General features: G+C 41.0%; 5 protein-coding genes across 9 annotated transcripts in view; 2 read left to right on the top strand and 3 right to left on the bottom strand.

Annotated features, from left to right (window-relative positions):
• ICOSLG (inducible T cell costimulator ligand) overlaps window positions 1-12,055 on the top strand; it is a 13,435-nt gene extending 1,380 nt beyond the window's left edge. The window contains exons 2-7 of the mRNA XM_075173729.1: window positions 2,111-2,151; window positions 4,112-4,474; window positions 4,964-5,248; window positions 5,707-5,883; window positions 7,038-7,073; window positions 9,433-12,055. Of these exons, the coding sequence (XP_075029830.1) occupies window positions 2,111-2,151; window positions 4,112-4,474; window positions 4,964-5,248; window positions 5,707-5,883; window positions 7,038-7,073; window positions 9,433-9,443 (913 nt within the window). The 3' untranslated portion in view covers window positions 9,444-12,055. The remainder of the gene's footprint in view (window positions 1-2,110; window positions 2,152-4,111; window positions 4,475-4,963; window positions 5,249-5,706; window positions 5,884-7,037; window positions 7,074-9,432) is intronic.
• Window positions 12,056-26,495: 14,440 nt separating this feature from the next.
• On the top strand, window positions 26,496-64,383 carry LOC142092951 (V-set domain containing T-cell activation inhibitor 1-like). The gene is made up of 7 exons (XM_075173702.1): window positions 26,496-26,591; window positions 29,073-29,222; window positions 50,944-51,027; window positions 51,441-51,493; window positions 56,855-57,199; window positions 59,893-59,928; window positions 62,705-64,383. The coding sequence occupies exons 3-7, from the start codon at window positions 51,020-51,022 to the stop codon at window positions 62,806-62,808; spliced, it is 546 nt and encodes a 181-aa protein (XP_075029803.1). The 5' UTR covers window positions 26,496-26,591; window positions 29,073-29,222; window positions 50,944-51,019; the 3' UTR covers window positions 62,809-64,383.
• Window positions 64,384-69,184: 4,801 nt separating this feature from the next.
• On the bottom strand, window positions 69,185-76,007 carry GATD3 (glutamine amidotransferase class 1 domain containing 3). The gene is made up of 7 exons (XM_075173717.1): window positions 75,834-76,007; window positions 73,582-73,634; window positions 72,698-72,811; window positions 72,209-72,328; window positions 71,281-71,373; window positions 70,797-70,953; window positions 69,185-70,168 (listed from the first exon to the last, which is right to left on the bottom strand). Exons 1-7 carry the CDS (start codon window positions 75,945-75,947, stop codon window positions 70,040-70,042), a joined length of 780 nt encoding a protein of 259 aa, XP_075029818.1. The 5' UTR covers window positions 75,948-76,007; the 3' UTR covers window positions 69,185-70,039.
• A 2,180-nt stretch (window positions 76,008-78,187) lies between these two features.
• On the bottom strand, window positions 78,188-97,726 carry PWP2 (PWP2 small subunit processome component). Its single transcript, XM_075173688.1, has 21 exons — window positions 97,616-97,726; window positions 97,403-97,515; window positions 96,499-96,593; window positions 96,029-96,128; window positions 94,105-94,248; window positions 93,513-93,648; window positions 92,763-92,983; window positions 91,389-91,532; window positions 90,566-90,636; window positions 90,327-90,463; window positions 88,947-89,095; window positions 88,158-88,305; window positions 86,804-86,954; window positions 86,277-86,457; window positions 85,163-85,310; window positions 83,903-84,011; window positions 83,373-83,438; window positions 82,808-83,026; window positions 80,328-80,478; window positions 79,165-79,239; window positions 78,188-78,990 (listed from the first exon to the last, which is right to left on the bottom strand). The coding sequence occupies exons 1-21, from the start codon at window positions 97,631-97,633 to the stop codon at window positions 78,831-78,833; spliced, it is 2,736 nt and encodes a 911-aa protein (XP_075029789.1). The 5' UTR covers window positions 97,634-97,726; the 3' UTR covers window positions 78,188-78,830.
• Window positions 97,727-98,362: 636 nt separating this feature from the next.
• Window positions 98,363-143,910, bottom strand: TRAPPC10 (trafficking protein particle complex subunit 10). Of its 5 annotated transcripts, XM_075173655.1 has the most exons (24): window positions 143,710-143,910; window positions 133,292-133,373; window positions 132,451-132,586; window positions 131,140-131,336; window positions 129,210-129,405; window positions 127,978-128,089; window positions 126,696-126,943; window positions 124,231-124,377; window positions 122,158-122,272; window positions 121,410-121,486; window positions 118,624-118,715; window positions 117,313-117,453; window positions 115,095-115,207; window positions 113,470-113,984; window positions 108,893-109,034; window positions 107,599-107,757; window positions 106,257-106,486; window positions 104,934-105,034; window positions 104,360-104,486; window positions 103,352-103,522; window positions 101,871-102,048; window positions 101,268-101,462; window positions 100,224-100,469; window positions 98,363-98,984 (listed from the first exon to the last, which is right to left on the bottom strand). In XM_075173655.1, exons 1-23 carry the CDS (start codon window positions 143,798-143,800, stop codon window positions 100,231-100,233), a joined length of 3,804 nt encoding a protein of 1,267 aa, XP_075029756.1. In that variant the 5' UTR covers window positions 143,801-143,910; the 3' UTR covers window positions 98,363-98,984; window positions 100,224-100,230. The 5 variants fall into 5 exon arrangements, 4 of the variants coding, with proteins under 4 accessions (XP_075029756.1, XP_075029745.1, XP_075029770.1 ...); XM_075173644.1 differs by having other exon boundaries at window positions 98,363-100,469; XR_012677240.1 differs by lacking the exon at window positions 98,363-98,984 and having other exon boundaries at window positions 100,381-100,469; window positions 100,560-101,462.
• Window positions 143,911-144,179: the final 269 nt, after the last annotated feature.

Here is a 144,179-nt window from a genome sequence, read left to right as displayed (position 1 = left end):
GAATCCGTTCTGGCTGACGAGCTAAATGTTTGTTGGCATCAGTAAATGCCTGCCATGGGAAATTCCCTGAAGAGTCCCATAAAGATCAGTCAATTTTCTTCATTTAATTCAAATGACTGACTATATCCATAGTTTCTAACTTGGGCGGGGAACAATAAAACAAACACAGGCATGCGATTAAGAACTACATTAAGGTGAGTTTGTCAAGACAGACCTCTACAAGCCTGGCATAAAAGCGATGGCTACTGCACAGTATACAAATACAACAGAAATACAAGACCACGTGCAAAAGGCACCAAAAGTCACTGCCAGAGACAGAGCAGAGCAGAGCTGCCTCCCTGGAGTGTTACATACGCTTACTCGGGAGACTTACTTTGGGACTGATTGCGGATTTTCTAAAGTATTAGAGCAGAAATGTTCCACGCTGGGCATCCACTTAATCTTTTGAAACGTCATCTATGAAACCATTTCAAAGGACACAGAAAAGGAAAAGGAAGTGTTTTCTTCATATGAAAGTAATGCAATTCAGACTGACTCTTCCCTAAACGTTCCCCATCTCCTTCTCTGGAGATGGGGCTTCAAGTGGAGGTAGATTTTGTGTCAGGAATGTCCTCTGCTTTCTCTGTGGGAAGCCAAATATGTTTGGGAAGATCATAATTTTCTTGGGGGCAGGTGGGAATTAGAGACCCTCCTCCGCAGCAGAGGAGACCCAAGTTGTGCCCAGGCAGCTGGCAGGGGTAAAGCTGGGCAGAAGCGATGCTGTGCCTGGGAGGTGGTGGTCAAATCCTGATGCTTGGCTGGACAAAGGGGCAGGAGCTGTGGGGAAAGGGCAGGAGGCCTGGAAGAGAAAGGGGATGGCATAAAGCACAGCTGATGGGGAAAAGTGAGGTGAGAAACGGCTGCTGGGGGAGTAGGCTTGGAGGGACGAGGGTCAGGCAGGGCAGGGTTGGTTTGGAGGGAAGGCGAGCAGTCTGGGTGGGAGACCCTGGAGCTTGCTCCTGGGTGGACATGAGCTGCTGGGGGCAGCTCTCCCCATTGCCCTAGTCCTTGGGTGAAGTGTTGGACCTGGCTGAGGGTTGAGAACAACTGGGGAAGGGAACCAAGCTGCACCCAGGTAGTGTGGCCTCACAGTCCTGCTTGCCTGCAAAAGCAAGCTGGGGAAACTGGGGATGAGCAGGTGCTCACGTCCCTCTGCCGGTCGGCTCAGCTTTGCAACCTTATTGCACCCGGGGCAATATCGAGATGGGCAATTGCAGCCACACAGCTCCCATTCCAAAACCTTTCCAGTGTCTTCCTTTCCTTTCCCACAGCAGTCTGGAGGAAGGAGAGCACAATGTTTAGCTAGGCATGGTGGTGAAAGGCTATTTTAAAGTAGCTCTTAGGAAAGTGCTGCATTTTTACCTTTCTTAAAGCCCTATGGGTTGAGAGTTCAATCACCTGGACTTTATAGATAGGATAAACTGGGTTTTCCTATAGCATCCAGCAGGTGTAAATCCCTTGGGAAACTCCTCCATAGATTTGCCTTTCCGGAGTAATCAAACATGCTGCATTCTTTCCAGCAAAACCTTTGCACAGCTCCCTCCTATCAGCACGTTTCCTGTTTACGCATTTTTACTGAGTGCGCAAAACGGTGGGCAGCACGGTCAGCTGCTTGTCGTCCTTTAACCAGATAAAACCCTAACTCATTGAGTTTCAGCAAAACAGTGGGATGCAGGGCTTTGACCTGGATTTGGGCTTGTGCAGCCGTGCTCCTTCCCAGTGAGCCAGATACCCTCCAGGGCCTATTTGTCCAGTAAGTCTATACGGTTCGCTTTTCACAGGAAAGACAGGCACAACACCAGCTTCATGCCTTCTGCTCTGATTCCAATATTAGTGCGTTTTACTGCTATTCATGGCCTTGGCCACCCACCCACAGAGTTATGTCGTTTGAACAGAAGATTTGCAGCTGTCAAAAATGCAAATACTTAATGGGACATTACATAGTAGCAGCACCTAATTTACTTACTTCCGCTACTATACTGAAACAATCAATATTAGGTTTATTGCGTATGTAAACAACAGAGATGCTAAAGTCTATCCTGTAACACTCTTGTTTGCTTTTTTATTTTAGCTATGGATTTCTGTTACTGCTCCTCCATATCCTGAGAGCTGGTAAGTTCAGAACACTGGTTAAAAATGAAGCTGCCCTCCCTTAATGTGTTTAGCCAAACACACGGAGTATTTGTAATATCTACAATATAAACTTCTGTGTGTTTTCAGCAAGACACTTAAGAATTCCTCAATGTGACAGGCATCAGGGAAAGAAGAAAAAATCAGTTTCTATCAGTTTCAGTGTGGAGAATAGCAAAGGAGCTTATGGATGCTCTTGCTTAGATTGCTCTGCTTGCTTTACAGACATCCCTGAGTATTTATCTCTGCCAACAAAAGGCCTTAAAAGTGGGGTAATAAGGGCTGTTGGTAGGCAGATCTAACATGCCTGGATAAAGTCCATACTCGCATTATGACTAGAATTATACGTCACTGTATCAAGTACCCCAGTCTTTTACTACAGTTCCAAAAATCCCTTTCAAAACAAAGATAAGGTCAAAGGACATCACTCGGTGATATTTAAATGTTTTCAGAGTTGTCTCTCCTCTGTTCTTGCTTAATCACTGAGAAGGACCTCAACAAAGTCATCAAGGAAAGTCCCCAGCCCCAAAATCAGGACAAACTGTACCAGATACAGTTTCAATAGATGCCAGCTGGCCTGTTCCTAAATAACACCGGTGATGGAGGTGCCCCCATCTTCCCAGGCAATGCTTTCCAGAGCGTCACTCTTCCTGCCGCTACAAGGGGTTTCCCAAAGTCTGAGCTGCAGCATCCTTGTTGCAGTTCAAGCCCGTTACTTCTTTCAAGCCCGTTTCACCCAGCAGAGGATAAAGGCCTGGAGAACATGCTGTCTTCCTCCCTGCAAGTACTGCGTTTGCTTCAGTGGTATTTTTAAGCCAGGGTGCCCAACTCAGATGTGTAGATGAGCTATTTCAGTGCACCAACACCAAGATGTGTCCCCCTTTAACATTGCCACCTCCCTCCCACCTCACCATGTGCTGTTTCCACATTTCCAAACCCTTGCTCCTGTCCTCTTTCTTTCTCTAATTCACCCACCTGCATAATCCCTTTGCCCAGCTGTAATCTCTTCCATCCAACCCCATGCCAGACCCCCCTTCACCCCCCGGTCTGACATTTACAACGTGCACACTGCTTTGGTCTCAGCAACCAGTTGCACCAGAGAGGTTTCGGCTGCTGGGGTGGAGGAGAGGTGATGCATCCCTCCTGGCAGGGAGGCTGCGGTCAGAGCCACCCTGGCCCTTTCGGAGTAGCTGACCTGCACCTTCTGCATTGCTCGTCAGCCAGCTCACCAGGAAAAGAGGTTGCCTTTCTCATGTCTGGAGGCCAGGAAAAGTGCCTTGAAAGCTAGATACTGTGCTGGCCTATCTCAAGTGACCATGAGAGGTTGTAAATGTCTAATGAATGTGTCACTGGAGGTATCCGGGCATGCCGGTTTGCCAGCTGAGTATATTTGTTGAGAGGATGACACCAATGGTAGCAATAATGTGATTGCTATGACATGCCCACTTTGAGAAACACTGTTTTCACTCCCCTTTTTAATTTTTTGGATCTCAAAATAATGATAGCACTCTTTTTCTTACCAGTGTTTCCACTTCTTGTGATTTACCTGGTGTTATTTGGCATTTTTCTTAATTAAAAGAAAGTGATTATTAAAGCATTAGGACTTGAATATGTGTCTGCAGTCAGTCCCAGTCAGTGGGCAAAGTGAAACATGCAGGTATCCATAGGACTGGGAACGCTTAGACCGGTTGGTCCTCAGAGAAAGAAAGAAGGCGGCGGCTTTATATTGTAAAAGGTCCCTTTGGGAAACGTACAGACAAACAGACACGGAGAGAATTAGCCACCGGCAAGTCAGGAGGTAGGAATGACTATGAAGTGAGCACACTCACCTGCCTGTTATAAATACTAATACTGGAGTCCACATGTGGTAGAACATACTTGAAAAGAATGACATTTTTCCCACATAACCTCCCTTTTTTCTCTCTCTCTTTTAATCTTGTAGCTATTGCACTGGAGGAGAAGATCATCGTCAGTAAACTTGGAGACAACGCTACACTGAGTTGCATTTATCTAGGAAGAGATTTGCATTTAAAAAATCTACGGGTGTATTGGCAAATAGCTGATGATCAAGAAGAGTGTTCAGTTGTACATGCACTGATCTCTGGTCAAGACAACGAAAGTGAACAGTGTATTCACTTTAAAAACAGGACTCGGTTATTCTGGGATAGATTGGAAAATGGCGATTTTTCTCTGCTGCTACTAAATGTCAGCCAGAGTGATGAACATAGGTACAAATGTGTAGTACTCCAGAAGACTGAATATACCAGAGTGATTCACCAGGCAGAAGTGGTTCTCAGTTTAGCAGGTAAGAACTTGTATCACTTACACATACTTGCCCAAATCCTCATTCCAGTTTTTCAAATTTTTGCCATTTCAATATTACATTTAAGCATACCCTTAACTTTGAAACACATTTCAGCCCTTTGCTGAAATGAAGTTGCTTAATTTAAATGTTACGGACAGGGAATCTAAAACTGGGAGAACAGTAACAGCTGTTTATCCAGCATGGGGTTTTTTTCATCTTGGTTTTCATTAATATAAGGGCTCTTGCACATGACTGGGTGACAGCAGCTTAAGAAGTTGCTTTCTTCCTTTGAGTTTGGTTTCAGCCTTCTTCCCTTCCAGTAATTCTCTCAGCTCTCTGTCTTACACACCAAACCTGCAGGTGTTTCCCTTTCAAGTCGTGAGGGTCGTGTGAAACCCAGAATTTCTGCTTCAGAACCCATGTCAAAATTTTGTCTTTTCAATACGTTTTAACACATTGATGACTATTTCTTTTTCTTTTGTTCTCCAGCTAGTTATAGCCAACCGATACTCAGCGGACCTATAAGAAACAGTGACAACACTGGAGAGGAGGTGACTTTCAGCTGCAGGTCTGGCAATGGATACCCAAAGCCCAATGTTTATTGGATAAATAAAACGGACAACAGTCACCTGCGTCCATCAGAGCTAAAGATCATCCCCCACACCAATGGCACTTACAGCGTTTTCAGCACACTGAAGGTTAAAGCCGCTTCTAACATGCAAATAGAGTGCTCCATAGAAAATAAAATACTGCAGGAAAATCTGTCAGCCAACTGTAAGTCCTCTCATGATATTTCATGTCTTCTAGATAGCAGATATATCAACCAGTGTGTCTCTGTCTGTAGATATGCACTAACGAGGTTTTCACCCGCTTTTCTGAAAACCATCAGATTTACATTATAGATTCTGTATAGATTTATTTTCAACTGTGTCTAGATACAAGCTCAGACATACAGTCTCCCAAGGCTGGCAGGAATGAAGAACAAAAAAGCAGAAGGAGGGATGCATGCAGTATGATGACAGGGAGGAATAAACTGGCATTGTATTATTAGACACTGTAAGCTGGAGATGTGCCTTGCTCAGAAGGAATACCACCAGAATCACAGTGATATGAATAGCACAGATATTTAGTCCTTCAGAATTTTTTGTGCGTGTAAAATGTGGTCAAATATTTGCCTGGTATGTAATGTGAAAATTTACACCTTATTACATCCTTCTTCTATTTTATTCTAGACACACAGCAGAAGCAAAGCAATGGTTCTAGCACAGAAAGTCACAAAAACCTGGGAAAAAATGGACAAGGTGCTCAAGCAGCTGGCATTGTTTCCATTGTCATTCTGATAGGTCTTCTAGTTGTTTTAACCTGCTGGCTCTGGAGGCGGAGGTCCTCTAAACGTGTGTCCTACGCAGGTAATGAGGCCCTTCATTTGCATTACCCAATCTGAAGAATTCTTTTTCATTTGCCAAAATATTTAATGTCATCCAATGCATTGCTAGCAGGCGCGAGTAAATTCTCTGCACACAACAGCAGGAAATCATGCTGTTATCAAAATCCTGGGGTTCCTGGGGAGGACATATAGTGCCCCAGAACACGTTATTGTCTATGGTTTTCTGCTAACGCATCTGAGCCTCACGGAGTTAACTGCTGGATGATGAGACTAACTCAGACTCTGTGCCTGTTCAGGCCATAGTTTCTGAGCTGTGATCCCTGCAGGCTGTTTCTGGACAAATGGAGGGGATGCTCCTCCATGGAACAGGACTGGGGTCACTAGCTGTCTCTGCAGAAATCCAAACCAGAAATCAGAGGATAAATCAATCCTGAGAGCTTTAGAATCATTGACTGGGCAATTAAGGGTTCAAGATCTCACTGGGATCAAGCAGCTTTCTACAAGCTGCTTTATTTTAGAAATAAAGCATGCCTCACTGTCGCTCCACGTTATACATGTACCCTTGTATTGCTGCATTTGCCCATGTGTGCGACTCTTCAATGCTTGGCAAGACAGAACAAAAGGTAGCTCTAAAAGACATCTTGTGAACCAGGCTCAGTCTGCTGATGTTTCTAAGTACTTCTATAAGCCACTTTGCAGGTATACAAGAGCTTGCAGGTATACAAGAGCTAACATCGAAAAAAAGGGAGCAGGGGCAACCACACCTTTCATGGACAAGGACAAACCACATTTTCAATCCATGCCCTCTTTGTCATGGCTAGCAAGCCCAGGTGCTTCAGAAAAGAGTAGGAGAAAGCAAGGTAGCGATCTTGCCCAGCATCTGCAGCAGCTGTGCTAGGAGCCATGTCCTTCCTTCAGAAACAACCCAAGCATGGTGCAGGACTCTGTCCCAAAACATGGAGCAGGGCTGCTGTTTCAAGCCCAAAACCTATCCTTGCTGAAATGGTGAGGTAGATTGTAAGCAAACAGTGTATGGACTGCATTTTTATGTCCAAAGAACATTTAGCACATTGAACCCTCCACTTCGGTGGATGTTGCTTAATATTAATCCCGTTTGGCTTTTAAGACTATAGTTATCTATCCTACATGCTTAAAACAGTGCATTTGTTTCAACAGGTGTCCAACCAAATGAAGAAAAAGAAGGACTCAACTGTAAGTATTAAAAATATGTTACTGTATTTGTCTCGAGAGTGACAACTTTATAGCTTCAGTACTCAAGTTCAGTACAAAGCCTTTGTACTGGATTAGACTTGCTGGATGTTACAAACTCAAGCATGTAAAGCGGTAGCCCTACTTCTTCTCTCGGCCCTTTCCTTGAGCTCTGTAAGCGTTGCCAAAGGCAGCCTGAGGGTCTTGGTTCCCAGAAGTTCCTTCAACGGTACAGGCCAAAGAACATGACATCATCAGGGGACACAGAACGTAGAGGCTGAAGCTGCCCTCCCCTCCTGTTCTACAACTGTGCTGCAGCTACTGTTGCCGTGAAGACGGGTGGATTACGCTATAAGCCAGGCAGAGCCAAAATTGTCATTTTGTAGTTTCTGCTGAAGCAAATGATTGTTGCCTGGTTGTCTCTGCAGAACAGGCAGAAAATACTGTGGTCCACCAAAACTGTAATAGTGAAAGCATAGTTTGCCCTAGCAGATGCTGTGAATGTACCCAATTCGCAATATCAAGCAGAAGTAAAATAACCCTTAAATTAAAAAACTTTTTCTAGAACTTCTTTGGTTACGATCTAGGTTAACAGTCAGTTATTTTCCAGACCCATCACGCAACCCCAGCCTGATCCGCAACACTTGTGTTTGCTAAACATCAAACAGGCATTACGCTGTTTCCTGTAGAGCATAATGTAGAAAGGAGGATGGATTTTCTCCTTAAGATAAAGAGATATTTTCTCCTTCCGTTCCTTTAAGCTGCATTAATGTAACATAAGCCGTTCATTTAAGGTCAACTTTTTCTTCTCCCGACTTACTTATACTAGGCCCTATTTTATTAGATCCCTGCACTTAGCCCATAAGTAGATAAACCTCTGTGACATAAGTAGAGTAAATATTTATCTTACATTGAAGGCTGCTGTAGCGCGATTTGTTCATTAACAACAAAACAAAGATGCTTGCCTTCCAGAAACTATCTTTTCCTTGGCATGTCCCTGCACCATTTGTGAAAGAGGAGGTGGGACTGGCTTTGGTGGTTCGCTGCTGTCAGAAACTGTCCCACCTCCGAGGGCTGTTTTCTGCCAACAGAGACATGTAAGGCATGGCAGGCAGTATCTTTTGGGCATTCCAATTTGAGGGCAACCTGGACCAATACCAGAGAAATTAGAATGATCTAGGGAATGTGATCTCTGATGAAAGATTGGTTATGTTTGTTTAGGCTGGAAACAGCAAGGCCATTATAAGGACACAATAACAACCCTCTTCAGAGAGTCCTTAAAGAGGATGGGACAAGTTATTTATTGTCCTAACCCAGCGGACACAGCACTTGAGGCACAACAGGCTTAAACAAAGGAGATTTAAGCGACATGTTAGTAAACAGGCCTTTGTAAGGGTAATGGTAGTTGAGCACCAAGGCAGAGAGTTTGTGCAGGCTGTCAAGTCTCCATCAGACCAGGTTTGTTGTTGTTCTGTTTTTTTTCTTAACAAAAGAGGAAACCAGTATCTGTCAGGAATTATTTAGAAATAGCTGGTACTACCTTGGGGCAAAAAGATGGGCTTTTGGAGAAATTCTAGCTTAATTCAATGATCATTTGGGATTTTTAAGCGAGTTGTGTGTGGTAGACGGGGAGTAAGGCACTGTGGAGGTCGCAGCCCTAGGGACACTCTGCCACGGCATTTTGCTGTTCAGTACTGATGTAAATATGTTTCTGCTTCTATGGGTTTCGCTTTATAAAAAAGGTCAGATTGTTTCATGGAGGGTGGGAATCCTGAACACTGCAAAACTAAAAAGAGCCTACTGAGACTAGCTTTGCTGTTACAAAGAAAAAAGTTTTGGAAACTACGGGGAAGGCAGGTTGCAAAGAAGAGTAACTTCATCCCAGTAGGTTTAGTCTCTCCAGACACCATCACAGTCAGTGGGGCAGGATGATCCACTGAGGAGAAATTCAGAGCTGGAGCAACTGCCTGTGAGGAGGCTGTAGAGGAGCCTCAGGAAGCTGGTTTCCCTTAGCCACAGGCAAGTTTTGTGCATGTCGTTCTCTGAAGTAGCTTAAAAACAAACCAAAACCAAACACTGACATCCCTTCACAAGGAGGGGGATGTTAGTAGGAGAGCACTTTTTGCATTTGCAGAAGAAGAGGTTCAGTCTGTGGCACAAGGGCAGAGGGTCCCCAGGGGCTCAGGTATCAAGGCAGGGCTCCACTCCGGCTGATTCTCTCTCAGCAGCATGCGTACATCTTTTCCATAATTTTGCAGCTTGTTCCACTGGTTACATAGGAAAAACAACTCTAGGACATGATTATTTCTGGGGGATTTTTTTTTCTATTTTTTTCTAAAAAGGAGTTGTTTTGTTTTTACAGCACCTGTCTAAATGGAAAGTCTGCCAACAATTTGGGCAGCTGGAGATGTGTCAAGAGAAGCATCACCCCCTATCTCAGTGGCAGCATTGCATGTAATACAAGTGACAGACTTCCGCAGAGCGTGCCAAGAGAGATGGCAAAAAAAGCTTCTCCAACACAAGACACAGCAAAATCTGCTGGATTTCTCTTCCAACCAGTGGCTGTGTCCACACAATTGTGTCACCACACCAGCTACCCACTTTGGACAGTCCTCTGTGATAGTCTGTCAGTGTTTTGAGCTCCACACTGGGGAAAACAGTAAGCCTGGGACTTAGCTACTCTGTGCCAGAGCACTGAAAGCTGGTGAGTGCCCAGTCTCTCGTCATCACCATCGAGGACTTTGTTAGAAGCAGAAGCCACCACGTTTTAGGAGCATGGGAAGTTCTCGCTGCTTCTCCTTACCCTGATGATGACTACTGAATGTGAAGAATGGCAGCTAAAAAAAGAAAAGAAAACTGAAGGACTCTCTGCAAAGTGCGATTTGTGACCTTTTCCACTTTTCTTTCTCTACAGCACATCCTTTCATTGTCTGGTTTCAGCTGCATGTTATTGTGTACAGAACAAGGTAGAATATTTTAACCCAGTCCTCCAAAAATGGGAGTTGCTACGACAGGGTTAAGCAGTGAATGTGCTAACGTAAGGGAACGTGCATTCTTTAAATGCACATGATGTCAACATTTGTTTTTTTGCCTAATATTCCAGCGAAAAAGGGGACTTCCACTTTTGACAGAAGCTGGTGCATACTGTGTGAAAGAACAGGCTGTGGAAATCTGACCGATTAAAAATAGTGCTCTCTGCTACGTTAATGTCAGGTTATCTGGACTTACGCTTTTCAGGATGGAACAAAAGCTCTGGTCGAGCTCTGCTCCATTCAGCTGGTCTTTATTTAAGCACTCCACTTCCAGGGGGATTTTAAACTGAACCTCTTCTTGTGTCCCATCCCCTCCACCCAAAAAAAAAAAAAAAAAAAAAGAGTGCAGACTATATCACTGTGGTCCATGAATGTCCAGAAAGCCAAGAACTGCGGTTTCCTTGTGCCAGTGCCTCGCTGGTTCAGCCCTGAGTCAGCCAAGAGCAACTGGTTGAAAATAGTGAAGCAGTAAACTTCGCTGATGGTATGAGGTTTCGAAGGAGGAGCAATCTATACTAGCTCTCTTGCCTAGGTGAGACAGTTTTCCCCATCTTGTCACAGTGGGGGGGCGATGATGATTTTAAACTGAGCCCTAGAAGCACCTGGCTTCTCCTGCACCAGTTGCTGGACTAAAATTCTACCATTTTTGTAATTAAGGCTCAGCCTTATTTGTCCTAGCTCTGCATAGGGAAGGCACTCCAGTGTCAACTATGAGATAGGACATTGATTTTTCATATCAAGATCAGCTTTCAAATCCCAGCCAAGTGAAAATAAATTTTGTTGTCCTGTTCTCCCATCATGCGGAATCCAGAACCATTTGGCAACAGCACAGTTACCTTTTGTTGAAGCAATACCCCCAAGGAGGCTCAGAGTTGGGTAGCTGTGCACGACCGCTGCATCTTGTGGGAGGGCTGCACAGGCTCAGCCTCCATGGCATTTAAAAGAAGGGGCAGTTTAGATCTGACTTGATGCAATCTAGGCTTACTCATCAATTTGAACAGGATAGGGAAATTGTTGGTTTTTTTTTTTAAAAAAAAGCTGCAACTAAATAAATTAAGCTCCTGTCTCCTGTTTAGATTGTAAGTAACTGTGTACAGTTGTGGTTTTTTAAAGACATTTTATCTATTAATGTCAAAAAAGTATATTGCATATTTGCTAATCTTGAATGATGTCTGTGAAAAATACTGTTTTATTTATTAATTTCACTTTTGTCCTCTGCTGCTTTCCAATCTACAACTGTAACATACCCTATCAGGTAGGGCATTTAGCTCACAGCATTTGTCAGATAAGATTACTGAGGTGCTGTAAGTTACTTTAAACATCAGGCTTTCCACATCTTCTCTCATGTCCAATAATCTAGGTTTTAGATATTTTCTGAGTCCATATCTAGTCTTCAGTGAACCCTAAAGGGAATTTGCTTGAAGAAAGCATGGAAGCTTGCAGACACCTTAAAAATGTGAACAACATCTGTGCGAATGTGAAGGGTAACCATTTCCCAGCGGTTCAGTAAGAAGTCCTGCAGACGTTTCCTTGCTATCTATCGCATGAAGTTGTTTTGCGCAGCCTCTTTCGTGCTGCTGTAACTGACAGAAACCTTTTCTAAAAACAGTGTTCCACCTTTATATTCTGCAACTGCAAGAAGCTGTAACGGTTTAGAGATGTAAGAAGGGACCTAGCAGTTGCTTCGCAATACGTTGTTAAGCTAATTTAGACTGGTTGAATATTCTTACTTCTGGGCTACTTCACGGTGTTACTGAATACATCTAAATGCAACAGCCCACTCTTGCAAAATCCATATTTTCAATTGGTTTAGGTTTCCAACTATTTTTGGAGGCAAGTAAATCCTACACAGCAGTTTTTTGTTAGCATTCAAAGGACTTGGGAATTTTGTAATAACAGAGTTTTTGTCATTACGTACCATGTTTATATTTTAAATAAAATCCATTCATTCTTCTGGATGTTTGACTAAATCTATCAGCACATAAAGGCAAGTCACTCTAAACCATTGCCCCCAACCAAAGTGGCAGTTTTACTTTCAGCCACATCCCTCAGGGCACATGAGCGCTCCTTTCCAAAGCCTTCAGATGAAGAGAGATGGATGCAACACAGAGACTTAAGAAGCTTCCCTCTATTTTGGCTTACACAATAAAATACCTTGAACAAAGTCAATGAAAGCCACCCAGTAACCTGAAGGCAGCACTAAGCCTAGGCTGATACATCCTTTTCTCATCCAACTTAACAGCCCCTAGCAGAGCAAAGGTACAACACACCCTCCCACTTCCAGAACTGAAACCGGCTCATTGCACTGTCCCAGGTCAGTGTTGCACTCGGGCACCGGCATCCCTCTGTTTCCCTTCGTTAAAGACAGCAGCTCACCTGAACTCCATGTCCCAGGCAGCTTAAACACACGCACAGGAAAGCACCGCTTGATGCAGCTTTGTGGGAAGACTCTAAGAAATGGACTCACTTTCACAGAAAAGCGAAAGGCTTTCGTTGTGGCGTGGCTGGTAAACCACAGATGGAAAGCCCCGAGAGAGAACATGTATTGCTACTTAGTGGTCTGAATCCATCTGTCTTGTAGTCAAATTCATTATTTAAATCGTTTCACCTGTGAGAGCTGAAATATCTCTTTTGCTCAAAAAATGCATTCCCTTTTTCCACTTCAGCAACCCTGACTCCAAACACTTTTCTCAATAGCCCCTTGAGCTACGTCAAAGAAATTTTATTAGTTGCTTTTCCAAACTGCAAAGTGAATCCTTTTCATATTTGTAGCAAATATGCACAAAAGTTCATGTTACCCCATGAGGGTAATATCTCTAACCTTTCTCTTTTCCACAGCAAGAGAACAAGAGAAACTGCTCTAAAGAATCATTGAGTACAGCCCAGCTCCGCAGGGAGTGCACCCACATACACCCCATACAAGTTAGTTAGGCTCTTGGGACTCTTCCTCTCTACGTGTGATGTGGCATTAGGACCTTCACCACATTCACTGGATGATATGGGATGAAATCATTGTAAACTGGTCTCCATCTGAGGATTATAAAAGGCACCCGACATGTTCCTTGTGGTGATCTCCTCGGCATCTGGCAGCTCAGGGAATTACAGGCCACAGACCAGTAGCCTCTGTCTCATTCATATTTCAAGACACACTTATGTGACAACGTCTCAATTTGTACAATTACCTTCCAACACAAGAAAAATGCTTCCAACACTTCATGCATTATCAGCACCGCTAATAAGCATAAGTAGTGTATCTGAACCAACTCCCCATGATGCAAAACGCAAGTCCTTGGGAACTACTCATGACCTTACCATTAATCACAAACTCAAGTACTTTGTTAGGAAATAGCCTGTCTCCCATTCTAGTACGGCACAGAAAATTGCTGAGTAGAGATAGATGCTCTTATATCAACAGAGACTTAGGCTGACCTTCCAACTCGTCCTAAATAGGTCCCAACAGTTTAGTAATAAAACACTAATTTGTTTTCCTGTGATTTCAAGAAGTGCTGCTTGGGGCCATTTTATAATTGGAAAACTTGGACACAGAAGTCACATGCTCAGGGTCACACAAGGCTGTAGCTGACTTGGTGCTTGAACTCGCATCTCCAGCATGCAGAGACCTTCTCTCACTCGCTGGACTGGAAAGTCTACTTCTTTGCAGCATTCACTCCAGTAGACGTCATAAGTCAACAGAAGCCATTTGCTATTTTTGAATAGGATCGCATATAAACTGCCAGACTACCCTTTCATATCTGTTGCACAAAAGAAGTCTGCCCTTAAAAAAAATTGGAAAGAGGAAAAAGATGACAAAATGTCTTTCAGTTGAGACTGGAAAACTTTTAAGAATGTGTCAGTAAGAAGCAACACTAATGCAGCCATAATGCGGACAGAGGGTGAATGCTAACATTTCCTTCTTAATTTCTGCCGCCAGGAGATCTATGCTGTCACATGTCATCCCTCTTAGGAGGCCGAGTGTGTAGTTACGAAACAAAATCAGGTTTGCTTGCAAAAACTTCTTTTCCACAGCATCATGCTGGACTAGAGGCGATTCTATGCCTCTTGATTCATCTCTTTATCAGTCAGACTTCCCATTATTATCTTACCTAACTTCTAAAATACATCACTACTGCAGTCACGGCAACTAAAAAGATGTCAAGGGATAAAGGTGTAAAATGTCTGAACTATTTGCAAAGCACTGTAGCTGCTTTTGTAACACAAGGCAAACACAAAGTATCTTTATCACCTTATTGGAAATCTTATTAGCCAGCTCATATCAGTTTGATAAATCGCCAGTGACATAAAACTCTGTGTCAGCAAAGTACCAGAAGTCCTATTGTAAATCTGGTCTTTTAAAGCCCTTTCTCTGGTTTTCCATATGTATGCTCATATTTCCATAACTATTTGGCACTATCTGCAGCACAGAGGGTTGCTCTCTTATTTCAGATATATTACTGAATTCTCTTATCAGAATCATGAGAAAAATCCAGCCCTGCGTTGGTTCCTTATCTACTGAACCAGGCAACAGGGCTGGCCAGATAACAACCGTCCTTTCCAGAGGAATTCATTGACTGTTTCTACAGAGGGTGAGGCAGGGAGCCAGCACCCCAGCAGGTCTCCTGGACTCCTGGCATCAGATCACGTGAGAAGTGTGCCCAGAAACTGCAGGACTGGAGAAGCAGAGGAAATGGCTGTGGAGACAGGCAAGTCTCCAGGGATTCCCCGGCCAGGGTGAGCCACCGTGCCAGGTCTCTGTTCAGCACGAGCAGGACTCCTGGCATGCCAGGGCACAGCTCAGCTCTGAGGAATAAGTGCCTTCGAGCATGAAAAAGTGAAAGAATACATTCAAAAAAAACCCAAACTCTACACATCTGTTCTGTTTATCTTCAGATTGTTTTGTTAATTTATTTAGTTGAATTTTTCATGATTACCATGAGGCAGACAGCTGCCTGTCAAGGTACTTCTCATGGAACAGTGTGATCCATCTGAGAGTAGGAATAAGAAAGAAAAAGAAAAAAAAAAAAACAAACAACACCTTTGAATCTGCTCCAGCCCAGTGACACTTCACCAGTCCTCTGGAGATGAAGCTCTGTGTGGGAATTTTTTATTTTTATTTTTTTAAAAAAGTAGCCCTTAAGAAGAGCTCCTATTAACAAGCATATGCGCTGGCTGGCTGGAATTATCAACCACAAAACCCACCAGGCATGCACACAGTGAGCCAGTACATTTCGTTAGCGTTTTTGGCAACACGGCGACTGCTGACAGGCTTCATACAATGTGTCTTAGCTTCACTTTTGAGCAATTCCTATCACGTCACAACATATCTGGATGGAAAATTATTTCTAAACAAACCAACCAAGTCAAACAAACAGTTCCTCAGAAACAGAAAACTTTTCCAAAAAAAAAAAAATTTGTCACCCGCCAATTTCTGTGGCTGCATTTACTGCATTGGTAGGCCTTCAAGTCTTGGGAAACAGTAGTAGGTATTCTCCAAGTCTGCTGGTAAGAACCAGTTTTTGCACTAAAACTGGTTTTAATGCGCCCAGGTCACAGGTGCTCAGGCTTGAGCACTCCGCAGCCATGTGGGATCCCAGGCACAGAGGTGTGCCCCTGCCCGCATACCTTTCAGAAGCCTTTGGGGTGGGGTTGGAGGGCAGGGGAGGAAAAGACTTTTGTTTTGGTTTAGTCTCTAGCAATGCTGCTGCAGACAGCTAGGAGAAAACCACTGAACTTCTGCACCTAGGCAGAAGCCAGGTAGGATGTTTGCTTTGAAGCTGGAAATGGACCCTAACCCCATCCTGTGAAGGTCTGGCTTTACAGCCCAGCGCTCTCATACATTGCTCACTCCATGTTTTACAAAGCTTGCTATAATCTTAATCATTGCACGCCCAGATGGGATGGAATAGAGCACTCAGTCTGGAGATAAATAATTGTGCAACATATCTCTGACTACTGGAAACTCCATGCAAGCTGTCAGCTTAATCGCACAGAGGTGAGCGCAACAGAGCAGCATACCAAAGCATGTTTGAACTGAGACAAAGTGCAATGGAGCAGCATGCCAAATGCAGGGCAGATTTTGCAAGGAGATAAGTGAGAAAGCATGTAGATCCTGCAACAAACACCTGTCCTTGTTTGAGTGGCGGGACTGCCACAGACTGAATGCAAACACAATCCCAACGTCACTGCTTTAGTTCAGACTATTTACTTTGCAGGGAGGAGAGATTGGTATCCTATCTCCCCGCACCCCAACATGTCAAAGCTAGTGTCAACTGTTTACTGCCAAGACAGCATATACGTGTTTTGCCCTCTTGAGATGCTGCTCCCTGCAGGTTGGCAGAACACCAGCAACTTAATTACACAGGCAGTTATTAGAACTTACCTGAACTTCCACACTAGGGAAAATTGTGCTTCCTCTCATGAAACTTAGCTAAAAATCAATACTTTGTTTCTAGGTGAAGGCCAGGGAGAGGTCTGGAGAGTTACTACTATATGCTTCCCCAGTCATGAAATCTGCTCACCTTACTCTCTAGTCATGGCCACAGGGAGGTACTAAGCTTTAAGGGCCTTTGGACACAGCATAGCAGCTATTGCAGAACTAAACAATTTTCCCCGCTATTAGACCAATTTCTGACAGGTCTGGGATAAAGACTGCAGATAGCATCTGCAAAACGTGCACTTTAATCGCTACTAGCATTTTACAGAGTATCACCTTCCAGAAACAAAAAGCCCTCTACAAAAAAACAGCAAGAGTAGCTGGAGCTGCAGTACTATATTCAGCAAAGCTCAAATTTCATCGAGATCGGAAACGGGAGTTCCTTTGCCCCCAGGACTGGAGCACCCTGCAGAGGAGGGACCACAGCAAGAGCAGGAGCTGCAGTGGGTAAGGAGCTAAACCAGGATATTTTGTCTCAACACACACTAATGGTTCAGTCAACACTGGAAGGCATCTATCCTTCAGAAAAGGTGTGAACCAAGCTGTGACGGGGATCAAAGGAAAAAAGATTTGCGTGCCTGAAGAAAAGCATTATGATTCATTTAGCCCTGACTTGCACAAAGGAAGCAAGGCTCGGGGACACTCAAGTCACTGTGGCTGTCGGCAGTTGTGCAAGACACAGATGGCAGACAGGTTTTAAGGTTGGCATGCAGACTTAGATCATCGGGCAGGGCAGAAAACAGATTTAGAAGAAAGCAGAACTGACAGTCTTCCTGGAAAGCATCCTAAAACCTGAACCGTAGGAATGCCCCAGGCAACTTTTATTCCATGGCAGAGAATGGCAAACTGAACTCGTGCACTTTACAGACCCAAAAAGAGGCCTACAGAAAGAGTGTCACTCACAGAGGGTTGCATTCTTGGGTGCAACCATTTCATTGCTTGGGTTTAGAAATGTGCATTAGGTTTGGCAAAACCCGTACAAGCTACCACACAGCATACTTAGTGTTGCATAAACCAAGTTTTAAGGTTTTTTTGCTATAGGATTTCATGGTTACCCTGCCATGCCTAAATGAAAGAACCACTCCTATAATTAGCAATAGTCTGACCAGTTGCATCTCTGAAGGATTGCAGATGGCATTACTATGCTGAAACTCCAAAGTATGTACCTCTCTCCTCTGATGGAGAGCACAGGGTGGGCATTCAGTCCTTAGCTTATACAGTTAGCAGGGCCAGAAAGAAATCCGGTTACGTCTCCAAATACTTTATTATAGTTGCAAACAAGCTGGTTGGAATGTGAAATACCTGTCAGAAGGCGGGTGTGCTCCCCATGCATTTCTAGACAGAGCAGAGCCAGCCCCATGCACAAGACCAGACTCCCCACTACTAGTTCAGCTTTCCACCCCAAGTAGGCTTGTGAGCCCCGTTTCAACCAGCACAGGGTAGGACAGTACAGCAGTGGCTGTAATAGGAGGGAAGAATCATAGAATATCAGGTTGGAAGGGGCCTCAAGGATCATCTGGTCCAATCTCTCTCGGCAAAAGCACAGTTTAAACAAGATGGCCCAGCACCCTGTCCAGCCAAATCTTAAAAGTGTCCAATGTTGGAGAATCCACTGCTTCCCTGGGCAGAATATTCCAATGGCTTATTGTTCTCATTGTGAAAAATTTTCACAATGAAGAAAATAAAAAGAGTGGCTGAGAAAGAGATACACCCTTTGAGATGTGTCAGAGTCCAGCGCAGAGAGATGAAACGCAACAAAATACTTTTTCACTGAATTGCTCAGAGGACTGCAGAGATAGGGGGAAAGCAGCGCCAGGAAAGCTGGGAAGGTCAATATAAGGGGGTGGGGGGGGAGGGGGGAGAGGGTGGGTGTGAGTCAAACCCATGATGATAGTTTGCTCACCTCAAGGATCTGCCAAGCACCAACCCCTTGCTGCAGCAAGAGTAGATGTCCCTGCCCAGCTTACTCTGATGCTCAGCCCTCCTCTGCTCAGATAACCACACAGGCCAGCCCATGTCATTTTGTCTACTTTGGAGAAAAGGAGGCTGAAGGGTGACCTCGTGACTCTCTCCAGCTTCCTGAGGAGGGGAAGTGGAGCAGGAGGTGCTGATCTCTTCTCCCTGGTATCCAGTGACAGGACGCGTGGGAACGGTTCAAGGCTGCCTCAGGGAACAGGCTCCCCAGGGAACTGGTCATGGCACCAAGCCTGTCAGAGTTCAAGGAGCATCTGGGCAACACTCTTAGTCATGTGGTTTAGTTTTAGGTAGCCCTATGAGGAGCAGGGATTTGGACTCGATGATCCTTATAGGTCCCTTCCAACTCAAGATATTCTATGATTCTAGAGGACTTTCAGACTGGACATTAGGAAACATTTCTTTACCGAGAGGGTGGTCAAACACTGGAACAGGCTTCCTAGAGAGGTGGTTGATGCCCCAAGCCTGTCAGCGTTTAAGAGGCATTTGGACAATGCCCTTAACAACATGCTTTAGCTTTTGGTCAGCCCTGAAGTGGTCAGGCAGTTGGACTAGATGATCGTTGTAGGTCCCTTCCAACTGAACTATTCCATTCTATGTCTCGCTTATGCTGGGAGGAAAGCAGAGAAGCATGGAACAACTTATACTTTCAATGCCTCCCAGTGCTTGCTGCTATTCCCTAGGAAAGCCCAGAAGCCTCATGGCAAATACAATCATGAACACGTTTGCAGAAAAAGCATGAATCCTCCCTACTGAGTGTCTGAGATCCTGAGCACTCAGGCAGCCACCCACTTCAGGGTATTCTGAAAAAAGGGGAAGAGTGACTTCAGAGAGGAACAAGCAGCTAATCAATCAGCCTGGAAGCTTTGTCACTTAAGGGTTCAGACTGACAAAAGTAGCAAAAGATCAGCTTTGCTCTCATTCCTTTCTCACAGTTGTCCTGGTTCCAGCTGGGACAGGGTTAACTTTCTTCCCAGTAGCCTGGGGGGTGTGCTGTGTTTTGGGTTCGGTGTGAAAGGAGCGTTGATGGCCCATTGATGCTTTGGCTGTTGCTGGGTGATGCTTGCACCGGGAGGGGGGAGCACAGCCGGGGTGGTGGACCCAGCTGGCCAATGGGGTATTCTATACCATGTGACATCATGCTCAGTATAAAAACCAGGTGTGTGGGGGGGCTCGCCCCCCGTTCGTGACACGCGGTCGGTGGTCGGTGAGCGGTTGTGTTGTGCATTGCCTGCTTTGTGTATTCTGTTACTGTTGTTGTTCTCACTGTTATTATTACTGTTCTACTTAGTTTTATTTCAGTTATTAAACTGTTTTTATCTCAACCCGGGAGCTTTCCTACTTGTGCCCTCCCAATTCTCTCCCCCATCCCACCGGGGGGGGGGGGGGTGATCGAGCGGCTGCGTGGCGTTTATTTTTGCTGGCTGGGGTTAAACCACGACAACAGTGAAGCTGAATTTTTGTTCCCGTTTCTGCTTGCGCATTCAGGTCATTAAGCCTCAGCCACGTATACGTATTTCTTGCCAAATGTCTCCTATTGCCAGAACTTAAAAGAGCATTTCCCATCTTGGATGGCAACACCACTGACTGTTGCCTTTTCATTTGCAAATGAGCATGCTTCTTCGATTTTTGTTACTCTATTTGCAACATGAAAGGACCTCAAGCAGTTGCTCAAATGGTTCGAAAGCCAGCGTGAGCACTCATTATTTCTTCATATCTTTGTGTCTGCCCTCATTCTGGGGTAAGAGTCCTAGCCACATAACATGAACAGACCATGTTATCTCAAATGAGTGGAAACAAGTTTAGCCTGGAGAAAAGGATGCTGAGGGGAGACCTTATCACTCTCTAAAACTACCCGAAAGGTGTAGTTGAGGTGGGGGTCAGTCTCTTCTCTCAAGTAACAAGCCATAGGACAAGAGGAAACAGCCTCAAGTTGTGCCAGGAGAGATTTAGATTGGATATTAGGAAAAGATATTAAGAAAAATTTCTTCACTGAAAGGGTTATCAAGCACTGGAACAGGCTGCCCAGGGAAGTGGTTGAGTCACCATCCCTGGAGGTATTTAAAAGACGTGTAGTTGTGGTGCTTAGGGACATGGTTTAGTGGTGGACTTGGCAGTGCTAGGTTAACAGTTGGACTCGATGATCTTAAAGGTCTTTCCCAACCTAAACGATTCTATGATTCTAAGTGAAACCAGTCACAACTGCGAATGCTTCTCACAGGCTAGAAAGCCTCAGTCTACAGCCAAATCCAAAATGGCAATCAAAGTACACAGATCTCAAGTGCTCATCAGCCTGGTGTAAATAGTCCTTTTGTTCTCACCTGGACTGAAGAAGGAATAAGGTTTAGCAAAATGAAGTAGAGAAGATGAGCATGGCAAGCTACAGCTGCTGCTGGTTTATACTGCCTTACCCACAGAAAAAAACTTGCTGTCTTCTAATCAGAAGAACAAACGAAGCAGAGTTTGCACTTTCCTTCTGAAGTGAGTCTGATTAAGGCTGTTTGTATTATTTGGTTCATCTGTTAACAAAAGGGGCATGGAGGGAAGAGAAAAACTCATTTATTGATAACACCAGGTAAAGTCATCGGTATTAATTATTAGTGATGCATAATAGTCAAAAATGTGTGACTCACTTTTTTGGAGTACTCTGCCAGCAGGGTCAGAACCCATTCGGACTATAAACACAAGCGGAGGGAAAAATGCAACCAAAAGGAGCATCGCAAGGTTAGAACATGCTAACATAGCACCAAAGGAAATTACACAAGTCCCTTGTCCAGTCTTGGTTGAACCAAGCAGTACTTGGTTGAATCTAAGTTTATATTCCAGATACTGGAGATTAAACTATATAAACCCTCCCATCTGTTCACCTATATGTCTGGCTTTGACTTTGGAAAGCATTTGAGTCACAGTGTTTGAATTAGCAGATGTGTAGGCAACTGTGTTTTGTAACAAAGCTAGGAAGTTGTCTAAAGTGGATTGCTGTATTCTGTGGAAAAGGAGACTGTATTTTTCTTCTGTTGGAAGCCTTTTAGCATATATGCAGGATACAGCAAATTGAGGGAGGAGGGAAAGAAGAAAAAAAAGAAAGCACACTTATACAACCTAAAAGCAGCATGAAAAAGCTACTGATCACTTGAACACCTCCAAACAGTGGAGTGAGCAGCCCTAGGGACTGAAAACCAACAAGGCATTAGTCAACAGTCTTTAGTACATGAATCAGCCTAAGGATTTGATGTCAGCTTGGTAGCTTGTCTCAACATATTTGTGTTCTGTGTTAGGTCCATCCCAACTAGTAGGAAGGAAGAAAAAACCTCCAAGAGACCTGCATGGATGAACAAGGAGCTCGTGGCAAAACTCAAACACTAAAAGGAAGCATGCAGAGGGTGGAAGCAAGGGTGGGTAACCTGGAAGGAATAAAGAGACACTGTTCGAGCACACAGAAACATGGTTAAGAAAGCCAAAGTCCACCTGGAATTGGATCCAGCCAGGGATGTCAAAGACAACAAGAAAGGCTTCTATATGTACAAAGGAGACAAAAGGAAGGGAAGGCTAGGGAAAACGTGGGCCCACTGCTGAAGGAGATAGGGGACGTGGTTACATAGAACGTGGAAAAGGCTGAGATACTGAATGCCTTCTTTGCCTCAGTCTTTACTAGCAAGACTGGCCTTCAAGAATCCCAGGTCCCAAAGACCAGGGGAAAGTCTGGAGCAAGGAAGACGTACCCTTAGTGAAAGAGCATCAGGTCAGGGAGTACTTAAGCAAACTGAATACACATAAATCCATGGGCCTTGATGTGATGCACCCATGAATGCCGAGGGAGCTGGCAGATGTCATTGCAAGGCCACTCTCAATCTTTGATTGATCATGGCAACTGTGAGAAGTGCCACAGGACTGGAGGAGAACAAATGTCACTTCTATCTTCAAGAAGAGCAAGGAGGAGGACACAGGGAACTACAGGCCAGTCAGCCTCACCTTGATCCCTGGGAAAGCGATAGAGCAGCTAATCCTGGAAACCATTTCCAAGCACATGAAGGACAAGAATGTCATCAGGAGTAGTCAGTATGGATTCACCAAGGGTAAGTAATGCTTGATCAACTTGAGAAATTTCTATGATGAAATCACTGGCTTGGTAGGCAAGAGTAGAGCAGTGGGTATTGTCTACCCAGACTTTTGACACCATCTCCCATAAGGTCCTCACAGACAGGCTGATGAAGTATGGGCTGGGTGAGCAGACATCAAGGTGGATTGAAAACCAGCTGAAAAGCCTGACCCAGAGGGTAGTGATCAGCAACGCAATCTAGTTGGAGGCCAGTAACTAGCAGTGTATCCCAGGAGTCAGTACTGGGTCCAGTCCTGTTCAAGACCTTCAATAATGATCTGGATGATGGGACAGAAGGCACCTTCAGCAAGTTTGCTGATGATACAAAACTGGAAGGCATGGCTGATACACCAGAGGGTCATGCTGCCATCCAGAGCACCTCGACAGGATGGAAAAATGGCTGACAGGAACCTCATGAAGTTCGACAAGGAGAAGTGCAAAGTCCTGCACCTGGGGAGGAACAACCCCATGGACCAGTACATGATGGAGGCTGCCTCACTGGAAAGCAGCTTTGCAGAAAAGGCCCCTGGGGGTGTCCTGGTGGGCAACAAGTTGAACATGAGCCAGCAATGTGCCCTTGCGGCAAAGACAACTAATGACATCCTGGGCTGCATTAGGCAAAGTATTGCCAGCAGGTTGAGGGAGGTGATCCTTGTGCTCTCCTCAGCACTGGTGCGGCCACACCTGGAGTGCTGGGTCCAGTTCTGGGCTCCCCAGTACGAGAGAGACATGGAGCTACTGGAGAGAGTGCAATGAAGGGCCACAAAGATGATAAAGAGACTGGAGGATTTCTGTGAGGAAAGGCTGAGAGAGCTGGCACTGTTCAGCCTGGACAAGAGAAGGCTCAGGTGGGATCTCATCAATGTGTATAAATACCCCGAGGGAGGGTGCAAAGAGGACAGAGCCAGGCTCTCTTCAGTAATACTCAGTGACAGGACCAGAGGCAATGGGCACAAACAAACACAGGAGGCTCTGTCTAAAGATCAAGCAGGTGGCCCTGCTTGAGCAGGGGGTTTGGACCAGATCACTTCCAGAGGTCCCTTCCAACCTCAACCATTCTGTGACTCTGGGAAAGTTATGGCTGGATTTTGAGAGAACATGAACAAATTGTATAGCCACAACAACAGCAATCTCCTTCAGGTGACTCAATCCATGCTAGTTTAACAGGACTATGTTGGAAAAACAGGAAGAGTAGAAAGAAAAAAAAAAATCAGTCTTTTATCTGTCAAGATGAACAATTATAAGCCAGTATTGCACTGCTGCCAGGTCCTCATTTTATTTCATATTTAACTACACTGAGCGCAGTGCATTGGAACACTAAGCAGTCACAGTCCCTCACTTCTGTCATATAAGCAATTAGCGAGCTTGGGAAAAAAACAAACAAACAAACAAAAAACAACACCACCAAACAAAAAAACAACCACACACCCTGTACATATTAGTGTGGTTTATCCTGGTGAGCAGTCATCACAGATCATCATGACTTTTTTGTCTTTATCACTGAAAATCAAATTGAGTAGTAGCTGTATGGCCATGCCCTCCAGACACACAACCTTCACTTCAGACCATTAGAAGACACGTCTGTGACTCCTGTATTTTTGTACACTGAGCGGTTTTGGAAGAACGCGTTAGTAATCCAGATCTGCTACCTCCTCCTGCAAGATGAGAGGACAGCAATAAAGTGAGAAAAGGATGGAAGGGAAGACACAGAGGATACCTAAGCACAAAGCTGGAGTACAGCAGCCTTTCCGTTCTCATGAGTTTTTTGCTAGATAGCACTTAATCACCGCGGCTGTGCACTTCAAAGACCAAACACAAGAAAAACACGGAGTATTTAGTGACACAGGACTTTAAAGGGTATGTACGGAAAAAGGCTATTCAAATCACTGGACACACTGAGGAATTACCTCAGCTGATGGTTTAAATTAGGCTGGGCTACGTAATATCTTACAGACCTGTTCCAAGCACATAAAGAAGGAATTAGCATATGAAGCATTAAGGATACACCTTCAAATTCTTGAACTTGGTTACAGAGTGATTTTCTTTTACTTGGACATTGCTTCTGTGAGTCAGATTCCAACAGTTGTGCTAACTTGGACAATACTTCTGCTTTGACGTAAGAGGAGCTCTCGGAGTAGTATCTTATCAAGAAATGAGTTTTCAGAAGAGCATGGGGAAAAAAAAAACAATACATCTTTCTCATGACATTAGTGTGGCCATAGATGTTTTTGGTACTTCATCAGGAATTTTAGTCTCTGAAGCCTTCCACTTTTGTGCTTCAGTGCCAGACAAAGAATAACATCTACAAACTCAGAAGTATTTTCCTCTGTTCTGTCTTACCACTCATTTAATGTGAGTTGCATCAGGCATTCAAAGCTTTCCAAAAGTGAAGTGCCTGAGGAAATACTTCGGGTCATCACTGTCACAGGAGAGAATGAGCAATTCCATTACAGCATCATTTGAGTGAGAAACTGTATTGCTGAAATACTTACCGTGAAGCTGTTCAATTTATCAAGTGTTACTTCTCAAGCCATTAAGTAGAGTATGGGGGTTTTCTTTGTTTTCTAGCATAATGAAACATGATTTCCTAGAGTTTCTTCAATTATTTAACTTCTGGCTTAACACTAAAAAATTCAGACTTACTTTAAAGTTTAAGCAATTTTTTTTGTATGAGTGTTACATACCAATATTTAAATTCAACCAGCATGATTAAATAGCTAGCTTTCTGCTTAACCCAAGCAGAGGAGGAGTTGAGATGAATGAGAAGAGTGTTTGGAATACTAGTTATTTTAAATCAATTGGTATGCCTTTTATGACGTGTTTATATAATGAAAAGTTCAACACTAACAGTGCATTATAGGTGTATACACACACACACTCTTCTTAAAATAAACAAAGGGTGATGTCAGAAGGATTCAATTCCATGCAAGGGAGACTACCCAGAAACTGGTAGTTTAAAGACGAGAGTTGAATAGAATCCACCGAATATATTTTTCCATTTCTGATGCATGAGTGATGAATTGTGCAATTATGCAACTATGTGCAACAAAACCCCAGTGAAGCAATGGCCATGCTAGCAAATGCCCATAGAAAGAAAACTTAAATTCCTTTACGACATGGCATAGCAGAGCGTGCCAGGCACCCACACCCAAGTCAACAGCTCAGCAAGATGCCAACAAGAGCTCTCTGAAGGAGAAAGAGAAAGGCTTTTACCACAGCTGGCTGAAAACATAAGGGGTAAAACATTGCTGGGTACCTGTGCATCAAAAGCAGAGCACCAGTGAAACAGTGCTTGACTGCAGAGCAAATAAAAGAGCTTTTTTGACAATGCAGAGTTTGGAAAGGTATGCTTAGAAACTGCAAGTGGCAGCCTCTGTGTTCAGGTGTATAGGAAACTAGATACAATTAGTTTTAACTGACATTCATGTAAGAAGACATGGGGTTTGGGTTTTTTTTTTTTAATCATTTTATTTTTCTAATGAAAAGAACCAAAGTCTCAAGTGCCTGCTTGAGCTAATAGGTGAGAGTTGTTTCAGAAGCATTACCAAAATCCTTATTCTGAACATCTTCAAGTGGCACATCCATGCAAAGAAGTGCTTCTTGACAGGGACATATGTTTTATCAGACAAAACGTAGATAGTCCTCCTAGAAAGGACTGCAATACCAGAATGTTCCAGAATGTTGCATTATCATAAGCAGCTAAAGTTTGGGAAAAGATGAAGAGTGAAATATTGAATGTTCCTGAGCTTTTACTATTGGTAAAGTGGTAGCTAGCAAGTCCTTACGTCAGCTGAGCATACTATAGTGAGCTCTGTCAATAATTCCTTTTATTCCTCCGCTAGTCAAGAAACACTGCCCTCGATATCTGAGTCATTGCTCCACATCCTGCCCTGCTTCAGCACTTCCTCATTCGAGGCAGACGCTCCTCGCAGCAGCACATTTGAACCTCTGCACATTCAGACAGGATACCAGGAAATTCCACATAGGTAAGTAAGTTTTCTATCTTGTACTAGAAAGTGCGAAAACTGCAGTATCTTGGCTATGCCTTTTTGTCTAAGGTCTTTTACAATTGCTTCAGATGATGTGAATGTGGGAAAAATGAAAAAGAAACAATCTGGGTTTGATTTGGCTGTTTGGTTTGTGTTTGGGGTTTTTTTTGTTGTTGTTATTTGGTTGTTTTGTTTTTTTTTTTTTCTTCTTCCTTTGTCATGAGTGGCAGGTTGCTGGAGACGAAAAATACAGATTGAGGGGTTTCCCAGTTAAAACGTTTCGGCTCTGTAGCTCCACTCCCCTTCACTGACTGCCAGCTGGGGTGCACTTGGACTGCAAAGTGAGAAGTGAGGCTAAGGCTACCGGTAAAACACAAGGCAGATTTCACAGCTTTCATCTGACACCCCAAAAGGCAACTCCAACTAATTTACTCACCGAGTACAGTTTTGCTGTTATTTCTGCTCTTTTTGGTTTAGTTTTTCTTTAGTCATTAAACTGACGCACGGACAGAAGTGACCGAATGGGGAGTTTCGGTTTAGTGAATACTAGGCTGAAAATAAATAATCACACTTACTGCCTCGAAAGGTCAGCTGAGTAAGATAAAAGGCTCGGACAAGGCATTCAGCATACTAGTCACACCAAAAACAAAACCCTACGTAACTTTTCAGGTTCTGAATGGTCACTGTTTACAAACTGACAGTGTGCAACAGCAGCTAAAATCCCCTGTGCGAGGAAGGCGAGGAGCTCCACTGCACCGAGCAGTGCAAAGTCAGTGCTGCACAAAACCCAAGGTCTCAGTTTGCAGCTAGTGAAGAAAACAAGTGTGAGAGTGAAAAGGCCAGAGAGAGGGCAAGCAACCGCATAGGAGGATTTGCTTAAGTCATGAATCACCACGGTTTCTGTGACAAATGTTTGTGGACTTTGAAAAAGAAGATAACAAGATACTGTTGCACAAATAGGTTTCAGACAAACTTGTTGCCGTTGAGTTTTAATGGAAGGTTTATATTAGATGAATAAAAAAAACCACACAACCACAGATGTACATACCAATCCACACAGCAGGGCATTTAAAACAACTTTTCCATTTTAAAAATCTATTTTTATTCTTGATAGCTTGTCCCTTCTTCAGAGGAAATTGTACCCAAGGTAATGCAGGGAGAGAGGAGGGTAGAAGAGAGTCACCTTGGAAAAGTACAAAGCCACTGATGTCACAAAGCCCAATTTCTCGTACCTCTGTGCGAACTTGGAATTCAGGCCCCTCAGGAGCCAGCTCATACCAGATAATTTTGCCTTTTTGAAGACTAAGTTGACAGAGGTATTTCACCAGTTGACTCAAACAGAATCCTGAGTGAGCAGGGAAACCACAAGGCTATAGATTTCAGTTCTTATGAAATCAAAAAGCTTGCTATTGTTTTGAGTTTAACCTGATAATACAAGTGTAAGCAATGTAAAGGCAGAGATCAGCACAGATTTTTCCTTCTAGAGAAATTAATTATTTCTAGAAAGGGAGAGGAGGTAGTAGAAAATTTTCATCTGCAAGTCCTCTTCTTGTAATGCAGACCAGGCCACTGAAATATTTTCCAAGATGAGTACTACAAAATAGTCTCCAATATGCCATCTCCAGTTATGAAAGTCCTAAAATAAGATTGCATTGATGTATACTACATTCGAGAGAGACTGATCTTTTGGTGGAAGTCACCACTTCTTGACTTTTTGTCTGCCAAAGAAGCCATTCCGGGGTGGGGGAGGCTGGAAGAACATTTTACTCTCCAAAAGAAAAAAAAACCTATATATTTAAAAAAAAAAAAAAATTAAAAAACCAACCACACACAACAGTGCAGGCAATTCTTTAGGGGGCTTGTTGGCTTTTTCCCACCTTATCATTGTAGCTTACTACTAGCAGAAGACAGACATGGACTTGTTGGAGCAGGTCCAAAGGAGGTCCACAAAAATGGTCAGGGGGCTGGAACACCTCTCCTCTGAAGAAAGGCTGAGAGAGTTGGGGTTGTTCAACCTGGAGAAGAGAAGGCTCCAGGGAGACCTTATTGCAGCCTTTCAATACTTAAAGCCTTATAAGGGCCTTATAAGAAAGACAGAAAGAGATTTTTTACCAGGGTTTGTAGCAATAGGACAAGGGGCAATGGTTTTAAACTGAAAGAGGGCAGATTTAGATTGGACAGCAGAAATATACTCTTTATGATGCCAGTGGTGAGACACTGGAACAGGTTGCCCAGATAAGTTGTGGATGCCCCATCATTGGAAGTGTTTAAGGTCAGGTTGGAAGGGGCCTTGAGCAACCTGATCTAGTGGAAGATGTCCCTGCCCATGGCAGGGGGCTTGGACTAGATGATCTTTAAGGGTCCCTTCCAACCCATTCTATGCTTTTATGATTAGTATTTAAGAACCCTTTGAAAAAGTTGAGCTGGTTTCTCTCTCTCACACCCCCAGTTACATTCCTTTTCTGAATTGTGTTACAGCCTTCCTTCCCACTCAGAACAAGGAGCCTATAGAGCCAACCACTGCCTATGGAAGCTGGGCATTCCTAAACATACACAGAAGGTGGCAGTCCAGTCCGGGCGACGGGACACTGCAGGCACATGTCAACGGACAGAGCTTTGTTTCAACAGGTGAGAGAAAGGAGGAGAGGAGAAGAAAAAAGCTTCTGAACAATGAGATATTTTTCTGCCATAGTCCCTTAAATATACATACACATACATACTGAATGTGAATATATACTCAGTGAAATATCTCACTGAACACTGACAATTTTCAGAGGCATGTGGGGATGTATATACATTGCAGAGGTACCTGCAGTCAGATTTTTCAAAGCAGACTGAGCCTCGGGGACTTCCAGTCATTGATTTCAATTCACATCTGCCTGTATGTCTTTAAAACGGCACCTCAGCACCTTCAGGCGCATCTTAACCGCACGGCAAGGCATGGATCAGAAGTGCCTGTGCTAACAGGGTCTGGAGAAGTGCCACTGCCTCTGTGCAGCGTTACATTGGCATGAATTCCCTGTGTTGATGGGGAGTTACTAACTGCAGCTCCTCACCACACTCACAGGGCTCTGCTGCTCCTGGCCTGGGAGAGGAGCCCAGATCAGCACGGCACACGGCTGCGTGGGCATCTTTGGCTGCTCAGCCCTGGCCCGAGACATCCGTACCACCTATGGTGGTTAGCAGAGGCATACCAGCACTCACACTGGCTTGGGTTTTTAATTGGGTTTATTGCTGGGAGGGGGAGGGGAGAAGAAAGGAGAGGTTGGTTTTGATGGTGGGGTTTTTGGGTTTGTTTGGGTATTTTTCCTCTTAAGTTTTCCTTTTCCTTACTGCTCACATAGAGTACTGAACAAATAAAATTACAGCCACCTTCAGCATCACTAAAAGGAATCTCCATTTTATGGCTGTAGCTAATTCCAGATTTGGTTGTTTTCTCAGCTGCCTTTCCCTCTATTGTCTCTGTATTTTCTTTTTTCTAAACTCCGATTCCAACCACCAGACTTTTCTACCAGTCTGTCCCTATGCTAGTTGCTAAAGTAATCTGTAACAGAATGAAATAAATTGCTGGTACTAGGACAGCGTCTTCAAGGAGGTACCCAATAAGACTGAAGGAAGAAAGTGTATAGCCCTTAGTCATTATCTGTTTCAAAATGCCTGCTGAGTAAGGGAGGAGGGGTAAGGAAAGTTAAAAAAGAAAAGTCACAAATTGGAAAAAATATAATCTATCCTAGAAGGACAAGAATATATACAAGTCCTAAACTGCAGAGGTTTCCGTGTACCTATCAGCCCATAGGAATGCAGATTGCTCAGAACAACTCTGCCTCTCCAGCACAAACAGTTTGAGAACAATGAATACATAGCTAGCTCAAGGACTCCAAGCTAGACAGTTTCCAGGCATGGAAGGCTTGCTTTGACTCTATGCATGTTAAATTATGCAACTTCTTACAAGGGATGTGACCGCACTCTAAGTTCGGTTAAGATTTCCTAACATCCCTGTCTTAAAGCCATACTTTTTTTTTGTTGTTGTTGTTTAAATCCCCCATCTGTGGGTTACCACTTTTTGGTTTTGCTTTTAAAGCAACCACAGGAAAAAAAATTCCCTCATGCACAGCAGAAAAGCTCAACCCACCACAGCTTTTCTAGCTACAACATAACAGCACCTTCGGCAACAGATACTACTTCAGCACAGCCACAGTCCCAGAGTGTCCACCTCCTTGCAGGTGTGTATGGGAGGGAAGCCCTTGAACCCATGTTGTCAGCCTCCCGCCTTGCTAAGCTTTGTGCATAAACTCCAGCAAATGTTGCCTCTATCCGATTTGCTTTACCACATCCTCTGGACCCTTTACGCTTAGTGTAAGTGAAGGTGGCTCAGCTATGCCCTTTCAGTGAGAGACTTGCTCTGTTAGCAGGCAGGACAATGCATAAGTAAGACTTCAAGAGGAGTAAAATGCCATTTGCACAGATCTTCAAAGGCATCAAGAGCTAACACCAAAACCTATGACTACAGCATCCCATATAGTAATATAGCCCTGGAAAGCAGAATTCTTCAACACACCCAGGCACCCAGCCCACCTACCGAGCACAGCAGGCATTGACACAGCATAACAGTAAGAGCACTCAGTAGCATCCTGAAAGAGAGCACCTGCAGTGGATGAAACCACAGGACTTAGTGTCATTTGCAAGGATTCTTTTCAAGTATTTTAGTTTCGGTTACTGCAGTTTACCAAAATTTCACTCCGAATTCACTTTTGTTCTGTAAACAATGAGTGCTGGTGACTGGTGTAATTTAGCTTTTGCTTGGTGTAGTTGAAGAGTGCAACTTTAATGAAGAGTGGGGAGGATGGAGAAAACAGGCAAATTATTCATCCAGAGAACACTAGGGTTTTTAATTTTTAAAATTATTTCTACAACTAAGTTTTGCATGCAGGTATTTTCTTCTCCTTGTGCAGTTTTCCATATTATCTTATTTTACGTACAATTTCCTTGCAAGGCTGCTGGAAAGACTAGGCGCAACGAGATGAAGGAGACTGCTATTTGCTTGATTTATTTCCCCTCAGTTTATGAATAAAGTTAGTTAGTTGTAGAGTCCAAATGTATTTCTCAACTAAGTGTGTTTGAAGTATAATCTCTTCACCTCTGGCCTCCCAGATATCATTTCCTAACATCCGAGTTTCTCTGTGTTCTACATTGCCATGTGCTTAAGTTCTGAACCAGAAGCTTTTTGTTAAAGCAAACTTGCTTTCAGCTCCTTTCTCAGTAGCCTTGCCAGAGCAAGGTCAGCTGTCACAACAGTTAAAGAGCTCCCTGAGCTAGAGCCAAGCAGATCCTTGCCATTGTTTCTGAAAAGAGGATTATTTTATCTTGACATTAGAAAGGGAAGACACCCAGAACTCCCTACGTTTCCCTTGCTGAGGCAGCCCAGCTTAAACTTGGTTGTTCTTTTTAAAGAGTAGATTTACAGGGTCTATAGGGAGTTGCTGCATTTTGCCTTCTACATCCTTGCATGCATGCAAACTGACTATTGTGCACACCTGCAGGCTCAGCATGTTCCAGCTGCCCAGCTTTGGAGGAGCAGGCATTGTCTTTTTCTGTCTGTTACAGCAAACTAACAGTGCAAACAACACTGAACTGCACCCAAAACACACTCTTGCAGTTACCATGAACTCTTACTTCCTGAAAGGTGACGATTTCCTCTCACCCAAATGCACTTTACTATCCCGAGGAGGACATACCTCTAAAATAGCTATGATGAAGGAATCTGCCTAAGAGCCACATTCCTCCTCTCCACCCACCAGAAATACACATTTAGGACTTCCAAAGAAAAAAAGGAAAGCAAAAAGACGCCCAGAAGCATTTGTGAAACCCAAGAAGTGAGAGGAGATGGCGACAGGGAATGTGACCACTTTCCCTGCTCTACCACATAGCCAGCAAGGGCCATTCTAAGGTTAATTCACTCCCATGCACTCCTCATTCAATCACCCACAGCAATGCTTCTGACTATCCAGGCTGCAAGCTAAGTTTTCCTTGCAGCTGGCAGAATTGCAGCTAGTTAGCAGCGCTGCAGCCAGCTGCCTGGGCCAGCGCAGTGTTTGGCACAGGCTAACCACACTAACTGCTGCCTACTCCAACTCCTGCGCTGCCACACACGGCTCATCTGTTAGCAAAATGCAAAACGGTGGCTTAAAAGCTGGCTCAGACAGCTGCACATCCTGCAGCAATTGCATTGGAGTTATATTTCCAAGAGATTTTTAAAAGCAGAGCATGACCCTGTAGGAGTTTGAGGCCCCTTTGTGCTGGGATGTATAGAGTAGAAGCTATTAGAGTTTCTACTGTCTCCTACAGCAAAATTCATATTCTTTTACAGAGTGATTTTTTGTTTGAGATAAGGAAGGAATCTTTCCTGGCAACGAAGATTGCAACAACATGCAATTGAGAGGATGGGAATGAGAGCTCCCTGGGGTACCCGTGTTGTGCTGCATCTCTTGTATTTTCCAAGTTCTCTGACGGGAGAGAGGGAGGAAAAAAAAACCTAAAAAACTTTGAGGCTGAAAGGTTTCCCTGGAAAGGTCTCCTCTGCAAGACAGGCTGGGAAATAGCTGTGCCAAGCTAGAGAGTCAGGTGTTAGCATTTCATCTGTGACTAAAACTCCTAAGTTCCTATACTATAACACTCATTTTCCTACCTCCTCTGCCATTTCTTCGCTCCTCACAGAGGAACGAAGTGGAAAAGAGTGTGTTCATTTGTATTAGAGCTTTGTCATCCACCCAATAAGTATACTCTGAGGAAACCTAACTCCATACAAACAGCTCATGGGCCCACAGCTGGGGTCCATTAAGGCCAAGAGCAGCAGCACCTTGCTGAGCACAGGCTCCTTTTATGATACCAAGATGTGGCTGCACTACAGTCTGGATGAAGCCTTAAAATTCTCAAACCAAAAGCAAAATACCTAATTAAAGAGCTAGCAGGGTTGTATGGCAGGTCTGGCTGGAGGATCTTTGACTTTCCTCATGGAAAACTTCTGTCCTCAGAGATTATCCTCCACACAATTAATTTCACCCTTTAAGTACCCCACTACAGCTGCAAGTTTCATGGTGATCATGGTATGAAGCCACCACATTAATCTACAGGTGTCTTCCGAATACTGCTTTCACAGCTGAAATTGAACATCTTGATTCAGATGCAAAGTGACATGCACAAATTGATCTAAGTCAGTGCAACTCTGCTGGCTTGTCATGGTTGGCAGTGGGTCCTTACCTCACCCCAACTACAGATCTGTTCCACACCCCAGAAGGGAGAGAAGGATGCCTTGATTAAAATTCAGTTTTATTGTTTTAGTTCCCATTTTCCCTTACTCTTCTTCTGTGTTGAGAGAGGCCTAAACAAGTTTCTACCCAGAAATAGTCCTTGTGTTAGGGGTCATTTCCAGGGGTGTAAAAGTGCTACTTCAGCTCCAATCCTCCTTGCATTTGCAGCCCATGGTACAGGATATTTTGGGGTGGAGCGGGTGTAAGAAATAGGGCACAGCTGAGGTAACACAAGTCATGGCTAAGACCACCATCAGCTCACTACCAGCAAGGTGCAGATCAGAGACACCCTGTGACTTACCCTGTTTAGGCCAGGGCAAGTATTTCATCTCAGGTGGCTCTAGAGCCTGGGGGGCTGCAAGGCTGCAAAGCTAATCCTCAGATATTTTGCCCCCCCCGAAAACTGCTTAGAAATAGGATTGCTTCAGTTCCTAAAACCTCTGTGTTCCACTTCAGAGCTGCTCTAAGTAGTTCACTGTCCTTCTCCAGCTGCCACCTCAACTTTGTCTCCCAAATGACTGTTTACAGCTGAAGGATTGTGCAAGACCAACACATAGCACTCCTAGTTCAGTCCTCTAAATAAACAGTCCTAGAAGTGCCAAGGTCAGCTTTGAGGTCCTCAAAGTCTGAGGCATTGTAAGATACATAACTAAGGAGGCTCTTCAAATCCCATCTGCTAGTAGGACAGGGACGTAAGGGCTTTGAATTGCAGGCATGAGATCAGCATGTTAACATCTAGAGAAGATTTCCATGGGTGCTCAGAGGAAGTGCTTCAAAACTAGGCCATTTAAGTTTACATAGTTTGAGTGCTTTCTACAAATGACTTCTCCCTTGTGTTCAACCCATAAGCTTCTACTTTAACAGTTATAGTTAAAGCACAGTACCAATCACACCTACTAATTGCTAGTTAACTCTCCACAAACATGTCAGTAAGGGGAGGAAAAAAAAAAGAGAGCTTGTTCCGTTACACATTCTCACAAACAACAGACATGCATGTCTACAAAAACGGCAGCTATAATGTTTAATGCCATTTAATAGCCCTGTAAAGATCTAAACAAAATGCTTGGTTTGCCTGCATTATAATGAGTCCTCAAGAAGTTTGGCAGCTGCCAGTAAATTAAGTACAAAGCCATTTCTAATCAATTAGCACTTTGTACTTTCCTATCTGAGGACATGACATCCCTTTCCCTGTGAGAGTTAGGGATGCAGTAGGTTGCACAGCAAGTCCCGTTAAACACTCTTCTTCCCACTTCCCCAGCAAAATTACAAGATGCAGTTTGAGTAAGCAGTAGGTAACCTCCACATTCCACAGCATCAAAGACCAATCAACCTAAGTTTTCGTTGAATGCATCAGGTCTTTTTACTAGTAAGCAAATACAAATGGGAGAAGGAATCCTGTCTTTCCAAATCAAAGTTTCTGTATAGTTTTGATTCCAAGCTTAGTCATTTCTGAGGTTCCAAGTCTTGTCATACATTACCACAAACACTCAGAACTCAGGCTTTGGCCACCTCCAAAAGATGGGTTTTCATTAAGCATTAGTGGCAAGAGAGGATGTGGATTCAGGCAGCTCAGCTGTGGAAAACAGGGGTGGCCCAGGGAGCACATCTCTTCCCAGCAGTAGTAGGAAGACTCACTCAGTTGCTACATCTATCAAGACTAAAACCAAGTGGCATATTACAGTGACAAAAATCTCCTGGCTACAGCTTTGTTAGACATCTCCCTAGAAGTGTCTACTTCCCTAGAATCTGATGGCAAAGCAGAAAATCAATTGTTTACTCTAGCAGTAACAGCTGTGCATTGAATAATATTGTGTTTTAGGAGGGTTTGACTGTATCAGAAAAACACTCATAAGTACTTTGAGACATGCAAGACTGGACCCTTCAATCCTAACAAAATATCCACAGCATACTACAAGGTGCCAGAGAACCTCACCAGATATGGTCCTGTCTCTATACTCTGCACATGGATAAATACCACTTTAAAGCATTTGGCCTATGATCTTAAATGGATCTTCTGCAAGAACCGAATAAAGGAAAGTAGTTTTTCTTTTTTAAAAAGTGTAACAGAAGTTTTTAGTTAGAGAAACCTCAAGACAAACAATGATCTCACATATACAGAAACACAATCCCTTCAGCTGGTATTTCACATGTCTTGCTCTCACTTAGGGAAAGCAGGGCTATTCACCGGTATTTACACTTCTCAGAATGTGTATGATACGACAGAAGGCTAAGATCTTGTCTCTGTCTCTGATTTGGGTAAGTGTGCACCTTAAGAGATCACTAAAGCAGAGACTATCAGAAGAGCTTGAGAGTAAACAGTTTTCAAGAATTATCACAACTAGGATGTTTATATCATGGCTTTAGGATATGTGGACAGAGAAACATTTGGGAAGACTGGCCCTGAAACTACATAGTCATAACCATCTGCTCAGTTATGGGTGGCCTCCCAAATATTGCTTCTCTGACATTCTTGGAGAAGATATCCAAGGATGCAGAGTTTGAGGTGATATTATCAGAGATTTCCACTCACGCACATCTTGGTTTTTTATATTGCTGGAACAATAAGATGCATCTTTGTGCCCTTTATACTCGAAGGCACATCACATGCCCAGCTAGCAGTTTGCTGCTGTACAACACATATACTTAATAGCGTTTCCAGAATCAGTGGCACAGACCAAATCACTGTAATGCTCCAACCCACATATTCCTGGATTTCCAATAGGTGATGCAAAGCCTCATCACTTGTGCACAACTCCAGCCAAGAGCTTGAAGGGTGCCAAAACAGATGTGCCACTTCTGCTACTGTGCAGAAGAGCTTGTATCTTGGTTATGACACTGTAGAGACCAAACCAGCTCCTCCAGCTACCCAGAGCTACTAGATCACAACCAGGGGAGCTGCAGCCTGTTCAGCCCTTGCAGAAGGAGCCCTTGCAGAAGGATCCTTGGGCTTGGATCATCCTAGGGGAAAACACCCTGATGTGAGAGGGTATTTCAGAAGGTATTTCACAGCGTGTTAGCCAATGGAAGGGAAAGAGCAGGCATTCAAGGTAGATAAGTCTGTGTGGTGGGACCAGGGAGATGTCACACGAGCAGTGTCTCAGCTAGAGCACTGTCAAGACTTCTCAACACTAGTGAAGCTAAATGTTGCTGGTTTGGAAAGGAAAGGGCTGCCACTACAGAGCAAAGGGGAGGAGGAAGGGATGGGAAGGGGTAAAGTAGGATTGCAGAGAAGCTGTCTTCATCTTCTACCACCTTCTCCCCAAACAGCAGCTGCCGATCCTTCCATCTTGGTGGCTGCAGCTTCCTCGGACTCTAGCTGCTCCTTGCAGACCAGTGCCCTAGGCAGCTGCCTCCTGTGCCTGAAGGAGGCTGCTATTTGCAGAACCAGGGGCTCAGTGCAGAGCCCCATCGTGCAGGACTATATCCCTACAAGATTTCAGATTATTTTGCTTTATATCAGTTCATTGATTGCAAAGATGTTTGACCATACCTGTCATTCGTGAGGCTGATAATCTAATCCCTTCACAAAGCTTACCTCCTCAATGGGGAAAGGTGAGGCCTAGAGACCAAGCTGCGATGGGCAGTGCGATGCACTGCTGAATTTGCAAGCCTTATTTGGGATGTGCATTTCACACCCTCAACTGCCAGTTTGGGGCTAGTTGAAAATGCACTGTAAAACTAAGTTTACCTAAACTTTCACAGGGGGTTTCCTATATTGAAAGTGTAGAACCGCAGAGAGGTCAGGCTGATCTTTCACAGTGTGAAAGCTTGTGGTTTTGCACAAGCTGCTCCTCTTTCTTTTCAAGTCATTACTTACCAACACACTTAAAACAGCATAAATATATAAAAGTTCTGTTCAGCATTTGTGACACCGAGAAGGGTTAAGTTTGGCGGACTCTTGATTATAGAGAAGAGATGACAGCAGCTACCCATGCACTGCTCTCCTAGTGTAGGTATAGCCTGCCTACAAGTTGCCTTTACAGCAGAGTTGTACAAAGTTGCTCCAGTGACTCATTGCTAAGGTACTTTGCTGGGGCCCAGGGCCACATCTAAAGTGACCTCCACCACAACCCTCAAGACGACCCTATTGTCCACTACCAAGCGACCGTCAGATGCTATCACAACACAAGACATCTGGGTAACATTCATAAGCTTGTCATCATCTGGTTGCTTTCAGATATCAATTCTCCAGCTTACTTTCAGCTATGTCCTACTGTCAAATGACAAGTGTTATGCTCTCTGGTATTAAACATAGTAACTGGTGAAAGGGTTACATGGCTACAACTGAAGTAAGCTCCCTTTGAGGAAATGAGACAATTCGCTACCAGAGCTCCACTTCACTGAATTATATCACCTTAGAAAAGCAAACTAAAGACCCCTTGAAAACCAGCAACTTTTAGGACTTACATCCCCCACATAGTTCTTGGGAGCTATAATTAATTTGCATATTGGGTTGTCATCTTTATTTGTTAAATTCAAAGACTGGCTTATCTTTTCTGTTCTTTTACAATCCAGAAAGATCAATATCAGCCAACTGTATGAAGATGCAATTAACAGTTCACAACTTGGTTTCTTGAGAAAAGTAAGTCTTATGTGATCAAGCAAAGCATCTGCCTAATTCCTCCCTCTTCACCCCAACATCCCTTGTAGCCCTTTGACAAGCCTTTCAAAAATAAGCAAAAAAACCCCCATCACCCCAGAGTAGATTCTGTTAGCACTGTTCTCAAGGCAAGAGAAAAGATAAAATCAAGACAGCCCTGTAAAGTCAGAGTCCAGAGAATTTGCGTTAGAGAGCAAAAGCATTAACAGCAGGAGACATCAGAGAGTCCATGCCAGAATTCATTTGCCTGTTTCACGCACTTTTGTGTGGTTTTCTTCCAGCAGTTATGGAACAACAGTTTGTCTTCCCTCGACACAGCCATTCTACTAGGGAATACAACACCCAACGCAAAGCATTTCCAACCTGGCTGCTGGTAACACTCTGTTTTTCAGGCATCCTTTGTAATATCACCTGTATTGCTGTTGTAGTAACAGCAGCTGGACTTCCTAGTCTCTCTGTCCTAGTTATTTATTTCCTTGTGTTCAAGACAAACATGAGTGTTACATTCTGCAGCTCTTGCCCAAATAAGAAGTGCTCTGCTGGATCATACAAGTCTAACCTAAGTTCTTCATCTCCAGCAATAACAGCAGGAAACACTATTGAGGGATGGCATGGGTATCTCAGATACTGGCCAGGCTTACATCGCATTTGTACTCCCCCAGCATCCATAATTCATGTAGTCCTGCATAAAGTAAAGTTTTACTGCCGATGTGAGCTAATTAGGAGCAAAGCCAGAGCAGGGACAGAAACATTGTCCAAGTCATAATAGCAATTAGCATTTGCTAACTTTAAGGATCAGAGGTGTGAGGGGTACATAGTTAAATGTACCTGTTTTTCAGAATCACCTGCTATAGCTCCACCTCAGGCCTTCCCTAGCACTGGGTTGCCATTGTAGACTAGCCCAGGTCATCTTTAGCTACATCTCATATGCTTCTGGAGTTCTTTGTCCTGTTGCATTGCCTCAACTCCATCACCACATTGCATGGCTAAATCACACCACCGTCTCTGGCACTACAGTCACCTCTGTGCTACAGGGGAGAAGAGGAACCATGTGGTCTAGCCCAAGAATTGAGAAGTGGTTTCTCCAGATTTTCCGAGGCTTGGGACAGTAGTTTCTGCTGGCTTTTGCCTCTAGCAGCTCCAAACTTCTCTGAGGCAACATTACCGCCCCAAAGCACACCAGACGTTATTGCTTCAAACCAGAAATTGGATCCAACAGAGTTTGGGTCCAAAAAACTTAAGCTTGTTTTCTCACTGCCTCAGCTGCGATAGAGCTGTTAGAGTCACTGTTGAGAAGTGCATGAAGTCTAACCCATTATCAGTTCAAAACATGTTAGTGCATAAGCCAACAGCCAGACACCCTATAGAGTAGAATATTAAAGGAGAAGGAGGAGGGGGAAAAGAAGGGAAAAAAAAAAAAAGAGAGATCAGTTGTGCCCTGTGAATATGGAGGCTTGCAAGGCTGCCAGTGCTTATTTGCAATAGGAAAATGAAGTCACAGAAAGACATTGCCCCAAGAAATGTGACAGCATAAGGAATTGTGGCTTCCATTTTACACTGTTCCTCTGCTTTCTTCTGGGGGAAGAGACCCTTCTACTGCAAAGTAGTCCACTGCGGGAAGGGGAAGAGAAGGAATGGGAGGAGGTATGTTTGGATTTAAAAAAAAAAACAACACACCAAACAAAAACACCATACCCCAAACAGAGCTGAGAGTCATCTTCCAATTCTGGAAGAGCAGCACTTTAGCTAAGTACAGCCCTCACCTAAAAATAATTCACAAAAAACTCTGCTGAAGTCCTCCACTTTCCAACAGGAAAGTCAAGACACTGAACCAGCTCAGAAAAACAAAAGCAAACACACACACACACACACACGCTTCCCCACACCATGCATAGTTAACAATAATGAAACAACTTGCAGTAGGTTCCCCACATACACCTAAGGGAGACAGCAGGCAATGTGTGAAAATTAATTGCAAACACACCACATGGCAGTAGGAAGAACAGGGTACTGTTGTCAGAAAAGGGTAAGGGGGAGGATGCCACCTCTTTCTTGTGCCACGGTTCTGAATAGAAACACATCTATAGGAAGCAAACACAAGTGGTCTTTCAGAGTGCTTCGAAAGAAAGGAATTGCTTTCTTTGCTTCCAAACCCCAAACTTACTACTTTGAAAAGAAGCCAGCATGTCCCTGTATGGTCATGATTACAGATAGGGGTAAAAAAAAATGCAATACTATTGCACTGATAACAGAAAAAGCACTTTTGTTGGTGGGACAAGAATGAGACAAGATCCGATCATGCTTACAACGCTTGAGAGATGGCGCTTTAGATTGTAAAATGATTTGGATGAACTAGATCTGAACCAAGCATTAACAACAAAATCTGAAAGCTTTAAGAAGATTGAGAAACATCCCAGAGTAGAGGGCCTGTAGGAAGTGCTTATGATCCCCACTCTTGTTTTTCCCACTTACACAAATTGATTGTTCAAGATATTTCTTTCAGACAATAAATACATCTACCTCAGCTATCAAGCCAATAGTCTACAGTCCTCCAACACCTGGGCAAAATAACTTGGGCATCTCAACACAATTCTATGTTGTATATTGTATGCACATCCCAGTAACTTTATGTATGACTGTTTTCCACCTGGAACAATTATTTACAAACAATTTTATAAATAATTTACAACAATTATGAGCAAAACAAGCATGAAGTGCTTACAAGCGCTTTTAAGGACCCCTATTTAGGATCCTATTTTCCATCCATCAGAGACAGACAGAAGTTAATGGGACATTAACATTCTTGTGCTTGTAACACAGCCATACAACTAGAAACTTTCTGCTCTGTAGGCTTCAGCTTTGTAAATATTTTCAAAAGCAGGGCTGGGAAGCAATTCCATTGGGAGGAGGGGATGGGTTTAAGCCTGCAATATTTGGCAACTGTCGGTCTTATTTTTGTCACTGGTTCAAGAGTCCTTGAACCACTAGGACTTAATCTTTTTACTAGTACAAAGTATTCTATGACTACTTTGTGCTTTTCACTGGGTAACTGTGGAGAAGGTCAAGATGGGCTCCTGGAGCAGGGAATAGCTCTTCCTTCTCTTAGTTATTTACATTCACTGTATTTATCTGTTTTTCCTTGCATAAGAAAAGGTGCCACCAGAACATGCAGAAATATCAGGGATACTTTCTTAGGACACAGGTGGTACTGGGTACATGCTATGAATTACTCTTGGGGAAAGTGGTTCTATAAGCAGTTCCTCCCTCCTCAAAAGTTCTCACAAACTGCAACTGCAGGTCTGTTTGCAGCAATTAAAAGAAAACAAACCACAAAGAAAATCCAGACACCTTCACTTTTGCTTTAACAGAGCAATGCTCCTAGAGAGACCAGCTCAGGCAGAGACTAGCTCCTTTCTGTTCAGTAACTCTGATATCAGTGAGTTAATCAATACAGTTGATTGGCCCCAGGATTTGTTCCAGGACTATAACGACTTTATGATGAACAGTTGCTTACAAGCATATTCAACAAACTGCATTTTGTAGCTTAGTAGAAAAACCCAGGATGTGATTCAGGTGGTTCCTCTCACTCAGAGGAGCCATTGCCATAGAGTTTGTCTTCTAGGTGTACAAACTCTCAGTGAGATCCCCATCACGGGGCTCAGTCAGTTGAGTCACAAGTTAACTTCATTCTCTGGGGAAGAGCCAATATAAGTTACACCAACCTTGGTTAACCTCAGTTTCTTTTTCTCCTCTTGCCCTGGCATCCTGAGCTTCCGTTTTCAGACCCACCTTCCCAGTTTCCATGTCCAATGCAGCAACTACAACAGCGTTGGCTACTAATTAGCCTCATTTACCTGTGAAGCCACCACTTTGTTGATGAATACTTAACACCTTCCCAGGGGACAATAACAAATATTTTCTGAACTTCACCCTTCATCCAACTTTCTTCCTTTTCTCACCTGCCAGGAAATAGGGATCCAACTGATTGTAGGGTTACAAGTCTGAGAGGAGATGTACTGTCTAGTAATAAGTCTGATAGAGAAAAAATAAACTGACTATTGTGTCTTAGCAGAATTGTGTATATGTATCACTAACAAGATCATCTTGTCTTGAAAAAAAGCGGTTTCTACAATACGCAAATTAAAAATAGCTAAGAGGAGAGAAGATTCACAATCCAGAAACGCAACTGGTAGTCCTTGAGCCTGTTGCTGGCAACAGTTGCCAGCAAAAATAAGTATCTGCAGGCCAGGATTTTCCCTGTTCTCACAGTATTGAACCGGAAAGTAATTTTGGAGAATGGAAATTCTCTGCCATTAGTGTGTCATACTTCCTCCTAGTCAAGGTGTTGAACAAAAGTCATAAAGACATTTTATTGACCATTCCATCAGCTCAAAGCAGTCTCTTGAGCCTGAAATAGTTTCCCTTCTGCTTCCTAGGAAAGTCCCCCAGAATTTCCCTTTCTCCCTCTCCCTTGTGACCAGGCTTTGTCCACTATACAAATTTGAAAGTTCAAAGGGAGGGAAGTTTTCCTCTTTCCTTCTTTGGACTGATGACATTTACCAAGGGGGTTTTATAACCCTGGCTCGGTGTGAAAGATAACTGCTGACTGAAGAGAAAAAACTCACTTGTAAAATGGATAATATATTGAGCAAGTCACAGCTAAAGCCATCACCACAAACACTTATGAAATTACTACACTAAATGTTGACTGTCACTTTAAAAAAAGATTTTTTTTTTTTTGCATTGGAGCTTTACAATATAAATAGCTCAATACTGTTCTTACTTTGTGTTCGGTAACTCAGTTATGGTTGAGTTATAGCCTCCATAAGTTTTATGGCCCTTCAGTGCACTCTGTCAAGACACTGTACAGATGGGATGGAGAACAAAGATAAAAGGAATCACATTCATGAGTTTTTAAAGACTTATCAGCTGTAAGCAGTGGAAGAAGTCGAAGACTGCTGAGATAACCTAGGTGCTAGGCAGAGAGCCGAGGTCAGACCACACACCCGCTTCAGCATTCGCAGGACAGCAGGCCCAGCTTGAGATGCAGGCAAAACATGCTCTCGCTTAAATCACTGAGAGCCCTGCTGAACCAGAGGGCTGGTGGCTGCTGGAGCTGGGAGACACAGCAGCTGCTGCTCCTGCAATGCCCATCCCTCCGAAGCAGGAGGCAGCACCCCATGTCACCCACCTCTGCCAACCACTAGCCCTGCTCTGTGCTTTCCGTGATTTCTAGCAGCAATGACCTCTTTAGCCTGCTTTTCCAAGAAGCCTGAGCCAGCTCTGTACACGTGTAGTTGTGCAGGTACCAGGGAGTTCTTGTCCCTCTGTAGGGGTGTAGTAACAAAGGAAGAGTTCAAATAATCGTGAGATTTCCAACGTAGATGCAAGTTGAGGAGCTTTAGCCCATTGAATGATGGAGCTCCAAACTCTTTGCAGAAATTTAATCTAGGTGGAGACATTTCAGTGTAGGGATGTTTCTACAAGTAATGGATTAACAACAGCATTAGACAATCCAGTCCTTCAATGAGGAGGAATTATTTCACGTAGGGAATCTCTGATCCAGATGGCACAAAACTCTTTAAAGCAAATCCTAACTACAGTGGGAGGGAAAGGCCACGAGACAGATGTGGAAGAGCAAGGAGAAATACCTGTCAACCACACCCATAAAATGCAAGAACTTCCCATGTATTTCAATCCATTTTGGTTCTTCTTGCCTAAATCTGGTTTATGAGGAGCCATATACAGGGATTCGTATCACTTGACATACTGGCTAAAGAAAAAAAAAATGTTTAGGTACTTGGGGGGGCCAGAGGAAGGGCAGCGAGATAACTTTATTTCTTCCGTCTTCTCTGCTACCTCAATACAGCCTACAAAAGTTTCTCCCCGGCTTATGGCCAGCAAGAACTTCATGCACACTCACAGGCAGTAAGAGGGCTAACTAAGCTTTTCAGAGGTGATGGCAATAAGTAGGCATCCATTGAGAGCCACTTTCACAGAAGTTGAGCTCTCTACTCCGAAGTGGTAGTAGTAACCCAAACTGGATCATCTCTCTCTTCAAAACCAGGTCTCATTTTCACAACCTGCTTCAGATCATCCACATTAGAAATATTAGTATCAGTCAGCGTTGTATTAATCCAACAAACATTTTTACTGACATCAGTTAACTTAATAATGTCTCCAGGACTCCTTACATAAGTGAATCCAAGCATCAGCTTAACTTTTTGTTGTTGGATAGGGTGCTCCAGAATTGGGCAATGCCACTGATTTAAGGGTCAGTTTGAGCAGATGCCAGAGGAAAAAAAACCCACAGTGAAGAATGAAAAATTAAAATCCTTATTTCCAGATTAACATTTTACTCTACAATACCTCTATCTTCAGAGGTTAAACAACAGTAAAACAAAACATCATCCAGAGAGTACTAGAAGCAGATATTCAGACAGCAGCTGCTCCCAAAGTCAGAAAAAATACACAATATTGATTCAGCTGAAGGAACCCTTGCCTCTTTCTGCATTGTCACTTGTGAGCTACTTCTTTAAGGCTACGGTTTTCTAAAAGGCAAAACAGAAAACGCCACACACCTATGCCTTTTTCATGTAACTTCAATCTCTTGAAAGAACAGCTTTTTATTCTTGAGAAGAATTTATTCATCAAAAGAGAAAAAACATTTTGTTGGAACTGGCAGATAAAGAGCAGTGGAAACTCTCAGAAGAGCAAAAAGGAATCGAGAAAGAGAGGAACTTTGGGGGGAGTTGTCAGAAAAACATTACAAAAAGGAACAATGACTTTTTGGTTTCTCTTCAGAAGTTTCATAAAAGGGCATGAGACCACCGCACGCCACTAGTCACAGGGAATAAGTCTCACCCAGTAAGCACAAGGCTGGGCAAAGGGTGGGATACACCATACGCTGCTTAGGCCGTGCTTCCTGAACTTCCAGCCAGAAAGCATTAAATCTGCAGCACTCAGAAACCCAGGAGGACTTACAATATGCAAGACAGGGATAGGTGGGACTGGGAACACTTGCTAGGGATTTAGAGGGCAGAAACTGCTCCCTAAGTCAAGAATCTTTCCTACAGAAAGAAAGCAAATGAAAGGCACTGCCCTGCCATTCTATACAGCAACATTCTCTTGAAAACCTAACTGCTAAATCTAGCACAAAAGTTATGTTACATAGAGGATAAAGCATGTTTTAAGAGAATGGGATGAGAGCCCACTACTGAAAATTACAGACAGTTGCCATGCAAAACTGCCTAACACAGACCCCACAGGCAGCAGTGACACAAAGTCCCTCTGGCATCTGTGTACAGACTTCCTTCTAATCCCTGGATTGACCTTCATCCAAGGGAATCAAGCAGATGACAGAGATGAAATGCCTCAGAAATGACAGCTGGAAATATGGATTGGCATGGATGGCATATGGATGGCATGGATCTTGACTGCCTGAGAATTCAATCAGGCCAAACATAACATGAAACCACTAAATACCCACAAGACTGTAGCATCATTTGATCAGTGTTGAATTCTTCTCACTTGCATACCAAGAGCGTGCTTCCTTCCTTCCGAAACTTGAAATGAAACGTGCCACATTTAGTGTCAGTCCCCTGAGCCACTCAAACCCGTCTCATTTTGCAAAGCCACAAACAACTTCAGTTTAGTCTGAGAGGTATTTGGAAAGGTTATTCTGAAATCAAGAATAAAGTCTAATTTCCTGAGCAGTCCAGTTTATCAAGCGTGCTAGCTCATACACACTCCCTTTTTGGCCAGACACATCCAGAGTTTTGCTGTTTTCCTCCAAACCTTTGGGAGGATGTTTGTGTGTTTGAATCCTGGAAACCCTGATCAGATATAAATTGTAATTTCGGTTTCCCCCACACGTTTTATTTCTACACGTGTGGATAAATTCCTCCTTACCAAAACTATTTATTCAAAGCCAGGGGAAGGTGTGTAAGCTCCTGCTGCAGTACTCTGTATGGGGTACAGCTTTCCACTGGGAGCAAGTCGTGCCCCATCGCTCATTCATTCTTTACCCCTGAGAAGGAATAACTTTCCAGATTAGATATGCATTTGATAACCACCTTTCAGTCCTCAGAGCCTGACTGTGGCCCATGATAAGCCTTAAATAGGCAATGGGAAATTCCATGGGGGAACATAAGCATGGGGAAACATAAGCAAGCCCAAAGCCAGCACTCCACCCACCACACGCCACTTCCACAGCATAGGTGGTGTGACTGGAGCACAGAGGGGGAAGAGAGGAAGCGTGGACAGAGTACTCAACGCTCCAGCGCACACCAGGTAAGAAGTTCAGAGAATATTAAACGGCTATAAACTTTGCTAAAACAAACAAACACGAAAACCAGACCAGCCGCCCTCACAAGTGCATGAAGTTTGCTACAGTGCACCTGAAGATAAGGATCCCAGTCCAAGACCTGGCTGCCACCACAGCACATTTTGCAGCCTGAAGCTCCAGACAGTCCCCCAGGAGGCAAAAGCGCACTTCTTCCCACTGCCTTGAGCTGAGAGGGTGAATCACACAGCGGTTAGCTATGGAAACACTACCTGCCACTGCTCACAAACCCCCAGAAAACTGCTTTCAAATTAGGGTAATTTATTTCAAAATCTAAAACCCTAAAAGAGAAAGCCACTGTCATTTTTGGATACATGCCAGCATATCCCTCACTGAGATCTCTTAAATATCCTTCCTTGAACTAATTACAGGACAGGTCTCTAAATGACGCCTCATTTTGTTTACAGGTTGCTTTCAGATAAGATCAGAAGTAATCGCCCAGTTTCGGTACAGACTGTTGCATCATAAGAACTTTCTCTAAGCAGCCAGACCGTAATTTCCGCTTGCAGGCTCACTCATTAGCTTTCTACTAGCTATTAGCTTTTACCTAAAAGGACTGTGTGGTTACGTGAGCGGAGAGCATTTAAAGAAATGACAGAAAATTGCCTTGATGTGGATAAGGAACAGTAAGGAGACATTTCTCTGCTCAGCGTGTTCTCAGGATTTCACGAAGTTGGGGAGAAAGGTTCCCTCCATCCTTCTACAAGCATCATTAACAACAGTCAGCTCGCATAAACCTGTCCTCAAAAGCCAAAGGCATACAAGGACGGGGCGGGGGGGGAACACACTTGAGGAAACTATCAGTGACTAAGCTACAAAGCTTTTCCAGGTGCATAACAGGCAGTTTCCTTCTTGGCAGTGGCCTACATTCATCTGCTAGGTGATTTTGGCTAATCCTTTCAGAATTACTGGTGTCTTCTCCAGCTGGTGCCTGTTCCAACTTGTATCGCCTGTTCCAACTTGTATCGCCATTCATTCAGTGCCCAGCTGCATTACCTATGTTACTCAGCCAGTACTGAAGGCTGGCAAATGAAGCAGAAGAGCTGGCAAGTAAATCAATCCCTTCAATATAACACCCAAATTGTCATGTCCACTCAGTTCACAACAACTTTTAAATCAATGTCACACTTGATGGCCACCACACAGAAGTACCTCCTCCATGTCAAAGGGTTCCAGCTCAGCATCTCCCTCCCTGCCCTGGCTAGCACCCTACTTCAGCCCATCATCCCGAAACAGCCTCTCACAATCCTTCTCTAGATTTTCAGATCCCAGGTCCTTTCTGGTCTAGATCCCAAACTGATCGTTCTTTGCAGTGAAAGTATACAGGTGCACCGTGGCTACAAGCCATAGCTGGACTGATCACTGAAACCAGCTGTTTTTTCTGGTACCAGAACTGCTGCCCACTGGATGATCACAGGTGGGTCACGCTCAAGCTGCACTGTTCCTGGTGACCAAACAGCTGCCTGCAGAATTCAGAGCAAGGTTTATGGCAATAGGAAAAACAACAACAAAAACCATCTGCACAGAACATGGGCCCCTGGCTTACACACAGCATCTCTACCCACAGCATTTTCCCCTCCTGCCACCCCAGCTCTCCTGACCAGCAGAGCTGTTCACAGGGGAATATCATTAATATACTGTAGCAACACTGTTTCCAGGGTTAACAGACCACTTATGGAAAATACCATTTTCTTAATTTAATGGGAGATTTTTAGTGCTGCAAGACCGTAAAGACTTCAACAGTAGCATTTAGACCCTTTCTCACCCCCACCCCTCCTCCTGCATGGGAAAGAGACAACTTGAATCAATTTACTTTGGGACAAAAAGTCCAGCTATACTAAGGCACTGGGAACATTTGGTTACTTGCCTAGTTGATTAATTTTATTGCAGGCTGAGCTAACATGTTCAGTAAATGGCCTCGCATGATGCCAAAGTTGGAAAAAAATTACAGAGAAAAAATTACTTGTTAGTTTCCTAAACTTCCATTTCATTTAAACCAGCACTTAAAAATAACGGGGGGAGGGAGAGGAGGGGGGAGAGATGTGAAATATCAAATAGAAACTATTATTTTAAATGTTGATCCACGTGGTGACTGAAACATCTTACACCAGCTGAACTGCACTGACAGGAACAGCTGTCCCCTTTAGTGTACCAAGAACAATCCTTCTGGAGGCTCAGTGTAAACATTTTTGTTCCAAGCAGAGTCACCTCAATCCAGAAATAAAAATTATTTCAACTAAGCAGCACTGGATTAAGCTAAATTAAGGGTGAGGTGCACCAGCAAGACCAGTCTGAAGCATTCCTGGTTATGGTTATGACATGCATGATATGATAGCATATGGTTAGATACTGCTTCCTAAAACAAGACCTGCCTTGCTCTTTCTTTATGCAGAAGCTTACATTTCAGTAGGGAAGTAACAAAAAGCATGTGGATGGCAAGAGAGCTCAACATTCACATGCAATTCAGATGCAATCTGGTATTTCAGGTTTGATCCCACTTCCCCCCCAGTCCAAGACTTTTGTACAAGCATTTGGAGAACCAGAACCCCCACAGGGACTCTGTGGGAGTAAGCCAGCCAAAGCCAGAGATGCAAAGCTGGCTGGGCTGGAACAACCACCTTCATGTGGTTCTTGAGTCAGAATCAAACTGCTAGAAAACGACTGACTCTTCATAAGAATGACGTCACTTCTAGGAGCTCTAACTTTTGGGTCATTCCTGTCTGCTGCTATTGCACCTTTACACAGACCTGTTAGCTGGCCACACCTACTTTCTTCCCACAGTTCTTTCTGCATAGGGAGATATCATAAGGACCCCCTTTACCTGCAGAGAGAGTGGGCATGGCCCCAGTACCACTACAGAGCACAGCTGCAGAGCACCAGCTGCTGGGCTGCCCTCCTTTAGCCTGGCAAGAGACCTTGCTGCTGCCTAACAGCAAGTTGGTGTGGAGCCCTGGTCTCTCCAGATCCACCTCGTTCTTGCCCCAGTGCCAGGCCAGAGCACAAGTTAAGTTTGCTCCTGGTATTTTTGCAGAGCAGCCTTACGTGGAGTGGAACATCTGTACAAAGCTGAGAGGGAGGATAAACTCCGTGGGGCACCACAGAGAACTAGTCAGGCAGGTAAGAGTGGCCATCAGTGCCTCAGTTTCATTTACAAAAGGCAGGCAGGGAACACATATGCATGAATTTATACCCTTGCCTGAAACAATAACCATTACAACAGGGAGGGAGGCAACCACAGAAGTTCACCAAAAACATGCAGTACACACTGGTTTTAATATCAAAGAAGCCAAAGGTGGCAGATAGCCTGCACTGAGTATCAGGAAGGGGCTGGTAAATGAAACATCACCAGGGCTTGGCCATGAGGAGATAGGGAGAAACACAGAAACCCAGCTCCCGGGTCTTGCCCACCCCAGGAAGCACCATTGCACCAGGAGCAATAGGCAGGAGAACAGCACCAGCACCTTCCCCAGACAGAGCTACCTCAGCAGGAAGAGGACCTCGGCTAAACCACTACTTCCACTGTCAGCATTATCTCTGGAGCACACCGAGGAGGAACGATCACTCAGATATCTGTACTCCTTAAGCTACGAGATGCTATGAGGACAGGAAGAGGAAGCCTAAAACCCACATTCTTCCCCCCCACTTTGAGAAAGTACCTGATTTAACAGCCTCCTCAAAGAAGCAGCTCTTTTAAGCAGCATTTTCCTAATAGGCTTATTATCTGTGTCCGTATTTTGTTGGTAGATATGCAGCTCGGGTGGTATTTGGTAGTCTGAGGGATGGTGTCTACATCTCGTGATAAATACAATAGCCATTAGGTTTCACCACCATCTTTGATCTCAGCTGGCCATAGAACAAGAATCTCTTCACTGGGTTGAAAGCTCAGGGCTAGTCAGTGTACGGCTTGTGACTCACATCCATCCTACACATGAAAATAAATACAGTCTGTGTATTGTAAGAGTGTATGCAGAGTGTAAATACACACTGTTATATATTCACTCTCTGAACCACAGCAAACGAAGTACTAGTAAATAACCTATCCCCTTGTGGAGAAATGCTTATGGCAACAAAAATTAAGAGCCTTTCACTCTTTTGCAGAGGCAGAAGTAGCAGCTGGAGCGCCTGGTGAAGCTCGCAACAGGGAGGGATTCCCAAGGGCTGGGAAGGCACAAAAATGAAATGGTAAGCTACGCTTTTCTTGCGCTGTGAAGCAGCTGAAGTTTGGGGGCAGAGGGAATTTCATTTAATTACCAATAGAAAATAATCTCAAGAGCAAACTATGACTACATATACACAATTAACTTTGTCCACATGAGAACACAAGTGGGAAGTATGGGTCTGGTGTTTGCGACTGAAGCCCCATCCCATCACGACCATTGAGAAACCTCAGATCTACAGGCAGGAGATACAATCCACACCAAGACTAGATAACAAAACAAAACAGGGTTTCTAACCCATCCAGCTTCGTATCCAAATTCTCTTCTCAGATGAGGGAGTTACGAAACAGGGCATAAATTATGCCTGAGAAAAGATCTTTGATCTCTGCTCTAGCATTCTAACAAAGCATTTGGCATTTCTCTCTCTCACTTTATTAGGGAGACTGCTCTCTGGATGGTTGCCTGCTTACTGTTTGCGTCTCTACCCAGAGGTAGGAGTTTGTGGAAGTATTTATATGTGAATACACAAACTGAGAATCTTGGAGCAAAACAAAACAAACACATGCTTTGCTTTGAATATATTTCATCACAGTCCAAGGTTTGCAAGTACAGGTAATAACTTTCAGATAAACCTCTATATCTGAAAGAAGTCGTTTCAAGGTAAGGTGTTTCAGGCCCACAAATCTTTACCTATAAAGTTTATCCTGCCCACATCTTTAAAAATCCCCTACCATTTCCATAATGTTAAGGATGACTTGGAATCTCATCATCATCTCATCTTACAACCCCCAACTGCCTTACATCTGGTTTTGTATTTAAACTCATTAAGTTGCTGGGCTCGCTACAGGCATAACCAGGTAAGTGAAAGGACTTGAGCAGTCAGTCTCTCTCAATCTTTGCACATGCTCTGCCAAGTTCTAGCAGAGTTGGGTTTCTGACATTATATAGATTAGACATGATCTTCCCTATCAAAGAGATACACTATATGTGCCGGTGAGGGACTGTTCTACAAGTTGCAGGGGCAACCTCCTGTAATTTCCTTATCTGAGGCTTAAATTCAGCAATATTAAGACCTTTGTGTGTGGTCAAGACTCCTCTGTTTGCCCAGAAGTGCTTCACATTTACCAGGCACTGCATTGGTTCAGGAGGTTACACTTCATCTGGAACTAGTCTCCCTCTCTCTTCTGGAAGAACAACTGACATTTTTAGGGAAAACTGCTTCACAGAGCAGTGTGAAAAGTTGATTGCCACTCAAGATGTGCTCTTTCAGTAGCTGAGTGCACCTGTAAGCATGCGGAGCCATCTAACTAACTACCCTTTGACTCTCTTTTTTACCCCCTCCCTAAAATAAGAGAATTTCTCTTCCCCCCCCCCCCCCCCCCCCCAAATAAGGGAATTTGAGTGTTTCTGAGCAAGCAACTGGGATTGCAAACAGCCCCCTACCCTCCCCAAAATACTTTTGCATGTAGGTGAGACGTGAGCCTGTAAGGAATCACACAACACTACCTTGTCAGGGTAATACACTTCAGTTTGAGCTCGTAAGCACTCAGAAACACGAGAAATTCCCTGTTGTCTTGTTTCTAACACTGCAACATTCTTCTGCTTAACTCTTTACTTCCACTACTTTGTTTACTGTCAGAACTGCACTAACATCACCAAAGTGAACTTGAGCGACACACTCAAGAGCTTTCCACTCCCAGGCCCTTTTCCACAAGGCATAGACTCTAGATGACCTACTGGCATGCCAGATTCCCCCGGTACAAACAATGTATAGTTAATAAACGAAGATCATCTTCGGGGGGAATGATGCCCAGTCTGTATAAGCTTTCCTGCACCATACTTTGGATATATACTGCTGGATAACACAGCAGCAGTGTTTTCTCATTATAGGAATCTTACAGATTGGTTAAATTAACACACTCAACTTCACCTTGATAGTCTTAAACACTTGGGCAATGAAAAAAAAATAAAAACCCACAAAATAAATTCATCTCACTTTGCATTTGAGTCTTACAACCGCAAGTGAAAGCTGTGTGCCAACATGCATTTTTCCAAGGTAGAGAACTGCACCTTCCACATGCAAAACTCACCAGGTAGATCAGATGAGCACTACTCGCCCTGCTTCGCACACCCCAGCAGCAGCTGCTACCATCCCCGCTGCTCACTGCACGGCTGCTTCGGTCTTCTGGCCAGGAAGCTCTCTGCTTTGACATCTCCTGGTGCACCAGTAGCCTCAGTAAGAAGCTTAACACATTGTCACCAGTCTTCAGCATGACTTTACTCTTCTTCTCAAGACTGGCTTCCATAAAGGCACTTATTTGACTTGTACCCAGAAGTCTGTTCTTCCCATCTACAAAAGACCTCGTGTAGCTGTAGGCTCTGTTAAATAACTCATTACAGCCAGATTTCAGTCACCTGTTCTTGTCCCAGGCAACTTCAGCAGTGCCTCCTTTTTTGCCTCCTGCTGCCCTGGTTTTACCAGCTGAAAGCAGTGTAGGGCAGGGTGGGTGTTTATAGAGTCATCACAAATGTTACAAGGTTTGTACACCATATCATGCGGGAAAGGAATGGTTATGCTAGGCTCGGTTATGCTGGGCACTGCTGTCCTCCATCTTCAGAAAAAGAATAAAGAGCCAAAAAGCAAATAGATGCACTTCTAAAACCAATATCAGATTTAGAAGTGACTGCGATCAGGAGATAGGACCAACACTCTTTCTCCCTCTTTTGTTAATTAAGCAAATGCTTATTGTCCATTTTTCTGAACAGAGCTACGAGTTTTGCTGATTTCAGGATTATCTTTTCTTCATCCGTGTGCAACACCATATGTTGCAGGCACTCTCTCTCCTAATGGCATCCTGTGGACAGGACTCTTCCCACCAGAAAGCTCTTCTGGAGGCTCACTTCTTCCAGGGCTTACAAAACACCTGCTGCAGCCTCAGGCTCACTCATCTCCCCGCTGTGGTTAGCTAATCACCGTCAGCCATAACCGCAGTCCGCTTTCAGACACGGCCTTGCCTCAGAGAGGCTCTGCTGAGCACAGCCTTACTCAGCTCCCCAGGCCCAAACAGCCCAGGGACAGGTCTCAGGCTGCTCCCTGCCCTTCCTCAGCTGGCGGTGGCCCTTCCAGGTGTGCTGGGTACAGCTAATGGCCCTGCCTGGGTGTGTCACTAATTGCAGGGCTGAGGCAGTCTCCTTGGGGAGTGTAGGGTCGTACGTGCTGTGGCAGTAAGGGTACGGTACAGTGGAGGCTGAGCTTTATTATAAATAAAATAAGACCCTTGTTTGGATACTGTTGTAATTCAGGTTCCCCTTGAGAAGCAAAACCTGGTCAGCGACTGATACAGTCTGAAAATGGTTGAGCTCTCCATGCAGTAAGAGGAGTCTCCTTCCACTGACAACCAGAAATAGCACTGAGGTTATGTGTTTTTTTCAGCTAAAAGTTTACATTGTTGGGCAAAAGTGGACTGGGATTTTCAGCTGAAAAATCTGAAAACCTAAAGAAAGCAGATGTTTGGTGATAGAGTTATAGAATCATAGAATCGTTTAGGTTGGAAAAGACCTTTAAGATCATCAAGTCCAACCGTTAACCTAGCACTGCCAAGTCCACCACTAAACCATGTCCCTAAGCACCACAACTACACATCTTTTAAATACCTCCAGGGATGGTGAGGGGCCCAAAACTGAACACAGTATTCGAGGTGCAGCCTCACCAGTGCCGAGTACAGGGGCACGATCACCTCCCTGCTCCTGCTGGCCACACTGTTTCTGATACAGGCCAGGATGCCGTTGGCCTTCTTGGCCACCGGGGCACACTGCCGGCTCATGTTCAGCCGGCTGTCAACCAGCACCCCCAGGTCCTTTTCCTCTGGGCAGCTTTCCAGCCACTCTTCCCCAAGCCTGTAGCGTTGCATGGGGTTGTTGTGACCCAAGTGCAGGACCCGGCACTTGGCCTTGTTGAACCTCATACAGTTGGCCTCGGCCCATCGATCCAGCCTGTCCAGGTCCCTCTGCAGAGCCTTCCTGCCCTCCAGCAGATCAACACTCCCGCCCAGCTTGGTGTCGTCTGCAGACTTACTGAGGGAGCACTCGATCCCCTTGTCCAGATCATTGATAAAGACATTAAACAGAACTGGCCCCAATACTGAGCCCTGGGGAACACCACTTGTGACAGCCGCCAACTGGATATATATCGAAGACATTATAATGGAAGGCACTTAGTTAGCTCTGTGATTTAGCTTTCTGAATTCTACTTTTCCTTCTGCTTTTCTATCTGTCTGGATGGACACAATGTGACACCAAACAAGCCTCAAAACAGACGCTGATTAATATGGAAACAGAGGCCCAGTGAGTCCTGGCTAATGTCAGTGACTGCAAGGGGAACTGGGACTCTCTTTGGTCTTTAGCCCAATATATGCACAGAACTGGTGCAGGCCTAGAACACAGGAATGACCACACTGCAACCAAGAACACTTATTTCTGTAAGTAGTCTGATTACTCACCCCTTATGCTTCACAGAACTTTGGCCATGAAAACAGATTGAGTTGTTTCACAGTGAATTTTAGCTTTTCTTCTTGGCACAATTGCAGACTCATGCTGCTTTTGTTCTGCTCGCTGCTGGGGATGAGTTTTTCCATCCAGATTAATTCATCTGCATTTTAATTTATAACATCATTTTATGAAACAGGTTTCGTCAAAGTGTTAATTTAAGCCCACATTCTGTGCTGAAAATACCTAGTTGTTTATACTTCATAAATGCATAGAAACCTTCTTCCATAACCCAGTCTTCCCCTAGAAAATATAACACCACAATCTAGTAAGAGTTGTCCTACGTGATAGTGGCAGACTCTCCCATTTGTGCAAGTTTTAGTATACTTTCCACTAACTTGGAAGAATTTATAAAAATAATTAGTATCAAAGTTATTAAATGAACAGTGTGTATAAGTGAGATGCATCTGGCTTCCTGCCCTGCCTGTCCGCCCGTTTGTTCACCAGCAGGCTACCCTCACCCCGGTTCTTGCATGTGCTGGAATTGGTTGGTAAGGTTGGTAACATCCCTGCCGGATGTCCAGGCCACCCGTGCAAGGGATCTGTCTCCCTGAGGCCTTGGAAAAGCCATTTACCTAAAGTGGAAATGACAGACCTGGGGTACTGGGAGAATAACTACACCAAAGAGTATGAGAGGCTACAGGACAGGTGTTAGCAAGAGTGCACCAAGCCAGACCTGCAGAAAAAAGCCCTCTCAGTCCCTCTGCAAGATGTCACAGGGGAAGGGAGACGGGGGCCTCTAGCACGTTGTTTACAAATAAGGAGCCAGGATCTGATAGGCAAGCAATGGGAGTTGGGGGGGACCAGACTCATCCAGGACTGTTCTCTTGCTGATATAACACCCTTTTCACGCTTCTCCTTTTTTCAGCCAGACTTCCTAGAAAACCAAAACTTGCTGAATCATGTCTGCCCATCTTCACTTCCCTGCGTTCCCTTTTCCTCCGGTGAACTGACCGATTAATTAAAATCAAATCAGACACCCGATCTCAAAGACTAAGATCCCCAGAAGCTGGGAGAAAAATCATCAGCTAAGGAGACAAGTTCAAGCAGCACCCACACTGACAAAGCAAAGGCAACGTGCACACAGCAACATCTGTCCTGCTGCACAGCTGGCTGGGCACTGAGCATACATGTCCCTCAGTCCTGGCATAGCACATACTGCCTCCTGCCTGGCTGGGAGCGGGAAGACACGGGCAGAAGAAGGGGGGGGAAGAGAGGCAATAATGATGCAAGGAAGCCAAATTATAGGTAACCAGGTGTCCCTAGCTCTGCTGCGCACTGAGGAAGTTGCCTGTTTTTTATTCCAGGTCAACCAGACACGACGTGCCATGCGTTTGTTGGAGAAACTGTCGTTTTGCCTTGCACCACCACCTCTCCTGGAGAGCTGATCCTTTCCAATTCAATGCTCTACTGGCAGATAGACTCTGTCTTAGTGCACTTTTTTCACAATGGGCAGGATTCACTGGAGTTCCAGGACAAACATTACAGTGGCAGAACTAGTCTTTTTTTGGACCAGATGAAGCATGGCAACTTTTCCTTAAAGCTCACCAATGTCCAATTACTGGACACAGCTGTATATACTTGCATCTACAAACAGACTGGGGATCATCCCAACAAAACACAGAAATCTAAAATTCAACTCATTGTATCAGGTAAGATTTTTTTTTTAGTTCAGAGGGAGGGAGGTTGAGGGCAGCATTTCTTGTTGACAAGCCATCTGTGGCCATCGACTGAGATTACTTCAATTTCTAAAGCAAATCTTCACTCAGTTTCACTCTGTTCCTTGCTTTTGTTAGAAGAATACGTGAGAAGGAAAAAAAAAATGCATCTTTATTAAGCACAGCATATCCACAGAAGCTGCAGGACTCCTGAAGGCAAGCCGCCTGCCTCTTCCCCCTCCCTTCGCAGGAGATGTTCATAGAATCATAGAATCATTAAGGTGGGAAAAGACCTCTAAGATCATCGAGTCCAACCGTCAACCCAACACCACCATGCCCACTAAACCATGTCCCCAAGCGCCTCATCTACACGTCTTTTAAATACTTCCAGGGATGGTGACTCAACCACTTCCCTGGGTAGGCTGTTCCAAGGCCTGACCACTCTTTTAGTAAAGAAATTTTTCCTAATGTCCAATCTAAACCTCCCCTGGCGCAACTTGAGGCCATTTCCTCCCCTCGCAAGTTACTGGAGAAGAGACCAACACCCATCTCACTACAACCTCCTTCCAGGTAGTTGTAGAGCACGATGAGGTCTCCCCTCAGCCTCCTCTTCTCCAGACTAAACAGTCCCAGTTCCCTCAGCCGCTCCTCATAAGACTTGTGCTCCAGGCCCTTCACCAGCTTCGTTGCCCTTCTCTGGACACGCTCCAGCACCTCAATGTCCTTCTTGTAGTGAGGGGCCCAAAACTGAACACAGCATTCGAGGTGCGGCCTCACCAGTGCCGCGTACAGGGGCACGATCACCTCCCTGCTCCTGCTGGCCACACTGTTTCTGATACAGGCCAGGATGCCGTTGGCCTTCTTGGCCACCGGGGCACACTGCCGGCTCATGTTCAGCCGGCTGTCAACCAGCACCCCCAGGTCCTTTTCCTCTGGGCAGCTTTCCAGCCACTCTTCCCCAAGCCTGTAGCGTTGCATGGGGTTGTTGCGACCCAAGTGCGGGACCCAGCACTTGGCCTTGTTGAACCTCATACAGTTGGCCTCGGCCCATCGATCCAGCCTGTCCAGGTCCCTCTGCAGAGCCTTCCTACCTTCCTATCTTCCTCCTAATCAAGCAGATAACACTCCCGCCCAACTTGGTGTCATCTGCAAACTTACTGAGGGAGCACTCGATCCCCTCATCCAGATCATTGATAAAGATATTGAACAGGACCGGCCCCAGTACTGAGCCCTGGGGAACACCGCTCGTGACCGGCCGCCAACTGGATTTAACTCCATTCACCACAACTCTCTGGGCTTGGCTGTCCAGCCAGTTCTTCACCCAGCGAAGAGTGCACCTGTCTAAGCCGTGAGCCGCCAGCTTCTCTAGGAGAATGCTGTGGGAGACAGTGTCAAAGGCTTTGCTGAAGTCCAGATATCTCACAGCCTTTCCCTCATCCACCAGGCGGGTCACCTGGCCATAGAAGGAGATCAGGTTGGTCAAGCAGGACCTGCCTTCCATGAACCCGTGCTGGCTGGGCCTGATCCCCTGGTTGTCCCGCACATGCCTTGTGAGCGCCCTCAAGACGAACCGCTCCATAATCTTCCCCAGCACCGAGGTCAGGCTGACCGGCCTGTAGTTCCCCGGATCCTCCTTCCAGCCCTTCTTGTAGATGGGCGTCACACTGGCAAGCCGGGACCTCCCCTGTTAACCAGGACTGCTGGTAAATGATGGAGAGTGGCTTGGCAAGCTCCTCCGCCAGCTCCCTCAGTACCCTCGGGTGAATGAATAATGAGGTCTTCTCAACTTTTAAGCATTTGGTTATTTATGGGTTTGTACTGTCCTGGATCCACCTTGTCCCAGAGGAACGGGAGAGTTTATTTCATTGTTTGCACTTGGGTCTGTGAAGCAGGATTAGTTTCCTCTCCTGGGCAATTGGATCCAAAGCCCAGGCCATATACACTTTCAGATGAAAGACAGACAGTTGCTAATTACCTTTTCCCTTGCAGCTGGAAGATCTGGATCTGGTGGCAAGGCTGGACACATGCAACAAGAATTATTATTTTTCTTCCTTAGGAAAATGAATAAGACCATAACACATGCTTGAATAATGCCAAACAACTGAGCTAGCATGTTTAAACTACCTATAAGCATGGCCAGCAGAATGATGGGGCATTGGGTTTGACCAGTTGACCAACTGAAAAAGCAAATTAAAAAAAGGGGATACACATCAAAACAAATCATAGTTTTTTAAAGTGCCTTGCTTGAATAAATCAGCTGGAAACTTTCATTATAGTCAACCACGCACATTTAATTCTGCTTAAAATAGAAAAATTTTGTTTTCAAGTAATATAAACCCTTTAATATCTTTGTTTCAATGCACATCATTCTCAAGAGAAAAATGTTTTTAAAATGTAAAGGGAAATACTTTTGTTCCGAAAATTTCAAAGTGAAATGTTTTGCAGTTTCCAAAATGAAAAAAAGTGTTTTGAAAATGCAGAATCAAAATGTTTTCATCATCTAATTTTTGGGAGCAGTAAGGTGTCTTTTACTCTGATTTAATTCTGTGATCATACTTAAACTTTCAATTTGTTTGTCAAATGTATCCTTTCTCAGAAAAAACCACTAACCCTTAGATCAATTATCGGTACCCTTTTTCTGTTCTAGGCTCAAACAAATAACTTTGATTATTGTGGTTTTTTTCCAGCTCCATCTAGCATTGAGGAGGCTTCTTCTCCTTCTGGTAAGGCAATACGCCTTAACCTGCTAAGTGTCTAAGTGATTATCCAGTGCTTTAATTTGAATTTGCAGGATTGGTAAAACGTGCTGAATAGAGAAAGTCCAATAGACTTATGGTGCTTGTTCTCTCTTACTAAGCCTAGCAAAATACAGCTGTCCCAGACAGGGAAAAATATCTCCACCACTAAGACAGACCTAGACTGCAGAAAGAAGAATACTGAAGTGCCAGCGGTCCCTAGTCCATAAAGCTACTCACCATTATGGGCACCATAAAAATCAATAAAAAACAAGCAACACGGAAGCCATTCGGTTCTGGGAGTTAAGGCCCTTGTAAATTACCTTGGTATGAATGAACTACCAGATCAAGAGATATAGGGGGTCTTTTTGGGTAAATAAGGTAATAAATATTCTAAAAATACATGATTAATGACTCCACATAAGCTCTTCTGGGAGAATTAAAGTAGATCTCATCCAAAGGCAATTCTGAAGTATAGTGCAGATGCTAATGTCTAGGTTTAATCATTGCAGAGAAGTAACTACATTAGGGTCATTTGTAAACACTTCTGGAGTGAATGCAATACAGAAGGCTATCCAGCTCTGACATGCCATCGTCAGTGAATTCTCCCATAAAAATCCTGCTTGTAAGCCAAATTATTCTTATTAACTCTACAAAATCTTAAATTGGTATCAAACCTGTAACACTTTGTCATATAAAAAGCAATAGCTGCAATTTGTATTTTACTCAGTGTAGCTGAAATATACAATCCATTACATAACAATAATTATATTACAGTTAACATAGTAATTTCAGCCACAATACGATGTTACAGCCAGATTAAGCAGCAATAAACTCCAATAGAAACTAAGGAGGAGAAATGTTGCAGTGTTTTATCTCATGACCACACAGAAAAAATCAGCTCTGTACTTCATGAGCAATAAACAACTTGAAAAATTACAGGAAATATCCTTTTTAGACCTCAGATATCTCCTCTAGCTGGCTTAAAGGTCTTTAAAGAACATGAAGTTAAATTCAGTATGGTATCATGCCTTCAGTGACACAGCACCACATTATAACATTATAAAAGCAAAGAGAACAGGAGCTAGAATATCTCTGGCTGTTACCTTCCACAAGAAATGAGAAATTATCAAGGGTCAAACTTCTTAATGCAGTAGCAATGGAAGTTTCTCAAAACCAAAAGGTAAGTAGGCTGTATTTAAAGGAGATACTTGTATATATGTTTGACTCAGATGAAAACTTTCTGACAACTTTTCCTCAATATAAATTTCTTACCATGAAAAGGTATTTTCATTGGAAAAAAAAAAGTGATTGGGAAAAGGGCGGGTGTTTCAACTTTGCTATAGGAGAACAAACTGAATCACACGCTCCCGACACCTGAGGGTTCTTGTACTGTTGGCTTTTGGGGAGCTTGGGAATGGAGGAAAGAACAAAAGCCTAACTTTTGAAACATAATTTTCTGCAAAAAGGAAAAAATATTTCCTTTTGTCAACTTCTTGTAAAGAAAATCATCAGCCGCAGCTCCCATTTTTTTTATTTTCTGCCATTTCTTAAGAAAGGGAGGAAGAGAATCTGGTTTGTATTAGTTGTTATTTTGAAAGGGACTTAGAATAAGTTAAACAACCTGCTGAGAACAAAGACACTGTGTGCAGAAATAGTTCTCACACACATCATAACCAGATCAGCAGATATTTAATATTTTTGTATAAAACAGAAACAGTTTTGATCTGTTTAGCTTCTGCTTCATTTCTGTTTGTTTATTTGCTGGATTGATTATTTTTCATAATTATTTTAAAGAGCCTAATTGTCACCCTGGGTTTCTTGCAAGACTCCTTCTGGGTTAATCAAAACTTGTTTTCGTTTTTTTTTCTGGGAAAAATGAAAGTGCCTAGGCCTGGAAGAGGTCACAAGAGGCCAGGAGACTTGCTATAACCCTACACTTACTTCAAAGCGTTACCGAGGACTCCCCAATGTTTATTGGCTCCTTCCACGTTAATACCGCACACCCCTCCTAGGAAGAGGGGGAGGAAGCACCCCTACGAGCGATAAGTTAGCTGCAGCAACATACTGAAAGCTGATACCACAGCAACAGGAACAGCCTAAGGATTGGTGTAGAAAACAATATACAGCCTGATCTTCCCAGAGAAGAACTTGGACCTAAACACTTACAGGAAAAATTTCTCTACTGCTTAAGTCAGGGGTTCAAAATCTTTTTTTACTGGTGTACTACATCCAGCATGGGTTGCAGGTACCATCTGTGGCAAGGGTAATCTGTGCCCTGTGTCCACCTTGTGGCTTACGTACCGATAGCGGTACACAGCGCTGCTACCACCTAGGCGTCCGTGGCCTAGACTTTTTAATATTTATTACCATTAATTATGGACTCTTAATCACAACGCCTACCTCAGGCCCTGAGTAGGTAGAATGATAATGTATTTTATACTCTTTTAGTTGTTGTTGTTCTATCAGGATTTTAAACAAGTAGTCTCAGTCATCCAGGAAAGGAAGTTGTATTCATTGTTGCTGAGTGTCTGTGCCTTTTCTATGAAGGAGAAAAAATGATTTACCACAGTACCTTCAGAGTGTTTTTTCTGGGTGGTACACACACACAAAAAGGAGAATTTTGAAAATGAGCCAAAATTCACATGATTTTACAAACAATCTTCCATCAATGCATTCATGTAAAATGTATCACACAAACTTCAGATACACTTCTTGTCAAGCCACCAGTTACATGTTGACTTTCTTTTTTTTAATTTTTCAGGACATAGTCAGATTTCTTCCAGAAGCCCTGCTGATGCGCCGCATCTGGCTATGCTTCCCCTCTCTCTCCACCTCCTGGTCACATTGGGGGTTTGGCACTTGTAACTGGGGAAGCCAACCTCCTCTTTGGGAAGTCCTCCTCACCAGAGGACCTCCCTGGGCAGAACAGCTCTGTAGGGTTAGCGTGACAACTGTTCCAGAGCCACGTGAAAGAAACACCAATAGCTGAAAACAGACCTAGCACTGGGTGTTTACGTCCTGCATTTTGGTGTTCCACAAAACCAAAGGCAGCAAAACTCAGAGGTGGCAGGTCTGCTTTTTCAGTTGTTTCTTGGAGCCCAGTTTTGGTGCGGCCGGTATGAACATTTTATTTTTTATTTTGTGGTTTTGCCTTAATGACAGGATAAAAGACTCGCAAAACTACAAGGTCACATTGTAATTGGCCCTAGTGAGAGCTTTTGCCTAAGATCTCATCTGCTGTCCTTCAAGAGAACTGAAAGGAGGAGAAGGGGTCGTTACCCTCTGTGTCAGATAAAAACTGGAAGTAGGAAGACACTCGCGGTTTGTGAAACATGAGGATGGAAACCTTGTGAAACTTGAGCGTGTGAGACTTTAGCTTCTATTTTTACTCTGAAGCGTCGTGGGCTATCAGTAAGAACCTTTTTCCACAAGAATTTCTTCAGTAGAAGGATGAAGCTGTTTGAGAAAGATGATGGAAGTTCATAAAACATCAACAGAGAGGAAGGAAGTGAAGTAATATTACAAAATCCACTTCTAAATAAGTCAAAAGCTTTAGAAGGCTGAATTCAGTAGTTTCTCTTTTGTCATGAAACACAGCAAGGTAAATGTGATCATCATGCAAAAGCTGGATTCCTTAGCTAGAACTGTGCGATAAGAAATCGTTTCTGTGACGATGCTACTTCTTTAAAAATGGTACCTTAGGAGGAAAAAAGAATTAAATACTGGTCAGAATAATTGTAACTGATACCTATGCAAATTAAATGGGTTTAGTTCTGGAAATGTTCACTTCAGGTAGCATAGATGTCCTGTGGAAAACTAAGATCAAAAGGATCCTCTATACCAACAACATCCAGAAAGCGCAGAGGTTTTGTTCCAGCCAGAGCTGCTGCAACCGCCCTATTACAGAACTGAGAACCTTCCGGAGAACTCGCCGGGGCTGGTGAACAGCGGTGACTGCAACGCACTCCTCCTGGCTGAGCCCTCAAGCAGAGGGAAGTGACTCACACGGACGCACATAAAGTCGTTTTGATTTGGAACAGTTCCACCCTCTTTCCAAAGGAAAGACAGGATTGTTTTTGCAAGGGAACAGAATCAAATAGAGCTTAAAATGGTATCCATTGAGGTAAAGGAGAGAGTTACCTTTGACTTTCTTAACAAAGGGCCCTTTCCCCTTGGGGGGGGAAGGGGGACAAAATCCCATGCACAGCCTGTGCTGCTGCTCCAGTGAAGCTCAGCTGGTGCTCGGGCTACCCTGGGTATGGAGCAGCTTAGCCTGACAGCTGGGGTCCCACTTCACAGAAAGATTTCAATATAAGAATTGTACATACTGTGATTGTCTTTTTGTGTTCTACCCTCCAAATATTTGTCTCAGGTTCCATGTATTTTTCAAAACAAAAGTTGATTAAAAATAAAAACCTAAGAAGAAAAAAAACCCCAAAACCCTGATGAGAGCAATCGTTTGGTCTCTAAGAGTTCTTTATTTGTATTCCAGTTGTTCCTACAGTTAGCTAGCCTCCCTGTGCAATCAGAAAGTCCAAAAGGCGGCATCTGTACATGTCTCTTGGTCCCAAAAATGTGAACTGCTTGCCCCCGTCTCAATAGAACAGAGCCTCACTGCTGCAGAGAGGGACAGCCCAGTCATACGTTTAAGAGCAGGCACTGTGCTGGCTGGTGCCTACAAGGAATGCCCAATTCCCTCCATCGTCTGCGTTGTTCACCCTCAGCAGTGATTCTCCCTGCCTGTGCAAACTGGCGCGAATCACAGTAAGCACATGAGCAGATGAAGGTAGGAGGAATGAAGGGTGGGGGGAAGAAGACTGGATGACCTCTAAATGTTGCTTACAACCCTACTTTTTTTATGACTCAAATTTGCAGCAGCACTTAGGATGTTTAAATGTCCCTGTTTATTACATTTTCCCAGAGCTGTACTTAATGCCATTCCCACTAGTGATATACGACCGCCATTCTGATTTCCTGGGAGACTGCAAGCGAAGGTTTGAAAGACTAGCAGACCTTGATTTGTCCTTCCTTGCCTGGGTGATGACACAGCAAGCGCCTGTCTTAAAGTTCACTCAATGTGCAGAACGCGAGCACCACATACTTCTTGCGTTTTCCAGAGTTTTACCGTGAACGAGAGGGATAGCTTTGAAAACGAAGGAGCACAAAACCAATCGACACATTTAAGAAGGAGGAATCTCCACTTCTCTCACTTGTAGTACCTTGGTGGCCCACACCTATGTATTTCATCGGCAAGAGTATAGGCTGATAATCTGCTACATTAAAGAAATTCTTAAGAGATCCTTGTACGTTATTCTCGCAAAAGAATGGCTATAAAAGCAAGTTCATTTTTTCGTGTTTGACAGTGACACTGGTAAGAGACAAAAAGGAGTTTGCTCATCTTGTAGTTTATCTAAGTTTACAGTGAGGTCAGTTTAACTGGTTAATGCTTTTCGCTGAGCTCCTTTCAGTTCCATATGATGTGGGAGAAATGGCCCATATAGATCATCAGCAAGAAATGAATGTACTATATTTGATGCAGAATTTTCACCGTTATTTCAGCTAAGTCTGAGGGCAGTTGCTCACATAGCATGATACTCAGCAGTTGACCAAAGGGTACTGAAAAATACTGAAAATAAGCATGGAAGGTGATTATTTTTAAATATGCAGCAAGAAATCATGTTGCTATGGGTAATGCAATCCTCGTTGCAACTTCTGTTTCAACTTCTGGGATTGTCCAAGTTTAGTCCCTTCTCTTCCCCTCTCTATCTCCTTCCGCAGAGATTCTGACCACCACTGAAATCACCTTCGAAAAGATAACCAAATATCAGTTCCTTAATTCTTCTCAGGGCTAAGGCTGACCCATACAACAAGCAAGCTTCCCCTCAGCCACAGCAAGCCACAGGAAGGAGGAAGAAAAACAGCTCAGACAAAAGACTCAAGCCCTGGAATGCAGGCAACTCTCAATTATTTGCAGATGGAGGATTATCTAAGCTCCCACTCTGAAAAAATAAAAAACTATGTATGTATGCACAGAGATATAAGCTACTGCTAGCTTGCAAACACACAGACCCTTGAAGAAACTGTTTTGCCTTCCAGGAGTATTTCTTGGCCTGATAAAAGTGCCTCCCTACAAACCTTGTTTTTAAGCCACCTTGGCTATAATAGCATTATTATCTAAAAAAACCAAACCAAACAAAAAAAACCCACCACAACCAAAACCCCCAAAAACAGCACCAACAAAAAACCGCCACTTTGTACTTTTATTACTTTATACTACACCTTTCCTCATAGTTCAGCGATAATTATATCACGGGAAGGCTTTAGAGCTTAATGTAAGTATGTTTGATATTATACTTTCAGGGAGATAAATAAGGAGTCACTGTGTTGAAGAAATGAGTCTTAACAAGACAGCGGGACAAATGCATTCATTGCGATGGAACTGGATTTCCTATTATATTTTTCTTAAACAAGTGGAAAGCAGTATTTGTTTGATTCCCTCTATGCGTCCAAAATGTCAACACAAAAATCTCATACAGAAACAACCGCTGGAATACTGTGCCTGGGGAAGGGAAAACCTGCAGAGAACATTGTTCACAAAGTCTCCCCCCGCTGGCATCTGGTTCGTCCAAAACATGTCTCTGCTGTAGCCGCAAACCGAAGGGTAAAAACGAAAAGTGCATCTCAACCCCTAACTCTCATTTCTGCTTTTAGAAGAAGAAAGCACCGCTGTCAAATTTGTGAACACTGCAACAATCCGCAGAGAAACATTTCATAAAATGGTTTTTGTGTGTAAGTGTCAACGAGGGCAAAATGGGGCAGGCAGAAACACAACCAAGAGGTAACAACTCCTCCCCACACCCCACAAGTTCACCCCATCACATCACTAGAAAACCAACAGAAGCAGAAGGGGCATTTATTACCACTCCCTTTCAGCAGGACCAAGTTCTTAAATGCTTTCTGAAGATGAAAAATGGCAGGATCCATAAGCCAGATATTGCATGCCTCCTTGTGGAGGCTTGAAGATTACACATTCTTTCACTTCTTATTTCTGATAGCGTCTAACAAACCACATTAATCATAAACTTCTATTCACTTGGCTGAAACTAGCAAACCCCTCAGCAGCTCCAAACAGCCCTATGAAAGGAAAGGAAAAACCCAGCTTGGCAGACAAATGTCTCTATTAATCTCTAAACACACATGGAATTTCCCTCCAAATTTACACTGGCTGAAAGCCAAGATGACAATCTTACATCTTCCATCAAACTTAAAGGATCTTCTATTAATAAAAAAAATTTTAAAACGTGTGTGGCAAAGGCTTGTACTCAGCACATTACTGTGAAATTAGAGAGAATAAAAAAAAAGAAAGGCAATTCTGGTGCCTGATTCTTTCTCCCTTAAAAAACATTATCTCTGAATGATGGAAAAAAAAGAAGGGTAAAAAGATGCTTTAAAATGTGATTATTTGTGAAAATAAAATTTTGTCTTTGATTTCCCCAATGCATATCTGTTTGTCCCATCCCCACTAAATGCCCAAGCTTCCAGCACTGTATGGGTAGCTCGCTTTTTTAACTACCTTGAAAAATGTTTCAGGCACTGAGGAGGAGCTGGTTCCTTAGTTGCTCTCGTTACAACTCCCAGTCCTAGCCCTCAAACAGTCACCGATATTGAGACCATCATTTTAGAGTAGTACTGTTATTTAGCAGATGAGATGTCATGTCAAATTAGGTGAGCTTTTCGATTTGCACACTTGATTCTAAGCATGTGCTACTGGGATAATCCAACCTGGAAGCCACCAGGTCAGGGATCCACATGACCACCGCTGCATCTGCTTAGAAAGGTACACAGCAGATTAGTAGTCTTCATTATTTGGGTATCTGGATTCAAGAAAGTGTCAGAGGCAACATCTGGATGATCTACCAACCAATTTGCAACAGCTGGTCACTGCATGATAGTAGCAATTTCTTGAAAAATCACCTTTTTCCTCAGGACACCTGAATCTAAGATTCAGAATCTAAGAAAGCTTTAGTCCACCACAGCTGCACTTACTAGGAACTGCAGACATGAGAAACCCTGAATACATATACACAACCTGCTGTGGTGAGGGGAGCTAATGGAAAGATTTAGCTCTCGGTCCCTGATGGGAAGAGTTGAGCTCAATTTACATCACTTTTACAGCAGAGGAAGGTACCGTTAACACAGGCAGCAGCTGTTCTCCCTCTACTCCAGGGATTTCAATACCATCTCTGTTTTTTGATACTTTATGTTACCAAATTTCTTTTAGAACTCCTGCAGATGTACGAAAGACACACATTTTAAAATGTCACTACATTTTATATGGATAATGACCTCCCATACTCTGCTAAACCTCTGTGTATAAAATTGATATTAAAAACACACACTTAGGTACAAGCAAAGCTTATGGAGGAAAGGCTTTATTTGCACTGAATCACATAGTAATTAAATACACAGTATTTAAAATTCTCTTTCTTACCAACTTGGTACTGAAAATTTCCTAAAGAATTTGATGCACAAGCAAAAAAGTTTCAGAATATGTCCAAACTGCACTTTATGAACCATGCCTGCTACCATGATGACTTGGTTTCTGTGTATTTCTTTGTACCCACGCTGCAGTTTGTGATCTGCACAAGAAATCTCTATGAAATCCTCCAAGAAAACAGTGCCATGTTTGAAGCTCAAATTCAGATCTTCTAAATACTGATGTGATTTTTAGTGACAAAAAAACAAAACACACACTAAGAGGCTCCAGAAGCAAAAACACTGAGAAGGATGAGCATGCCAACCACTCATATTCAAGCTTCATTTCTCCTCTTTGCTCCCCCCAATAGAAAAAATTTAATTCCACATCCCTAGCAAGTCTTCAGCCACAGACAGTATTTACCATACTCCAACCCAATCTAAGGCTTGCAGATTTCGTTTACGAAACACACAATTCACCCTTAGAAATATGGGTTCCCTTCAGCACGTCTGTCATGTAAAAGGAATTTTAATACAAGGTAAGGGGTGTCATTTTGTTTGTTAGTTTGAATTCGAGAAATGTTGCTTCCTGCTGAATAGAAAGGTGACAAATAACTTGGAAGGGGGGGAAGCAGACTCTGCTGGATTCTATACGGAAAAAATGTCTGAGACGTGAAGAGAACTGAAAAGCAGAAAAACTGCTAGAATATATCAACCAGCGTAAGTTATGAGAGGCAGCTGTCAAACAAAAGTCAAGGGACAAGGATAAGATAAAGGCAGAAATTTATTTATTTATACATCATTATTCCAGACATTCAATAACATTTCTTTGGAGAAAACTTTATTACCCTAAAGCAGGGAAAGGAAGGATAATTTGAGACTTTTTTCCATCCATTACTAGTCATGCAACTACTTTAACATGGATACTATCCTTAAAAATTGTGCGTCACATCAGCGGATATTTTTTCCTTCGTTTCAAGACCTTTTTAGCTACAATGGGCCAATGGATGAATTTTTCAAAGTGCTAGTGTTGTGACAGTTAAGCTGTATCCTGCTGCTGATTGATATTCAGAATGGCTCCTTTGTGAAATGGAGAAACAAAACATTAATCTTTTAATTAATACCAAGCTAAAATTACGATGTGGAAGATGACTATTCCTTTGACAGCTGATCCTGGCTTTTAGTTCACAGATACAGGCCTGAGCACATAAACCTTGAACCACGCGCTAATTCCTCTCTACTCCCATTCTTCACCCACTAGATATACTGCCACTGCATCTGCTATATTCCCACAACACACCGGAAAGGGCCTTTGGTCTCTTTTTGCCCCCACAGAAACGATTGGGCACTGGTGCATCGGGAGGATACAGTCACACACCTCTCTCCAGCTGAAAAGGCTCAAACAAATGCTCTGTGTCTCAGGCCAGACTGCTTGTACTTTGTAAGCCCTTCGGCAGGCCCCTCTCTCAGAAAGGGCGCGGAAAACCCTGCAGCTGGGAATCAGTCAGCTTCGTATCAGCACTCACTGGAGTGTGAACAGGACAAGCAGGTGAAAACGTTTCCATTGGTCCATATTATATTTGATACTACACCCTAAATTTAAACATTTCTGATTTTTTTTTTATTTGCCTGTTAATTTTAGCACATTCTTTACCATGGCCCCAATGCCATCGAAGATATTATGTAATTCTGCTTCACACATAAATGCTGGGGTAGTCACCACCTTGTTTTTTGTATCCACATGAGCTTCGTAAAAGGGAGTTAAGGAAAACACAGCCTATGTGTCACTTGCAGATGCTGTCTGCAAAATAAATCTGACAAAACCTCACAACTCCATTATCCTATAAAAAAGCACCTCCAAATATATTATACCATCCAGCTGTACAGACAGCTGCAACCTATAATCCAAGATACTAGAAGCTATTTTTGTCAGAAATACAAACACTGCAAGTGCAATCTGTGGGAATGCTGGCACTCAGAAACACAAGAAAACCTACAAAACTTACTGACTGTAATAAAATGTCTCTGAGTACAGTTTGATTACAGCATTAGCCTTCAGGAAAAGGAAAAACAACATCTCAAAGAGAACTAACCAAATGTAACTCATTCCAGTTTTATGTGCAAATTCACTCAGCATTTACTGCATCACCAGGTGTCCAAGGGAGTTCTACGGCAACGACTGAGAACAACTTCTAACTCCACAGCTGTGTACAGAGGACAATCGTTTCTAATCACGCACTGTATTACATGCTATCTGCTGTACGCTGTATATTCCCACTACACTGTAAATGGAAAAGTATAGATCCTGCATGTATTCATTACTGTAATGACACATTACTAAACTGTCTCTCAACATGAAAATTAACAGGGAAGGATATAGTTACGTCTTTCACACAATGCTTTCCTCCCAGTTCTTTAATGGCTCCTGCAGTCCCAGCATAAGGCCACTTGCCACCTTCCTCTTCTTCATGGCCCACGGTTACTTCAGCACCAGAGAGAACCTTTGCTGCCAACACTGGTGAAATGCAGCAAAGACTGCAACAAAAGGAATTAGAAGAGCGATTCTATGCTGGCACTCTTTCAAAACTTGGTCATAAATGAAAAGATTCAAATGGGTATGGTCTTACAAATTTGAAAGGCATCACAAGGCAACTTCCACTCAAGATTTTCTTAGCCTCTTTTTCCACAAACACCTACACACACCCATCTTGAAAAACACATTTAAAAAAATACGCCACAACTGATACAAAACCAAGGATGTTTTTTCTAGCTCCAACAATTACAACTGTACATTTCCACAAAACATACCTTGTCTCCATGCTCACACCATAAAACAAATGCCCCTTCAACTAGCATACGTACCCAATAGGTTTGCCTGCTTTGTGGAAGTCTTTCAAGACACGTTCAACTTCTCTGTTCACCTTGCAATCTTTCCCATCAACAGCAAAGGTAGATCTGCCACAAGAAGAAACTTTATGCATACCTCAGTATAAACCTACAAATAGAGATGCCTATCTGCCCTGAGACCAGCTCTCAAGGCTCATCACAAACTTCATAGCTTCTAAAAGGTGGCTGAAAACTGCTGTAGTTGACCAGCAGTGCCTTAGCCAAAATGACTCACTTCCAAGGCTTTGGTATGTCAGAAAGTTCCTTACTTGATATAAACATCTAGAAATAAGAATTATCAAATCAGCTTTCTAGGATTACTGAGAAGTGGAACAGCAATGTTCTCAAAGAAGAAAAACACGTAAGAAGAAAAAGGAAGTAACATTCAGGTTTCTCAAAGCCAACATCAGTAACAAGATGATCCGTGTTCCACATGGCTAGCAAGAATTTTTTTTTCCCCTTTTTTTTTTTGAACTAGCTATTGTTTTATCTTTACTAATGCAAGAGGGGACTTTTTGCTAGGAAGACATGAAGAAACAGAATAATAACACTAGGAACACCTAAAACTAATGAAGTTTTACCTTCACTTCTCTCAGTAAGGCCCAAAAAGAATCACCACAAGGGTGGGGGAAAAAAGACTTCTGCATTACCTAAACTCCAGAATTCTCACCAACATTGATCGGAAAAGTGACAATGCCACTAAGAATCATGACTGGAAACCATCATGAACAGCACAACTCAACTCCAACACTTTGAAAGGAGTTTTCCTTATTAAGTAGTGGTTACATATATAGTAAATAACGCCATTTATTGCTTCCTGATTTTATTGTGTGAATCATAGTTGATTATGAACAGTTGATCATGAATATTTAGTTGAGGAGTCTAATGCTTAGTTGGCACTCACAAGTTTTTAGCAGCTCCAAATCCACCAGGGAATATCACAGCATCATGGTCTACTGTAGTAAGCTTAGCCAGGCTTGCAATTTTACCACGAGCAATTCTTGCAGATTCCACTAAAACGTTCCTTGAAGAACCAGAAATAAAATAATGAGATGAATTAAGCATCTGCGCACAGAAGAGCATAAAGAAAGTTTTGGCAGAGGAAGAGGAGGGGGAGGAAGGGAGGAAGCAAGAAGAACAGTGATACTCAATAACTTAAGCTGTCGATGCTTCTGAAATACTACTACTGGGAAACGCAGGCATTAAGAGACTGTATATAATCAAGTCCAGAAAACTCGTTTAATATTTTCTCTCCAATCAAATTATCAGCTAGCATAAAGCTACTAAAGCCAGTCAGCAAAGTGCTACAAGTGCAGTTACAGCCTGCTGTGTCTGAAGAATGCCTAAAGACTGAGACTCAGCAGTGATGGAAAACACATTAAACAGACTTTACCTTGATTCAGCTTCAGCTGGTTGCCCTTTACTGTGGTCAATGACATGCATCTGAGGAACATCTGGAGCATACATCTGAACCTCAGCTCCCCCACGACTAAGGTGTACCAGTATGCTACAAAAACGGAGATAAAATGTGCTGAAAACTTTATGAGAGAGGCTTTATCTGGCCTCTAAGTCTTGCTACAAATATTCCACCACCTGATTTTGAAAGAAGAGGAAAACCACACATCCTACCAAAGCACACTGAGCATGTAGCAGCAAAATCCCTGTATGTAACACCAAAGTGCAAAGCAGAACAGAAAGTCAGTTTGGAGGCAGGGTCGGTAAGCTAGAGACAAATTTCTTTGTTCAGTGCTCTTATGCAGGCAACGAGGAACAATATAAACTTCCTCTCTCATTGCAAGTCCCCAGGTGTTATAGAAGAGTCCCACGATTAACATACCTATGTGTACATTTAATCTAGGTCTAGGTGAAACATCTCCTAGCAATTAACACTAAGAGTTAATAATTCAACTTGAGTATTAACAATTCTAGGGTTAGATTTAGCCTCAGGAACAGAAATTCGAAGTGATTATGAAATGAAGTCTTTACTTAACTCTCTTGAGATTGATTCTGGAACTCTGAATTTCTGTTTCTGAAGGAAAGACAGTCTCTCTCAAACTCATTGCTCTGGCATCGCATGCATTGTGCTGCATCTTTGGACAATCACTGATTACTGCAAGAACGCGGCCTCAGCTCCCAATTATGCTGTGAGAAAACTGTGAAGCTTCATCATACATCTTTCAGGGCAATTTTGATGGCCAGAGAGAGCAAAACTGAATTCAACAGACCGTAACGTAAAGGAGAATTTTCTGGAACCTACAGTTTCATAAAGCAACTTACGCTGAGGCCTCATGGATTTCTGTGCCATCGTAGACACCACAACCAGATAGGACCTGCAGTAAGAAAATCAAGAGAGTATTTCAGGTGATACAAAACTTCCTACAGGATCTTTCACGAGCCTTGTAAGATTTAAAAAAAAAAACCAACAAACAACAATAAACCTTCCTCCACCTCCCAAAAAAACCCAACTTAGCAACAAGCTCTTTACTAAGCCAGTCAACATCATGCTATTAGCACTGGTGTCGCCATTTGACATACTGCAGAACTGGCATTTCCTATTTATAGCTACCCATCACAGACCGGTCTCAGAAATAACTAGTATTTATTTATTGGCTTGTGCATTTATTCCTCAGAGTTAACAAACTGACATGATATCCTTAGGTATGTTTTTATTGTGCACAAAATGGGTTATTCTGAGTGTCATACGTCTATTTATGAAGTGTCCAAATCCGTGTGAAATGCCTTCTCATCCAGATGCACATCAAACAGAAGCGGGAGAGAAGTGCCCTTCAAGGTGGCACTTAGGATAAACTATTTTACCTGCTGGTGTATTTTGCCTGAGGATCCGCATCAGGGATCAATAGCTAAATCACTTTTAATCCAACTATGCTATATTAGCCATACTTTTCCTATTTACTATCGTAATAATACTTTCAGTTTGTTTATACACACTGGAGAATAAAAAGCACAAAGCAATCAGCTATTCTTGTGTGGGTGGAGAGAGTCTTTCACAAAGTAGAAGGACAAAAACATTTTTAAAAAACCCAGGGAAAAAAGCGATTTTAAGAACAAAACAAAACCAAAAAAATCCAAAGGATTATCTAGTTCCTGAAAGTATATATGTGAACTCTTGTGGGGGTTTTTTTGTTTGGTTGTTTGTTTTGAAAGAAAAAAAAAAACACAGTTAAAGAGAGTCCATTTATTAACTTTACTCTCTTCCCTCCTGGTTTTATCTCAGTTTTTAGAAGCTTGAAAGTTTTTAATCACAGACACATGAACAGAAACTCACAACTGAAACTTAGTTAGAAATGTTGGACTTGAACGGGCTTTCAGATCACAACACCCAGTCCTCTGCTCTCACAGGCATGACATCCTACCATCACTTCACCAAATAAGTAAGGATCCATGAACGCGTTTCTATCCATGTTAATCCTAACTACAGTTCTGCTGCTCTGATATTTAAGAGCCGCCTTCTACTTTCCAACTTTTTATTTTATCTTTCATTTAATTTAGACTGAATAAACAATACTTAGACTGAATAGACTGTGCTAAAGTTATCTTCTGTAAGCAACACTTTTTAAATGTTTTTGAAATTCACTGAAACCAAAGTACTAAAACACTATCCTCTTCTGTTATTTCAGTACCTGCTGCTTAGTGACAAGTCTGTCTTCTACCATAGTCAGAAATTTACGTCACCAATGTCAACAGTTACATTTGTTTTCCACTCTCTCTTTAAAAAGCTGTGATTTGCTAAAATGACAGCATTCCTGGTACGTTACCTTTTAGACATTTGGATCGGTATTCTGCCCATTCCCAAGACAACTCTGCCCCAAAGAGATGATTACTTCATGCAGGTAACGCCTTCTTATTTCTTCACATTTTATGCCGTCAAGACTAGGCAAAGCTCGAGCTCCAAAGACTGTCCATTGAGCTCCAAAACTGCGTATCCATTTCGGATGCTACCTACAGCCTAAATTTTCCTTTGGGAACCTGTAGCTCTCCATCTCCTCCCTTTCTTCCATATTTTTAACATGCTCTACCTCCTTCCTGCAGAAGAGCATAACCCAGATTAAGTATTTTCCTGTATGCTGCCAGTAACTCCCCCAATTACACTACAAATTATTTCACGTTCAGCTCTTTATAACTCAACTCCGGGCCAATAACAACTATACAGAAGCAAATTTTTACGTGTTTCCCACTCCTGGACTGCCTCCCTCCAAGTTACTCAATTCTAAACAGCTTTAACTTCTCAATTTCAGCTTTCCCTCGCTTTTCCAGCTGCCGCACCCACCAGGCGAGCCCTTCCTCGGCCCGACGCCACGCCAAACCCTCCCACCTCCACCCGCCCCACCGCCGGAGCGAACTCAGTTGCACGGGCGCCCTTCCGTCGGCACGGGGCTGAGGGTGGACCGGGACAGCCAAGCAGTAAAAAAACCTTTCTCCTCGGGGCTGCTGCGCTGCACCGGGCCCTCCCAGCCCGCGGCCGCCGGGGCCTCCTCCCGGCGCGGCGCGGCCCCGCGGCCGTTACTCACCACAGCGACGCGGGCGGCGCGGTGGTGCCGAGCGGAGCAGTGGAAGGAGGCGAGGCCGCCGGGCGCTGCCCGCCGCAGCGCGGTGCAGAGGGCCGGCCCGCAGGAGACCAGCATGGCGGCGGGCAGCGGAGCGAGGGCGGAGGGGCGGCGGAGCGGGGGGCCGGGCGGGCCGCTGAGGGCGGGCCGCGCCCCGAGGCCGCTGCGCCGTGGCGGCGCCGGCGGGGTCGCCCCCTGGAGGCGGGGAGGGGCAGCGCCCGCCCGCCGCCCGCGGCGGGGCCTGCAGGCCCTTGGTCCCTTCCCCGGCCTTGCTTAGTAATAATCATAGAGGTGGTTAGTATAAACAAGTAAAGCGCGCACGGAAATAAATCCTCGGGGCTTGTTTTGAACACAAGCCTGGCAGCACCAGGTTCCTCTTACAAGGTGCGCACAGCCCGAGCGTGGCGGGGGTGCACCAGTACAAGGGCAGCAAGAAGCTATGGAGACTACCGCTGCTAATTAAATCAGGATAAACAAACCAACATACAGGGACAGCTTCATTTCTTTCGCTCTAGGACCTTGTGAAATAGGGTATTGCTTTTAAAAGGAAAAAAGAAACATTAAACAGTGCCGAGTTTCACTGGTAAATTTCTTTCCCTGACAAAAAGCTTTTTTTTCCCCTCTTCTCCTTTATTAAGGAAACCAAGCTACATACAAGCAAGATAGTCCTTTTCAAATACATATAGACATCTATACATGATCGGATCTGATTAAGTCAAGATGCAGGTTTGCAGATGTGGTCTTACCCTGCGCTGGAGAAAGGCAGGAAAGCGGTGCTGCCCCAGAGCCCAACCCCAGCCCCCACGGGCAACTGTTGGACTCGCAGATGGTGCCAACATGGGTGAGGACCAAGCCGAGCTTTGGACCTACCAGACTTAAAATCTGGCATTAGTTTTTATTATTCCTCCTATGAATATGGAAGGGCACACTGGAAAACTGTATTGGCTTTCATGTGCATCGTAAAATTTGTCTTGATTACCTAAAAGCTTATTATAGCTCAAGCAAAATGACTAATGAGAGTAGAACACGTCCTTATCTCACATACAGGAGCTGGTGCAACACTAACCCTCTCGCCTTCCCTCAAGCCTCTTGCGCTTTGTAAAACGTACTTTTTGTCAAGTTTCCATCTTCAGAAATGTTTTGAATGTGAAGAGTACCTACAAGCACGTTTCAAAGAGGTTGTTCTGAAAGGCCACATTTTCCCCATATTCTGTGTTTTGTAATACTGCAAACCCAAGAGACAAATACAAATTTAGGGATCAAGTTAGCCGACTTCATAGAACAGCACAACTCCTATTCTACATAGCACAAAGCTATTGCCATGACAGTCCCGGAACGATTACAGCCTGTCTGCTACAGGTCATATAGTTTGGGAAAAGAATATGGTTTTTAAGAAAGCGTGCAAAGACAACACGTATATGAAAAACAGTAAAATGGATTAAGAAGTAACAACTATGTTATGTGTCAGGTAACACGATCATGTTTTTCACGTTAGCTTAAGCACTTCAGTTTTACAAGGATCCCAAGATGGATTTTTCTTTTTCCAGCCCTACTTCTTCCCTACCCACCCATGCCTCCTTTCTACCTAGGGTAGAAAGCCTACTTTCTACCATGGTAGGAGGAGGTGACAGAGGGGTGGAGAATGACAAGCAATTCCAAATCCCAACACAGTACCACAGAGCATCTTCCGCAAGCATCACTCCAGCCCGCCCAGCTACTCCTTCATCCATTTGAAACATTGGCCCGACCGTGAAAATGTTAGGAGGGAAGGGGGCACCAGCAACTGAAGATTTTTTAAAATATTTTACCATAAGAAAAACAAAACAAATCACTTTGCTATGTTTTATTTAAGTAGCAAGTCTATCTTTATTTTGTATACTGAAATTCTACAAACTGACTTTATGTCTGCTGTGTATTTTGGACTTTGTTTTTTCTTCAGCAGTTTTTAATACTCATTCCACTCTTGGAAGAGAGGAGAGGTAAGAGACCAGAAAATAAATCCAAAAAGAACAAAATACACTGAAAAAAATCAATTCTGGCTCGTTATTAATATTTGCAGTATCTTCACTAAGAAAGCCCTTTCAACATGCGGCTTGAAAGCATCACAAGCATGGATATAGTTCTTTGTGTTCGGTACCTCACTGTTGCTATTAGCCAATTCTCATGCCAATTCACAAAAGCAAGGACACCAAAAGTTTCAGATTTTCACGTGTTAATAAAAACATTTTAAAAAACAAGACAGGAAAGGGCCTTCATGAGAAAAACGAACAATTGTAACACGTTCTCTTACAGTTTAAGTTAGATTATTGAGTCGGCAATTTCCAAACAAATTTTTATTGCAGTATCTCAGATTAATTAATTAAACCTCTGCAGAAGTTATATAGCACAGTAAACTTTTTCCCCCATATTCATTGTTATGGATGGGTCCGCTTATTCCTAACAGTGTTCCAGTAATATGTATGTATTAAAATCAATTAAAGAACATTTAAAACAAGTTGAGAGCAATATGTAGACCTCCAATTAAGAATGACTTAAAAAACGATTAAAAAAAAAAAGAGTCCATCACAAAGTCTGACAAGACTGCATTACAAATAACTAGTCTCTGTACAATGCATTTTTAATAAAGAATGCACTTCTTCCAGTTGTATTTCACTGATATAAGAATACATTTTTGTCTTACTTGAAATCAGGAACAATAAAAAAAGAAACCAATGAATCAAGAAATCAATGCTGTCAACAAGCTGTTATGGCCAAGGGGTACACCAAATACACCATGGATGGCACTTTGTCTATCCTACATTTCACCCACTTCTATAACTCACATGTAACTCCATCCACACTGTTATAAAGAGTTAAAATCTGCCACTATAAGGGCCACTCATTCTCAGTGAATACCACTGCATAAAATTACTTTGTCTTAGGTTTTCTCCCTCCCTAGGGAGAGGAGAGTACGAAGAGTAACTAGGAACTAAGATTGTCTTTATGAACTTCTTGCATAAGATAATCACTGTCAGAATCCAAGTTGTCTTCATCTACTGATGTTTCTTCTGCCAGACGTTTCATGCCCCGCTGTTGTGAGATGGCCAATGCATATTTAATATTGTAGATATTCCATTCACAGCTGTAAAAATAAATAGCAACATGTTAGAAACAAGATTCCATTTTTCTCCCAAAATAAAAACATCTCTAAAAGAAGACTGTCTCAAAAGTTCTAATACTACGCTATCATCCCCGAAATTACTCCACACTTTTGTGCAGGGTTTTGATTTAAATTTTTAAATGTAACAATACATACAGTTTGGAAACATCTTCAAAATGACGTTGGATGCTTTTCTGAAGGAACTGAATCACAGGGAGCAGCTTCACTGACCTTGAACGAGGAAAACATGCAACTTGCAGTGCGATTTATTTTTACATATGGAAATTAGAACTTTTCTATATTCTCAAAATTTTAACAAGCATACATGTTAACTTTTAAACATGAACATTTTAAGATAATACTAAATAAACAAAAACTTTTTGCTTTTGACTTTGCCCTCAGTGATTATACTCAATACAAGTAATAATATTGCCAGAAATAATTTTTTTTTCTAATATCACACTGCAGCTTGAAGAACTAATTCTGCTTGCTGTAATGATGACAGTTCCTTCCAGTTACTACAATACTTTCTGAACAAGGAAGAGTTTGTTTTAAATCGTCCTCTTCTACTTTATCAGCAAGAAAAGGAGAAAATGTGTTCCAGTCATTTCAGTAACTAAAACATTAATACCATGTTGAAGCAAGGAAAGAGTTACACAATGCATTGTTTCTTTAACCCGCAGGACTCCCTCTCAGAGTACCTCTCACTTAGCCTATTTTAAATTTGTAAATTTGCCCATTTTTATTCCCAAAAGTCTATAAACTCAACACTATGGGTGGGCTGAATATAATTCATATGGCAGGCACATGTAGTTACAGAAAACTAGGTAGGAAAGCAGAATATTAACAAGCTAAAAGTGCATGCTGTAATCACAAGATAAGTCTACAAAATGCAGTCAGTACCTGCACATTATCTTTCAGTTATATTTAATATGCATAGTTGTTTAAAAACACAATTGCCAAAATCCTCTCTCTCTTGAAATCTTGATGCATTTATAGGGTAAGCAAGCTATGCAGTTTTACCTGTAATACTTGGAAAATGTTTTTGTAATTTATCCTCAGAAATGCTATTATGCACTCCAATTCTATCATATACCCTTGTTAGTAAAGAAGTTGTATTAAATTAAAATGTAATTTTTATAAATAAATGTAAATATTTAAATAATATTTATTAAATGTACATGTAATAAATGTAAATTAGGTGGTTTTAACTGTTGTATATGCATCTATCCAGAATGTCAGTAACTGTTAATTAAAAACCTCAAACTGACAGGTTTTTTAAAATGCTTGTCAGCTTTTTGACTTTTACAAGTTCTCACCTTGTTTTCAGTTTCTGTCCATGCAGCATGAGCAACTTATGAGCCCAAATAAGGTAGAACTCTAAATGACAAGATATCTCAAATGCAGAGGCCAGGAACTCCAATACTTTCTCCACGTACAGGTCTGGGAGTGATGAGCAGACAACATCAACTGTGCAAAAAGAAAAAAAAAAGCCCTTAGACATTAGAGTTGAATTACTGTTTGGAATAACATGAAAGAGACCATAGGAAAGCATATAGGGAAGTAGAAGAAAGCACCATCTTGGCAACTATTTGGCATTTCATATTGTATTTCAAGGTACAGTACCATAGTCTCTCAGGAGGCAAGCCTTTCCATCACTACTGTATTTAAAAGCAAGAACTTAATCTCCACCTACCCAAGTTCTTCCTCCTACCAGAATACTCTCCCCACCATCACTCCTTCAGAACTTTTACTTCCACTCTTTCCTCCTTTTTCAGCGTAACTAGACTTTTTTGAAGCCTTGTTGCTTCTGACTTCATATGAATTTCTGTATTCAGTGGAACTAGTTAGGCATAATAATCAGAGGCAATAAAGGATACTTGAAAGATAGAAAAGCTGCCTGCTCACAGAGGAAGTGTTTGAATGCTGTTAGCAATTGTGCAGCATAAAGCAGCATGATTTATAAGCATTCAAAGTAATCTCACAGGTAACTATGATGACCTCATTATATATAAACTTCTCTTAAAAATAACCAACTCCTATTCTCTGTAGCCACCCCAATTGGCCTATGTCACATTCAACAGCGAAAAAGTTATCCACTTTTAAAGAAACAGGCACACGTTCATTCTGTTATCAGTGGATTACAACGCCTGAAATTTCCATGCCTCATCCTCTGCTTCTGAGGTTTTGGCGCCTGCCTACTTACCCAGAGTTGCCTGTGTACATGGAGTTTTGGTTAACTTTGGTAAAAGAGAACTAAGTTTTGCCAGACAGAGGCAAACACCATTATGCCAACAGGTATGCAAAAGGTGGTTTACCCTGATATGCATATTTATCAGGCTTGCTACCTAGGGAATAAGGTAAGAAAATCCTACAAAGCGGTTGGCTGGCAACATACCTGATTTCAGACTCAAGCATGTTTTGACTAGATAAAAGGAATTTTTATTTCTGGGGCGACAACACTGAGGTAAAGGTAAGAAAATATACTTCAGAGTTACTATGACGGAACTGTTAATGAAGTTATGAAGTTAAGTAGAATAGACTACTGAAAGTTTATTTTTAAGGTCATGCCTGTGATATACAGCTAATGAATATGCATATTAGTTATCAAAATGATGAAATGGGCGCTAAATAATGACTTCAGTAAATATCCTCCAAAGCGGAGTGACATCTTACCTGTTTCTTTCGTTTCCGACATGTCACAATTGTGAAAGCATCTGTCTCTTGTTAGAAAGAGCTTGGCACTTAACTAGTAATCTGTTTGGTTTGTGTGAACACAACCCTCTATAAGGACCATATTTACATTTGTTTAGAGGCACGAATATCACTATAACTGAAGGAACAAAAATCATCAGAACTTCAAAGGCTGACAGTTGCAGAGTTGCTCCAAATTTTGGCAGTCCAAAGCAAGACTAATTTTGAGCAGCTGCACAGAGCTTTATCTAGTTGAGTGCTGAACACTTCCAAGGATGGAGACTCCACTACCTCCCTTGGCAACCTTCTGCAGTATTTGACTACCTCCAACATATTATTGTTTTTAATACCTAGTTGGAATTTCCTGTGCTGCAAGAGGTCTGTTGCCTCTTGTCATATCATTGTGCAACTCCAAGTCTGGTTCTGCCTTTTTTCTAACATCCCGTTAGGCACTTGAAGACAGTAAAAATATTCCCCTTCTCTTCTAAAGGCTGAACAAACCCAGCTTTCTTAGGCCTCTCCTCAGCTGTCACGCACTCTGGCCCTCCATTTTCCAAGGCCTCCACCAGATGCTCCAGAGTATCAATGTCTTTCTCATACTGGCGAGCCCAAAACTCGGGCACAGGACTCCTGATGTGATCTCACAAGTGCTTGATAAAGAAGACTAATCACTTTCCTCCAACTGCTGACTACATCCTTGATAGTACAGCCCAGTACCTGGTTGACTGCCTTCATCACAAAGCCACACTGCTAACTCATGTTAAACTTGCTGTGCCCCTCTAACATCAGCTGCTTCTGAGAACTGACATCCAAAAACTTTACCTGCATATCCAGACCTGATCAAATTCCATGTTCAAAAGTCACTAGATGAGCATGCAGTAAAATTAAAACATAAGTTAACACCAAAGAGTCTACTTTTTTTTTTTTTAACAAAAGACCATGCCTTCCTCTTTAGTCTTCAGCTACAGTAGAAAGTCCTTAAATACCAATGTTATAACTCCCCCCCCCCCCCGAGCTTAACTCTGCCCTTTACACTTCAACTTATTTGGCTAACACATCTCTACTAACCCCTAGTTCAGTCAAATTTCATGGAAGATCCACTTACCTTCATTGCTAGGTACAGCCTCTATGACCTCCTGAATTAATTTCTTTTCATTCAGCTTGAAGGCCATGATGATAGCCATAGTATATTCCTTCTGATGCAGTGTTTTGTGTATATTACTGGGTGTGACATCAATATCCAGCTCAAAAGGATCAAAAATTAGTCCAGAGTCCAGTGAATAGATAAGAAGACCCTCTGTGGTAGTGGCTGCCCAGCTTCTTCCTAGAAGAGAAGTAACAATATTTAAAAACAAAGCTGGGTTTTCTAGGACAGAAACAGAAGAGTAATGATTAACAGATGACTCTTCATTGCTTACAAGAAGTGGGTAAGACTGAAAACCATGCATCATTCATGGACCTGTCAGCAATACCAGCTGACAGTGATGTATACTTAAGTTTCCCAATTATCCACTGCACAGGAAACTAGACGACAAACCCAGCAGCATTGTATCACATCTGGAGAGACCATCTCCAACGCATTTGTACTTCATTATTACTCCTCCAATGTTCTACTCTTTTGCTTGTTTTATATGGAATAAAAAAATCTTACATTAATTGTCAATACTCACCTGTAGGAGAGAATCGCAGGCAAGTCACTCTTATTTCTGGTTTAAAGTGTCGGTAACTCATGTCACCTAAAAGAGAAGTTTAGAAGTGATTTACCAAAAGTTGATGGTCTAGCTATCAACTCTAACTATGCTGTTATCATTATGCTGAAAAATAATGTGGAACATGCCAAATTCTGGCAGAGTTAAAGACAGGGTAAGTAAGGGATAGTCCACGTCCAAGAGATCTTACAGCTAAAATAAGTGGTGGGACTGAATTTTGCTCTTTGAAAACAAAATCGTGACTGCTGGGTTCCATACCCAGGAGACCACAGTACCTCCTGGTTCCTGTTGCTTCTACTATGCAGAAGGACCCACCCATACAACAGCTGAACACTTGTGCAACAGATCCCTGTGGCTACAGAACATTCAGGTAATCCTAACTTTAAAACTCAGCTGAACAATTCAAACCCTTCTTATCTTGTATCGACTCTACGTCAAAGGTTTTGATCCACATAAAACTAGTAACAAGACAGCAAAGCCAAAAGCCGTACCTCTTTTTACTCCAGGAAGAGGAATGGCAACACCATCTTCACCTCCAGCCCCTTCATCAATCAGAGCCATGCTGCCAAATTCCGTCATTTTTCTCCGATCTAAGTACTCCTACAAAAAAAATGAAAGTTCCATTCATTCTGCTGAATCTCCTCTCAAACATCTGTATTAATTGAAAATTCTCCATAACATTCAGGAGTTATCTAGTTTATCTAGGATTATTTCTTTGCACTTTCTTCCAAAAGTTTCTCCAAAATCATGGAGAAAACGGACAATTTCACAACAGCGGGCAACAGTGTCCGACCGCAGACGAGAATCAGGCTGCGTCAGTCTTAAGGCCTCAGAACAGCACAACTCAGTTTAGACTGCAGTTTCACATTATTGTATTGTTGTTCTACTTAAGAGATGCATTATTTCCTCAGATGCAGCCCTACTTTTCCTCCCCTTCAGGTTCCATAACTGTACTCTGCTAATGTAAGGGCTGTGTAGCCAGACAGCTATGCAAATGATGTTTTAGGGACCTCCCCACCCCCCATTTTCAAACACCCATCCCCTCCAGGATTCTCTTCCAGCTGGCTCACTTCTGGTATCCTTTTTAAGCCACATATTGAGCTACACTAGCACAATAGAGGACAGCAGAGAAACGAAGGGTGCTTCACAAACCACTGTTGTCAAAGAAATATATTTGGAACCACAGTCAAATACAGCCATGAACACTGGAACAATCATCGTTCTTCCAGGTAAGGGGATGTTAAGAAGGGTTACTGGAATTTTTTCCTTCTGATGCTTTTCATCGTTCACTTCACTTTTAAAGGAATTTAATTTTGCATTTGGCAATATTCAGAAACCGAGTTTGTAAAGGTCAGTGATGTTTTCTGTGTCCATAGCAAAATCCTTCATTTCTTTGCTAACACAAGCAACTGACACCCAGGGAAAGTTAGCTTAGTACAAAATACTGATCATTTAAATTTTCATATTTCCTCGTCAATTGTAAGTGCCAACTGACTTAACTATGCTTAAGAGTTCTGCTCATTCAATACAAACATATTGCAATCTGGCAAGACTTTAGTTAGCTGAATGTTAGGAATTAATTTTGTTTTCTGAGAAATATTTCCGTACCACTCTCCTGCACAAAACCAAGAAAATGAACCTATGCTTAACAAAACATTCAGAAATCCCTCTTAAATGAGATGTTACACCAAAACCGAAGCCTTGGGGGCGAGGAGGGGAAATGAAAAAACCTGACTCCTGTGGTCACATACCTCCATTGCATCTAAAGAAAAGTTGCATGAGATTTCAAATTTTTTCATAAGAATCTGTTCCTTGACATTATATATACAGACAAATTTTGACAATCCACCTGCCAAAATAGATTGACCATCTGCTGAGTAACACAGAGTAGTAAAAGATCTAGTGAAGAAAAAGAGAAAGTAGTTAATTTCACTGCCACATCTGAGCTAAAAGACATGAGTACAATGTGAAGACACAGACCATTCCATGGAAAAAGTGGAGATCTTCATTCACACAATATGTACTTAACACACAAAACCGTTTACCACGAACAAGTACTTGGTGCTTTGCTATGAATCACAAACAATTTAAAACTTCAACAGCTTTTTGAAGTACTTCCATACTTTTGATTCTGAGTCGCAGCTCAATGAATAAGCTCTCAGCTACACCACACACAACATTAAGGATGATCAGAAGAGTTAGAAAAAAACCAATGTCATGACATGTTTTAAAGAGATGGTGGAGAGCTCATCACCAAAAAATACATTTTTTTTCAAAATGTCATTGTTTCCTTTTTTCATTTTGTTTTGAGGGGGAGCAATATGGGGAAAAAAAAGAGGGACTCAAGGGAAAAAGAAAAGAATGAAACACATGAATTCTACATTATGCTTTTTGACAGCACACAAATTCAATTTTCCTTTAAACATTACTTCACATGCATAGTAATGTGTAATAAAACCCACAGCATATTTACTTTTTTTTTTTAAATTTAACAGTTTCTACACACTAGTAGTGCGTAGAATACTAGTACCTACATAGCAAGATATCCACTTAAAACCTATCACCTTTGGCCAATGAACAACTTGTCATGAGAAGCTTAATATTATGCTGGCAACACATGTTTATAACTGATGAAAAAAAAAAGATGCTCAAAATCATGCTGATCAGTGGGTGAACACAGCAAAAGACAAAAAGGATCCATCCAGATGTCAAGTTGGGCAGTCTTTTAAAATCCATCATCAGAACCAAAATATTTGAACAGCAGATGCACTCTGAAATCCTCACGTAAAAACCAAATGGAAAGAAACAATTCAAAAGCAAAAGCCAGTGTTGCACCCTCTTTTCACTGCAACCTCATTTACTTACTTTCCCTTGGCTGCTTGTTTGGCAGTAATTTTATCAAGCTCCTTCCTTCCCATCTGAAGATCATGCCTTCCCTCAATTGAGCCAGTTTGCACTGCATTTTCATGATCCCAAAATGTTATCTGTCCATTCAAAGCAGCAACTGCAAGCTCCTTGCCATCAGGACGGAAAGCAACAACAAGAACTGCAAAGAATTTAATTAACAGTTAAAAATGCAGTCAGATCTTTTCCTAAGAAAATATCCTGTATTTTTCTAGGATCCTAGCTACCAGAAAAAGCTTAGGAGTAACAAGTATGACCGTACTTTCTCTCTGGACAACATTCAAATGTTTAGCTAATTATAAAGCTAGAGCTAGTATGAAATAAAAAAGATTTCTTGCACTGTTAACTAAGTACTATAGAGAACTATCTCAACTTTTGGTTTTCATTACCAAGAATGAGTCTGTCTGTATCTGACATGTTCTGTTGTCAGTTCTTGAAATATTTTTGATAATATTTTTCTGTTTGATAGAAGACAAAATAAAGGTTACCATCTGAGTTCAATATTAGGGTCTCCTTAGTTCTCCAGCTGTCTAACATATCCCATAACTTGACAGTTTTATCCCAAGAGGCACTAGCTAGAACACACTTCATTGGGTTAAAGGACAAACTGCTGATGGGACCCTCATGACCTGATAAGACCTAATAAAAGAAGAAAAGATAAAATGGAATTAGGTGAAAGAAACTGAAATACATGTAGTCTGCATTCAGCAAGCTCTAAATATAACAATGAAACCATGCTTAACTTGTCCACACATGCTTGAGGTTACTTTTGGACATGTAGCATGATACATATCAGTGATTCTCAACTTTTCATTTTCAGAAGTTTTAAAAAAATAGTCATGGAAGTGCGAGCCACTCTTACGCACACATATAATCTCTTTAGAGACCAAGACTTAGGAATACGGTGCACTTCCCCCCCCCGCCCTTATCAGAACAATCAGACCAACCATGAAAAAGCAAGTCATTGCTCTGAGAATTCAGTATGTCCTGCAGCTGAAAACATTTAAGAGAAAACAGTAATAAAAACTGTGAATAAGAATAATACAGATTTTTATGGCATGGAGCTCCTACTCCTCTCAAAAGAAATCAAGGAAAGAAACTAAACTCAAAACTCTGGAGATCCACTCAAGTATATGCTGAGTTACTATTAATGATCTGTATTCAACAGCTATGCCAGATTAAATACATGAATCGCTGAGTTCATCTACTTGTACAAGATGTACATAATGCTCAAAAACTGAAAATAGCAAATGAGCTTGATTTGCTCAGAAGTTAGTGTTATTACATCCACTCTCAAGAGAATGCATTTCAAACTAGCAGTAAGACAGCGGGGATTTAACTTAATAGTCTTCTCGCCCTACACAATAAAAACCTTCTACACAAGAAATCGTGCCCCTGCTCTGCTGCAGCAAAACTGTCTATGAAATCTGTACCGATCTTAGGACAGCACCTACAATTTCTTCATTACTTGCAGAAAATACGTAGAAAATAACATCTCTGAACAACTACTGGAGGAAAGAGACTCATGCCCATGTGTTAGCTCAGCAATACTGCAGTTACTTCATCAGCTAGAAAGAGCTCAATACTCAAAAATTCTAAAAACTATTTCTCACACAAATCCAGGATAGCCTCCATGCAATAAATTAAAAATTGCTGAGAGTAACATAGCGTAGCTCCAGTTCTTGAATACAAATATAACAAAACATTTCATGTTGTATTAAAACCCTCCGACTAATCCCAAAGTTACTTAGTATCATCATGATCTAATCCCAAAGTTACTTAGTATCATCACGATCTATATTATGTGTTAGATTCAAGCCCTCCAACCCTGTAGGTCCTTACATCTAGCAGCCTCCCACTCTGCATTGACCAGATGAATATTTCAAAGGAATCCTGGGAACCAGCCGATACAATCTCGCCACTGGAGTCCACAGCTAAACAAGAGAACTGACTTGGTCGTGGGGATGTAAAGGTTCGGAAATTGCGGTATCTGTTGTAAATGTGAAAATAAATTACGAGAACTTTTTAGGTAGATTTAAACATGTGTTTTACAAATGTATTTAAAAAAGGACTTAATTTTACTTGTAAAGTCTTTTAAGCTATCTACAGAAAAAATATTCTTTGTATAAAATTGGATGCAACGCCTCGGAATGATTCCAAGATTCAAAAAAGCTGTTATTAACTCTGCAGAAATAACAGCCAAAAATACTTAAACAGAAGAGCTTTCTTCCATTATGTAGCATATGTCCATTCTTTAGAAAGCATGGGCTTGTTTACACATCCAGTTCCGTACACAGGTGTGTTATAATGGCTCAACCACTAGAACTATGACAAACGTTCTGTTAGACAGGTGCCTTCTCCCTATTTGAGTAGTAAAGCCAGACAATGATGTTACTGGACTTCCAGTTTCTTTGAGGAAAGTTCTTCCAGAATTTTCTTCACAGAAACTGGATGAAGTGGCAGGATTCCTAATTACTACCTAAACTTGAATCAAAGGCTGAACCAAAAATCAATAAAGCAATACTCACATTTGTGCAACTTCAACTTGAAACAAGCAATCAGCAGTTTGCTGTATTTTGGGGTGTGAAAGCTGAAGACTAAATGAGACACAAAAGCTTTATAAAGAGTTACCTGTGTAGATCAAAGGCACGCACTGTTCCATCTAGGGAAGCACTCAAAATGACATAACCATTGGAAGTAAAAGTTACAGCAGTTACACCACTGCTGTGTTCTGTAAAAGTGACAAAACAAAAGCTGCTTGAAGTGTTCCACACTTTCACCTGCAAGAGAGACAAGAAAAGCCTTCTTAGCGTTTCCATCATCAGTTCAGAGAGAAAGTAAGGGTAAGGCAACAGAAGAGTGAAGAAAAGTTAGTCCTAAAACTCTGCGATAGCCTAAAGGACTTTCAGTACCATCAGTAACGAATTCTGTGCAAGTGAGACAAACAGGGCCACAGCTCACCATTAAACACCTACAGACACATATACAACATGAAAATCTAAGTGGAGACAGACAAAAAAAATTCAAAGCTAATTTTCAAGGAAAGCTACAGCACCTGGTAAGCATCTCAGGCTCCCAAGCTTTGGGCTGTCCACTGATAAGACAAGTGTCAAATTCAAAACCAACTGTGAAGCCATTCCAGAAGTTACAATTGAGATGTTATTTCAATCTTTTTTTTCCCCCTAAACAAAAATGTTACGTGTTTAGCTATCTGCAGTTTGAGACTTCTGGGGTTTGGCCAATTTTAAATCTGAATGGCAGAAATCACGAAGTGGCAGGTCTTTTTTCTGATATTCAGAAGTTTTGATAGGAAACAAGAAACTATCTTTGTCCCATTTATGTGCCAAGAGATTGTGGGATTACTCCACAATACATCTTTTTAAAAAAAGTACATGTACACCTAGCCTACCATTTCAATACAAGTCAACCATGAGAAGCTAATTTTTGTTTTAAATAGCAAGCTTCTGCAGTGGTACATTTCAGAAAAATCTGTTTAAGAATTGCACTTTTATAAATAATTTGAAATGAATTTTGCATCAAAACCACTTATTAAAAGGGCATGAATTTGCTGATATTCATTCATCCCAAAGCATCAAAACCACTTATTAAAAGGGCATGAATTTGCTGATATTCATTCATCCCAAAGTATCATGGAACCATAAGCATACATAAATTAACATTTGATGAATTAGATCTTTTTGTGTCTATGGTGACTGCAACTATAATAATTAAAAAAAATCATCTCCTAAAAAGCATAAGGGATGCAATTTGCAGAGAATACCAATAACAGCAAATCAAAATATACATATACATATGCTCTAGAGAGAAAAATCAAAACATTTAAGTGAGGACAAAAAATTATGACTTTATATTAAGAAAAACATGTATCAGTTACAGTAACAGAGCTTTCTACATAAAATGGAAATTCAAGCTGCTTACTATGTTATTAAGACTAAAGTTCATATTTCAGTGATACTGCATCACTTACTTTCCCATCCTCGCATCACTTACTTTCCCATCCTCGCCTCCAGTTACTATGTATTGTCCATCTGGAGAATATGCTACCGAAACCATGCTGTTGAAATGTCCCTGCTGCTTCAGCACATAGGACTCGCTTTGCCATTCCCACACCAGGAGCTGACCCAAACCTATAAACACATGAGAAGAATTAACCTGAATTATGAATACAACGATGAGACTCTGCAAATGCAAGCCAAAAAACACATACAGACCAAAAAAAATTTACAAACCTGAACATCCAAAGGCAATCCAGTCACCAGTACAGTTGATAGAAATAGAAGCTATCCTTTGGTCTGAAATACTGAAGTAAGAGAATTACCCAATAAACAAACTTGTGTTTTCGTGCCTTCTGTGATAAAACTTCAAATCTAGGGTTTATTTCCTCTGTTCAAGCAAGTTTTTTGCTTACTTTACTGAATTTCTGTATCACTGTAACATCAAAAGCAGCATGTATATTCTTTCCTTTATTATAGTCAAAAACATCAAACAGGCAGTACCGCCTTATTTGGAATGAAGAGAGAGTATCTACATCCCAAAGACATACTTGCCAGCACAGAGTAAAACTCCCCACGTTCAAGAAAAAAAACCACAATTTTTTGTACAGGGAAATTATGCATTCTTTAGCTAGCATCACACAGCGATGGAAAAGAATTATGGTTTTATTTTTCAGCTTAGTGACAATTTACAGACAATTTTACATATGCAGAACTTTTTTTTCAGATACTATATTTTCTACAAAGAAACTACAATGTGAAGTCCAAAGCACTGAAGAAATCTATAGCCAACAACTATGAGGAACTCAGGAGTTCCTCATTCAGATCTCACTTTTCCATAATAAGCCATGGAATGGAGTATAGGATGGTATTTTAAGCCTAACTATAATTCTGCCCCTCCAGAAATTACAATACTAAATAGATACTTACGTTTAAGATTTTTGTGCTCCGATTATTCATCCTTCACTACTAAACATGGTTTGTTCTCAGTCAAACAAACAAACCCCAAAAACATACCCCCCACACCAAACCAAAAAACAACCATAACCCCATACCTCACCTCAAGGAGTGGATCAGATTGAAATCTGGAAGCTCATGGAGGTGAAAGATTCCAGAGGCAAAACCAGTGACTAAAAGGTGGGTTTTCTTGTGATAAGCTGCAGATGTCAGGTTATTAAAGTCTCCCTCTTTATTGAAAAAATACCTGGCATCAAAGAAATAAGAAAAAAGTAAACAATGCAAAAGAAAATTAGGCAGCTATAGTTGCATTTCAATATAGGTCAAATGTTTTGATCAAGGTATCCTACAATAAAACTAAAAAGCGGTAGTTCCAGGAATTGCTAAATATATGTACTTTGCATAGCTAGTGAAAGTTAATTATCTTCTTTTCCTCAATGTTTACAGCTGCTACAGTAATCTGATTATTAGAAGTGACACCTGATCACATGCAATGGAAGGGATTAAAAGTTAACCTCAGAGGAACTGCACTGTGCATTTCCTTTTGATCATCTAATGCCAGTATGGGTGACTCATGAATTTACTGGTTATCCTTCTATACATGAGTCCTCTTACAGAGGAAGGAGTTGAAGCAATAGTCATAAATGTTATACCCCTGGTGAAGAAGGTTTTTGCAGTTTCTTTGTAGCTGTATCTCTTACTGGAACTGAACAGATAAGCACTAAACAGATAACATAATGGAGCATCTGAACATTATCCAACAGTTGTATACTCCACATTCCTTCAGTCTGGAAGTGATGTTCCCTGAGGCTAATTCCAACCTGGATTGGGGTAGGGTACTTTCTTTATGCTTCCTTTACAGTCAGAAAGACCGAGAACAGAAGCCTGATGTCAGGTGTTCCCAATTGGCCCCAACATGCATCCCGACTCTCCCTCACTCCGCTGCCCATGAACATTATCCTCCTTCAAGCAAAGCTAATTGCTGTGACTATCTTAAAACTGGATTATTCTTTGTAAGCCATGTCTCCTTTGATGTGGACAGATAGGGAGATCCTTCAGGAAGGCATCTCCAAGTAGTTCACCAAAAAGGCTGATGAGCTATCTTTATCAAACTGTTGCCGTCACCTCTTGAAGTCAACCAATATCTTCTTCTCCATACTTAGTTAGAGGATATTGTACCAAAGATCTCCTCACACTTTCTGACTTTCAAACACTAAAACATACGCCATAAGTCAATATTTCTTGTATTATTAAAATTACACTGACTTGTTCTGAAGGTGAAGGATATCGCCCTTCATGTAGCCAAGTTATGACAAACAGGTGTTCTACTGAAACTATTTAAAATGACATCTATAGTAAATTACTAAATCCTGGGCAGAGATTTATACTGCTTTGAATGAGTGATAAAGGGTGAAAAAAGCCCAATATAGTAAATCCCCATAACAACTCTGTCTTTGGAAAACTGAAAATCACTTACTTTGCAACACGTGAATATTTAACCTTATTTCTAGTCTCTTGTTCATTTGGATTGACTTTTCCATGAATTTCTTCACCCTTCGGCTCTTCAGGAAACTCTTCATCATTTTCTGCTGCATTCTCTTCCCCAGCTGCATCTTTAGGGGGCATAGGCTTCAAACCATCGAGCTCTGTATCGCACTGCCACACACAGAGAGCTGCATCCTGGCTTATTGTGTACAGCTAGAATACAAACACACAGACGTACAATTATCGTGCAATACCTATGCTTTGTACTCTGCTGTCTTGTTATGAATATAGAATTGCAGAAGGGTTAGCAAGTCTGCACTTTATCATTAGGACAATATATTACTTAGGCCTCTAGAATTTGAGGTGCTTTGATCTGGAAAACTCACTTGTCCTGAGAAACTGGTGATTTACTTTACCTGCCCTCAGAGAAATTTTGAAAAGACCGAAGGCAATTTGATTACCAGTTGGCATTACAGCTGATTTTTTTTTTTTTCATATTTACAACTATAACTTTTGAGGGGGAGCAATTTTAAATAACTTACTCTCGTTCTAAAATTTACTTCTTCAAATGTTCACGGAATTTAAACTCCTGATCACAGCAGAGGAGTCAAGAGACATATTGCTTACGCGTTTTCTAAATTCTGAGATATTATCAAAATAGTCAGCATCCTTACCTACAGGTAAGATTCTGCTTCAACTATTTTAATATTAAAATTCAAGAATGTTGTGTGATTATACATACATCTAGACTGTTCTCTTCAAAAAAGCAGGCTACTATTATATCTTTATGCCCTCCAAGTGAGTAGTAAATCAAGTTTGCCCATCGTTCTGCTCCAAACACCCATGTAGACATGTCCTTGCTCCCTACTGCAAAACACCTACAAAAGAAAAGGCAATTTGAATTAGAACGCTGGTTTGCAAAACTCTTCACTGGGTGGAGAACATTCTGAATGGGAAGACACCAGTCACCACTTTAAAAGTAATTTTACACACAAGAGTTGTAAACTGAGATTGCCAACTCTAGCAGAGGTAGATGGGATTAAATACACTCAAAAGGTCAACCATGCTCACATTACTGAAATATGTTCCTTTTATCGATAACTAGGCATTTTCAAGCAAGAATGCATTGTTGATCCCCAATACATGCATATTTTATACTTTATATTCTGCCTAATTATAATTTTTTTTTAATTCAAGGTAGAATTAGAAACAGAAGAGCCAAAAAGAATTTTTAAAGCTAGTACAATACTTTATAGCAAAGCAAATGGACTGTAACATGCATACAAATATTAACAATGTGAGCGGGTAGACAGTACTTTAGTTTAACAACTCACTTGGAATCATCAGTCCAGTCGATACAAGTTGTTTCATCATATGGACCGTAATAAGTTTTGTCCAGAACAAATGCATTAAACTCTCGTTTCCTCCCAGGAGCATGGTACATAAGAGCAACATTGTCTTTTGTAATCACAAACTTCCTGTCACGGGGGGGGGGGGGAAAGTATAATTGCACACAAAGCTGTTAAAGCAAACAATTGTTCAGTACAGACAGCAATGCAATACAACAAAACAATGTTAAAAAGGTTTCTGCGTTACTGAAATGATAAATATGGATTGCTTTCGAATTAAAAACAGAAAATTATTTGCAGATTGATACTATCCCCCCAACTTCATGAACGCAGGTATACCTTATGCATTATAAGGCAGAAAACCTTCAGTAAAAATCACCTAAGTTGAATAATGAAATATTTATTCTCTCATTCTCACAAAGGAAGGAAAAGTTCAAACATTCAAAACAAGATATTCTATTTCAACCTCTCTTCACCTCCATATATTGGCCACTTTCACAAACACAAAGCGTCTGCATCCCTGTTAAACATATCCTCTAATCTGGTCGTTGCCAGTATAATTCCCTAACACAGAACTGTGACTGCAACTTTCAAGCCAAAACTCATTCATGATGACTTGAAGTCAATCCAACTGAGGAATGCACCAAAAGGGGAACTCCGCACTTTTTCCTCTCACCCTTCTGATACCTCTAACATTTAGGTCACCACACTTTGGCTCCATGACCATGCAGCCAAGGGATATGAAGAGAGGCACTCATAGAATCATAAAGGTGGGAAAAGACCTCTAAGATCATCGAGTCCAACCGTCAATCCAACACCACCATGCCCACTAAACCATGTCCCTAAGCGCCTCATCTACATGTCTTTTAAATACTTCCAGGGATGGTGAGTCAACCACTGTTCCAATATTTGACCACTCTTTCACTAAAGAAATTTCTCCTAATGTCCAGTCTAAACCTCCCTTGGCGCAAATTGAGACCATTTCCTCTCGTCCTATTGCTAGTTGCTTGGGAGAAGAGACCAACACCCACCTCGCTACAACCTCCTTCCAGGTAGTTGTAGAGCGCGATGAGGTCTCCCCTCAGCCTCCTCTTCTCCAGACTAAACAACCCCTGTTCCCTCAGCCGCTCCTCATAAGACTTGTGCTCCAGGCCCTTCACCAGCTTCGTTGCCCTTCTCTGGACACGCTCCAGCACCTCAATGTCCTTCTTGTAGTGAGGGGCCCAAAACTGAACACAGTATTCGAGGTGCGGCCTCCCCAGTGCCAAATACAGGGGCACGATCACCTCCCTACTCCTGCTGGCCACACTATTTCTGATACAGGCCAGGACGCCGTCGGTCTTCATGTTCAGCTGGCTGTCAACCAGCACCCCCAGATCCTTTTCTACCTGGCAACTTTCCAGCCACTCTTCCCCAGTCCTGTGGTGTTGCATGGGGTTGTTGTGACCCAAGTGCAGGACCTGGATTCACCCGATTCAGAGAACTGCCTCTTTCAGTAGCACAGCTGTCTTAGACTAACGCAAGTCAGCAGTGAAACTGCACCGCCACGAGTGCCACCATGCGACCCTGCAGCACTGATTTTCCCCCCCGTGGGCTCTTTCACCTTACCTATGACACATAAGAACAGTTAAGACTCACAGCAAATCTTCTATGTTCCTGAGAGTTCCACCATAGAGAGACAATATCTGTGACAGGCAACTTTCCAGCTAGTATCTGTTTCCAAGGCCTTGCTTTTCCTCTTTTCTTCCCCTCTCAACCTTACGGATAAAGTGACTCTGATCAGCTCAAAATCTCCCCTACGTTAATCAATAGGTATCATCCCCAGATGGGTCAGAATGTCTTAATAATTACAACTAGTTTATGGGGTAATTTCTGTTGTTTTGTTCTACAGCATGCACATTTTACTTACTTGCCATCAGGGGAAAAGCTGACACTGTGAACTGGCTTGTGAAAATAAAAGTGATGTATCACACATTTACCGATCAAACTGACAAGCAAGGCAGCTCCCTCTGTAAGGGCAGAAAAAGAAGGATCATGGAAATAACCCAGTTCCCAAAGAAACCATAACCCTAGCAAGCTTAGTTTCTTTGCTTACAGAGGGGTACTGTACTTCCTCAGAAACTTTTCAAGACAGCGTACTTAATATTATTAAGAAGAAAAAAACAATCAAAATTACAAGTCACTGTCTAAATTCTGTACATAAGTTCTTTTTAAGTTCTGTAAATAAAGACACCTTCCCCTGAAATTCTCACACAATTTTCAAAGCAGAGGACTTCTAATTTGTGTTAAGGTTGAATACCTAGCAATACAGACTTTCCTCTTCAGGCTGTATTTTTATTTCATTCTTTTATAAAACAAATGTCTCCTTTATGAAAGTACCTTCATCAATTAGTATGGCAAGACTTCCATCTGGAGAGAGCCCCACGCACACAATATTAAGCCGTGTAGCCAATGGGAATGTCTCGCACTTATTACTGCAAGAAAAAGATAAAACAGTAAATTGGGTACAAGGATGTAGAAATCACAGTCATCTTCAGTATCAATAAAATATGGTTAGAGACCTACGTTAAAGCCACTGAATCAACTTAGATGTAAAACCCCCACGACTTTCTTTAGCTGCCACAATCCCACAAACACCAGCTCTCTAAGAGATGGGCTCCTGACAAGGATCCCGGTATAACGAGCATCAATCACAACTCTGGCCTATAGGAAAAGGCAGATGACAGTCTAGGCTTTGCATATATGAGAGACAAGACAAGACAGAAGCACACAAAGAAACCACATGACTAAATGAAATGCAAACCATATTTTCCCCCTCTTTGTTTCTAAAACACATCTTTACATACTACTTATGTTATTCTCCCTATAGACCTATGTACAGAAAATCTGCACCGTGCAGCACCTCGAGAATTATTCTACTAGGCAGGCTTCTACCTTTTAACGCTAAGCCAGAAACTTTTCAGGACATTCTGGGAAGGCAAACCATTCCTGAGAACCCCAGCCCATGCCAGCAGCACCCCCACACTCCGCCCGTCCTCTCATGCAGGACTGCGAGAGCCGGCGGTAGGACTGCGAGAGCACCGTCCTTCCCCCCACCCACCCGCTACGGAGAACGCGGACTTGGCTGCCGCCGTGCCGCCCTCGGGTCGGCCTCCACAACCTCCTCTCAGCTTTACACCCCCCAAAAAAACCGTGCTGGCAGTACCAGGCCCTTCCCCCTCCCCCCCGCCGGCAGGCTGGGCCTGAGAGGGGAGGGAGGACGCAGACGCCGGGGCTCGCTTACTTCTTTAGGTCGAAGACGGAGATTCTGTTCCCGACAGGGCTGATGAGGGCGCTGCCATCGCGGGTGAAGTTGAGGTTCCCGCGGCGGTACACGGTGCCCAGCAGGCCGGAGAACTGCGAGGGGAGGAGGAGGAAGGAAAACAGAAAGAGAGGGCGGTTAAGGGAGCCGGGAGAGGCAGGCAGGGGCCACCGGCGGCTGCCGCCGGGCACTCACCCGGTACGCGAACTTCATGGCGGCGGCGGCCCCACGTGAGGAGCGCGTGGAGCCGATGCCGGCACTCGTAGCCACGGAACAACGGCAGCGCAGGGGCGGACGCGCGGCGATCCCGCGCATGCGCCCGTAGAGGAGGCGGTGGCGGCGGCTTCCCGCCGCGGGCGGGGCCGGAGCCAGGGCAAGGCCGTTGGTGGTGCCGGAGCCGCGCTCCAGCGGCCGGCCCTCCCCTCCGGCCTCACTGGGTAGAGGGGGGGACTCGCCGCCAGAAGGAGGGGCGCCGGCGTTAAGGGCGTTCGGTGTTACCGGTCTCCCCTTCTCTGCTTGCACTTCTTGGCACAGATCGCGCCGTCAGCCGGCCTCTGCAGCCGGGGCCGAGTTCATTTCTTCAGCCGTTCCCGCCTCTCCTCAGGCCAGCGCCGCGGTAGCATCCAGGGGAGCCAAAACGGGAGTACGAACAACCACCGCGGCCCAGGCGGCGGGACGTGCGGCGGTGGCCGGGGGGCTACTCGGAAGCTGAAAAGCAGCAGCCCTGCCGCGGCTGCCCCGCGGGTGCTGGGCGGCTCTTTTCCAGAAAGCGGCAACCCCAGTCAGGTAGCCGAAGAGCACCCTTCAGACCGCTATTCTAAATACGTCCCCCTATTTAAGTTTAGAAAATATTTTTCCGTTAAAGTAGCTTTGGCTAAAATAGATGAAACAATCACTCCTTTAAACAGAAGGAAAACTGGAGAAATCACGGCAGCAAAGAAGTTGGATTTCTTTTTAAAACATGTATATTTAGAACTGTAACGCTTACAATTTCATTAAACAATCTTAGTACAATGTGTTTAATCTAACAGTATATTACAGAACAATGTGAAAAATGATTTAATAGCAAACCATGAAAATGGAATTAATTATAATACCTGCAGTGTCAAAGTCACTAACTTGTTACCTTTTCCAGTCAAAGAATCCCAGCAGTCATTCGCACTAAATGATGCTTTGGGTTTTATCCAGAATAAAACGGTATGAATTCCACAGAGAAAGGGCATTCCTTCACAGAAAGAAGATGCATAACAAGAACATTTTCAGCTAGCAGGTCTACTTTATACATCTATTTAGACATACTGTTTTTTTAAAATAAAAAATAATAATAAAAAAAAATTTTAGACCAGTGCAGGGTGCCTATTCATTTTTCAACTTAATTGCAATTCTTTTTGGAAAGAGGGTTTGTTTTTTTCTTCCCCTTTATAATTTAGCAGAACCTGAGTTTAGAAAAAAATAACAACAATGAACTTGTCTAATGAGCAGTCCTCACTTAGCTTTACTGACAAGTGTTTGATATGGGACAGTTTTCCTCTGTGGAGTCTGTTGACAACGCACCATTATAGATCTGCAAGTAGAAAAGGTCATTCTCACATTAAATGCACAAGTTTCAGTATCAGAAGCAGGACATCAGAAGGAGTTGTAATTTTTCCAGTCACAGGTGGATTTGCAACATTCACAAAAATTACACCTTTTTTTTTTTTTTTTTTTTTTACATTTTTTGTATTTACATTTCAGTTATAAATAAGGAAATTCTTTAAGTTACATGTTTTAACTTTGCTTCACAATTATTCTACATCTGCAAGCTTTCCTGTATCAAACCAACCTCTTTCTTCCATCACGAATGTGGAAGTCTGGCCTCTAATCAGTAATAATTACACAAAGCCTTTATGATGAAAGGTTGACTGTTCAAGTATCACTGAAATTTTTTTATCATACTGAAATTTTTGCCCCAATTTAAAAATTGGGGCAGCAAACCAAGCCACTTGGAAATGGTAATAAAAGAAATTAATCTGGGAACTCAATAAGCCAAATAATTTATTATTAAATTCTATCAATATCTTTCTTTGGTAAGAACTATGCAAGAGGATGACCCAACCCCCACCCCCAAAAAAATCATATAATATGTGACATCACAGTGTCTACTCTGTGAAGGAGAAAGCCTCAAAAAATTAAGGAATTTTGTTCAGTTCAGATTGTTTATAGCAGTAGCTCTTCCATGCATCTAAGTATGCAAACGATGGAAGTTTAATATAAAATTGCAATGGCAGGAATTAACAATGATAAAACAAAACAAAATAAAAAAAAAAAAACAGAAAAGCAACTATTATACCAGTGAATGTGCTGTTGTGTGCTTTGTTGTGTTTCTGGCACATGTGTGGAAAAGCCTGTAAATTATTACATAAAAACCCAAGATTTGGATAATTACATCATCCAACTCTAAATTCTAAAATATGTAGGAAGCATGAAACAAATCTCTCAGCTGCCAGACAAAAATAAAGAAGTGGTCCAAATATTTGGATTTTTTGGTTTTGTTGCCCTGTGTTGTGATGCAGGATGTGACTGAAGGGAGAAAACCCAATAGCTTACACAAAACATACTGAAGTGGCAATATAAACTAGCTGACACAAGCTTCACTGTACATTTAAATTGATACAATTGTCTGGTGCTTCCATGGCCAGTACATGTTGAGTGCCATAGGTTTCCTTAGAGTTAGAATGTTACAACAAAGACTAATCAGGTCATAATCCTTTAAAGTGCTTTCATATCCAGTTTCTAATGGTTTTTGTTTTCCTTGTTTTCATACCGAGTTGTCACGTGATATTGACTTCCAGAACATGGTCGTCCTTGCTGGGAATGACAAGTATTTGCATAGCCGTGCTGCAGTTGAAGACCTGACCAGGTGAAAAGGATTGCAGACGGGGCATTGGCAAACCTTTGTGTTCCCCGCTAGCTGCAGAATGCAAGCTACCTCTACTCCTTATGCTGCTGCTGTCAGCTTGATCATCCACATTCTTGTCCACAGACAGGTTATCATTTTCAATCCAGCTATCTGTTTAAAACAAAAAACCACAGTTTCATTCTATGAAGTGATTAAACAACTTAAAAATTATTTCGGAGCTCAGACGCACAGTCAACTTACCACGTGTTAAACAGTTACTGATCATCTCTGCTGAGGTAACAGTCTGTGCACGTTTTTGGCCAGCAGCAGATGTAACAGTGTGAATTATATTGGTTTCTAAGGAAAATTTAAGTAGCATTGCCTCACATTTGTCACAAGCTAGAAGGGTGCTCCTGGAGCTCTGCTGACAAACGGTAAGTTGCTTGCACGAGTGAATTCTCGCTATAGTGCTGGGACTAGTGAACAGTACAGATAAATACTCTAGGTGGCTGTGGTAATTTAAACTCTTCATCTAATCTGGTTTATATGCCACAAGTTTTCAGCAGTTCTTTTATTTCGTACTTAATCCTTTCAAAAAACTGGGAAAAAATTTCAAAACTAACGAAGACACAGTAGATGTGCAGACAATTAAACCACAGGATTAGAGGGTCATCAAATAGTTTTCACTTGATTATAAATCCAGTGACAACTAATTTGCACAATAATCTTTAAAGGAAATATAAGAAAACAACGCATTTATTATTCCTCCTCACAGATGAAGGCTGCAACCTGAATTCAAAGTTCCTGTCAGAGCAACATTTTGTAAGTTTCAAATCAGAACTGTGAGTGAAGGTAAGTAACAAAGACACTTGGTCAATACACTTCCTCGCCTTGCTTTTCTCTTTACACAAGAACACAGGAGAAGCAGAATCATTTCTGTAAGTAGCCATGTAGTCAAGATAGCTTTACCAGCATCAAGTTGCATGGAGTGAGCAGAATGGTGAGGGAGGTATTTAAACAATCTGACATCAGGAAAAGGTAGATATCCAGCAAATAGTGGCATCACTTCCATGTGGACTTTGTGAGTTGCTCGGGCTGCTACAGGCATAGATATCACTCCAGAACTTTTCCCACAGACTGCCCAGTTACTACTGTTGTCAACAACTGCAAGAAAAAAGAGCAAACACTATAAAGATCTTTTCTGAAAAATTAAGAACCCTCAGTATAGTTTTAGAGCATTCTTAAAATCAGTATTTCAGCAACATCTAAAAGCCCACCAGCTTCTATGTGTGAAGAGCTGTGCAAGGTAAGCCCTACACAAAAAGGGCCATAGTTGGGCCCCAAGCAAGTATCCATCCAGATTGAGCAGCATTTATATTCCACTTGAAGACAGATTAATGAGGAAGAAATAAAATATTCTCAGTCTAGCAAAAGGAAAACTGCTTTATTGAGCTGCTTTATTGAGTAGCCTTACTCACAATACAAGAATATATGCCATAGAAAGTCTGGCAGATGTCATTATCAAGAAAAAAATAGGGAATTTTGTCAATTGCTTAAGAAAAATATTCTTACCTTCATACATAAGTTTTGTTGTGCAATATCCATCTGATTCTGTTAATGCTTCATCTCTGTCAACCTCTGAGAGGTCAACAAGTCGGGTGATTGACACCTCTAAAGAGCAGAGTGAGCCTGTTTTACAATACTCTGCCCCCAATGGTGGAAAAATTTCAGTTTTCACATGATACAACGTCTGTCAGGAAGAAAACAGTGCTGTTATCAAGAAAAAAGGGGTGTTTTACTTGTGTTTAAACTGAACTGGACAATTCATACAGTACAAACTTAACCTTACATTTAACATCCATGAAATCTTTTTAATGCAAGATTCAGTTATAAGTAATGTTCACTTCATTATCTATCAGTTTGAGAAAATAAGCAAACCAAATTTAATTCAATCTATTTCTGATACCAGCAGCGAGCACACTTTTTTTTCCCTCCACTTCTATGCTTTAACTCAGCCTTTCAATGCTCCTAAATGGATACCAATCTTCATACTATTTAAACAAACTTTTACTAGCTTCTTGGCTCCTCACTTTCCAGACGCATCACTCAAATTCTGAGTAATACAGGAGAACTACTTCACCACTCTTACCACCATAGTCCCCAGAACAACAGTGCTCACATTATCTAAGAGCTAATTTTTAATTACTACAAAATTAAATTTCTACCAAAAAACCACACTGTTTAACACAGTTCTCTTTAAAAACTCCAGAAAGATGTTGATACAAGTGCAACAAATGCTGGTTACATGCCAGTAGGTAAACAAATACCTAAAATACTGTTCAATGCCAGTTTGTAATAAGCAGGTAGAAAACATAGCAACACTGAAAACAGACAAAAGAATTCAATCAAATAAGAGTCTTCTCCTGTTGCTACTTTTTACCCAAGCATCAAAAAGGGTAACACAAGTCTGAATTCAGAGATGAGATTAAATAATGTTGATAGAATTCCTTTAATAGGAAGTTATATCTAGCCTATAAGCTTCCTAGCTGATCAAAGGAATAAAAAGTTTGTTCATAAAGGGAAAGAAGAAACATTTAAGATAATGGCCTAGAAAACCCTAAATATTTCATTAGAGGAGCTCATCTCAAGCACTACAAACTCAAATGCTTTCAATAGCAAAGATTTTTTGGAAATTGCAATTTGCTTTGGAGAGTGCAGTCTTAAGCCAGCAGGGAAAAAGTAGCTCAGAAATCTAAGGACAGCCTCCATGGCACAAGCCCAGGAAGGCAAAAACACAGAAAAAAATGAAACAAGATCAAGGACACTTGCGCAAGTGTTATGGTTCCCCCCCTTCCAGTGGCGAGTATATGATTCCACCATATCATATCAGACTTCAGTTCTATCATTCAACAAACTGGCTTTCCAATGATTCTAAGTAGGTATCAATCTCATTATGTAAACAGAAGGTTTCTAATATATTTCTTGACTTTCCCTTTCCATATATTAGGAAACCATATTCAGTTAACATATGCTATACTTAGAATAGTACTTACAAAAAAATTTTCTACTTGGAATTCGTAAGTGAACGGCTTCAGGGTAAGAGACTGTTCTTCAGAGGTAGCTGGACAAAAACTGACTGAAAACAGGCACTGCAAGGAGAGAGGAAGCTCTTTTGTCCACTTCAATTCCCATACAAAGAATATCGATTGCTTACTGTATATGACCTGAAAGAGAATGTTTATAGTATTAGCTCCTTCCTTCCTCTGAGAAAGAAGTGGAAATGCACATACATACGTTTGTCTGTTCTGGCATGAATATAGTTTATAAAAACAAATTACCTCTTTAGTGTTAAATAGATGATTAGGGAAAATATGCAACCAAAATAACTAATAGTGAATTTTTTTAACAACGCACACGTAATTAAAAGGAGGGATACATTTCACTGTCAGAATCAATGTTTCAAAAGGGAACACTTCACATTCAAGTACATGCGAAAAATATTTTATTCAAAAGTCAAATTTAATAAAGATATTAATAATATTTGTATATACTTTTCGTAGGCACCAAGAATGACCAATTTAATGTTATGTTCAGACAAGGCTGAAAGAAACTTCAAGGGGACTGTTTTGCAACTTAACTAGCTTACAGCTGTATTTAATTAGAAAACAGCCTATACCTGATTTTTGTCCTAAAACCTAATGACAAACTGCAGCTATAAGATGAACAAATTAAGTGTTAACAGCAATATTAGTGATATTACATTTGTATAGCTGTTGTTCAAGCAGGTATGCAATGCTTTGCAGAGGCAAATGGACAAGTTTGAAAACTTATCTAATAATCTTTGCAAATTTTAGAATTTAATCTGAGATCTATAGGTGTAAATGCCTTCTAAAGCATCTTTAAGAATCAAAGTTACTCAGAGGACTACAAAGGTCTGACCTAACATCAGCTATCAGCCTTACTACAAAATCTATATGCAGAAGTGCTAATAATTTCACTAACAAGAACTTTCATCTAGCTGTCCTGCCAGTGAGCTCATAAACAACCAAGAGAAACTTTACCGGTTGAGATTCAGGGTTCAGAGGTACCAGCTGCAAATCTGTACAGTCAGCAGAATTTTTTAGGCTGTTGTCTGAAAGCTGGAAACAGAGTTCTGACAAATTCTGTACACAGACTTGCACATATTTCCTGAAAAACAGGACACAGTTTGTTCAACAAAATTTGAATAGTTACACTGAAAGAGTACAGGTCCATAAAATTGTTTTCAAAGTGCGCAGCTCAAGCAAAAAAGGAATGGCAGGTATATTTGTTTCTTTCAATCTCTTTCTCAATACTTATAAGTCTGTACAAACAAGGCTGTAAAACATCCTCTTTCACATTAAACGAAAACAAATAACTACACAGAAATAGGCTAGCTTGGTTTATCTTGTGGTCTTATTTCCAAAACAGCTGAAACCACAAATTTGTTTTATTGTTAAGAACACTAGAGGAAATGCACAAGCTTCCAATGGGAAACTGTGTAAGATAACAAAAGCCCAACTTAAAAAAAAAGCCTGCTATAAATATCACTTATGAAACTCCGGCGTCATATTTTGTAAGAAGAAAGAAACAATAAATACTTAATGAGTACATTACCGTTTGCCAGCTGACAATAAGGAATGCTTGGCATTAAAAGGTATGCAGAATGTTAATGCAATAATAGTGGAGTAAATCGACCAAGGACAATCAATGGTTACCTAAAGGAAAAAGGGAACAAAGTTCTTATTCGTAATAGTCTCTGGCATAATGATTTTGCTTTTCTTCTCATTTCTAAGCAAAACTTTACTTAGCAAGTGTCTACATCTAATGCATCCAGAAGGAGAAGAAGAAAAAAAAATTTTTAAAAAAATCAGTATGTCAAAAACTAATCTGACAAAATACTAGGTTTTTGTTTTCCTGTGAGCGGGATATGAAATCTCGAAGAAGCTTTTCCTGTGGAAATTGATATACCCAGTTCTGAAGACTAGAAATAAAGGAAGGGGAATAGAAGAAAGAAAAGATAAAAGGACACTAACAATACCAATAGCATCTTAATACAATAATCTGGTAAAAGGTCAATATCAAATAAATTGCTATAAGATCTATTACTGAAATGTCTTTGTAATACTTTAATATATTAAATACAAGCTCAAAATATTAAAAAAAAATGTATTTAATGTACATTTGTTTTAACTTGGAGCGGCACACTTAACTGAATAATTTCTCCTGAAGTGAATGCTGGCATTCTTCCAATTGTAAAGATACAATATTTTTTAAATGCAGAGAAAAAAAAAAAAAATCGTCACATCACATTTTAGCAATGCTAGTCTACAGCTATTCCTTTTTACCCGACTCTTCACACACAAGGATACATGGCAGCACGCTTCGTCAATTTTAACAAGGAGTAACACTGTGATGGTTTCAAGATCATTCTGCTGTCAGCTAAAGAGCTTCTTTGCATACTACTTATTTTATTCACCCTTCATAATGAAAATTAAGAGGAAAAGTTACCTCCAACTAAATAACGTGACAGCTTGAAACACTACAGTGTTAAGTACCTCAACAAAGCATACAGGTTCTTTGCGAGTGAAAGAAATATCTCTGCCAGAGTCAGAAGGGAGAATTTAAAGACCCCCATGCCACCTTTTACAAAGACACTAGTATCCTTCATCTTATATAAACTGCGAGCGTTAGAACATTAAAACTCGGATTACTAGCCAGTGGAACAGCTGGTAATATAGTAAACATCGTGTATACTTCTACTTATATATATGTTTTCTTTACATTTATAACATTTGCTATGATTTTTGCATGTACATCTTTTAAGAGAAAATTAGTTCAATGCAAGTGGTGGCGCCATCACCACCACTTCTATTTTGTGAGGTGTATGCCCCTGTGATCAAATAGATTTTGTAAGAAAAACATTAAATTACATCTTACTTTTTGGTCAACAGTAGCCATGCAGTTGTCCTGTTTCTGCTTCTCTTTGTTTTTTCTGTGAACTTCTTTATTTGTAGTATTTTCTTTCTCCCCTGCAGATTCTGTGGCTGATGGCAAATACATGACTTCTAGTTCAAATTCAATCACATGATATGCAGGAGCTACTGGCAAACTGATGCTTGTGATCTTTTCAGAAGACTGAATCCTTAATGATGATTCTGAGATCTTTTCTATAGTTGTGTAGAATGGGGAAAAAAGTAGTTTTAAAACACGTTCACCCCTTCCCAATTTCATTTTAATTAAGTAAGTAATGAAACTAGCCTAAAAAGCGAAGTGTCATAGAAAAACATGAGATGCCTCCTAGCAAGACCTCCACGTCTGCAAAGACAGCAACAAGAAACGATGTTATATAACTCCACGGTAACCTCTTCACAAATGAGCTATAATCCACACGTCTTAAATACCACTGCCGTTCACAACTTCCCAATAGTTACGCTCTATCCTCCTTAAACTGCAGGAAGGTAACTACCACATTCCAATGTTCAAGAAAGAACTAAGAGGGCAATTTGATAACAAGCTTCAAACTAGGTAAAGAGCTATTTTAGTCCATCATATGACACCTGCTGAAGTTTTTACAACGTCCTGCACTTCCTTAATACCATAATGTCACTTCAAGCAAACTTACAACTTACTGAACACATGCATCAGTATTCTCGGTCACCATTCATCATCTATCTTTAAAATACTACACATGGGGTGCCTCTGTATATTCTATTTTAATCTTAATTTCATCAAGTCTGTTAAGACTGTTCTTCCCATTTATTTAAAAGTTGTTTGTGTTTGAGCAACTGAGGAGACTATACAGTACTTACGCTCAGAAAAAAAGGAGACGGGATGTCATCTGTTTAAATGAAACACCGGCCAAAGGAAATACTCCATTTACATAGAGCACTATGTAAAAACCTACTTACAACTACTTCACAATAAAAATGGTCTAGTCAAAATAGAACCCGCATAGTAAGAAAAGATCACCATGATTCACTTGGAAATCATGACAGACGCTCACCTCAGCAGCAGTTTCACCATGCCTACTGAATTCCATCAATGAAAGTAAAAGCTGTCCAGCTATGTTTGCTGAGAAGTTCATACTACTACTTTGAGGGTGAAAGTTTAAGACCTTTTTTGCACTGAAGTACTCAGTTGCAAGTCCCTAGAATTGTTCTTAATAACAACTACTGAAAAAGACAGTGTCAGTGTTCTTAATACTGTAAGTACACGTTTACTTCAGGATTACTGAATTTTCATGCATTTAAAGATTATTAATTTTTACTTCCTTGCCTACCTCTGGTGTTAGAATAGATCACTGCCTTGCTCTCCGGATGGTACAGAATAGGCATGGCATCCGCGTTACTGAGCTGCAAAGTATCCCCATTCTTCATGGAGTAGTGACCAGTAGTCACTGTGAATTTCACCTTCTGGGGAATGCCAGCCAAAAGGCTATCTGAAGAAGAAAGCAGAAATTGTTAACAGATTCCAGTACTCATCAGTAGATGGTTACAACGCACTGCTAAGGCTTGTTAGCAATATTACCAGACAATTTGTCACACGTTATGGCAACTTCAAAGTGTGGGGTTTTGGTGTTATGCAACACATTAAACCTAGTTCAGCCACATTGGTGTGAAGAAACCGGTTGTTTCAACTTGAGTGACCAAAACCACTGTTTCTTAGATGGCTTAGACTAGCTGGCTCATACTGTGTAGCTCTGGCAGCACAGAATTCAGTGAAATACAATAATCCCAAAGGATTTACTAAGCTTTTTGTTAAGTTCTCCAGGTTGTAGACAGCTTTATATTTTTGCACCTACAATGCCAGTCATATCCACATGCTGTATTTACATAATCAAGATAACAAGAATGCTAGTATGCACACAGACTCTCAAATATCTGAATCACAACCATTAATTTCATAGGGGTAGCTGATTTGATTAATGCCCAATATGCCTGTCCTTCCCTCGCCACACACTGCAACCCCTGTAACTGGAATGATAGCGCAAAATGCATATTAAATCCTCAACTGCCTCAGTTAATAGCCCAAAAATAAAATCACTATTGACTTCCATTTATAAACTTTAATAAACTCTACAACAAGTAATGCTCAGCCGTCCATGAAACCAATGGATGTATTCAGTATTAAATTGTAGTAAGTTTATATTATCACCTCTAGTAGAGAATCCTAGTTCTTATGCGTCTCTCGTAAATACCAAAGAGACTGCAGCATCACAAAACTAACCCATAAGAAGCTCAGTCAATTACAATTTAAATATTCACTTCTCCTAATCAGCGTGGCAGCTCAAATCATACCTGATATTTAAGTGACACTACATGTTCAAATTCATGTTCAAAAGTGACACTACATGTTTCAGAGCCAAGCACCGGAATTAGTTGTTGAAAACTAGCCATCGTTGACAGAGTATACTTGATGGATAATTTGAAAAGTGAGAATTTATTTTAGACTCAAAAGTAAGAATAAAGCAAAAAAAAATCTGAGTAATATTCAAGCCAGAAAATGCTTTATCTAGTCCTACGAGAGTAGAACAGAAATCATCAAAACAACTTCAGCATAGCAATGGTACCTACCAGTCATCGGTTCCACTTTTAGCTGGGGCTCCTGAGAATATACGTCATACTGCACAATTGGGTAAATATGAAGAAGGACAAACTGTACTTTCCCCACTGAAGTGCACAGTTGCCTGAGTGTGTATGTCCCAGGTTCTTTGGCCTTTCAAGAAAACATTTGAATGGATTTTTCAATTTAGGAAATACTTCTAAAACAAACCCTCTACTAAACAACAGCATGTTTTCAGCCCATTTTTATCAGATACTTTGCATTTGTAAATTAAAACAACAGACTTGTTCTCTGAGTAAGTGACAAGATTTTCACAAAGGAGCACCTTTTGCCCCATTAAGATAGAAGCTCTAGAGTGCTGGCTGATTCAAAAAAAAACATCGTAAGTAACAAGTACCAATAATCAGAATAACTAATATAGTAGCTATGCTGTCAAATTGTTATTTTGGGGTGCTTTTTGTCTTGTTTGTTGGTTGGTTCCCCCCCCCTCCAATTGCCACATAAATTAAAATATAATTAATATTTATTAAGAACTGAAATGATATTTAGAAAGCAGTGAAGTGCTTATTTGGCTAACATTCATAAAATCCTACAACATTTATATAAGGCACAGCTTTCAGCTCAAGCTATCGATTTCACACACTCCCCACCCCACACCCTGTGTGAATGCTTACAAAAAAGAAATACATACACATTTAATTTCAAACTCTTCCCTTACCCTCAACAACGGGATTCTGGATGTTTTTCGATAACATTATAAAAAGCAAATTTGTAACATCTGCTAGTATATTTATTCTTGATTTTATTTACTCTTAGCTACTACTGCTAGGGAATGGGAAATGTTTTCTTTTTCCATGTGCCATTTTACCAAGTGTAATACATAAATATTGGTGCTGCGTATAATTAAATCTAAAGAATAAGATCAGAAGTTATCGAGAAAAGCTGTAAAAACTTAACATTCAAACCTCACTTATACAGTTATTTACAAAGCAAATCCTGACTGAAATTCAGTATTATGCATTTTGACATTAAAATCACTAAATTTTATCCCTTGAATACTTTATAAACAGAAAAGCAAGAGTAAAGTCTTTCATAATATATACATACTTTAAACCTCAACATGGGATGGGAATATCAGTCTGAAGAACTTAGATAATGCTTTCTGATCTCTTTTAAATCTTGAAAAAATACACTGGAAGATTGCTATCAGCATCAATAATGCTAATCATCAGTCTAAGATCTACAGAAAGAATCAAACTCCCTCTGCATCCTAGAAGCACAGTCATTCCTCTTTCTGCAGAAGTAGTGCAATTAAGCATTACTGTAAGAAAATTTAGAAAACAAGTTGTCCACAGTTTCTATCCTTTGGCCAGCTATGTAATCCCGTAGAAGTGACACAGTATATGACTTCAGTGATAATGGATTTTTAGTAAATATTTTGTAAATACTGCAGCTCAAATCTAGAGAAGCTTTCACCATGTTATCTAGTAATACACTGTCAAAACTAGAACATATTCAGATTTTCCCTTTAAGGACAGCTAAGTCATGCTTTGAACAACTGTATAAAGATCAGTAGGATTCACACTGAGCAGTCTTCCCATGCAAAGTTCTTTCAAGAAAGAACGGTTGGGAAAATAGGAAAGTTATAAGCGTAAGGCTGTCCATCCTCCACTAGTCACCAGAAGCATGCAGAACAAGGCAAATTTAAAGCAGAGCTATATCTAGCTTTTTATCCATGTCTCTTCTTCTGTGGTTTCAGATTGCTTCCTGATCCCAAGCCAAAGTGCCTGCTCAGAACAGGCTCTAACAGCTTTCTTCTAGTAAGGCTCCTTTACCTGAAATCCAGTTCTACATACATGTTAATTTATTTTACAGAGAACTACATCTGCAGCCACCAAGACCTCCGACATCTCCAAATCCCATTAACTTGTCCCAATCCTTTGAAAGAATGAGAAACCTAAAAAATTAGGTCAGTAGGTAGTTCAAATGACATTATTGCCATTTCACATTGTATCATCAGGGACTTGAACTCAACTTCCATCTTGAGATACCTGCTATCCACACAGGTTCCACAATGTGCGTGTGCACATGTACCAAGCACATATCTCTAGTGCTTTCTGCCCCAGCGCTGGAGGAATGGAAAGGCAGAGTATGTAAGCCTATAGAAAGCTTCACTCTAAACAAAGTTCTACGACAAGACAGAAATTAAGAATTAAAAAAAAAGAAAAAAAAAAAAAGAAAGGAGAAAGTTAAAATCTCAGGTGCGGAGCACCTAAAATATTCTAAGAATGCTAAAGAAAACTCCTGGCCAGCTCTGTCTAGCTATCAATTTTTAGTCATCAAAAGCAGTTATGTAGATTCTTATTTCAAAATTGGTTTAAAAAAAGGGACCAAAAAGGGACCAAAGCTAATTTAAACCAATTGGAAGATGGCAAAGCTAGCAGGCATATATACCATATGCAAAACAACTTCTCTCTTCATAGCATCCATATCCTTTCCAATACACAGGCTGGATAATGCTCAGAAAATAAAGCCGCTGTGAAACACCTGTTGCATTCCTCATTGGGCTGCCTCATCTCTTGTTAATCATTCAGATGCTGCACTGAATTTCTCAGTGTTCTCTCACTCACATTTTCCCTACTCTGATGTTCATTACTGTAGCATTGAACTCTACTAAATACTTCCCTATGAAGGGTTACAGAGGTGGGGAGGGAGATAGAAAGTATTTAAAGAAACCCAAAGACAGAACAACATGATAATTGAGGCCAGAACCTCCTGCTCCTGGAATGCCAAAGAAATGACGTCTCGCTTTTGAAAACACTTGGCATTTCACTTCCTAGGACTTCATCAGCAGGTAAATGCCTTTCCCCACTTCATTAAAACAAGCAAACAAACCACAGACCAGCAAAGTACAAGGCCACAGAATGAGTGGCAGTTAAAAAAAAAAAAAAAAGGAAAACAACAAAAAACACAAAACCAAACCAAACCAAACCAAAACCAACAGAAGAACACAACCACCACAACCAACCATCCAACAGGACTGGTACTCAAGGCCTGCTGATTTCCAGTTACTATGCATCTAGTAGTAATGCAATGTGAACAGAAGTGATAAGCACTACTGTCCTTAAATACTTCAGCAATTACTGGGAGTACTTAGCTTGCTGGGGGAAGAATGGGAGGAAAGAAAGGATTACTCCAAGTATTAAGCTGACTTAGAGTGCATGTGTATGTCAGAAATTGAGGGAGTTTCATATACAACACTATACGGCAAAAGCAGGACTGTAATCCATTTTCTGAGAGTGGCATTTAGATGGTGACACTATTTTCACAGGTGTTTGCTCCTGCAAATTTAGTCCTCCTGTAGCAGAGAATCCTTATGTTCTTGTCTTCTCATTCCTTATGTGACTAAGATGAATAATGGGGGCAATTTTAATTCTGACATCTTCTAAATTCAAATATTTGAAGCTGAGCTTAACTTTGTCACACTTCTTGCAGGTAGGTTTACTACATCCACCAAGCAAAAAAATATTCTACCACGCTCCACAGTGAAGAAAAGGCTATCAACCAAATTTAACCACACAGTCACTTACTAAGGGCTAGAAAATGCATTTCCATCAAATTTTTAAACATTATTCTCAATGAGCTCAACAGCAAAGGCAGACTTCATGAGCAGTACATTATCTTGTGTGTGAATTTATCAGTTTAATTTTTGGTAGCAATAATCAAGATGTTTAAAATAAATTTTGGAAGGCTGATTCAAATGATTGCAAATAGGAGAGTCACCTGTACATTTTGGCACAAACACCAAAGCCTTCTTTCAAAGGAAATTAAGGTCTAGAACAACAAAAAGAAAGCCACAAGGGGAATGGCACCCCAAGCTGTAACAGGAAGCAATACAGGTACCACTTGCCAGCGCTATGCTCTTCCTCAGTGTCCTGGTTTCGGCTGGGATAGAGTTAATTTTCTTTCTAGTAGCTGGTAAAGTGCTGTGTTTTGGATTTAGGATGACAATAATGTTGATAACACAGGGATGTTTTAGTTACTGCTGAGCAGTGCTTACACAGAATCGAGGCCTCTTCTACTTCCCACCCCACCCCACCAGCGAGCAGGCTGGGGGTGCACAAGAAGCTGGGAGGGGACACAGCTGGGACAGCTGACCCCAACCGACCACAGGGATACTCCATACCATGTGACGTCATGCTCAGCATATAAAGCTTAGGGAAGAAGAAGGAAGGGGGGACATTCAGAGTGATGGCATTTGTCTTCCCAAGTAACAGTTACGTGTGATGGAGCCCTGCTTTCCTGGAGATGGCTGAACCCCTGCCTGCTGATGGGAAGTAGTGAATGAATTCCTTGTTTTGCTTTGCTTGCGTGCGCGGCTTTTGCTTTCCCTGTTAAACTGCCTTTATCTCAACCCATGAGTTTTCTCACTTTTACCCTTCCGATTCTCTCCCCCATCCCACTGTGGGGGAGTGAGCGAGCGGCTGCGTGGGGCTTAGTTGCCGGCTGGGGTTAAACCACGACACTCAGCCAGTGCTTTTAGTCCTTCTTTCATGAGTGCTACATTCACTCAACTATAAAAACATACCTGAGTATTGAATGTTATTTTATTGACCCCTGGTTCCAGTATTAAGTTGTTGCATTTCAATACATGAGCCCCATCTTCTAAAGTCAACCCTGAGGGCATATCCAGTGAACTGCTGCTCTCTTGCCTTCGTAGTAGCATGTGCACATTTTTGCAGATAATTCCTGCTGTGTTCAAAGAGTTGTCTGAGGGACTCCTTTCATACATTTCATATAGCTCCAGTGCTGGCAAGTTGTTTCTTGACAAAGGAAAGCCTGCAACTTCATTTGGAAAGCTGATAACACCATTGGAAGTTTTGTGCTTAGTAAGCCACTCAGCTGTTTTTCTGTAACTATTTTTTTCAATGCTGAAGTGAACATGGATGGCAATCTGATCCACTTGGACAGGGATGGGCATTTGGCTCAGCAAAGTCACCTCAATGGACAACTTTCCACCCACATGGACAACAGCATTTGGAGGGTCAAAATGTAGAGTTTTCAACTGCGCAAAGGAGTGCATAGGCAGTATAACCTTTTGACCTGGAAAGACAAAAAAAGGGATTTTATTCTTCTCCAGTGCTGCTGGAGATCAGCAAATACTTTCTCTTAAAAATTTAACCCCTAGAATTAAACGGATCAACAACTTTCCACAATGAATCCTTTCACAACAAATCAATACTTTCATATTTTAGTTTTATCTTACATAGAAATGAGACTTAAAGATGCTGAGATTTGTTTTCTAACAGTTACATCTACTACAATTTTAGTACTCCGGCTATTAAAGACAACTAAACTAAGAGATAGTGTCTAAGCAGAAGTTTAACATTTCACTACTACATAAAGTGTTGTAGACAAACACAGTAGCATAAAGTGACAAACTCCCCAGAGCGCATAAATTAAGAGCAAGTACAAGTTTAAGAAACTAATAATTGGACCGGTGCCTTGAGCCATCAGCTTTACCACACAAGGTTTTTTCATTCCCTTTTCTAGATTCCAAAAACGAACAGTGAGGCAGTACCAAAACTTAATTAAGAAGCAAGTCTAAAATAACATCTTACTTATGGTACATCCATTCATCAAGAAAAACTTCTGCATAAAATGAACAGTCTTCAGACTACAGGAAGTATTCCATATGAAGCTGATCTACAGATCTACAGGAAGTATTCCATATGAATTTGAATTATGATTAATATCTGAGGACAAGGTATTACTGAAGCAGCAGGAAGAATAAAGAGAAGAAGGTCAAAATAATAAGCTGCAAGTGGATGGGAACAGATCTAACATCAAAACCAAAGAAGTATCACAACAGAGCTGCGTGCCAGCAATGTAGAGACAAAGACAAGTTAGGAATTGAAAAAAACCCAACACAAGATAAATTATGAGCTGTCAAAGGAAAGAAACAGATAAGTGAAGGAAAACAAAGACCTTCCGATATTGAGGATGAAAATGTTAATTACCCTTTCATCTTTGACTATTCTTAATTATTGCAGAAGTTTTATACATGTTCTGGACATGACAAGAAAAGGACCATGTTAGTTCAAAAGTTATACACAGGGTAATGAAAACAACCAGAAAAAGCCTTCAATCTACTTTCTGAGAAAGATCAGGTTAAAGCAGCTTAAGTTTTAAGTATTTAACAACCAGACTTACCTTGCTTCTCTGCTTGCTGATTGGCAAAATCTAGTATTTCTTGGCAAAAGCTTTTGCGTTCATCTTCTGTTAAGTGATTATCACCAGCTAAAAGGCTGCTTGTTTGAAGATAACTAACAAAGTTAAGGAAACACGAGGTAGAAACCTACAACATTCAGAAATTTGACTCAAAACGAGACAGATCAAGTACTGCTTTTCTAATCTTTTAATACAAGACCTGCTTTTATCATCACCATACTCCTCCATTAGAAAAGAAACAATGGAAGATTTACTATCACCTGAGAATATTGCAGAATCTCTACTTTTTGCAGACCTACTAAAATAAGGTCCATTATTAACCTGTGCAGTCTTCCTCCATCTAAAAAGATCAATGAGCATAGAACTTCATTATTTGACAATAGATAAATGCACCATGCAAGTTAAAGACCCAGTGTGTTGCATTACACTGCCCAACATTTAGAACTAAACAACTTGAGTATTTGGCTATATTCCAATTTACTTGGCTGAGAATCTGCCAGCTGTTACAACATCACTATGTTACAGCATAACTAAGTTGTAAGACATTCTTTATACTTTTGAGTGCTGGGCATACAAATGTTCCTTTAAGTATTTAGCTAAGACTGCAATATCACTGGCTCAGATTCTTTAAGTGCATTTACACTGAAGTAGAAAAATTAGAAAATGTTTAAAAGTGATGTAAGAATTTTCAAAGGAGGCAGTCATTTACAATGTCTAAGTCTAGTTCTAAAACAAACAAACAAAAAACAACAAAAAAAGAACAAAACCCGAAATAAACTACAAATCTGAATTTAGCTCAACTGATTTTCAGCTACAATAAGATTCCTAGCATTGTCACTTAGAGACAAAAACATGAACTTCTTAGGCAAAAAAACCCAAAACAAAACAAAAAAACCCCAACAACTTTAAAAAGGCTAGAAGGACTATTCAAACAAAGCTGTCTTTCCTTGCAATTTCCACAAGGATTGTCCTGCAGAAAGTACTCTGTTCATCTAACCACCCAGTTTGGAACGCCTAGAGGAATTCCATTTATAACTATAGCACCAATGGAAGCAGTACCCTTCCCCCAAAACACCACAAAATAATAAAAATTTGCCATTTTGCAAATAATATCCTGCACGCAGCACAACAGTTCAAATTAGAACCAAGTTGCTTAATTTAGCTACCAAACTTAGGCAACAACATGAGGCTAAAATGAAAAGTAGAATTCCAATTGTGCTGTTTCTAATGCCAAAAAGAATACAACAAAACACTCAAAGCCTGTCAGTTTGCCCTCCCCGCCCCCCGCGCTTATCTTGAAAGCAGCAACAGTACAGCAACACAGACAGATTTAATATTTAAACAAATACAGTTGTAGTGGATAGAGTTGGTGTGTGAAAATAACGCAGAGAGTATCAAAGTGAAGAATTTGAAGACTGTCAAACATTAGGATTGGGCCAAATCATTCTCTCAAAGTATTACTTAGCATTTATGTGGCATTTACAGAGAAGATTTCATTCACACATTGAAGACTGAGCTTTTACACAACTTAAAAGCAAACAACTCCTACTCCCCTTCTGAAGCAGAGATCAAAGCCAGAAATAAAAAAGAAATAATAGCAAAAAATATTAAAATACCACACATCACACCAAAGACACAAGATTTTCATCTTCCAAGTCTCTGTTTTAACTTTTGCAAAAAGTCACCATTACAAATACCCGAAGAGTCCTTGCCAGGTCAGATACAGGAAAAAGGTGGTAGCAGTTACAGAAAGAAAGCCCAGAAATTAAGCTCCTTAATATAGGAAGACACTATAATGCCATATTTACCAAATGAAAAAAACAGTACCACATAAAAACTTCCATATTGATGAAGTACAAACAGAATCATAAAAAACCTCTATGGTATCTGCTGAACTAATGACAAATTTCACACTACCCATGTTGCGCCACTCCCTAGACTCTAGACATATTTAAAACAGAGAGCAACAACCATATGCAAAAGATTTTAAGTGAACCAGATGTTAAAAAAATAAAAATGAAAAAATAAATAACCCTACCCTCCCCAAATGAACAGCAACAATGGAAACAAGAAATAACTCATCTGTCTGATGTCTGGCAGTCTCTACTGTTAAACAAAAGTTATAGATACATCAGAAAAATAATCAGAAGTATCATTTTCTGTGGTCTTGATTTTTCTGGTTCTGCCTTTTAAAGGATACTTTTCTATTTGCCCAAGGTGTTTCTGACATTCAGCTAACTGTTTTCTCGTATGTGTGACGAGCAATGCCCAGCCCTCGGCAAGATAAGTTTTCAGTGCTCCTTGAAGATAGACTTCTGCCTTCTGTGGACTTTTTTTCCTCCTTTAAAAATAAAGAAATGAGTACAGAGTGATATAAGAACGCTTGCAGCCATGAAAACTCTCTACACATTTTCAAAAAGTGGTGATGGGAGAGGAACATTGCATATGAATGCAGAAACAAGATGCAGTGAACCATTATGCTCTTTATTTTGCTGGTAACAGATCAACATATTGGCCTACCTTTATGCGATTCACTTAAGCAAGCAGAACTGCAATTAGTGTAATAAACCATCTCAATGAAAGGCTTCATATACAGATCTATCCCAAGTCAGAGCAAGTGAGGTGAATCTACCTCCCACAAATATGACAAAAGCCATCTCAAGCTTCTGACAGTTCACTAAAAATATGCTTACTCAACAATTTTAAAGCAGGAAAGTGCTTCAATGAAAATATAATTTTATCACTACACAGCAGTTTCATGGTAGTCTTTAAACCTAACATTATTCCCTCAGGTGAAAATTTAAGTTAATTTAGGAGAATCTGTTGCAGCTAGAAGATCAGACTGCTTTAGTGAACATAGGTGAGAAGCATGCCCAAACATGTTTTCCCCAAAAAACACTTAGGACTCCCAAATTCTTCTAAATAAGAAAAATAAAATGAAAGAGAAAACCAATGCAGGAGGTTCCTGTAGTGGAATTTAACAGCAGGGGTAAACACAAAAAATATATTTGGAAATTAGCAATAAAACCACTGTAAGTTTCACAGTGGGGGAAACAAACATTTTGCAATCATAACCTCAGATGTGAAACTGATTACTCTCCAAAGAACATGTTTTCTGACTTTTCTTAGGTATATATACACATATGTAGTTAAGATAACTCTAAACTTTGAAACAAGTCAGAAACCATTTTACAAAGCAGGCTATAATAAATGCAAAGTTATCTCTTTCCTCTCCCCGCCCCGTTGCCCTTTTCTCCCTAGGAGAGGAAAGGATCAAGCTAAAGAACATTGGACAGCTAAAGGTAAGAGTACTAAATCATGAGGTGAGAATTAGGGTTTGATATAAAGAGATTGCCAGTGTTCTTTTTCTTTTTTTTGCTGAAGTACAGCCTGAAACTTAGGGTATGTTTACATTTTAAAATTCCTTTTTAAATATAGCGTATTTTCCTCAAGGATTATATTCAAACTTTTCAAAACTAATGCATTTAAGACATTTTAAACATTCATTTACATATAAAACTCTGCCAAGTCCTTTCCCACAAGCTTAGCTGAACGAATTCTTCCAATATTTGTGTACATTTCAATGGTGGCATGGGACAGATCCTGTTTAAAAGAAAGGAAACTATTATAAGCTTTATATATTTTTAGTAGCTATACGGTATTTCACACAAACTCATAGCCAGTAACCACATTACTACAGCAAAATGACCAGAATGAGTCACTTTTTAGATTTCCCCTTGCCCCCAGCACACAATATAGAGCAGTTTCTAACAGGTCGTCTTCACTTTTTCTACAGTTGGTCATTATCCCATACCTGTGTTATAAAAAGCAGGGGAAAAAAGCCTATTAAAAATTAGTAAGGCAACTCAAAACCATCAAAATAATTGACGAGATGCAGTCTCAAGCACTTCTTTACACTTGAAACCTCCTATCTTTTTTTAAAAGCACTTATTTCTCAGTGACTATAGGCTATTAGATTATCATCGCAGGATTGTGTAGTGTATCATTCCAGGCTATACCACAGCATAACATATTTAGAACAATATTAGAGCTTGCCCCAGAGACTCACAACTAATACTTCAAAACCAAATCAACTACATACAGAACATGGTACATGATTCTTTCATTAAATGCATATGAATGAATATGGAGTATATGAAACTTTGCAGTATGTAAACATACAATTAAACGCAAAATGCTAAGTTACAATCAGAATAAGTATTTTTGCAAGAGTGCCTCAAAGAAATTTTGCTTGAAGCTATGCAATCCTAAACTGAAGTTTCTCAGTCATCTTTAAGCTTAATTTCCAATGCAGCCACACTGTCTACATGTCAGCTTCCTCACCTTGCCCTAAGCTTGTAATAACAGCGACAAGCCTTTCTCACAAAATTAGCGGTTATAACACACACTGTATACCACCACCAAACTTTTTTCTCGAGTATATAATAATCTCTGGCCAGATACATGAAAACATTTCACATCATATTTACAAACCTGCAGCCTCTTCTGACTATCAGCAACCTTCCACAGGTTCTCCTTCACTTAGTGTATTAAGAACTACCCTATGCTTCAAACCAAATTGCTTAAGAACTTCCAACTGCCTAAATATTTTATGGAGTATCTATCAGAAAGCATCTATTCCTACGGGGCAGGAAAATTACCTAAAATGAGCTCCCAAAGCCTTTCTTAGGCCATTTTTTACGTTTCTTACGGAGAGCCTAGAAAAATCACTTCTTTCTTTATTTAAGAACTCACAACAATATCCTACAATAAACTAAGTGATCACTCCTTAACAGATCAGCATAACCAGAGAGGTCTTGGACATCAGCTACACATACAAATGACAAGCTACGTTCCCCCAAAATTAAGGTACAAGTCAACATGCTTGTAGAAGATTTGACAGACTTACAAAAGATTCTGAAGTTGTTAAATGAGACTAGCCATTGAATGAGAACAAAGCCTTTTCTGGTAATAAAAGTTCATCACTTCTTGCTTTCAACATGTCCGAAAAGCTGCATTTTACTTTCCACACTCATTAAAATTTTAAATGCAAATAAATTATTTTAGCTGTGTCTGGAAATTTTAACTAATTCTATGTGCTTCTCCACTGAATACATGGATAAATTATGGGTATATATAAATTGTATATATTCATGCGACAACTGCAAAGAAAACAATCTTTCATGGTGTATCTGATACCTGAATTTCAGTTGCATAAAAGTGCAGTCAGAAATACGAACAGGAATGGCAATTCTTTCATTGGCAAACTTTGCAGATCCCACTTAGTTTCTTAAATGCAGGAAGATACTGCTGAATTTAGCAGAGATCTTCAGGTGCAAATTGGAACTGAATATGTAAGAGCAGCTAGCAATTCTGAAGATTTTACTTTTGGTCCAGCTACCCAACTAGTCTTATAAACAAATGAAGTATAAAAATGAAACCTGGTACCTTCAGACGAAATCTTTTGAGACTTTTTCTTTCAATGAAACTTTGTAAAAATAAGTACCACCTAGTTTTCAGGTTAAAAAAAAAAAGGCTCAATTTTTCCTCCAACTTTTCCCCAGAAAACTTTAATGGCAGTACTGCAAATATAACAAATTTCAGAGGAAAATTATTTAAGGAAAAAAAAAACAACAAACCAACCCCCCCAAAACCAAACACACTCTTGTGAAAGTCAGGGTCTTTTTGTTTTATTTAACAATCTTTCATAAAAAAACCCAAAAGATCATTACAATGGCTCCTCAATAAGGGAGCTGTCAGGAAATAAACATGCATATTAAAGAACAATGAGAATTCTAATGTTTCAATCTATGCCAGCTCCAACCCTATTACCCACAGATGTCCCACAGTTTGTATAAAAAATTCAACAGTATAACTTAAACCATGTAATACCCATCGCAAGATGCAAGTCTAAACCATTCAAAAGGAAGCTGAATTAACACATCAATATTCTTCTGGAAAAGATTAAATTAATTCTGAATTTGGGATAGCAGAACATGATAGCCATGACATTGGCTTTTTTAATAACTAAGTATACATACTTACAGATAATAACCTCCAACTCATAACTGTAAATATTAAAGTTAATCCAAATATTTGAAACTTGGGGCCCATACAGGGTTCCAGTTGTAAGACAAATCAGCCTTGTTGTGTTCAGTGTGTAAGCAATAACCTTTGATACCAAAATAAAGATTTACGTTCTCAACATTATCTTCTCAGGTTTGAAAATTTTGGCTCTATTCAATCTATAAATGTAAACATGCAAAACTAATATAAATAACCAAAACTCATACTTACTAAGTAGTGTTTCTCAAAAGCTTCTACAGATGATAAGGCCTCTTTAAGTTTCTTATAAGGGCTCTGTGATGCATTGGCTTTAGAAAAAAGCAGAACAAGATGTGTCACTTACAAATACATTCCTATTTTAATAACAGCCCCCCCCCAGCTTTTTCCTTCAGTAGACAGAGGAGAGAAAAGTTTAAACTAATTTTATGTGGGGAAGGTCACCAACAGAGAGAGAGATCATAAGTTTCTTCTCCAGGCTCTAAAATAAGATCAAGAAAGGCTGTTTCACAACTCTCTGTGTGGTGTTCAGGGTAGCAGGGTAAAGGCAAGCAGCAATATAGTAATTGTGCTAACTTCTCCACACTATTTCATAACATTTACTCAACCTGAAAACACACACAATTGTATTTAAATACCATGTTGTGCCAAGAATAATATTCTCACAACTCCCCACTGCGGGATTTATAAATCAGCATGACAGAAGTATACTGTAATTTAAAGACATTTTACTACTTTAAACAATGTACTTCAAGGGAAAATGGAAGCATTAATGGCAAAAACTTATACTTGCAACAGTAAGAAGATGCATCGATAATTTAAAGTACTAGACACATTAAAAGAACTCGTAAGAGGTAAGAGTTCTATCAATGTTTATATATATGTACGGATACTTGGAAATCATTATTACTGATGTATTTATATGCTATGTATTTAAGACAATGTCAGTTATTAGAAAGAACGCGTACATTCCTAGCAATACCTGTTTCAGGGCGTTCTGCTCCCAACCCCGCTAACAGATCGACAGTTCTGTTAAGGTCTTCTGAATTGGGTCCCTTCTCTGACGCAAGTCCACACAGATAACCCAGAGATTTTAACTATAAGAGAAACCAGATACTTGTTTTCAATAGGCTACAAAACCAATACAAAATCTTTTTATTCTATTACATCATTCTTACAAGACAAGACATTTCCAGTGCTGTCATATTATACTGCTTGTAAGCTCTTATAAGATCTATATCCAAGTTCTTCATGGGAAGAAAGCAGAGAACCTTTCAAAAGTAATTGTTATTCTCACAGTAGAAATTCATTTTATTAAGAATTAAATTGCATATAAGTTACTGTCTCAAATAACGTTGGAACACATGCATAAACACACACACTACATCCCTACATGCATAACACTTAATCAGAATAAATCCTTCTGGTTTTTCACATAAACATGGACAAAACTTGAGATGTTTGGCAACTATCGCCAAAGATCATTTCTAATAACTATGTCTGTATTTTTGAAAACTATGTAAGCAAGAAATGCTTACATATAAATATAAATGTAGTCTCCACTACACTGATTAGACAAGCTTGCAAATTCACCCGAAGTATTGTATTCAGGTGAAAACCTTCTTGAAAAAGAGATGATTAGATAGCTAATGGTGTTAAAACAATGCCACACAACTACCATAAAACCCCTTCCAGACAGCAGCTTGATACCCAGAAGTCAGCAGAGGATACCGTCTTAAAGAAGTTCAGTTCTGTTGGTCATTTGATTAATTCATTTAGAATAACTCAATCAACTACCAAGGTAAGCCCGCAAAAGAAAAAATGTCCCAGCTTGTCGTATTACTCTACACCATATAAAATGGGGATTGCCATTAACTTTTTTTTTTTTTAAATTCCACTTAATTTTGTCACTAGTTGCTAAATTTCTTTCATTCAGTCTGTTCCATCTTACTGCTACTCATTATCCTACAATTTTTGCCTTTACCTTTTTTGTTAGAAGAGCTATGAATGGGAGGAACATTTCCAATTCAGGTACACACCTTCCATAGAAACATGTAAGGAGCATAGGAAGAATACGATGCACCCATCACCACTTTAAACTAAATTCTTTGTTTCCCTTATTCTGATCTCCCCCCCCCTTTTTTTTTTTTAAACAGTAACTCTTCAAGGTGAGATTGTCTTTCTATGCTGTTGTAATAAGACAAGGACCTCCTAGGGTCAGTTAGAGGATTCCTAAGTCTACTGAAATATGAACAAACTATGATTAAAATAAATAGAAAATATTCTACAGGCTATGCAAACAAGAGGATGAGCTTACACTGGTCTTCAAAAACATCCACAAAGATGACAGTATGCTATTTCAGTAGTTTCTGGAGCTTGTCATCTTTCTAAACTGTTTTTCAACAGTGGTAAGCAGTAGCAACCTTAGACACCAACTCTTTCATAGAAACAGAGTAAGTGGAACTTGAAAGGGCATTCATGTAATTAGGGAAGGAGCTTAATCAAACTGAAAAGGCCACTTTACAACTTTTACTTTATGGTAAGGGGGGTAACTGAAAAATTACAAATTATTACTTATTTGCCTCTTTCACAAGCCGCCAAGGGTAACACCTTCAGTGAAGTTCGGGGTCTATTTCTACCATGCTAACATACTGTAGAAATAATGAACTATGTAAACAGATTGCTGTAATCTCTATTCATAATGGTAAATGCATCCAAATCTGGGTAGCTTCTCCTGCTCTAATGGAAATTCATGCTCCTTCTCTCAGTCAACATGGACTGGTTCGTTCTGGAGTTTAATTAGCCAGCCATTATCAAACTAGAGGAGAGGGAGCGGGGGACAAACAAAGAGGTGAATACACCCTGGTTATTCCGAGGCCTCATCTGACAGTGGAAAAAGTGGATATAGACCTGGATGTCTCAGCTAGACTAGACTGAAGACAATATACAGAACCCCATATTAAATTCCACAATAAAAAGTGCAAAATCTTTCCACAGAAACAAATGGTCTACTTCGAAATTGTAATACCACAACTGCAACACATCGTTTGCTCACCTTCTCAGTGGCATAGCTCCATAAGCCAACTGTGTGGGAAACATTTGCATCTATTTGAGCCCTATCACAGCAGCCTTCTATTCTTTGTAAGACTTCCAAACAACTCAAAAATACCCAACAATCCAAAGCTCCAGGAGGAACAGAGACCTGAAGACGAATGGATAAAATTAACTGGGAAATAAACATTAGTCAGATGAGAAAATACTTCAGCAAATTACTTTTCTTGATACAACATAGCAGAGGCTCTTGGAAGAGCTTACTCTAAGAATACACAGAAAACAGGCCATCTCTCACTACCTCCTAAATAATTTTTATACATTAGTTCATGAAATAAGGACAGCTAAGCAACTAAACAGTGATTATATTAACTAGATTTGATACATTCAACAAGATGAAAGAAAAGGAAAAGAGGACTAATAGGTACTAGTACTTGGAAAAATTCAAAAAATTTGGAAACTAAGCCTAAAGAAAGCAGAGTTGGGAAAAATTTCTGTAAATAGACTACTACTTTCCTAAGGAGACATCAAATCTAATTAAGACTGAAATTAAAAGTACACTAAGAAGTAGATTAAAAAACCTGAAAAAAAGAACTTAGTCTAAGTTTCCTTCACAACAATAAGTTTGTTAATCAAAGGATAAGACATCTGTCATGGACAACTAATTAAAGAATGGAGATAAAAACAAACAAATAAACAAACAAAAAAAAACCCCACACAGAAAGAAAAAACGAAACAAAACAAAACAAAACAAAACCCAAGAAGGGATTATCAGTCAGGACATGATAGAGAAAGACCGGAGTTTGATACTAGAATATTTCAAGAATCAAGATAAAGATGAGCATAACTGGAATCATAAAGCATAACTGGGAGATCTGGAATATAATCACAATAATGGTGTCTCAAAATCCTGTTCATAAACAATGCAAAAATATTCCTTTTAGAAAGACTATGAAAGTCTTGAAACCCATAATAAACTAGGTAATTGACTAATGTGATAGGAAAGTTCAACATGTAAGCACAATGCATTTGAAAAAAAAAAAAAAGATCCGACTTCTGAAAGAATTTTCAGGAAGAGAAAGATCCTAAGAACAGAGTAGTTTAGACTTCCGCACTGTGTTCAGTGGCGTCAAGCCACATTAAGAGGTTTGTCCGTATTAAGAAAAAGGATCACAAGGGCTAACCACATGGTATGCACAAATAAGTGTCACTGTCTCACAGCCTGAACACCTGCACTCAGTTTGGATCACCACATCGAGATAGAAACAGCAGAAATAAGAGACAGTGCAGAGAAGAGCCCCAAACATTGGAGGCACAGGACAGGTTTGGGCTGGAGCAAAAGGTACCTTCAGAGATTTAGAAGCCTGCATGTATTTATTTTGGAAAGAAAAAAACAACCACAAAACACACACACAAAACATACTATCTATGCAAATTACATGTTAGTTTTAGAATACATAAAGGTGTCGGCATCTGAAGTCGATTTCTGTTTTTAAATGCAGATGAACAGATGGAACTTACGGAACTTACTACCACAATGTCAAACAGGCAAAAGTTAGCAGCTGCTGTTATAACAGCACAGATAAAACTAACAGAGAACCACACACCCACGGGATTAAGGACATGGATGAGTCACAAGGTGAAATCCAGAAATATTCTCATGCACACTATGCTGTTCTTAAAGATGTATTTCAATTCGTAGACATCTGTGGTCATACACAGAGGATGATCAGTGTACAACATCCCTGATAAAGCCTCTTTAGAGGAATAAAAAACACCAGCAGAAACTAAAGTATGGAGGCAGGAGGGGTAAAGCATGGAGGCATGCAACATGACAAAAAGCTCTGAGCGCTGTCACTTGTTTCTCTCTCTCTCTTCTGTCATCGGATGAGATAGCCAGAGACACATGCATAACACAGAACAGCATTACTGGGTATCAAAAGGAATCACAAGGTAAAACCACAAAGGGTGATCAAGCAGCATCCAACTTGCGTGGCAGTAAGAAGCCCTACTGCAGATACTGTTTCTAGTTTGAAACGGCTTTTTGTTACAGACTACTAGCCTGCATATCAGCATATTAACCACTCTGCCTTATTTTCTTCAATACAACACTGTTATAGATTTAAATGATGGGAACTATAGTTCAAGAGACTGGTAATAAATCCAGAAAAGAAACAGACAAATTACCTACCAGCTTAAGAAGTTAACTTCCCAGGTGAAGACTAGAATACTTTAACTAAATACAGGTTTGGTTTTCGGATGTGATGTCTCCAAATTTCTTTCCAAAGACATCCTCATGATGAAACATTCAACTGTAGCACTGTTACAATCTGTTATTACAGCATCATTTTGATAACTCACAGCCAGTGCTTACTGTATTCTGGTCACCAACATCTAAACTTCAAAAATCTTGTTAGATCATCATTGGATAAAATCATTCACGTAACGGAATATATTACACTGACTCACTTCTAATAGCTTGAGTTCTTGCACACAGTTGTGAAGAAGCTCCAATGCTCGCTGGGAAACCTCCCATGGTCTCTGCAGGAAGATTAATAACGTGCACTGGCGAGAAAATAGGTAACTACGCAAGTCCAGTAGAGTAGCTTCTTGATTCTGAATTAGCTCTCTCTTCTCCATGTCTATTGGTTTTCGGAGAATTAAACCATTCCAGCTCCTCACTGGCTGGCAAAAAAACGTCAGCCAGTTTGCACCATCTAAGTAAATAAAGTTAATATCCAAGAATCAACCACCGCTTTCTATCAAAGCCTCTTCTTCCTCCCTCCAGAGATTGAGAGCTGGCTTATTCTTTCTAAAGTTTATCATATGGATAAGTGACTTTATGTCTTAACTTCAAAAACAAAACAAAAAACCAGCAGAACTTCTACAGCTAAGTAGATAACTGAACTTCTGAACATTCAAACCCCACAGGCATTTTGTCTTAATTGCATGTTTTTTATCAGTATAGTGGCAATCAGTTTGTAATGTATTTCTTAGCAATTAAGCCTACCTGAAGTTCAAAACAAACAATCTTTATCTACTTAAGTATTTCTTACACAGCCATCATGGGTAAACGTGCCCCCACTTTCAGGTATAGCATCAGGTTCAGTCAGGACAAATATATTTCACTGCAATTACTCCTGCACTATAGTTTTACCAGATTCGTAACACACACCTGATTAAAGTTGTTATATAACAACAACATATGCTTTAGCCCATTAGAACAGTTTAAAGTTATTTGACACTTCTTGCACAGTAATTTTTCTTAAAGAGAAAGTTAAATCTTCTCTAGTGCAGATTAAGCACATATTTCTATTCAGTTTTGTAGTGATTACCAAATGTCTCATATAATTTGAGGCAAAACTGAATGCATTTCTCCCGGAAGCTCTTTATTGAACAACTTAGCAGTGAGCTGTGAAAACAGCAACTATGTTTCAGCCAGATCGATACTTAGGTCATTACAGAGTGTCAGGGCTCCGTTTGTAACGATCACTGAGCAAGAGCAAAACGGAGGTTTTCATTAAAAATTGCTTCTAAGCCTCAGAGATGAAAAACAAAACTTTAATAGACTATAGACTTGAGTCTGCATACAGCATAAAATGAGCACAAACTGCCTAGTGCATCTTCACTGCAACGTACCATCTTTTTCTCCCATGTACACATATGGTACCCAAAGCACCGGGATATTTACCGGAAGCATAGTGAAGAAATTAATACACTTAACATTTATTTAACATTTTAAGACACTTACCACCAGCCCCAAAGTTAACAACGTATTGAGAAAACAAGGCATCCAGTTCATCATACTGCACTAGCGCATCCTCAAATTGCTGCAGCATCTCAAAGACGAAGGCCAGTTCTTCCTTTTGACACACAGGCAATACAAGGAGCATGTTACTGGTATTAGTCATGTCTGGTATTACAGCCTGCCCCCATCCATCCATCCATAGAGCTCCGGGAACTACTTTTTCCAACATTCTGCCCCTTCCAGTATTAACACATATAAGAAAACCTGCCATTGTAGCAGATGCACCATTTCTTCCTAACACAGGGAGGTTCATAAAAGAAAATCAAGTCATACAGCTATGCCAGTAAATTCTGTTGTGTTTCCAGATCCTGATTCACTACAAGATATTGTTCATACATCTATCAAAAGTTCGCGTTTCAAAAAAAAAAAAAAAAAATTGCTGAAGACTCATCTCCCATAATAATATTTTTTTCCCCTCTGTTTACACTGTGAAGGCACCAACTGCAGTATCAATAAAGGCTCAATTGTACACAGAGAAGATAGCCAAAGTGGTAAGTAGAAAAAGTCTGAGAATCAGATATATCATATGCAAGAGGTAGCGCATGAAGTCAAAGGAGATATGAAGATGAGGTGGAATTGGTGTGGAGAAGGGCACTGTACAGGACCAGAAAATTCCAAAGCAATCAAGACCTTTGAACAAGAGTTTCTTGCTTTTCTCTACACCAGCTAAAACAAAGACATATTTAGAAATACAAAAAAATGGAATTCAAGGCATTCTCTATCTGGATTACTTCAAAATAGACACTTTTCTAAAAATCATCTCCATACATACTGATAATAATCTAAACAAAGAAAGCATAGCAACATTCATATTAAATACCAATTGTAAGTTTGAGTGTCTTTGCACAGGCACAGTAATGGGATATTTACCCAAAACTCAGGAGCAACTAGTAAAACACTTTCTAGATGCAAATTGTTTGCTTCAGTTGAGGCTCATCGAACTTTGACAAGTCTGAAAAGATTCTGCTTCTGTAATAGCACTGTATTACATGTAACACAAACCTGCTGCAAACAAGATCTAAAAATGCTGCTTTTATACCAGTCTTCGTATTTCCTGCCCCAACCCTCAAAGAATGAGCAGAACATTAGCAGTACCAGAAAGCCAACTACAACAAAAAAAAGCCATTATTAAAACTAGGACTCAAGTACTTTCTTCAATAAAAAGAGACTCTTACCTGGACCATGAAATACTCGCAGAAGCTCCACCCTGCCTCAGTCCTTTTCTCTCTCAAAGTTCTCATGTCATCTTCAAACTTGCCCAAGTTTTTGGTAAAAGACATGAGAAGCAATGTCCTGAGTTTGGTCAGGAAGGCATTCCAAGATTCCTGAGAACGGGAAGAGTCTTTCAAAGGGTCAGAAAGTACCACACATCTGTAAAGACAGAGATAAAAATTATTTTTGAGGAGGTAAACATAAAATTCACATATAAATGCATGGTTCAAAACTGTGCATACCTGACAGATTCAGAGTGAACAAAATTTAGTTTTTCATTCAGCACTAATCAGAAGGAAAAAACCAAGGTTGAGGGTTATGTTTGTTTGTTTGGGGGTGGGTATGTTGGGGTTTTGGGGGTTTTTCTGGTTGGTTGGTTTTTAGTGGCTTTTTAAAAACTCTTCCATGTATGTTTAAGTCTATGATATACAGTTTATGAGAAGAGTTAAGTGTTTTCCACAAAATGACTACTGTAAAGGTTTACTTTTTTTGAAGCAAATAAAGGACACATTATTCCGATTACTTAAACATAAGTAATGCTGTAGCTATCCAAGAAAAAAAAGTCTGCTTAGCAATACAAATCAGCAGAATGGTAATTATAGTTACTCCTGGCAAGGATTATGCAAGATACAAACCAAGATCCATTAGATCACATATAGTCAGCCTTTCCTAAGTCACTTAAAATAATCCTCCATAATATATTCTTATAGTATCTCAATTTGTTTTTACACATCCTATATCCTAAAACTTCCACTGTTTTTCTCAGAAAATAAATAAATAAATAAACAGATCCCATTAATTCACAAATAAATCAGTCTTTTTTAGAGCATTTTCTTTCCTCAGTTCTTCTATCACAGTTTAGTAACATCCAAAAAACTACCCTATATTTCTAAAGGCAGGAAAACCTCTCACCCAAGTAAAACACCATTTCTGGTTAGAAAAGTCATTATCCTATGGCAAAATGATTAAACCAAGCCAATCAATCAGTTAGAAACCAAAAGCAAACTGAATCAGAGTTGTTAAAACTATTTGCTCAAATAATCCTGTAACATACCAAACACTGTCTAGGTACAAAGAAAGTGCTGCCAGTGTACAGCGTGTTGTAACACGCTGACCTGCTAGTCACTGTCAGCTCACACCAAGGTACAATGAGTGCTTCCACTACTCTTTTCGACTTCAAATGCTTATCACTCACTCTTAGGGGGAAAATCTCCCGTTTAAAGTTAACTCTTAAGGTTAAAAGAAAGAAATGTAATATATAATGGATTCAGTGCAATGTTTCAGAATAAGGAAGACGGTATCTATTAAAGTTGGTTTCCAATTAAGATTTGTGTATTTTGTTGACTTTAATGAAAGCAGAAAGAGTTTCATATATTCATTATTATTTTCCTTAGTATAAAAACATTTGAAGAAACTGGCTTTAAGTCAATTATCTCATAGTGGAAACGTGATTAAGCAAAAGGCAGAAAGTACAATGGTAAAAAATAAGCCCTACTGGCTTCATATTCCCCTCTCACCTCACTCCCACTACCTGTAATTCTGGTAACATTTTTGCAAGCACCTAAGCAAACAAAAAAACCCTGAAGTTCTAAAAACTGATTATTACCACACTGTTCCTCTTAAACCTCTCGTAGCCAGGAGGAGATAATTGAAAGCTTTTTGAAACACATTTCAAAGCCACCACGAATCCAGGAAGAACTGAAAATAAACTTCTCCCTGTATTGCTTTTGTCAGTCTTCTTCAAAGCATAGGTCTTATGGTACCATCAGTTTGAATGCTGGACATCAAGGAAAGCCCTTAAATGAGCAAGGAACCTGTTACATAGTGAGTTGAGTTTTTAAATCAGCACACTAGTCAAAAGGTTAAAATATTTGCAAGTAAAGGAATGCTTACCTGTCACTTTGTTTGTTACAGAAGTCATTTCTTATTTTATCTACTATAGAGGTTCGGGGAAGGATATTTGTTTTGTTCTTTTTCTTGGCATCACTCTCAACTACCACAATTAGCCAGTCCACTGAGTTGTGAGCTTTGAGAACATTCTGCCACTTGGTGATGTCATCCTTGACTGTAGTTTTGTACACTTCCGTGTCCTGGGATGAGAAGTGGTGAATCATCAAATCAAACAGACATTCTGAACAATTTCAAAAGGCAAATTTTGTCCCAACAGAAGACAAACAGAAACACATATCAAATAGAATTAGTGACAATAAGTTCACTTACTGAAAGAAATCAAATGAGGTAAAGTATAGTAAGGTTTTGGTCTTTGAATTTAATTTATTTCTAGTATTTTGGTTAACAGTAAATATATCTTAGTATTTGGTATATTATCATTCTTTGGATTACTGAAATTAAGATTTTTAAACATAATCTAAACTTACTTTACACATTCTTGAACTTTACAACAAAAACATGTTTGAAATTACAAAGCTGAACTATTTTATTCTTACATAGTAACAGAAGTGTGATATTTGTGCCTTCTAACACTGCCCAAATCTTAATCTGTTTAAAAGCTTTTTCATAAAAATCAAAAAAACCACAGAAGCGTTGTTTGGCACTTTTTTGGCTTCTGGGTTCGTTTTAAACAGATCAATTCCAACAACTCGTAAGGCTGTTCTGGATACTTTTTGATTGGTCACAGATCAGATGTCACCTTTGTCCTTCAACTGGGTAATTAATTCATAACAGAGGCCAACCAAAAAGCAGTGGACTGTAGATAAACAGGATTAAGACATTCCAAATCTTGCGCAGTTTAGATTGCTGACATGTGCTAATACCTGACACATATGGAAGATAAACTAAAGAAAAAAATACATGTCTTAAGATTTAACCTCATGAATAGATCATAACTGAAATACTCTGGCCACATTTCTGTATTATGAAGCAAGCCTGCTGTGCTACTACAGTAACACTGTTAGACCCTGGGTTTTTTCATGATGAAGTACTGAAAATAGGTTATTCAAAAGCCTGTCCTCTTAGTGTCAAGCAACATTACAAAGAAATACCGCTTATGGTAAAAAGTACTCAAGCTGACTAAGTTTTGTTTCCAATAATATTGGGTACGCATGCTTATGCAACGCCGACTTAATTGTTCAAATAAGCATGAAAAGCAAATGAAAAATACCAGAGAGCACAATTAGAAAGTCAAAACAATTTCATTTTTAAATCTGAGTACTCAGTTTTTCGTGATGTTTTCCTAATACTTACACAACATTCTGTCCAATAGATATGAAGAAAGGGAAAAGTCAAAAGGGCCTTATTCCCCTCTTTGGGTAGTAGCTCCTCTTTAAACTGAACAAAGTTAGATTCTAGATGAATCATCTTTGGAGCACGGCCATAAGACCTACAAAGTTTAAAAACTGAAGTTAGTGGACAAGACATACATAGCAGAATACAAAAATGAACATGTATTTTGGGGAAGAGGAACAAACTGAAATACTCTGGTATTGGAAACTCACAAACCATGCTTACTGCAGTTTGTATAAAGTAAACTAAAATTTGGTATCACTTGAAGTGAGATAGATGCTCCTTTTTGCAAGAACAGGAGCTAGAAGCTTTTCAGCTTTCATTAAAAGATTTTCTGTATCTCTAGGACCGCTAAAAGTAAAAAATTCCAAATAAGAAAATTCCCAAAATATTTTTTTCCAATCAGAAAACAGTGTGCCATACCAAACTTTTTGCAGGAGAGTACATCTAATTCCACATAAGTTCTACCTATGTTCTCATTAAGAAGAAAGCATGTCACTTTCAGAACATGGCTGCCCAAGCACATCAAAGCACACACCAAGACAAACCCACAAACCACAAAACCAAAAAGAGAAACACAGCATTACTGTCATTTTTCTTTAGGTGAAGTTCAACACAGCTGAGTGGAAATGATCATCCTGAACAATATTTACCTTGATTTTCTAAGTTCTCCTTTCCTCAAGTCAGTTGCTATATTCAACTCAATTTATGGTAAGAGCTCCTCAGAGCACAACAAATACACACTTTCCCAAGTCTAAAAACACACACTGAAATAGTATCACAGAATAAAATGTAAGTTTACCTCCTCCATTCCATGGGTTCTCTCGGAAGCTGCTGAGAAAGTGTAGGATATAAGGAAGTAAATAAATTCTGATCTCCAGCACCTAAAAGTGAAAGGCATTAATCTATTATCATATGTAAATTATAGAAAAGAGATTAATAAGCTAATGGTTTGTTGTTTCAATAAAAAGATGTAATTTTGTCTGCTATGTGGAAACTGGAGTCTAGCACTGAACTAGACTTTTTTAAATCACATGCTCTCACGACCTAATACAACACTTTAACAAGGCACATAATACATATACTGTTATTACTATTACAATTTTCCACATAGCTACATAATCCATATACCAAAGACAGTATCATCCATATAGCTGGTCCAACTAAAACTAAAAACTAAACAAGCAACTCCTTAGCCAGAGTCACTGGCTAAACAAAACATATTTTAAAAAATCTCAGAAATTCAGCCTTCACAAACCAGAAGACTGGTTAGACAGTGGTTCACATCCCTTCTGTAGCTGGGCTGGGCCTACCATGAGAAAATTAGCATTAGCACATGTTCTGTGCTTTACTGGGTTTGATTCCTCTCTCCCCGTTATTCTGGGGCTGCAGTTAACACGAAGCAGCTCCCTGCCCTCTGTGCTGTTCTTGCTGCCTTCAGAAACATCAGGTCTGTTAACATGCTGCAGGTCCACTGGAGCTGGCCCTACACGGACACGCAGATCTGTGGTTAGGCTTTAATCACTTGGGCTTTGAACAACTGCATTAAATGCAACACCACTGGAGTAGCTTATATACAAGATGGAACAAAATGTATTATCAGTAGCCTATGAATATCAATTCTTAAAAGCCATTCTTGTCCTTTGGGTACAGGGAGGACGTGACAAGGGAAAGACAGGCTTAAAGTAAGTTCTTCCAACTTCTGATGGTTATCAGCATCTTTGAGCAATGAGATGGTAAACTCCGGAACAAGGCACTTTGTCAGATGTGTTTGAATCCAAACTGACCAGTCGACCATACTAGCCAACGCATAATGCCCAAATAGTCTTTCATGATACTTAAACAGAAGAAACAGTATTTGACGTCTTTCAAACAGACACATCCAAATGAGAAGGGAGTAGGGTCAAAAATATATTTGCCACTGCATTTGATCATAGTTCTAAAATCTTTTATATCATGTGCACTCTCTAAATCTGGGAGAATGAGCTGGCCCATACTAGTTAAATGGTATCGCTTATTAAGCCTCTCATCTGTATGTTGCCCTGAGTTATGACAGCTATTGCTCCCTTCCCCGTACTTCCTCCTTACTGCCTCATCTTTGGCTGGCTGTATTCTCCCCTACCAGAGACTGCAATTTAATTCTAAAAAATCCTTTATTTCCTTCTACGGAGACTCTACTCTTGCCCCTCCTCCGCGCCCCCCCTCCTTCCCCAGGATCTCTTGAGCCGAAGAGCTACATTTTCCAAATAAGATTTTTAACATGCATATAGGCAATTCTGCTGTTTCCTGGTAGTTTTCCACCTGTTTCCATTTTACAATCATCTGCCATTGTACAGCCCAACCTGAACAGAAAGACCTTCTTAGCTCCCTGTTCCACAGGAAGGTAAGGCTGGAGAAGAAGCTGACATCTTTTCTTCTCTCTCCCACCACGCAAACAGCCAGGCATTACCTCCACAGCAGCTTAGCACGCTTTAGTTTATCTTGGGAACCCTTTTCTAGTCCACTGACCTTTTCCCAATTTTCTCATATATACTATTTTGATTACCAGCCACTAGCATAATTCTATCACCGCACAATAAAAAGAATAATTAAAAAAAATTAAGTTTTAAAACTCTGACTAAATGCCAGATCAAGCAAAACCAGCTCTTCTGTCTGACTACAATATCTATTATTTAGTGAGACAATTTCCTAGAGCAGTTAAAAACCAAAACACAAACAAAAAACCCACTCTATTATTAGTGCTTTAGCCTTAAGTCTCCAGAAAGCTACTAAACACTTTATTCTTGACTCTTCACCTTCATCCTGTTCTGTCTGAATTAAGTGTACCATACCAAACCTTATTCAGGACTATAAACAAATGTCTAAAATGAATACAAAGCAAGTGTCAGTCATATTGTTAATGCTGTCTTACACCAAGTTACAACATCTCTATAAGCTAGGCCATGGAGAACAGTCTATTGATTTGCAACTCATTACTGCCCATAGAAAGGGAAATATGGCTTAGTGATTTAGCAACAGCATGATGACCACATCAGAATGATAGCCCATGAAGTTTGGAGGCTGACCAAAAGAACGAACTATGTATTTTAGCATAACAAAGTGCTCTTTCTATACTGCACCTAAAAATCCAACGTATGCCACAAAAAAAGTTTCAGAATTCAACATCTCGAGTAAAATGAGTACTCCAGAATACAGAGGAACTATTAAATGATAATGTTTAAGCCTGCTATTCCTGCTATTCCAGACAACCACATCACATTATCAGCTTAAGAAGGGTATATTCGTTTTAAAACCAGTCAATTTTTCCTCCTGCACTGGTTCTGAGGGCATATAAAATACATATAAGAACGTGTTTTATGATCAAGGCAAGACTATCCTCCAGGATTCGAGGAAAAGGGAGAACAGACCTTCAATGCAGAATACATCAGCTATCTTTTGAACACAGCTACAAACACTGCTACCCCATATTGCAAACACCCAAAGGGCTATAACATTTCAGGTTCTGCTCACCTAGACCCTGCATCTACCGTCATCAGTACGTTTGAGCTGCTTAAGTCAAGGACACTAAAAATGAAGTTATCGGCAGGCAATACTAGCAAAGCACTGACACAGGACAAACATCAAGACTAGCTAGTCGTAAGGACTTGTAAGGTCCATAGGATTGGCAAGATGTACATTAAATTATTAACTGCTTGCTACTGGACTGCAGGGAGGGAGGGGACCACCTCACAGCAAGTAGACAAGTAAGAGCACAACCTTCCCAACTAACAGAACAAGAAATCCTGAAAGACCACTCTAGTTTTGGAGTGGTGGTGTGCAAGATTCCTATGACTCAAGAGACCTTGAACATGATAGAAATCTCATTTTGTTCTCTATACATGCCTCTAAAGCATTAGTAGTTTGACGTAGTATCCATGATCTACTTTGCTTGTATGTGACTGAATTCTATGAATTTTGAACGAAACATTCCAAAACCACAAGTAACCCTGGAATTCAAACTTACAGCAAACCCCAAATGTCTGCACAAAAGTTTGAGAATTGCTTCAAAGATTTTGTTGTAGGTTGGTTGGTTGGTTGGTTTGTTTGGGGGGGGGAGAGGGAGCGTTGTGTGTTTGTTTTGGTGGGTTTTTTTGGTTGGTTGGTTGTTTTGGGGGTTTTAGGAAAAAAAAAACCACAACAGCAAACCCACAAAACAGACTATTATAGCCACATGCCTAAGCACAATTATATCACAGCAAATTCATTTCAGTGATGGATCTCCACACTAAGCCCTCACTCAAAGGATCCTCACTAATGGAGGAAAGAAGCTCCTAGACAAAGTGTAAAGGATGATCAAATACAAATGAAAAGGAGAAGGAAGGATGTGCGTAAATGGGAAAGAAAAGTAATTTTGGAATCCTACCATTATTAAAACCATGCAGCCTTCTAGAGAAGGGTTGTTTTTTTTTTTTAGAATCAACAGAATTAAATAAGACCCAAATATCCCAACAGAGATGATAACTAGGGAGTAACATTAAAGAGTCATCCTTTATCACTTAAAACACAATAAGAAGTGCACATCTTGTGGTTTATTATATTAAGTTTCTCTAATACAAATATTTTATAAATAATATTAATCTAATTAGATTTAATAGATTTATAGTATTTCAAAATCATACATATTGATGTACAATTCTACAACTTCTTTAATTTATATTATGAATCAAATAAGTCTTTTTGATTGTTTTATTTAAATACTTTTTTTTTTTTTTGAAGAATAGAAAAAACTGCTAATCCATAGCGTCTGGAGCACCCATCTCAGCTTTTATACCATGTATGTCTGAATTAATCTACTTCCCATCTGGATGTCACCACACACACCGAATTCAGAAAAAACACAGTAATTCTTTAAGTGATGCCACTCCAATTATAAGGTGGTTCTGTACGTGAAGTGGTAAAACTTATTTTAACTAACAAAATAATGGAAAGCAGTAATGCTTAAATGATATACACTAAACAGAAACACTTCCGGAGAAAGGGAAGGAAAGGAGAAAGCACGTGTTTCCTTTCTTTCCATATTACAAAGTTCAGAAGGCATGCCCTTTGCCACTTATTTAAACACTTCACAAACAAATTAAGACAAACAGGTATCTGTCCAGAAATGCAAATAAAGCAGCAGAACCTTAAAAGGGTTTTACAATAAGCCTAAATCAAACACCGAATCAGACAGCGTAAGTTAAAAACATTTCTATGACCTTCAAAGACTTGGTGTTCACCAAATTGACATCCAAAATGTTAAGATGGCAGAAGAGGAACAAAACTTACTCAAATGAATCTTGATTGTGAACCTGGCTGCAAAAACCTGTTATGTAAACCAAGTAAAGAATGACTGTATCTTTTGTTCAAGGACAGGCTGTATCTCTATACAGCAGCTCATAACCATAAACCTAATCCTGGGGAAAAATTCTGAAAATTACATTAGTCAAGAACTGAAATGGACACCTAATGCCACAACATCCTTTGCTTTGGTTATAGCGTAATGCAAAGGTGACTGAGTATCCTAGTCAATACAGCTCTAGAAGAAAACATGAATGTTCAGACTACTCATTTTTAAAATTTTATGCTATTGGTCCCATATTTTTCTTTTCTTCGTTCTTTCCTCCTTGTCTTTCTCCCTGACATTTTGGTAGATCAAGTCAACACAGCCATCCTCCCGTCCCTCTACCCCCATCTAGGACACTTGTTCTGTTGCAAATCTGTACAGGAATGATATGAGAACCAGAATGACTGCATCACCAGGACTCCCAAAAGGAACATGCACTCCTTGTGGCAGCTGTCTGATACCAAAGAGCCATAAAATATTGACATTTTTTAGTTTGATGCCTGCCTAAAATCCCCAAGAATCTATTTTTCTCCTAACACTTTCCAAATTTCTTAGATACTTCAAGGCTTTGTCACTGCAGTATCTGAATATCCCACAATTAATTTTTTTCCTCTAGAGGAAATTATCCCAACCCACTGACTACACAGGCAGTGTAAAACGAAAACTCCTGAGGTTAGATGACTAAAGCAGACAAATATTTTTCTTTCATACCAATGACAAACCCAGTCAACTGAGATAAAAGGCTTCAAATACCTTTAAAAGAGCTCAGTGCGAAGATTACATTTTGGTGTGGTTTTGTTTAGTTTTTATGCCCAAATATCAGTCACAGCTGACCTTTCTGATCCCACTTATTTTTCCACCGATAAAAAGTTCTGCTGTGAATCTTTTTTCATAATTCACTAGCCTATTATAAGTGGATCCACCTGAAGTTTTGGAAGGCTGGTGGGTTATTTGTATTTGTTTCTTCTAAAGGTCCTCCTCCCCACCAACCCAGATTCATGTTCAAAAGAGCTCTAAAAACCAAAACACAAGACAGCTTAATTACTATACAAAATTCTTAGCTGATTCACTAGTAGCCTGCAGAAGAAAATCAGTTTAATGGAACTTTACATTTTTACTTACTGCTGCACTACTAAATCTGTAAAATAGGGGTTAACACTAACAAGAATATGCTGCTGCTTCTCACGACATATGTAATCAGATATTTAAGTACAGAATAATATTTGATCAACTGCACGATAGTGATGACTTACAATGCAGACAGGAGTCCTGTTTGAGAACAGGGAAAATGCATTTATAGGATATAGTTGTTTAAAGGGTCTCACTAGCAGCAAATCATTCTACTCACTTGGGCTACATGCCACTTCTTGTTGGCACATTTTTTATTACATCTACCTACTACTAACAGAAGAACTTTTTAACCAAGCTCTTCCAGTCCCAAAACAATATTCTTAACTGCAAGCATTTATTTTCACTCCAAAAAGATGTAAAATTCTTCCCACCCCCCCCTTTACTTTTATTAATCTTTTCTGTTTAAGCTGCTCTTGTAGATATTTGCAATCGTTTTCCATTCTCGGGCCTACAATTATTTTGCTGATGGTTTTGCTCTTCTTGTATCACAGCACATTCTGAACATGGACCAGATGAAAACGATGCAGCCCATTCTCTCCAAAGGTTTATATATAAAGTTCATTGTACTAAGACAGAGCATTAACAGTGAGAACAAATATGCACACGCACAATATATAAACAGATACTACAAGCTGATAAGGAATATTCAACAACTGCATGAAGATAATTACAAAACAACAGCTTGGTAGGAAAGCTCTGAATAACCTATTAATTACTTCATTTAGCAGGATTGTCTTCAGTCTTCAACTTCCTCTTCGTACAGATAGACGGAGCTAATAATTTAAGTGCAAACCAGCTACAAAAGGACAAGTTCTTTCATCAGAACACTCGGTTGATATAAATGTGCAAGAACATTATATTAAAGTTCCAAAGACTTTCTCAAATTAAAATTTCAAATAGGACTCATGAGAAGGAAGCAACATTGTTTAGGTTTCCTAGGAAAGTAATCTGCATTGTTTTAAAGATTATGTCAAGTCAACATTGCAAAGAAACTATCCAAGTTCAAGATGTCCGATGCAAATGCTTAACTTGCCTCTTCAAATAAAAAACAATTAATGATGCTAAAAACAGTATTTCTACAGCAGTGACAAAGCTAGAAACTGACTCAAAATGCTTTGTAAACGTACAAGATCTGCTAGCAGTGAAGATAAATGGCTACAAACTTGAATTGAGAGTTTGCAAGAGTGAGCATAACCACAGCTGAACAGTGAAACTCCTCAGTGGGTTTACAATCTAGTAAGACCGACAGTATAAAAACGTGATTCAAACTAATTTGGAAAGGAGTCATCATGGCACTCCTTATCAGTCCTAACTGACAAGAATGATTTAATACTACATGGGATGCTTCCATCTTGAGAAAAGGGAAAAAAACATAAAGGAACAGCATCTTTCCGTGAATATACTACTTTTTCCACACCTACAAAATATGGTTGTCTCTTTAGAAGTTTTTAGTTAGACAGTTTGCCTAGCTGAATTCTATTAATCTAAACTCTCTATTAAAACTATGGCGTTTTGCCAGTAATACAAATACCATAAATACAAGGCCAATGCATCTACAGACAAATCCTGAGAACAAAATATTAAGTTACAGTACTAACATGGAAAGAGTAGTGACAAAAACTGCATTTGTAATTGGCATCAAATACACAAGCCACGTGGAAATTGCCGTTTTTATTCTATAGGCCAAGGCCTGTACATACATAGAGTGCCGAGTTCAGGATCGTACCAATATAGCAAATACCTACTGTTACAATACAGACTAACTCACAGATTTGAAAGCATAACTCTCTTTACCAAAGAAGCATTCCTTTCAGAGTACTGTCAAATGTATTTCAAGTAGATAAAAACATTTCTTTACAAAATATCTCTGGTATGCAGAGTGTTGAAAATAAGTTTTGTTCCAAACAAAACTCTCTTCGGTTCTCCCTTATTAAGAATAAACCCTAAGAGTTAACGGGAGCGTTTCGTGATACAAATGTTTACCTGACAGAGATTAATCTAAATCTTGTAGCCAAAAGGAAACACATGTTCTAAGACACAACCCCACTTAACCTTCACTCTTCCTTCGTGTAATCAAAAACTAGCCATCCCCTTGCAGGTCTGTTTTCTCCTCCTGTGCACCTGCTAGGTGGGGCAGACACCCAGACAACTCCAACTGCCTGAAATCGGAACCACAAAACAAAAGATAAACTGTATTTGTTGAACAGCTTCTAATAGCGTGGCTTTGAATCCATTTTCCAACAAACCAATACCAAGCCAACAATTCTTTCCTTGAAAGACCAAGCTTCACCTCTTCATAAATCACCAGCAATATAATGCTTAGAAGAGCTTTCCTTCAACTAAGTCATTTTTGTTGAATGCATTTGTTTGAAATACTACGGTCTCTAAGTACTCCACTGCTCTGAACACAGAAAAAAGGAAACTAAAATAGCTAAAGCAAAACACACTCCCCATTAAAAGCAAATGTTTTAGTTTAAAAATGGTAGCAAGTCACCCTTATTACATTCACCAGAGAGGTCATCCTCAGCACTTTTGCTCAATTAGCGTTATTTTCTGAATTAGGTTGTCTCAGACCAAGACATTCTAGTCCATACCAGTAAAGATAGTACTGTCATGCTTGTTCACAGCACCAGAAATGATTCCTTTAGTCCAGGAGAAAGGCATAAAAATGATACATAATGTTCTTCTCATACCTCATTTGTAAGTAAGCTGCTACCATACCGTATGGTGATAAGCCCAAAACATTTTGCAACCATTTTGCAAAGCACGCTCACTCACTATATGAAATTAATATTATTTTCAATATCAGATAGTTGGGCTTGACTGAAATCTGATGAAATTTAATGTTTCGGAATTTTGAAAATTTCCTTGCACAAAGAGGCCAGAGTTCTCTTTTGCATTTACCAACAAAAAAGCAAGCCTGAGGTAAAACTCCATGTACTTCAACAGACTGAAAGATATGCTACTTATTCAAATCATACAGGAACAGTAAGGACTGACATGCACCACCACCACCACCCCCCCCAACACACAGAGACTCTCCAATTCTGAATATAGGATAAAGCAAGCAAATCTAAAAAGCAATCCACCACTGCCTGAACAGTAGCATAACACCAACAAGAAAGGCAATAATATCCTCCAGGTGTTTCCGATATGTACATTTTTCTGACTTTAAATCTGACGTGAAATGGATTTCAAAAGTCTTGAAGCAGGTGAGTACAGAAGATTAATACAGATACCACTGACTTCAGTCTATGAACTGCATCCAAAAAAAAAAGCAAAAGTTTAAGAAAGAAAAAAGCACATTTATAAAATAGTCTGAAGAAAACATATATACATATGTTCCATAATTATATAGTTATGAAGTTACAGTTGCATAATTTTTCTAAATACCAATATCAGTCTAAAACCTTAATCATCAATAAATGCTTACTTCATAATAAGACAACAAACACCTGTGAAATAGTTTCTATTTCATACGCACATAATGCATTCCCAGTGTTTTTCTGATAAAGTGCAAATATGTAGTTTATGCCATCGATAGAGATACTTCTGACTAAGAACAAACAGCCACTGGTTACCTTTTGTTAAAAAAAAAAAAAAAGGCAAGCAGAATTCGCTTACACTGATCTCATTCACTTTACTTTTTTTTAAGATCATTATAGATGTAGTTAGAATAGACTAGACTATTTCAGTTGGAAGGGACCTACAACGATCATCTAGTCCAACTGCCTGACCACTCCAGGGCTGACCAAAAGCTAAAGCATGTTGTTAAGGGCATTGTCCAAATGCCTCTTAAACACTGACAGGCCTGGGGCATCAACCACCTCTCTAGGAAGCCTGTTCCAGTGTTTGACCACCCTCTCGGTAAAGAAATGTTTCCGAATGTCCAGTCTAGTTCCCGTCCTTGTTTTAAGTGAACTTTGTGTCCAACCCTCTATACCTGTAAGAGCATAGGAGTTCACGTTTTACATCAGGACCAGCGCGCGCATGTCCCAGCTGCCTGCCTCTGACACCAGAGAGAACTAATTCATCGCTGGAATGATGCGATCCGGACTGTTAAATAAACTGTCTCAGAGATGAAACCAAAGCACAGTAGTTAAGATTAAATTATAATGTCAGCGGGAATCTCTCCTCACCACAAAGGATGTCTTACTTCTTGTGACTTCTCTTACCCAGAGCAAAACTACAAAAAGCTCACTGACAAGAAGTCTGGGGTTTAAGATTTATTGTCATATTTGAATCTCTTCCCCTAAGCACCTGTAAACATGACATTCGTTTGTGTTATTTACCACAGCCCTGAAACATACAGAAACAAACCCAAGTTTGTCCACAGCCATTAAAAGGGGAGAAAAACAGTAAGGAGGCAAAACTCGCCACCAGAGCCTCTTGCCGGCGCCGCGTCCCTCAGCCCCGAGCGCCGGCACCCACAGCTGCGGTAGCCCGGCACCTCCGCCGGGGCGCCCCTCCGAAACGGCCGCTCTCGCCTCGCCCCCCTCCTGCCTTCCCCGCCGTGCCAGCGCCCCGCATAGCCCCCGGACTGCAGCGCCGCGGGCCCGCCCGCCGCCAGCACACCGCCGGACCCCGCCCCGGGCCGCCCTTCACCCGGGCCCGAAGCGGGGGCACCGGCCAGGCCCCCCGCACCACTCCGGACGGCCATTGCTGTCCCGCCCCCCCACCCCGGCAGCGACCGTTAACGCCCGTCTGGGCGCGCGGGGCGCACTCACAGGTGACGATGGGCTTGTTCTCCATGGTGTAGATCACCGGGGGCTTCTCCCTACCCTCCTCCTCGGCGGCCGCCGCCGCGGCGGGGTCCATGAGCGGGCGGGGTCCTCAGCCCCGGCTCCCCCGCCCGCTCGGCGCCATGGAAACGCCGCCGCCGCTCCCCCCTGCCGGGGGGCTGGGACGGGCCGCTCCGCCTCGGGGCCTGCTGGCGCCCCCCCCCCGCCTCCCCCCACCCCCTTCCCCGCGTCCCCGCAGCGCCGCTCCGGAGGGGAAGGCGGGCGAGCTCATCCGCTTCCTGGATCACCGACTGAGCATTACCGCTTCCGGGGAGCGCCGCGGCACGCCGGCGAGGGGCGACGCCGCCCGGGCCCAGCGCGGCCGCACAGGGGTTAACCCGGAAAACGGGTGAAATAAAGGGGAAGCGCGGGGCTGGCAGCGCTGGGGAAGGGGTGGTGGGGCGCGCTTGCGCAGA

The sequence above is a fragment of the Calonectris borealis genome, chromosome 1 (assembly GCF_964195595.1).
Source record: "Calonectris borealis chromosome 1, bCalBor7.hap1.2, whole genome shotgun sequence".
Taxonomy (NCBI): domain Eukaryota; kingdom Metazoa; phylum Chordata; class Aves; order Procellariiformes; family Procellariidae; genus Calonectris; species Calonectris borealis.
Note: the sequence above shows the minus strand (reverse complement) of the source record. Positions and strands in the feature narration are given on the sequence as shown.

Bases quoted from the DNA above. Each gene is read 5' to 3' on its own strand.
- LOC142092951 (XM_075173702.1), top strand. The intron at 57,200-59,892 runs GTAAGATTTTTT...GTTTTTTTCCAG, and splicing joins AATTCAACTCATTGTATCAG to CTCCATCTAGCATTGAGGAG. The intron at 59,929-62,704 runs GTAAGGCAATAC...TTAATTTTTCAG, and splicing joins GGAGGCTTCTTCTCCTTCTG to GACATAGTCAGATTTCTTCC.
- GATD3 (XM_075173717.1), bottom strand. From the start codon at position 75,947: ATGCTGGTCTCCTGCGGGCCGGCCCTCTGCACCGCGCTGCGGCGGGCA. The intron at 70,954-71,280 runs GTACGTATGCTA...CTTTTGTTGCAG, and splicing joins AAAGCAGGCAAACCTATTGG to TCTTTGCTGCATTTCACCAG. The intron at 70,169-70,796 runs ATATCCTTCCCT...ACTCCCTTTTAC, and splicing joins ATTGTGTGAAAGACGTAACT to GAAGCTCATGTGGATACAAA.
- PWP2 (XM_075173688.1), bottom strand. The intron at 90,464-90,565 runs GTTTGTAAATTT...ATGTGTTTATAG, and splicing joins GATTGCCTTTGGATGTTCAG to GTTTGGGTCAGCTCCTGGTG. The intron at 89,096-90,326 runs GTAAGTGATGCG...TCTCTCTTGCAG, and splicing joins CTGGAGGCGAGGATGGGAAA to GTGAAAGTGTGGAACACTTC.
- TRAPPC10 (XM_075173644.1), bottom strand. From the start codon at position 143,800: ATGGACCCCGCCGCGGCGGCGGCCGCCGAGGAGGAGGGTAGGGAGAAG. The intron at 124,378-126,695 runs GTGAGTCAGTGT...ATTCGTCTTCAG, and splicing joins AAGAACTCAAGCTATTAGAA to GTCTCTGTTCCTCCTGGAGC. The intron at 122,273-124,230 runs GTGAGCAAACGA...TTTCTCTTATAG, and splicing joins GGAGCTATGCCACTGAGAAG to TTAAAATCTCTGGGTTATCT.